The sequence below is a fragment of the Panthera onca genome, chromosome B3, assembly GCF_046562875.1.
Source record: "Panthera onca isolate mPanOnc1 chromosome B3, mPanOnc1 haplotype 2, whole genome shotgun sequence".
Classification (NCBI taxonomy): domain Eukaryota; kingdom Metazoa; phylum Chordata; class Mammalia; order Carnivora; family Felidae; genus Panthera; species Panthera onca.
Window position 1 is genome coordinate 57,325,132 of NC_138344.1, and position 144,179 is coordinate 57,469,310.

A 144,179-nucleotide genomic window follows, 5' to 3' on the forward strand; every position below is an offset into this window, starting at 1 on the left:
CTCATTTTAGACCTGAGGACACCTTCAGATTGAGAGTGAGGGGATGGAGAACTATTTATCATGCCACTGGAAGTCGAAAGAAAGCTGGAGTAGCCATACTTATATCAGACAAGTTAGACTTTAAATTAAAGGCTGTAACAAGACATGAAGAAGGGCATTATATAATAATCACAGGGGCTATCCATCAGGAAGAGCTAACAGTTATAAATGTCTATGCGCCGAATACGGGAGCCCCCAAATTTATAAAACAATTACAAACATAAGCAACCTTATTGATAAGAATGTGGTAATTGCAGGGGACTTTAACACCCCACTTACAGAAATGGATAGATCATCTAGACACACAGTCAATAAAGAAACAAGGGCCCTGAATGATACATGGGATCAGATGGACTTGACAGATATATTTAGAACTCTACATCCCAAAGCAACAGAATATACTTTCTTCTCGAGTGCACATGGAACATTCTCCAAGATAGATCACATACTGGGTCACAAAACAGCCCTTCATAAGTATACAAGAATTGAAATCATACCATGCATACTTTCAGACCACAATGCTATGAAGCTTGAAATCAACCACAGGAAAAAGTCTGGAAAACCTCCAAAAGCATGGAGGTTAAAGAACACCCTACTAAAGAATGAATGGGTCAACCAGGCAATTAGAGAAGAAATTTAAAAACACATGGAAACAAATGAAAATACAACAATCCGAACGCTTTGGGATGCAGCGAAGGCAGTCCTGAGAGGAAAATACATTGCAATCCAGGCCTATCTCAAGAAACAAGAAAAATCCCAAATACAAAATCTAACAGCACACCTAAAGGAAATAGAAGCAGAACAGCAAAGACAGCCTAAATCCAGCAGAAGAAGAGAAATAATAAAAATCAGAGCAGAAATAAACAATATATAATCTAAAAAAACTGTAGAGTAGATCAACGAAACCAAGAGTTGGTTTTTTGAAAAAATAAACAAAATTGATAAACCTCTAGCGAGGCTTCTCAAAAAGAAAAGGGAGATGACCCAAATAGATAAAATCATGAATGAAAATGGAATTATTACAACCAATCCCTCAGAGATACAAGCAATTATTAGGAAATACTATGAAAAATTATATGCCAACAAACTGGACAACCTGGAAGAAATGGACAAATTCATAAACACCCACACGCTTCCAAAACTGAAACAGGAGGAAATAGAAAGCTTGAACAGACGCATAACCAGCGAAGAAATTGAATCAGTCATCAAAAATCTCCCAACAAATAAGAGTCCAGGACCAGATGGCTTCCCAAGGGAGTTCTACCAGACGTTTAAAGCAGAGATAATACCTATCCTTCTCAAGCTATTCCAAAAAATAGCAAGGGAAGGAAAACTTCCAGACTCATTCTATGAAGCCAGTATTACTTTGATTCCTAAACCATACAGAGACCCAGTAAAAAAAGAGAACTACAGGCCGATATCCCTGATGAATATGGATGCAAAAATTCTCAATAAGATACTAGCAAATCGAATTCAACAGCATATAAAAAGAATTATTCACCATGATCAAGTGGGATTCATTCCTGGGATGCAGGGCTGGTTCAACATTCGCAAATCAATCAATGTGATACATCACATTAATAAAAGAAAAGAACCATATGGTCCTGTCAATCGATGCAGAAAAGGCCTTTGACAAAATTCAGCAACATTTCTTAATAAAAACCCTCGAGAAAATTGGGATAGAAGGAACATACTTAAAGATCATAAGAGCCATTTATGAAAAGCCCACAGCTAACATCATCCTCAATGGGGAAAAACTGAGAGCTTTTCCCCTGAGATCAGGAACATGACAGGGATGTCCACTCTCACCGCTGTTGTTTAACATAGTGTTGGAAGTTCTAGCATCAGCAATCAGACAACAAAAGGAAATCAAAGGCATCAAAATTGGCAAAGATGAAGTTAAGCTTTCACTTTTTGCAGATGACATGATATTATACATGGAAAATCCAATAGACTCCACAGGAAGTCTGCTAGAACTGATACATGAATTTAGCAAAGTTGCAGGATGCAAAATCAATGTACACAAACAGTTGCATTCTTATACAGTAATAATGAAGCAACAGAAAGGCAAATAAAGAAACTGATCCCATTCACAAATGCACCAAGAAGCATAAAATACCTAGGAATAAATCTAACCAAAGATGTAAAAGATCTGTATGCTGAAAACTATAGAAAGCTTATGAAGGAAATTGAAGAAGATATAAAGAAATGGAAAAACATTCCATGCTCATGGATTGGAAGCATAAATATTCTCAAAATGTCAATACTACCCAAAGGTATCTCCACATTCAATGCAATCCCAATCAAAATTGCACCAGCATTCTTCTCAAAACTAGAACAAGCAATCCTAAAATTCATATGGAACCACAAAAGGCCCCGAATAGCCAAAGTAATTTTGAAGAAGACCAAAGCAGGAGGCATCACAATCCCAGACTTTCGCCTCTACTACAAAGCTGTAATCATCAAGACAGCATGGTATTGGCACAAAAACAGACACATAGACCAATGGAATAGAATAGAAACCCCAGAACTAGACCCACAAACATATGGCCAACTCATGTTTGACAAAGCAGGAAAAAACATCCAATGGAAAAAAGACAGTCTCTTTAACAAATGGCAATGAGAAAGAATGAAATATGGCTCTTTGTAGCAATGTGGATGGAACTGGAGAGTGTGATGCTAAGTGAAATAAGCCATACAGAGAAAGACAGATACCATATGGTTTCACTCTTATGTGTATCCTGAGAAACTTTACAGAAACCCATGGGGGAGGGGAAGGAAAAAAAAAAGAGGTTAGAATGGAAGAGAGACAAAGCATAAGAGACTCTTAAAAACTGAGAACAAACTGAGGGTTGATGGGGGGGTGGGAGGGAGGGGAGGGTGGGTGATGGGTATTGAGGAGGGCACCTTTTGGGATGAGCTCTGGGTGTTGTTTGGAAACCAATTTGACAATAAACTTCATATATTGAAAAAAAATAAAATTGGCTTCTTGATTTTTTTTTCTTATTGAATTGTAAGAGTTCTTTCTGGATACAGATTTTTGGTTGGATATATGTTTTGCAAATATACTTTCCCAGTCAATGGCCTGCTTTTCATTTTCTTCTCCATGTTATTTAAAGATAAAAGGTTCTTAATTTTTGTGAAGTCCATTTATTGACTTTTTCCATTTATAGTTGATGCATATTGTGTAATTGTTAAGAAATTTAAGCCAAGAATACGGGTATGTAAGGTTTTTTTCTCTTGGATTTTCTTCTAAAATTTTCAAAGTTTTGAAGTTTAGAAGAAACTTCAAAGTAGTGATCAACTTCAAGTTAATTTTCATATATGGTATTTGATTTAACAGTTATTTATTTATTTATTTTCGCACATGGCTGTCTACTTGTTCAAGCATAATTTGTTCTAAGGATTATTCTGTCCCTACTGAATTGTCCTGGCAGTATTGTAAAAAACGAACTAAACACATATGAGTGTGTCTTTATGTGGGCACTCTATTCTAATGAACTATTGTCTATCTTTACAGTAATATCATATTTTCTTGACCACTAATTGTAAAATAAGTCTTGAAATCAGGTAGTATAAGTCCTCCAAATTTGGTCTTCCTGTTCAAAGGTATTTTGGCTGCTCTAAAGCCATTTCATTTTGATATAAATTTTAGAAAGTTGCTTGTCAATATCTACAAAAATGCTGAGTAAATTTTTATTTGGAGTTGCACTGAATGGGTAGATCAATTTAGAGAAAATTGTTATCACCACAATATTGAGGATTCCTATCCATAAAGATAGTATATCTCTCCATTTATTTGGGTTTTCTTTAATTTCTCTCAAAAGTGTTTGGCAGCTGACAGTGCACAGGTCTTGTATGATTTGATGAATTTATTCCAAAATATTTCATATCTTATGTGCTGTTATAAAGAGTATTTTTAATGTCAATTTCTAATTTTTCATTACTGGTATGTAGAAACACATTAGTTTCTACATATTAATCTTGTATCCCATGAACATGGTAAACTCATTTATTAGTTCTAGTGATATATTTATAGATTCCCTAGGGTTTTAGATGGTCTATGAGTAAAGAGAAATTTACAGCTTTTGTTCTGATGTACATTTATTTTATTACCTTATTAAACAAACTAGAGCCCTGAGAACAAAGTTGAGTAGAAATGAGAGTAGACATCATTGCCTTCTTCCTGGTCTTAGGGAAAAAATGATTTTGTATTTCATCATTAAGTATGATTTTAGAAGTAGGATTTTCCTCAATGCTTTTTATCAGGTTAAGGAAATTCTATTTCTAGTTTCCTAAGAGCTTTTATAATGGAAGGTATTGGATTTGTCAAGCTGTTTTTCTCCATCTTATTTAGATAATTGTATGTTTTTCTTTTTAAGTCTGGTAATATGGTAAATTACATTGATTTATTTTTAAGTCTTTACTTTTAAACAGTTTTAGAATTATAGACAAATTGACAAGATTGTATAGAGAGTTCCCATATACACATATCCAGTTTCTCTTATTAATAATTTACAGTAGTCTGATACATTTGTTACAATTAATAAACTATGGGTGCCTGGGTGGCTCAGTCAGTTACGCATCCAACTCTTGGTTTCGGCTCAGGTCACGTCAGTTTTGTGAGTTTGAGCCCCACATCGGGCTCTGTGCTCACAGCGCTGGAGCCTGCTTGGGATTCTCTCTCTCTCCCTCTCTCTCTGCCCCACCCCCATTTGCGCTGTCTTTCTCTCTCTCTCTCAAACTAAATAAATATACTTCAAAATAAAATAATAAATAAACTAACACCGACTCACTGTTATCTACCAAAGTCCATAGTTTATTTAGAGTTTCTTTCTTTTTATTCTGATTTCCCTTTTCTGTTCCAAGATCTTATCCAGGATATCACATTACATGTAGTTGTCTTGTCTCTTTAGGCTTCTTATGGTTGTTACAGTTTCTCAACTTTTCTTATGTTAAGGACCTTAATAGTTTTGAGAAGTACTGGTCAGATGTTTTGTAAGATACTCCATATTGGAATTATATAAAGTTTTTCTCATGATGAAACTGGATTTACAGGTTATAGAGAAGAATAATACAGTGAAAAAAATGCCCTTTTTATCACGTCAAATCAAGAATATGTAATATCTACATAACTTATTGCCGTTGATGTTAATTTTGATCATTTGGCTAAGAAAGTACTTAATTTTCTCCACTATAAAATTACTCCTATTTCCCCCTTTTTCTGACTGTATTCTGTGGAAAGAAGTCAATATGCACAGGTAATACTATCTTATTTTCTTACTCAAATTGTGATGACTTTAGTCACTGGGGACACTCAGTTGGCTTCTGTCTCCCTTTGACATACTCCCATGACTATGTTTTTGTTTTGTTTCAAATATTTCTTTATTTAAAAAAAATTTTTTTTAAGTAGGCTTCACGTCCAGCATGGAGTCCACCCAGTGTGGGACTTGAACTCACAAACCTGAGATCAAGAACTGAGCTGAGATCAAGAGTTGGATGCTTAATCAACTGAGTCACCCAGATGCTTCAAGTATTTATTTACTTTTTGATGCTTCTAGATACTCTAAGATCTTCTTGCATATTCCCTACCCAAATCCTAGAATAAGTTGTTTCTCCAAGAAGCCCTGGCTCTTTTTTTTTTTTCTTTAAATTGGCATTAAAAAAACAAAAACAAAAACAAGCTCTGGATATTACTTATGCACATTGCTTCCATTCTCAATAGAAGCATAAAATCATTGTTTTTATTATCTCTCAATTGCCTTCAGACTAGTTGGCTGCAATGTCCCCCTTTGCCTGTTGTGGGAAGGTTTTGTTCCCTGTGCTTTTAGAGGGCCAGAATAGAGCTACCTTGGGCTTGTAGTTGGGTCAGACCAGATGCCTACCCTCAGCCCATTTGCAATACCTGTGGTTGCACCAAACTGAAGGTCACTCAGTCAGATTAGTTGTCTGCCCAAGGCAGCTGCTGGGGCTACAGTGGAATTGGTGCGTATGACTATTTTCCCCTCTCCTCAGGGAAGAGTCACTTTGCAATGGTGCTGATCACTGTCAGGGCTACTTGTTGAATGAGATGCATCAGGTGCCACTTTGAAGGGACTCCTGCCTAGTAGCACAAGTTGGATGCAGCAACCCACAGGAGAATGCAGGATGGTGAGCATGATGTTAGAAAGGTAACGTGGAGAGTTTTTGTACTGGTTCCTATATGTGTCCAGGTATCTGGGCTGGAGGTCAGGGAGAAATGGCACTCACCAGCTCTTTTGTTCTTGAAGAAGTCTCCTAAAGATCCCTGCTTTTCCAGCACATGCTCTGAGATTAGTAAATAAATCTCCTTCTTGTAAACCAGGTACTTTGCAAACTGCAACTTTTATGCTGTATCTTATTGTGGTTGTTATGTTTTTTCTTTAAGAGTAGGGTCTCAAGTTTCCTATCTTCCAGTGGGTCTCTCAGAGCTAAGCCTGCTAATTTTTAAAGTACCTGGAGTTATACTCCACTGGTTGTTCAAATTCATGAAGTTAAGCCCCACTGGTTTTTGAAACCAGATGTTAGGGGGACTCATCTTTCCAGTGTAGGTCTCCTGTGCAAGGGGTACCTGGAGTGGGGTCTATTCCTCTCTCTTCTCAGTGTTTTGTGGTGTCCCTCCTGTTGGAGTTTGGTTACCTACTGAATTCCCATCTCTTCTACTCTATTTGACAAAGCTTCCTCTCTATGATTAACTTAAGAGTCTGTTCTGCCAGTCTTTGGGTCATTTCCTAGGCTAGTTACACTGTGGTGGCTTTTATCTAGATGTATCTGTGGGACAAGGTGAGCTGATGATCATTCTACTCTACCACCTTCCCAAGTTCCCTTAGAAATATACATTTAAGTTTCTTCTGTGTCTTCATGAGTTATAGCTTATTTTTATCACTATATATCCCACTATATAGATCTACCAGTTTGCTCATTTATGAACCCTATCAAGGACATCTTGGTTGTTGCCAGTTATTGCAAATGTGAATAAAGCTGCTTAGACATCTGTGTGTACATTTTTGTATGAACATCATAAGTATTCAAATCAACTGGATAAACACCTAGCAGTGCAATTGCTGGATTGTATTGTAAGAGTATGTTTATTTTCACGTAAATCTGTCAAACTGTCTTCCAAAGTGGTTGTAACAGTTTGTATTCACATTATCAACGAATGAAAATTTCTCTTGCTCCACATCTTCTCCAGCATTTTGTATTATCTGTTTTGTTTTAATATATATTTTTTTAAATTTTAGCCATGCTAATAGATTTCTGGTGTTATCTCACTGCTTTAATTTGCAATTCCCTAATGACAAATGAAGTTGAACATATTTTCATATTTATTTGCCATCTGTATATTTTCTGGTGTGGTGTCCAGATTTTTTGCCTGCTTTAAGTTGCTTGTTTTTGTTGTTTTCTTATTATTGAGTTTTAAGAGTTCTGGTGTGTGTGCTTTGAATACAAGTATTTTATCATATATATGGTTTGCAGATATTTTATTTCAGTCTGTGGTCTTGTTTTTTGACTCTTAGCAGTGGCTTGTAGAGCAAAAGTTTTTAATTTTTATAATATCCAATTTACCTTTTTTTTTCTTTCATGGATTGTGCTTTTAGTGTTATATCTAAAACCTCTTTGCCAAACCCTGAGTCATGTAGATTTTCTCCTATGATTTCTTCTAGAAATTTTATACTATTGCATTTTGTATTCAGATCTATGACCATTTTGAATTATTTTATGAAATAAGTCTGGTAGGAGTTTTTTAAATATGGATATCTAATTGTTAGCAATTTTTTTCATCCCTCAGCACTTACTTATCTTTTGACCAGAAGTTTGGCATTTGTTGAAGACACTATTCTTTCCCCCAATGAACTGCTTTTGCTCCTTTGTCAAATATCAGTGAACTGCATAGGTGGTCCCCAACTTATGATGGTTCAAGTTAGATTTTTCAACTTTACAATGGGGCAAAAGCCATACTCATTCAGTAGAAATCATACTTTAAATTCTGGATTTTGATCTTGGGCTAGCAGTATGTGGGGTGTCATAGTCTCCCATGATGCTGGGCAGTGGCAGTAAACCACAGCTTGCAGTCAGCCACACAGTCACAAGGGTAAAAAACTGATACACTTAAAATGATTTTGTACCTGTGAAACCATTCTGTTGTTCACTTTCAGTACAGTATCCAACAAATTACATGGAGTGTTCAACATTTTATTATAAACTGTGCTTTGTATTAGGTGATTCTTCCATCTATAGACTAATGGAAGTGTTCTGGGTGTGTTTAAGATGGGCTAGGCTAAGCTATGAGGTGTGATAAGGTAGATGTCCATTTTTGACTTAAAATATTTTCAAATTATGGTGGATTTTTTGGGATATAACTTCATAAGTTGAGGAAGGTCTGCATTTGTGTGGTTCTACTTCTAGGCTCTCTATCTTACTCCATTTTTTTTTTTTTTTTGAGCTATCAGTTTGTTTAGCTAATACCACTCTGTCTTGATTACTTTAGCTTTTTATTAAGACTTGAGATGTCTTTCAACTTTGTTCTTCTTCAGTACTGCAATGACTATTCGGAGTCTTTTGGCTTCCATAAAACTTTAGAATCATTTTCTCAATGTCCATAACATACCGGCTAGAATTTTTATTGATATTATTATGATTGTTCCCTATTGATGTGAAGGACTACTTAATTGATTTTCAAGTGTTGAAACAGTCTTGTATACATGGAATAAGTCCCACCTGGTCTTGGTACATAATTCTTCATACATTTTTGGATTGGTTTGTTAATGTTCTCTTGAGGATTTTTCCATCTATACTTCTGAGAGATTGGTCTGTAGTTTTCCTTCTTTGTAATGTGTATATCTGGTTTTAGTTTTAAAGTAATGCTGGCCTCATAAAATGAGTTAGGATGTGTTCCTCTGCTTCTGTTTTCTTGAGGAAATTGAGGAGAATTGGTATTATTTCATCATTAAAAATTTTTTAAATTTATTTTTGATAGAGACAGAGCACAAGTGGGGGAGGGGCAGAGAGAGAAGGAGACACAGAATCCAAAGCAGACTCCAGGCTCTGAGCTGTCAGCACAGAGCCGGACGCGGGGCTCGAACTCACAAACTATGAGATCATGACCTGAGCCAAAGTTGGGCGCTCAACCAACTGAGCCACCCAGGCACCCCGGTACTATTTCTTCCTTAAATCTTTGACAGAAGTCACCAGTAAAATAATGTAGGCCTCTTGTTTTCTTTTTCTTTTTTGGAAGATTGTTAATCATTGATTCATTTTCTTCAATAGATATAGACCTATTCAGATTGTTTGTTTCTCCTTGCATGACTTTTGGGAGTTTGTGTCTTTTAAGGAATTGAAACATTTAATTTATGAAATTTGTAAGCATAAAGTTTTTTATCTTGGCCCTTTATTTTTTGCATCTCTAAGGAATAGTAATGACGCTTTTTTTCATTTTAATGGTGGTAATTTGTGTTCTTTTTCTAGGTTAATCTGGATAGAAGTTAATTTTATTTATCTTTTCAAGGAACTGGCATTTAGGGGCACCTTGGTGGCCCAGTTGGTTAAGTGTCTGACTTCAGCTCCGGTAATGATCTTGCAGTTCTTGGGTTCCAGAGCACCACATTGGGCCCTGTGCTGACAGCTCAAAGACTGGAGCCTGCTTGGGATTCTGTGTCTCCCTTTGTCTCTCTGCCCCTCCCCCACTTGTGCTCTGTCTCTTTCTGTCCAAAAATGTCTCTCAAAAAAATTTTTTTAAAGCAATTTTTCAATTTCACTGATTTCTGCTCTGATTTCAATTACTTTCTTCTTTCTTTAGGCCTAAATTTCTCTTCTTTTCTAAAGTGAAAATTAGACATGATTTATCAATTATTTAAAGAGGGAAGTAGAAGTCTACAGGTACTGTAGTAGATTTGTCCATTTCTCATTACAGATCTATCAGTTTTTGCCTCATAAATCTAGACACGTTCTTTTTTGCATGCCAAAATATTAAGTATTGGTTTGTTTTCTTAAAGAAGTGACTCTTAAAATTATGTAATTTTCTTTTAAATCTCTGATAATTTTTCTTGTTATGAAATCTGCTTTGTCTGAAATTAATATGGATACTCCAGCGTTCATTTGATTAATGTTAGCATGATATGTTTCTCTACCACTTACTTTTATCTGTATCTTTAGATTTTTTTTTTTTTTAATTTTTTTTTCAACGTTTTTTATTTATTTTTGGGACAGAGAGAGACAGAGCATGAACGGGGGAGGGGCAGAGAGAGAGGGAGACACAGAATCGGAAACAGGCTCCAGGCTCCGAGCCATCAGCCCAGAGCCTGACGCGGGGCTCGAACTCACGGACCGCGAGATCGTGACCTGGCTGAAGTCGGACGCTTAACCGACTGCGCCACCCAGGCGCCCCTGTATCTTTAGATTTAAAGCATATTATTATAGACAACATCTTGTTTTGTTTTTTAATCCACTCTATTTTGTTTTATTAATTTACTCTGACAATCTGTCTTTTAATTGGCATATTTAGACCATTTGCATTTACAGTGATGATTGATGCAGTTGGTTTAATATTTAATATGTTTGTAATTATTTTCTATTTGTTGAACTTGCCTTTTGTTTTTTTTCCCCCTCATTTTCTGCCTTTTCTGATTTTAACTGAGCATATTGTATGAACCTATTTTCTCTTCTTTCTTGGCATATCAAGTGTGTGTGTGTGTGTGTGTGTGTGTGTGTGTGTGTGTATTTAAAATTAGTGGTAGCCCTGGAGCTTTCTATATAGATTTGCAAATGTGTAAGTAGAGTTGACTCTCAAATACCACTATACAACTTTGCAGGTAGTACAGGTACCTTATAACATAGTATTTTTAGTTCCTCCCTTCCTCCCCTTACTATTATATAAAGTCAAAGATGACCTCTGTTAATTGGTGTGGGAAATCAAATAGCTGTGTCCTGGGTTAGGAGATTATAGGGAATGCATTGCAAAGCAGAAAACTGCTTTCTAGCCTTGCTGAAAACAGAGGCCATGCTTTGCTTATCTAGTTAATGTAAATCTAGGGGATAGGTCCTGCCTATGCTCATAAATTCCTTAGACTGTCTTACCTTGTTTTTCTGCATGTTTTCTGTATGTTCTTACTGGCACTTAGCCCACTGACCTATTGCTCATTGTTTCCCTAAAGGTATGCTCAATAAATATGGGAGCTTGAGAGCAGCGGAGGGAGACTTCCCTTAGCCTCCCTCTCACCTCCCTTGACTTGCATGGAGTCTTGAGTAATCCTTTCTGCCATCTTCAGCTTTGCTGAACAAAGCAAAGCGGAACCCACAAAATGGTCTCTAGATTTTTTTTTTCACTGTGTGCTGAGATCAGTTAATTTAAAAGCTCACAAGTGTCATTTTTTTACATATTCAGTGATTTTAATAATAGTCCACACAAGCAGATTTTTTAGACTTTTAGAGATTACTTCTTGGTATATCCCATGAAACCCCACACACGTTTGCTGGTTTTTGATAAACTAGTGACTTGTGTTTATGAAACCCCAAGCTGCCAGAGATTTCAAAGATCTCTGATACAGACATCTGCTTGGTGACAAGCAGGAAGCTGCTCCTTTCTGGTGAGAGTTCCTTTGCCCTCTTCTCCTCCTAAGTAATGAATCCCATGCTGTACTCTCTGGACAGACTTCTTTTATAAGAGACTTTCTTCATATTCAAACCTATCAAGGTGTCACTCATTTAATCTTGTGTATGCTACTGCCCGTCCTGTTCATATGGTAATATTGTTTCCTAGATCTGTTCCCAGATCCCTTGAATCCCCTATACTTAAAACATTGCTGTCATTCATTCTATTTATCCGTGTAGTATAGTCACCCAAAATATTGTTATGATTATCATTCTGAACAGTTATCTATTAGATTAATGAAGAATAAGAAAAATAAAAGTTTTTTTAACCTTTATTTGGTCATTCCCAGATGCTTACCTTTATACAGATCCAAGTTTCTGACCTATATTATTTTCCTTCTCCCTGAAGCACTTTTAATATTTATGTAGGCCAGATCTACCAACAATGAATTCCCTCAATTTTTGTCTGTCTGATACTCTTTCTTTCTCTTTCAAAGGATAATTTTGATGGATATAAAAATATAGATTACTGTATTTTTCTTTCAGCACTTTAAATACTTCACTCTACTCTCTTTTTGCTTGTGTGATTTCTGACAAGAAGTCTGATATAATTCTCATCCTTGTTCTTCTATGCTTAAGGTGCACCCCCTGGCTGCTTTCAAGATTTTCTCTTTTTATGTTTCTGCTCTTTGAATGTAATATGCCTAGGGGGAAAATGTTCAGTTTTTATCTTGCTTGGTGTTTTCCATGCTAAAGTTTCTACTGATATATCTTCAAGCTCACTGATTCTTTTTTTGATCATGTCCAGTCTACTGATGCTCCTATCAAAAGCATTATTCTTTTCTGTTAGTCTTTTTTTATTTTTAGCATTTCCTTTTGATGCTTTCTTAGTATTTTCATCTCTGTGCTTATCTTACACATCTGTTTCTTCCATGTTGTCTACTCTATCCATTGGAGTTCTTAACATATCAATTATAGTTATTTTATTTTTTATTATTATTTATTTTATTTTATTTTTTAATTTTTTTTTCAACGTTTTTTGTTTATTTTTGGGACAGAGAGAGACAGAGCATGAACGGGGGAGGGGCAGAGAGAGAGGGAGACACAGAATCGGAAACAGGCTCCAGGCTCTGAGCCATCAGCCCAGAGCCTGACGCGGGGCTCGAACTCACGGACCGCGAGATTGTGACCTGGCTGAAGTCGGACGCTTAACCGACTGCGCCACCCAGGTGCCCCTCAATTATAGTTATTTTAAATTCTTGTCTGATCATCCCACACTCTGTGCCGTATCTAAGCAAATGATACTTGTCTTTCCACACTGTTTTTGCTCGCCTTTCAGCACACCTTATAAAGGTTTTTGTTAGAACTCATATATTGTGTATCATGTGATAGGATCTGAAATAAATACTCATTTAGTATCAGGTCTCATGTTAATTTGGCTAGGAGATTGGCTTTGCCTAATGTTTGCTGTAGCTGGAGGTGTCAGAGCCTTCTATTTCCTCTGGTGTTCTTATTTGCTGCCCTTCTGTCTTTAGGCCTCCTTAAAAACTGTTTCTTAAACAGGGTCTGAGCCTTAGGGCTCTTTCAACATAATCCACTATTATTATACTGGAGGCCTGTTGTTGTGATGGTAAGTCATGGAAGAAAGGAAAGCAGTCCATAATCTTATGATTAAGTCTCAGTCTTTAAGTGGGTCTAGGCTCTGGGTGTGACCTTCATAATATTTTCTCAGCTTTTTGTTGTTGCTTTTGTTGTTAGGTGAGATAGAAAGGCTTACAGGAGGCTGGAGTTGAGTAATTTCTATTTCCTCATCTTACAAAAGGTTCTAGTAGTCTTTTCCCTTACTGGGCAGGCCTTTGTGATGGAGAATGTTCTGGTCATATTGCAAGCTTGATTTTATCCCTTCCCTGCCAGAAACATCAATGTTTTTTCATGGCTCTTTACCAGGAGTACTTGAGTATCTCCAAGTAAAATCCATAAAAATGTGGCACCTCCCCAACACTGCTGACCCAGAATTTTCTTTCTCCTGCTAGACCTCACTGAACCTCCAGCAATTCATCAGAGTTGCCATGTAAGTACTCCTACCAGTTTATGTTTCCAGTAGCTTCTGTTTCATTTAGGCTGCTCTTAGGTGTGATTTTTGTATCCACCAGCCTCTCTAGATTTCAAGGTAGCAGTTTTCCCCAAGACCTTGATTCTCTAATTGGTCCAAGAAAAGTCATTGATTTTTAGTTATTCAGCTTTTTCTTCTTGAAAACACAGGAATGATAATTTCTAAACTCGCTATGTGTCAGAGATAAAAATCAAAGTCCTCTTGATTTATTTTTGAATATTAAGGTAATCTTGGAATTCACAGAAAAAGCTCATTTGATTATGATATATTATAATTTTCATATGTTCCAAAATTAGATTTACTAACACTTTGTTAGTAATTATTATATTTATGTTAAGGGATTATATTTATGTTAAGGGATATTAGTTTGTAATTTCCTTTTTTATAATGTCCTTCTGTTTTGGTATCATAGTAATGTTGATTTTATAGAATTAGTTGGAAAGTATGCCCTCATTTTTAATTTTCTGGGAAAGTTTATATATAATTGATACCATTTCTTTTTGAAACGTTTGGCAGAGTGAAGTCATCTGAATCTGTTGTTTATTTTTTGTGGGAAGCATGTAGCTATAAATTTAATTTCATAATATAAGGCTATACAAGTAATTTATTTCTTCATAAATAAGCTTTGGTATTTTATGTCTTTCAATGAAGTTGCCCATTCCACTAAAGTTCTTGAACTTAATAGCATGAAGTTGTTCATAATATTCACTTAGTATCTCTTTAATATATTTACAGTATTTACAGATGTTATTCATTTATTTCTGATAATAATGATCCTTCTCTCTCTTATGTATATGTACATATGCATATATGTACGAATTTATTTATTTGTTCCCTGGTAAGTCTGACTAAAGATTCATTATTTTATTGCATTTCTCAGAAAGCCAACTTTTGGTTTCATTGACTTATGTATACATTTTTTATTTCATTGATTTCAATTCCCTGTGATTTCCTTTCTTATGTTTACATTGAGCTTTTTTTTTCTTTTCTGTTTTCTTAAGATGGAAGTTGAAGTCCTTGATTTGAGACCTTTCTCCTTGCCATTTAGGTATTAGTGCCATAAATTTCTGCACTGTTTTAGATGTCTTGAACACATTTTGATATATTATGTTGTCATTTTCTTTCAGTTCAAAATACTCTTTAATTGCTGTTTTGAATTCTTACTTGAAGGAAGAGATATTTAAAAGTGTTTTATTTCATTTCCAAATGGTTATAGATTATCTAAATATCTTTGTTATTATCTTCTAATTTAATTCCTTTGTGGTTAGAGAACAGAGTTTGTGTGATCTGTATTCTTTTAAATTTATTGAGACTGGTCTTATGGCCCTGAAAGACTTTTATTTAGTTAAATTTCACAAGTGCACTGGAAAAGAATAAGAAGCATATATATTTAGCTGGATGTGGTGGAGTGTTGTTTAAATTTTAATTAGCTGGGGTTTTTTTCTTAGTGTTTCTTATTATCTTAACATTAAGCCTTCTATATGTTTAATGATTTTCTGCCTGCTTGTTCTATAAGTTATTGACAGAAGAGTGTTGTAATTGTAGATTTGCCTATTTTTTCCTTGTAACACTACCAGATTTTGTTTCATATATTTTTATGCTCTGTTATTAGGTGCATATATATTTAGGATTGCTATGTCTTCTTGATTAATTTATCCCTTTTTCATTATGAAAAAGCCAACTTTATCTCTAGTAATATTGTTTTTTATAAAATCCATTTTGTCTGGTATTAATATAGCTACTTGAAATTTCTTTAAAAAACTCTCTTGAGAGAGTGAGACAGCATGAGCAGGGGAGAAGCAGATGGAGAGAGGGGGACACAGAATATGAAGCAGGCTCCAGGCTCTGAACTGTCAGCACAGAACCAGACATGGGGCTTGAACCCACTAGCTGGGAGATCATGACCTGAGCTGAAGTCGGATGCTTAACCAACTGGGCCACCCAGGTGCCCCACTACTTGAAATTTCTTTTGAGCAGAGTTTGTATGGCATATCTTTATCTTCTTACGTTTAACCTATTTCTGCCTTTATATTCAAAGTGAGTTTCTCATTGGCAACATATAACTGGGTCTTACTTTTTAATCTGATCTGACAGTCCCAACCTTTCACCTCAGATGTTTAGGGAATTTATTTAATCTGATTAGTGATTGTGTTTAAATCTACCACCTTGCTATTTGCTTTCTACTTTTTCCATTTGTTCTTTGTTTCCTTTTTCCACCATCTTCTGGTCTTTCTACCTTTGTTAGTGTTGAAGCTGTAACTCTAATGTGGTTTTTGTTTGTTTGAGTGGCTGCTTTAATATACTAATTTATCTTGTAGTCTACCTATTAGTAATATGACACTACTTTAGGTATAGTAATATACTTCCATTTCCCTCTTCCTGGAATTAGGACTGTTGTTGAAATACATTTTATTCCTACACATGTTACAAACACAACAATATAATGCTATTGATTTTCCTTAAATAGTCAAGAAAGAGGTTGAAAAGTAACAAAAGTGTATGGGTTTAAAAATGTATTTACCCCCATATTTAACATTTCCAGTGCTCTCCTTTTGTTTATATAGATTCAGATTTTTATCTAGCATCTTTCTTTTCTGCTTGTAGCGCTCCCTTTTCCATTTCTTATAGTGCATATTGAATAGTGATGAAATCTTTTAACTTTCTCGTCTTTCATGTATGTGGGGAAAAATCCTTTATTTCACCTTCCTGTCTAAGATATATTTTTCCTAGGGATAGATGATCATCTTTTTCTCCCAATACTTTGGGACCCTGCTCTTTTGTCTCCTGGTTTACTTTGTTTCTGACAAGAGGCATGATTTCATTCCTATCTTTGTTCTTTTATATCTACTGATGTGGAAATGTTGGGATTCAGAACTGGCGATCAAAGAAGAATTCTTGAGATGTTTTTGATGCAAAAAAGGTGGTTTTACTAAAGCATGGGGACAGGACCCATCTGCAGAAAGAGTTGCACTGGGATTGTGACAAATGACCTATTATATACTTTTAAGTTTGGAGGAAATTAGGGATAGTGTAAGTCTCTAAGGAATTTTGAAAACAAGGTTTCCAGGATCTTAAAGGGGCTTGCCATTGTTGGGAAAAGGTTATTTATTACTGCTTAATAAAACCTTAGTCATGAGAACCTTCAGATATATATTAGTGAGCCATTTGCTTGGAGGATGATTGCTAACATATATCTTGGGGAGGAGGTAGAGATAAGGGAAATTTCCAAAGGAATTTCAGTATGTTAAAGTAAACAAATAGGATTCTGGAGTTTGGGATAATGCTAAGTTAAAATTGCCTTTTGACCATAGCAAAGTATTAACATCAAGGCAGCTGAGTTCCTAGAGGAAGGTCACATTGCCTGTCTCAGGAACTTGTAAGTTGTAAGAAAATTTAATTTTTTCTTTTGCCTTTGTTTCCCACATCACCCACTGTGCATTTTTTATCTGCCTGCTTTTAAGATTTTCTGATTTGTCATTGATTGAAAATCCTAGAAGAGAAAACAGGTAACAACCTCTTTGACCTTGGCCACAGGAACTTCTTACCTGACACATCTCCAAAGGCAAGGGAAATAAAAGCAAAAAATGAACTATTGGGACCTCATCAAGATAAAAAGCTTCTGCACAGCAAAGGAAACAACAACAGAACTAAAAGGCAACCAGTGGAATGGGAGAAGATATTTGCAAATGGCATATTGGAAAAAGGGTTGGTATCCAAAATCTATAAAGAACTTACCAAACTCAACACCCAAAAAATAAATAATCCAGTGAAGAAATGGGCAGAAGACATGGATAGACATTTTTCCAAAGAAGACATCCAGATGACTAACAGACACATGAAAAGGTGTTCCGTATCGCTCATCATAAGGGAAATACAAATCAACACTACACTGAGATATCACCTCACACCAGTCAGAGTGGCTAAAATTAACAACTCAGGAAACAACAGATGTTGGCGAGGATGTGGAGAATGGGAGCCCTCTTGCATTTTTGGTAGGAATGCAAACTGGTGCAACTACTCTGGAAAACCGTGTGGAGTTTCCTCAAAAAATTAAAGATTAAATTACCCTACAACCCCGCAATAACACTACTAGGAATTTATCCAAAGGATACAGGAGTACTGATTCATAGGGATACATATACCCCAATGATTATAGCAGTACTATCAACAATAGCCAAATTATGGAGAGACCCCAAATGTCCATCAACTGATAAATGGATAAAGAAGATGTGGTGTGTGTGTGTGTTTATGTTTGTGTATGTGTGTATATATATATAAGTATGTGTGTATGTATACAACACACACATAATAGAATCCTACTTGGCAATGAGAAATAATGAAATCTTGCCATTTGCAACAACGTGGATGGAAATGGAGGGTATTAGGCTAGCAAAATAAGTCAGTCACAGAAAGACAGATATCATATGTTTTCACTCCTATGTGGAAATTGAGAAACATAACAGAAGACCATTGGGGAAGGGGAAGAAAAAAAATTGTTACAACAGAGAGGGAGGCAAAACTTAAGAGACTTTTAAGTACAGAGAACAAATTGAGTGTGTGAGGGGAGGGCAGGGAGAGCAGGGAAAATGGGTGATGGGCGTTGAGGAGGGCACTTGTTCAGTGAGCACTGGGTGTTTTATATAAGTGATGAATCATGGGAATCTACTCCCGAAGCCAAGAGCACACCGTATACTTTCTATGTTAGCTGACTTGACAATAAGTTGTATTTAAAAAAAGAATAAAGAGCCATAGAATGGGTAAATATATGGGTAAATAAAATATAATAATAAATATATAATATATATATTTATATATAATAATAATATATATAATATATGATATATATAATAATATATAATATATATAATAAATATATAATACATATATATTTACATATATATATAAAATATATTCTCCTTAAAAAAGATTTTCTGATTTGTCAGTGATTCTAAACAATTTTATTATGATGTGCCTTTATGTAGTTTTTTTTTTTTTTCAAACATCTTGTGTTTGGGTTCTGTTGATCTTGGATCTGTGGGTTTGTAGTTTTCGTGAAGTTTGGAAATTTTTAGGCCATATATCTTCTAATCTCCTCTCCCTTTCTCCTCTCAGTTAGGCTGCCAGTTATACACATAATAAGATGCTTAAAGTTATCCCACCATTCGTGACCATGCTATTCTTTTCATTTTTAATTTTTAATTTTATTTATTTATTCATTTAAAATTTATATTCAAATTAGTTAGCATATAGTGCAACAATGATTTCGGGAGTAGATTTCTTAGTGCCCCTTACCCATTTAGCCCATCCCCCCTCCCACACCCCCTCCTATAACCCTCTGTTTGTTCTCCATATTTATGAGTCTCTTCTGTTTTGTCCCCCTCCCTGTTTTTATATTATTTTTCTTTCCCTTCCCTTATGTTTATCTGTTTTGTCTCTTAAAGTCCAAATATGAGTGAAGTCATATGATTTTTGTCTTTGACTAATTTCACTTAGCATAATACCCTCCACTTCCATCCATGTAGTCGCAAATGCCAAAATTTCATTGTTTTTGATTGCCAAGTAATACTCCACTGTACATATATACACCACATCTTCTTTATCCATTCATCCACCGGTGGACATTTGGGCTCTTTCCATACTTTGGCTATTGTTGATAGTGCTGCTGTAAACATTGGGGTGTATGTGTCCCTTCGAAACAGCATACCTGTATCCCTTGGATAAATACCTAGTAGTGCAATTCCTGGGTCATAGGGTAGTTCTATTATTAGGTTTTTGAGGAACCTCCATACTGTTTTCCAGAATGGCTGCACCAGCTTGCATTCCCACCAACAATGCAAAAGAGATCCGCTTTCTCCGCATCCTCGCCAACATCTGTTGTTGCCTGAGTTGTTAATGTTTGCCATTCTGACAGGTGTAAGGTGGTATCTCATTGTGGTTTTGAGTTGTATTTCCCTGATGATAAGTGACGTTGAGCATTTTTTCATGTGTCAGTTGGCCATCTGGATGTCGTCTTTGGAGAAGTGTTTATTCATGTCTTTTGCCCATTTCTCCACTGGATTATTTGTTTTGGGGGTGTTGAGTTTGATAAGTTCTTTATAGATTTTGGATTCTAACCCTTTATCTGATAAGTCATTTGTGAATATCTTCTCCCATTCCGTTGGTTGCCTTTTAGTTTTGCTGATTGTTTCCTTTGCTGTGTAGAAGCTTTTTATTTTGATGAGGTCCCAATAGTTCATTTTTTGCTTTTGTTTCCCTTGCCTCTGGAGACGTGTTGAGTAAGAAGTTGCTGCGGCCAAGATAAAAGAGGTTTTTGCCTGCTTTCTCCTCAAGGATTTTGATGGCCTCCTGTCTTACATTGAGGTCTTTCATCCACTTTGAGTTTATTTTTGTGTATGGTGTAAGAAAGTGGTCCAGGTTGATTCCTCTACATGTCGCTGTCCAGTTTTCCCAGCACCACTTGCTGAAGAGACTGTCTTTATTCCATTGGATATTCTTTTCTGGTTTGTCAAAGATTAGTTGGCCATATATCTGTGGGTCCATTTCTGGGTCCTCTATTCTGTTCCACTGATCTGAGTGTCTGTTCTTGTGCCAGTACCATACTGTCTTGATGGTTACAGCTTTGTAGTACAGCTTGAAGTCTGGGATTGTGATGTCTCCTGCCTTGGTTTTCTTTTTCAAGATTGCTTTGGCTATTCAGGGTCTTTTATGGTTCCATACAAATTTTAGGATTATTTGTTCTAGCTCTGTGAAGAATACTGGTGTTTTTGATAGGGATTGCATTGAATGTGTAGATTGCTTTGGGTAGTATTGACATTTTAACAATATTTGTTCTTCCTATCCAGGAGCATGGAATCTTTTTCCAATTTTTTGTGTCTTCTTCAATTTCTTTCATAAGCTTTCTATAGTTTTCTCACCTCTTTGTTTAGATTTATTGCTAGGTATTTATGGTTTTTGGTGCAATTGTAAATGGGATCAATTCCTTGATTTATCTTTCTATTGCTTCATTGTTGGTGTATAGGAATGCAACCGGTTTCTGTGTGTTGATTTTATATCCTGCAACTTTGCTGAATTCATGTATCAGTTCTAGCAGTTTGGGGGTAGACTCTTTAGGGTTTTCCATAGAGTGTATCATATCATCTGTGAAGAGTAAAAGTTGGACCTCCTCCTGGCCAATTTGAAGAGCATGCTGTTCTTTTTATTTTCAGTTTCTCATGGGCGCGTTCTCTCTCTCTCTCTCTGTCTCTGTGTTTCATTTTGGATAGTTTATATTGCTATGTGTTTAAACTCACTAATCTTTTCTTTAGCAGTGTTTAATGTGATGCTCTCAGATGTATGTTTATCTCTAGAAATTGGATTTGGACTTTTCCCAATATTTCTCTGTCTTCTTGACTGTTTTAATGCTTTGTGTACTAATTCTATCATCTGTGTCATTTCTGGTTCTGTTTTATTGATTTTTTTCTTCATTATTAATTGCAGTTTTCTCCTTCTTTGTATACCTGGCAATCTTTTATTGGATGCCAGACACGAATTTTACTTTGTGGAATGCTGTATATTTTTGTATTCCCAGAAATACTTTTTAAACTTTGTCTTGGATGCACTTAAGTTACTTAGAAATATTTCTTTTCCTTTCAAAGCTTCTTTTTTTTAATTTTTTTTAACGTTTATTTATTTTTGAGACAGAGAGAGACAGAGCATGAATGGGGGAGGGTCAGAGAGAGGGAGACACAGAATCGGAAACAGGCTCCAGGCTCTGAGCTGTCAGCACAGAGCCCAACGCGGGGCTCAAACTCACGGACCGCGAGATCATGACCTGAGCCAAAGTCGGCCACTCAACCGACTGAGCCACCCAGGCGCCCCCAAAGCTTCTTTTAAGTTGTGTGTGTGTGTGTGTGTGTGTGTGTGTGTGTGTGTGTGTGTTTTACCAGAATTTAAATGTACTCAGTGCCTCAAGACTTATGAAGGCTGATGAGAACATGAAATAGTCCTGACACTATAAAAGCTCCAACAATTTTTTCCCCTTAGCTTACTTCATACAGTTTTCCCTTTGGCCTTGGGTAGTTTCGTCACATGCATATGCTGATCAGTCCTTGGTTAATGACTCAAGGATTCCCCTCTACAGATTTATGGAACTCTCTCTATGCAGGTGTTTACTGTTCCTTACTCTGCCTTTTTAAAATATAGCTGTTTTGACCTCTGGGAATCCCAGTTCCATCTTCTCACTCAAGAAGACTGTTGAGCTCTGCCTGTATACAGTTGACCCTTGGACAACACAGGTTTGAACTACACGGGTCTACTTGTGGATTTTTTTTGTAGTACAGTACTGTAAATGTATTTTTCTGTTCCTTATAATTTTTTATTTTTTATTTTTATTTTAGAGGACACGAGTGGGGAGAGTGTTAAAGGGAGAGAGAATCTTAGCAGGCTCCACACTCAGCTCAGCACAGAGCCTGAAAAGGGGCTTGATCTCACAACCATGAGATCATGACCTGAGCTGAAATCAAGAATTGCATGCTCAACCAACAGAGAAACTCAGGCACCCCAGCTCCTTATGATTTTCTTAATAACATTTTCTTTCCTCTAGCTTACTTTATTATAAGAATATAGAATATGATACATATAACATACAAAATATGTGTTAACTGTTTATTTTGTAAATAAAGCTTCTGGGCAACAATTAGTAGGCAATTAGTAGTTAAGTTCTGATAGAGTCAAAAGTTCTCCATGGATTTTTTTTCTTCCAAGTTTTTATTCAAATTCCAGTTAATTAACATACAGCGTATGTAGTTTCAGGTGTAGGATTTAGTGATTCATCACTTACATAAAATGCCCAGTGCTCATCACAATATGTGCCCTCCTGATGTCCATTTGCATGATAAATGTTTCTCCATCCCCTCACTTTCAATATGCAGGTATCTTAGGTCTAAAATGAAACTCTTGTAGTCAGCATGTAGTTGGGTCTTGTTTTTCTACCCATTCTGTCGCCCTATGTCTCTTGATTGGAGCATTTAGTCCATTTACATTCAGAGTAATTTTGGGGTGCCTGGGTTGCTCAGTCAGTTAAGCGTCCAGCTTCGGCTCAGATCATGATCTCGTGGTCCATGAGTTTGAGCCCCGCATCGGGCTCTGTGCTGACAGCTCAGAGCCTGGAGCCTGTTTCGAATTCTGTGTCTCCTTCTCTCTCTGCCCCTCCCCCGTTCATGCTCTGTCTCTCTCTGTCTCAAAAATAAAATAAAACATTAAAAAAATTACATTCAGAGTAACTTTTGATAGATATGAAATTAGTGCCATTTTATTACTTGTTTTGTTGTTGTTCTGGAGATTTTCTCTGTTCCTTTCTAGTCTTTGTCGCTTTTGGTCTTTCTTTCCCATTCAACAGTCCTCTTTAATATTTCTTTCAGGGCTGGTGTAGTGGTCACGAACTCCTTTAGTTTTTGTCTGGTAAACTCTTTATCTCTCTTTCTCTTTCAACTGATGGCCTTGATGGATAGAGTATTCTTGGCTGCATATTTTTCCCATTCAGCACGTTGAATATATCATGTCACTCCCTTCTTGTCTGCAAAGTTTCTGTGGAGAGATCTGCTGCTAACCTTATTTATATTCCCTCATAAGTTAGGGACTTCTTTTTGTCTCGATGCTTTTAGGATTTTTCTTTATATATTTTGCAAATTTAACTACAATATGTCTTGGTGTTGGCTTGCTTTTGTTGATTTTGATGGGAGTTCTCTGCGCCTCCTGTATTTAGATGTCCATTTCCTTCCACAGACTAGGGAAGTTTTATGCTAAAATTTCCTTGAGTAAACTTTCTGCCCCTTTTACCCTCTCTTCTTCTTCTGGGACTCCTATGATATGAATGTTGTTATGCTTTATGGAATCAGTGAGTTCCCTAAGTCTACTTTTGTGATCTAAGATTCTTCTTTCCCTCTCTTGTGCATATTTATTATTTTCCATAATTTTGTCTTCTATATCACTTATATGGTCCTCTGCTTCTTCCATCCTTGTGGTCATTACATCCAGTCAGTTTTGAATCTTGACTTGTATTATTCATCTTTGCCTGATTATCTTTTAGCTCTTTTATCTCTGCTGTAAGGAACCCCTTTGTGTCTTTGCTTTTCTCAAGCCCAGTTAGTATCCTTATGATTGTTGCTTTAAATTCTGGATCAGGCATATTACTTACATCTGTTTCAATTAGATAGACCCTAGGTGTGACTTTTTCTTGTTATTTCTTTTGGGATGAATTCTTCAATCTTGGTATTTTGTCTAGGTCTCTGTCCTTTTCTATGTGTTAGGAAAACCTGTTATGTTTCCTGTTCCTGAGAGTAATGGCTTTGTGAAGAAGAGGTCATATACTCTCAAGAGCTTGGCACTTCAGGAAATGTTTCTGGTGTATGCTACATGCATTCTGCTGCTGTGTTATGGCTGCTTTACCCTCAGGTCAGTCCTCTGCAGGGTTTCTCCTTGCCTTAGCTAGGGTGTGGTGGGTTTTAACTAGATGTGCTCTGGTCTGCTTGTTAAGAGAGACCCGATGCTATTTCCACTAGGGCTGAAGCTTTGCAGAACTCTATGGTCAGTAGATGTGGTATGTGTTGTGGGCAGGGTGGGGTGCTTTCCTGGTCTGGCAGAGGAGCAGACTGCACTGGTTCGTAGGCAAACTTGCTAGAGAAAAGAAGTACAAGCCGAGTACAGGAGGTTGGAGTTGGGCTAAGCAGTTTAGGAAGCCAGTGTTGGTGATGTGCTATTTGCTGAAGTTAGTTTATGCTGAGGGGCAAGGGAGGGACATGGCACCAGCCAGCTCCTTTATCTCTGGAGAGGGGACTTCATTCTTGCTGCTGCCAGGGAAGCCCTCCCAGAAAAGTGAATAATTTCCTCTTGTGAATCCTAGGCATTTTTCGGATCACTGTTTTCACACTGCCTGTGTCCGAGTTGCTCGCCTGCCTGGAGCATCACAGTGCACTTTGAGCTCTATCCCAGCCAGGCTGGCTGAGTTGTAAAACTTCAAACTTTAGGGACCTGATATTGTCAGGCACCTGCACTTATGTTCTGGGATAGGGTCTCACCATGCTGGAATGATGCAGGTGTGACCCAGAAGGGTAGTAGCACCAGAGCTAAGGAGCATTTGGGTTTGGAGTAAAGCACAATAAAGAGCTGGTGTCCAGGTTAGCCACCCTCAGCAGTTGTCTCTGTGCCTGTGCTGAGGGGAAGGGGAAGGAAATGGCACCCACTGACTCTTTTGTCTCTGGAGAGGCAATGCCACCTCATCAGATACACTGCAAGAAGGAGGAACCATTTCTTCCAGTGCATCTTAGGTGATCCCCAGATTATGCCACCTGCCCCCCAGTTTACCTGCCTGCCTTCTCTACTACAGCATTGCAGTGCCTTCATTGCTCTATACCAGCCATGCTGCAGACTTTAAATCTCTAGTCTTTGAGCCCTGCTGGTTGCAAAACCTCATGAAAATCAGCCCCTCTCATTTTTCCAACCAATGGCTTTGAGGAAGTGTTTTCCTTGTGCAATCCACTGTGTACTTTCTCTCTCTCTCTCTCTCTCTCTCTCTCTCTCTCTCTCGCACCCCTCGCACCCCTCGCACCCCTCGCACCCCTTGCACCCCTCTCACCTCTGTATGAGACCAGGGTTCCCTCCCCTCCACAGCACCCTGCACTTCTCCCGTCTACAGTACCCATGATCCATTTATTCCACAAACCACATGTCTGTACCTTCTACTTTCCACAATGTGGCCTCTTTTCTCCCCCTAGTTGTGCAGTTTCTTCTGTGAATACTCAGATCAATTTCCTAGGTATTCAGAATGATTTGATATTTATCTAGGTGTGTTCAGGGAAGAGGAAAGCATAGGATGGTCTTACTACTCTACCATCTTAACTCCCCACAGTGTCTACCTGGATTTTTGACTGTGCATAGCATCCGTGCCCCTAACCCTCACATTGCTCAATGGTCAACTGTATTTTTTTTCCATGAGGTGTAGCTTGGAAACTCTCTTAAGGAGTTGTTGGGGATAATTTTAGGGTTTGTGTGGCTTCCCTTTGCTAAGCATAGGTAAGATGAAGTGCTTACCCTCAGAAACTCATTCTGGAGGGAGAAATGAGCAAGTGATCACTGTCCTGGGATGCTTACAGTCCAATGTCTGAATCTGTCCCTCTTACTCCAATTTGACCCAGTATGCTTCTCTTTATCCATCAAGTTAAATAAGGGTCAGACTGTTATAAAATTTATTCATCTCATTTTTTTTTCTTATAAGGTAAAAACATTCAGCAAAGTCACAGTACAAATAGCACATTTTTTATTCCTGCCATCTCAACATAGTTCTGCAGTTATGGTAATGGGTACATTGGAACTGGACTTGGAAAGGATTTTCTCATCCCACTTTCATCTCTGTAGACTCCTACCACCATTCTTTGTTATGGACAATTAATTTAGTCTCAACTTGTTTGAATAACTAGCTAAAAGTTTAGTGCTACTCCTAGCACTGTCCTACCCTTACTTTTCTCCCCTCTTCCAAAAAGATGATTGCCCATAAGGTCTTCTCATATAAGAAGCCTTGTACTTTCTCCACTATATTGGGTGGATAATTTCCTTTAATCCTGGGCAAGCTACCTGGATGATCTGTGACTTACATTTAAAGATGTAAAACAGTGCCAGTAAGTTATCCATTGATCTTGGATGGAGAATGGTGCTAAGAAGGATAATGATTTGACACCTCTCTTAAATGAGATGCTTGGGGGGGCAACAGATTGAATGTAAAGGCATTGTTTGGAATAGTGTAATTAGACATGTTTAATATAGTGATGTGATTAAACGTGTTTGTTTGGAGAAGAGGTTGTTACTTTTTGTTTTCCTTAGTACTCATTAGCTTAAAGAGAGATTGGAATTTATAAGACAACAATGTTTTTCACTTTTGGGTTGACTTCCAAGCAAAGTATATCAACTGGTTTTTACTCTAGAATTTTATTTCATGTGATATCATGAAAAAATTAATACCCAGGTTTCAAGAAAGGTTGAAATCCAGGAGTTTTTTTTCCTAGTTTATGAAGAGGATAAATGAGGGATAAAATAAATAGACTAAGGATGAACAGGATTTACTCCACAGAAACCACAAGCCCTCCAAGTGGTCACCATGCATGGTTCAAATGTTGACTTCCCATCTACTTTGGGTGCACCACCATGATGACCTGAGTTCTGGGAGGGAAAATGGAACAGACTTTTCTTCATACCAAATTTTGTTGGGGGTTTTAGTGAAACCCATAGAACTTGAAGAAACATTGCCCTACATTATATTATCTAAAATTACCTAATCTTTTATAAGATTAATTCTCATGTTGTACTTATGTACTCTGGAAATTTTTTCCATTATCAAGTGAAAATGTATTTTTGAAGTAAGTTTTAGAGATCTTCTAATAAAAAGATTGATGGGACTCAAAAGAGTATATATAATAACAAACAATAAAAGTATTGAAGTCATGGGGTGCCTGGGTGGCTCAGTTGATTGAGTGTCCGACTTTGGCTCAGGTCATGATCTCGTGGTTTGTGAGTTCGAGCCCTGCGTCTGGCTCTGTGCTGACAGCTCAGAGCCTGGAGCCTGCTTCGGATTCTGTGTCTCCCCATTGCTCGGCCCCTCCCCTGCTCATGCTGTGTCTCTCTCTGTCTCTTAATAATAAATAAATGTTAAAAAACAATTTTAATAAAAATTAAAAAAACTAAAAACTGCTAAATTTGCTTGCAGGAGGCTCAAATGTTTGGTGCCTGTCAGCAGAATAAGTTATCCAATGGCAATCTCTCTTACTGAGTTCTGAGCCCCTACAAGTTTTAGATGAGAATGTGCTATTATTTAGATAAAGATGGACCACAGAACCCAGTGAGTTTCTCACTCTGCCAAAAACCAGGCATATTAGTTCTGCATATTGAGGACTTGAATTTCCTTCATTTGCCTATTACTTAAACCTTCTTCTATCATTCAGTAGAACTAGGAATAAATATACATTTTCCTCCAAAATCTTAATTCCCACTGGGCTGAGATCAGAGAGAAAAGTGAAGAGGGGTATGAAGGGAATGATGCTTAAGACAGAAATCAGGATGTAGAGGGGGAGGAGAAATCAGTTCATCCCAATTTAAAGATTTCTTTAACATGCAATTTCCTTCTTCTTACCTGCAGGCAGTTCTGGAAGTGCACATTTAACTTCTAGGGTAAACATAAAGCTTGAAAATGCAACTCTATACTGAAGCTACCAGCACTGTGGCAAAAATTAAATAAGAGGAAAATGTTAAGTGATTTATCTCCTGGATTAAGACTCCCTTCCAATGAGTACCCCTTCCAATGTTGTGTGAAAGGCTGAGGAATCCGTGGTACGAATATTTTAATTATTTGACAGCATGTGGGATAAATTACATTTTATCTCTATTTAAGCTGTTTACATAATAAAATATGTAATTGTTTCATTTTTTTTACACTATAGTGGATGGAAAAGGATGATATCTTGAGAATTTCTTCATTTAAAGCAGTGATTTCAGTGTTCTGAAAAGTGGAATACAACATTAAAGCTGTAGAGAAAGTGTGTAGGGGTGTTCAATTCCTGCATATTCCTTGAACCTTTCCCCTTCTAGTTGGTTGTGAGGCTGACATCTCACCATCAAACAGCTCTGTAACTTTTGGCTGTCTTAGTAGCAAGCAGCAAGAATGTAGCAACCTCTTAATTAGTCTCTTTGCATTGGATTTTATCTTCCCACGTCCTTCTTTCTTCCTCCACTCTACAGCCAGAGTGATTCCACCAATAATGATAATCTGACTGGGCTCTTCCTTGTTTAAAAACCTTTTAATGTCGCCCTAGAAGATAAACTACAAGATATTTCACACAGACTTGAAATGCCGTGGCTCCCTCTCCAGCTCCATCTGTCTCTACTTTTTGTCTTGCACAGTATGCTTCAGTAGCATCTGTACTGGAAAGTCCCCATTGAAATTCCAACTGTTACTTTCTGAATATCTGCTTATGCCATCTCAACTCCAAGGAATGTTCTTTTCCTTTCTCCTCTCCAAGCAATTAGTATACTCATCCGTTAAGAAAACTTGGTCATTACCTTTCCACCCTCCCACCTTCCTCTTAATCTAGAAGAGCTGCCCTTCATTGATGCCTCCAATGACTGTGGGCGTGTTCTATCAAAGCATTTATTTCACTTCATTAAAAGTGTCCATCTATGTGTCCATTCCTTATTAAATGGTGAGTTTCTTGAAACTGAGTCTTATGTTTTGTTCACCTTTTTGTCCCCAGCTTCTAGTAGAGGACAAAACAGGTTGTCATTAAATGCTTGTCCACTGAGTGAGTAAATTAAAATATGTTCTATTGTTTCAATAATATTATAGTAAAAGTAACATTTTATCAAAATATTCCAGTGAGGCAACTGTAAAAAAAAAATCACACACTCATATGTGGCCAACACTTGTGGCATGAAATGCCATAAATAATTAAATTGCTAAGAAACAGACTTAGACACATGCACTAGTCCATGTAATGGCATCTACTTAACATTTCATTTAATGGTAGCTATCACTGCCTCTTTGTCCTACCTATACCATGTTTTAGGGAACCTTGCCATTTATCTAGTTAGAGGAAGAAGGTGCCTTGCATGAACAGATCAGACTGTCTGTAGCTCTGAGCTTCCCAAATACCATTATGCATAGAAACAGCCTGGGGATCCTTGTTAAAATGGTGATAGTGATTGAACTTTCAAGGAACGATATTTGAGACTTTATGAATCTAGCTAACTCGCAGAAAATGCTAATGTTACTGGCCCTTGGCCCTCACTTTGAGTGGCAAGGATAGAGAGCACCTCAACTCCATGTAGAATAGGATATGTTGCAGGGAATTGAGTGTCAAAGTATTTCATTGCTGTGCACATTAATTATATTGAGAGTTTCTACCACCTTATATTAATATCTAAGTGGATTTTGGTTGCTATTGGGAAGGTAAAACCCATGCCATAGTTTCATGATTGAGTGTTTTTTACGATTGAGTTCTGATTCTCGCAAGTCATTTTCACATAACAACTTCAAAAATCTTTATTTTATTTATTTTTGTTTTGTGTTATTTTGCACTGCCTGATTTTTCAGTACTGAGCTCAGGTTTCTGACCTGAGTCATAGATGAGGCCTCTCTAGATTTACAAACCATATAGATAAGTTAAACAGCAAAGTTTTAAGAAAGGTTCAATATAGAAACTTGGGAGGAAATGATCAAAATATGACGATATTCAAGATCATGAAGGAGAAGAAAATTCAATGCGATTAAAAATAAATGAATTTTAGGAAATCTAAACTGGATCCAGATTAATAAAAAGGGGAAAAACCTATTGGAAAAGACATCTAAGAACCAAATAAAATCCAATGGTTAGAAGTTTGGTGTTTTAATATAAAAATACTTAAATATGTGAAGAGAAAAGCCAAGAAAAAGAATAAGAAACATATTAGGCTAATGCTCAAATGTCATAGTGTTTAAAACCAAGGAGATTAATATAAAATAGGAAAAAAATAATAGTGGTCACCCATGTCGTGCCTTCACCATCAAGCACAGAAGCCTCTCTAAGTGTATTATCTGTTTTATCTCACTTAATTCTGTCATCAACCCCATGGGGTAGGTTCTATTATTAAGTCCAAATAACTAAAAATAAATAAAACCAAATGCTATTTAACAATCTCTGAGGAATTAAAAAGGTACAATAACCCTCTTTTTTAAATAGTCCTTTTCTGAGACTCTAATGAAAGTAAGAATTATTCATTTTATTAACATTTATTGAGCAAGTAACAAAAAAGCACATTTGTAAGGACATTACATGCATTATTTAATTGTAATAACAAGCCTATGAGTTAGGAGCTAGTATTGTTTTCATTTTACTGATGAGAGAATTGAGGTTTATGGAGGTTAAGAAATTGTCCAAATCACCCAACTAGTAAGAAACAGTAGCAAGACTCAAAGTCTGACAAGAGTTGGTTTATTTCTGGTTTTGTAGTGTTTCTTTTTTTAAAAAAAGCTATATCCTTGTGACATCCTGTTGTGCAGAAGTTTCTTCGGGTGTATATCTATAAGTGGTATTGATAGATAATAAGAAATACACATGTTCAACTCTGCTATGAAATGCCAATTCACATTTCACAGAAATTATACAATTTACACTCCCTTTAAAAGCTACTGAGACTTCTGCGTTTTTGTCAATACCTGATACATTCTGACAGTTTTATTTTTGCTAATTTTGTGGCTTTAATTTTCTTTTCTCTGGTTAAGGAAATTGAATATTTTCAAATGTTTATGGATCATTTTGACTTCTCAGTCTTTGAAGTTTCTGCTTATTGATTTTCCTCCCATTTTTCTATTGGGTTTTCTATTGGGTTTTCTTTTGGATTCACAGTATTTACATGTACCATACACTATTTTTTTGTTTATATCTGTTGCAGATATCTTCAAGTTTGTAGCATTTTTAAAGTACTCTCTTTAGGGTGTCTTTTAGTAAGGAGAAATTATTGAACTTTTTATTCATGATTTATATTTTTGTATTTTTTTAAAGAAATATTTAACACCTACAAGATCAAAAAGGTTCAACGTTGTCTTCTAAAAGCTTTAGAGTTTTGGGGCGCCTGGATGGCTCAGTCAGTTGGGCGTCCGACCTCAGCTCAGGTCATGATCTCACAGTCTGTGAGTCTGAGCCCCTAGTCAGGCTCTGTGCTGACAGCTCAGAGCCTGGAGCCTGCTTCAGATTCTGTGTCTCCCTCTCTCTCTGCCCCTCCCCTGCTCATGCTCTGTCTCTCTCTGTCTCAAAAATAAATAAAAACATTATTTGTTTTTAAAAAATAATAAAAGCTTTATAGTTTTTCCTTTCACATTTAAGCCTTTAATATTCCTGGATTTGATTTTTGTGTGAATGTGAGGTAGGGATCTGTGATAGGTATAATCGGAACTCATCCTTATTTTTTCACCCAACTCAGAGTTCACTCATAGCTTCAGTGAAGAAGAATCCTACACTTGGCTTCATACCCCAAGCATCGTCTTGTCAGGAGGGGTTTTGTGGGGCCAGTTTCCTTGAGGCTTCAACTGCTCTGTTTGCTGGAGTAGGTGGCCCCTATAGAGGGCTGGCTGTAAGAGACATTGCCAGTCCACAGGAATGATCTTCAACCAATGAGGGGAAAGAATGAGTACAAAAGTAACTTCCTCACCCCTACAATGGACAATTGTGAAGTATATTTCACACAGCCTCCCAAGGAGTTCACAAGACTTGAACCCTAGCTGCAAACAGTGATAACTACTTATTAGTACATACTCTATTGTCTTTGTCCCCTTCCCTATTGCATCTTTCCACTCACTTCCTGAGATCACTTTCCAAATAAATACTTTTTCCCAAATTTTAGGTCAGGTTGGTTTGTCCGTAACCCAAACTGTGCTAGGAAGCAGACCCTCGGATGAGATTCCAGAATGAGATCATCTGCTAGTCAAATGGCGAAATGTCTCCATTACTGGAATCCTGCAGCATCACATTGGGATTCTCACCTATGGTTTATTGGAAAGAATCACAAGCAAAAGAGGAAATACTGGCCTATACATAGTTGCAACATTTGAAATATATGAGGGTAATGATAATCAGGACAGTAAATTGGCTGTTTGGTTGACTATGTCTGAAGCATGAAAAAAGAGAAACAGGTTCATGTCACTTGACTATTAGGAATGTTGTGAAAGAAAGCTATTTAAAAAATAGAGACCTTCATCTCCTACATAAAAATCAGGATTAATATTTGATTGTACAGATGACAGATGTTAAGAAGCTGAAATAATAGCCATGATATGTCTCTTCTGCTAAAACAGTGTTCTGATAAAGAAGAGATGGGCCTAAGAAGTCTGGAATAGAGATAGTTGAAAACCTTGAGCTCTTAGTTTACTCTAAACCCTGTGGGGCACCCAAAGAATCCCCCCCCACCTCTTTGTAAGAGTATATCAGGTTTACCTGGCTCAGAAACCATGAAAACAAGATGATTTACAAAATGAGTTTGTTCTCCATACAAAACAACTAAATAAAATCTAATATCCTACAGTAACAGCAATGTCTCACCTCACTGATTATACATTAAGGTGCTTGGAACCAGTCCTGATAAAATGGTAGGAGAGCAGTCCGCAGCTTGGAAATCATACTTCCACAGCAGCAACTGTCAGAGTGTGGTCTACACATCTGTAGGGATCCTAAGACCATTTCATGGAGTCCACAAGCTCAAATTATCTTCCTACTAATAAGATTATTTTTGCATATTCTGTTTTGTTGACATTTCCACTGATAGTGCCAAAGCAATGGTTTATCAAATTGCTGGTGCCTTAGTAAAAAGTCAAGGTAGTTGCACTAAACTGTATTAATAGTCTCCACTGCCAATTTTTAAAGTCAGTTTTCCAAGAGATGCTCTTGATGAAGCAGTCAAAATTATTAATTTAAAAAAATTGATACTTGAATATATGTCTTTTTAATATTCTATGTGACAAAATAGGAAGTATGCACAAAGCTTCTGCATGCCAAAGTATGATCATTATATCAATGAAAAGTACTTACGCAATTATTTCACTTGAAAGCTGAGCAAGACTCTTTCAGGAAACAGCATTTTGTCTTGAAATAACAACTGACAGGCAAATGAGGTTATTCAGAGTTGGTTATTTGGTAGTCATATTCTCAAAAATTAACAAGGTAAGCCTACTGTTTCAAGGGAAAAAACCTTAACAGTATTTATTTCCAGCAATGAAATTTAAAATTTTAAGTAAAAATTAGAATTGTGGGAAATTTGTATATTACACATTGAGCTTGACCACTTCCTAAAAATCTAAAGACTTTGATTAGATTGGTAATTTTATAAAAGAATGTGACTTTTTAAAAAAAATTCTGTATAGTTGACACAATGTTCCATTAGTTTCAGGTGTATACATTATGTAAACATATTGACAAATGTTTACATTATGCTATGTTCCCCACAAGTGTAGTTACTATCCCATTATATTGCTATTACAATATCATTAACTGTATTCCTTATGCTCTGCTTTTTATACCCATTAGTTAATCTGTAACTGGAGGCATGTATTTCCCTCTCCCCTTCACCCCTTTTGTTTAGCCCTCCACTCTTTTTCTCTCTAGCAACCATCAGTTTGTTCTATATTTATAGTTCTGAAACTGCTTTTTTGTTCTTTTTTTTTTTTGAGATTGCATTCATGGGTGGAATTATATGGTATTTGTCTTTCTCTGACTTATGAAATGGCATGATCTCATCCTTTATGGCTGTGTAATATTCCATTGTGTATATATACCACATTATCCTTATCCATTCATTTTTTTGATGGACCCTAGGGTTGGCTCCATATCTTGGCTGTTGTAAATAATTCTGCAATAAACATAGGGGTGCATATATCCTTTTGAGTTAGTGTTTTTGTTTTTTACTCAGTGGAATTATTGGATCATATGGTATTTATGTTTTTAATTTTTTGATGAACTTCCATACTGCCTTTCACAGTAGCTGTACCAGTTTGCATCCCCACCAACTGCACAAGTGTTCCTTTTTCTCCACATCCTCACCAACACTTGTTGCTTCTTGTTTCCTTGATTTTGGCCATTCTAACATACATGAGGTGATCTCATTGTGAGATGTTTTGATTTGCACTTTGCTGATGATTAGTGATGTTGAACATCTTTTCATGTGTCTCTTGGCCATCTGTATGCCTTTGGAAAATATCTATTCAGGTTCTCTGCCCATGTTTTTAATCGGGCTGTTTTTTGGTGTTGAATTGTATTGGCTCTTTATATATTTTGGACATCATCCTTAATGGTGAAAAACAGAGCTTTCCCTCTATATTTAGGAATAAGATGACAATGTCCACTCTTGCCACTTTTACTCAACATAGTACAAGAAGTCTTTAGCCACAGCAATCAGACAAGAAAAAGGAAATAAGAGGCATCCAAAACGATAAACAACTAAACTGTCACTATTCACAGGCATGATGCTATGCATAGAAAATCCTAAAGATTCCACATCAAAAAAACCTACTAGAAGTAATAAATGAATTCAGTAAAGTGGAAGATACAAATTGATGGCATTTTTACACACTAATGAAATCACAGAAAGAGAATTTAAAGAATGGGTCATTGTTAGTATTGTATAATGAAATGAATCAACATTTAGAAGAGCTGTTTAATTCAGTGCACTAATATTTTCTAAATGGTTAATGCATGATTCAAGATCATAGCTAAAAGATTTATTTAAAGTGCACAGTAAGCCAACAGATTTTAATGTAACAGAGGAGGAAAAGTTCATGGAAATTACTTCAGATTTCACATGACAGCTATGCTTTAAGAAACTACTTCTCACATTTTAGTGAAGTATTAAAGAATATTCACAAGTGTCTGAAAATGCTGTTAAATTATTCCTCCTTTTTCAAACTGTTTATTTGGTAAAGCAGGATGTTCTGCACATACTTCAACCCAAATAACATATTACTACAGATTGAATCCAAAAGCAGAAAATCTACCTATCTTGTATTGAGTCTGATATCAAAAAGACTTGCAAAATGTAAAATAATGCCATTATTCTCACTTTTTAAAAATATTATTTTTCATGAAATATTATGTATATTAATCTATAATGTGTTCATTTTTATTTTTAAATAACATGTTCACATTTTAGAATATCCCAGTTTAATGTCTAATATGATATAGGTAGATAAAACCCACATAAGCAAAAGCTCTTTATTTTTAAAAATTTTAAAGTATAATTGACATACAATATTAGTTTCAGTGTATAACATAATGCTTTGACATCGTGTATATATTACAAAAATCTACACAATAAATCTAGTTACTTCTCACCATACACAGTTTATTTTTCTTGTAATGGGAACTTTTAAGATTCATTTCTTGGTATTTTTCAAATTTGCAATGCAGTTTTATTGGCCAGAGTCACTGTGTATATGTCATATCCGCATGACTTATTTGAAAACTGGAAGTCTGTACATTTTGGTCCCCTTTACCTATCTCACCCATTTCATACCACCACACCCATACCGACAACCATCAATCTGTTGTCTGTGAGTTTTGTTTTCTTTTGTTTTTTTGATTGTACATTTAAATGAAATCAAACAGTATTTGTCTTTCTCTGTATGACTGACTTCTCTTAGCATTAATACCCTCAAGGTCCATTTATGTTTTGTTGCAAATGGCAAGATTTCATTCTCTGGGAGTACTATTCCATTGTACATATATACCACTTTTTCTTTATCCATTCATTCATCAGTGAATGCTTAGGTTGTTTCCTCATCTTGGCTATTGTAAATAATGCTGAGATGAACATAGGGGTGCATATATCTTTTTGAGTTAGTTTTTTTATTTTCTTCAGACAAATACCCAGATGTGGAATTTCTATACTGTGCAGTAGTATTATTTTTAATTTCTGAGAGCCTCCATACTGTTTCCCATAGTGGCTGCACTAATCTGCATTCCCGTGAACAGTGCATGAGGGTTCTCTTTCCTCCAGATCCCTGTCAACACTTATTATTTCTTGCCCTTTTGATACCAGCCATTCTGACAGGAGTGAAGTGATACTGTGGTTTTGATTTGCATTTGTGATGTTGAAGATCTTCTCATGTGCCTTCTGGCCATCTGGAGGTCTTTGGAGAAACAAAATTCAGATCACCTATTTTTTTAAAAAAAATTTTAAATGTTAATTTGTTTTTGAGACAGTGCAAGAGACAGAGTGCAAGCACCAGAGGGGCAGGCAGAAGGAGACACAGAATCTGAAGCAGGCTTCAGGCTCTGAGCTGTCAGCCCAGAGCCCAACGCGGGGCTCAAACTGACAAACCACGAGATCATGACCTGAGCCAAAGTCAGACGCTTAACCAACTGAGCCACTCAGGTGCCCCTCACCTGCCTATTTTTTAATTGGGCAGTTTGTTACAGAGTTGCACAAGTTCTTTATATATTGTAGATATTAACCCCTTATCAGGTATATGATTTGAAAATATCTTCTTCCATTCAGTAGGTTGCTCTTATTTTGTTGACGGTTTCCTTTGCTGTGCAGAACTTTATCAGTTTGTTGCAATCCCACTTGCTTATTTTTGCTTTTGTTGACATTGCTAGTGGAGTCAGATCGAAAATATTATCACCAAAACTAATGTCAAGGACATATGTTTTCTTCTAGGAGTTTTATGGCTTCTGGTTTTACATTCCAGTCTTTAATATAATTTGAGATAATTTTTGTGTATGTCTTAGGATAGCAATCTAGTTTTACTGTTTTCCATGTGGCATTCCAGCTTTCTCAACATTGTTTATTAAAGAGACTGTCCTTTACCCATTGTATATTCTTGGCCCCTTTGCCATAAATTGATTGACTATATACGTGTGGATTTATTTCTGGGCTCTCTATCCTGTTCGTGTGTGTGTGTGTGTGTGTGTGTGTGTGTGTGTGTGTGTGTTTATGCCAGTGCCATACTGATTTCATTACTATAGCTTTGTAACGTAGTTTGAATCATGCTTTGTTCTTTCCCAAGATTGGTTTGCTCTCCAGGATCTTTGTGGTTCCATAAAAATTTTAGAATTGTTCTAATTATGTGAAAATGCCATTGGAATTTTGATAGGGCTGCCATTGAATCTTTAGATTGCTTTGGGGAATCTGGACATCCTAACCATATTCTTCCAATTAAAGAGTACAGAATATCTTTCCATTTATTTGTGTCTTCTTGAATTTCTTTCATCATTATCTTAGTTTTCAGTGTATAAGTCTTTTATTGGTGAAATTTATTCCTAGGTATTTTATTAATTTTGATGCAATTGTAAATAGGGTTGTTTTCTTAATTTCTCTTTCTGATAGATTATTAGAGTATAAAAATGCAACAGATTTTTATGTATCGATTTTGTACACTGCAACTTTAATGAATTTGTTTATTCTAATTTTTGGTAAAGTCTATAGAATTTTCTATATATAAAATCATGTCATGCACAAACAGTGACAATTATACTTCTACCCTTCCAATTTTTATGTGTTTCTGTCCAATTTCTCTGGCTAGGATTTCTAATATTATGTCAAATAAAAGTAAGCAAAAGGGGCGCCTGTGTGGCTCAGTTGGTTGAGCATCTGACTTTGGCCCAGGTTGTGACCTCATGGTTCATGAGTTTGAGTCCCACGTCCTTGGGCTCTGTGCTGACAGCTCAGAGCCTGGATCCTGCTTCCCATTCTGTCTCCCTCCCTCTCTGACCCTCCCCCGCTCATGAGAGCACGCACACACATGCTCTCTCTCTGTCTCTCTCTCTCAAAAATGAATAAATGTTTAAAAAAAAGAAAAAAAAAAGGAACAGTAGGCATCTTTGTCTTGTTCCTGATCTTAAAGGAGAAGCTTTACAGCTTTTTGTCATGGGCTATGATTTTTGCTATCAGATAAGGCCTTTATTATATTAAGGTACATTCCCTCTGCACTCACTTTGTTGAGAGTTTTTAATCATAAAAGAATGTTGAATTTTTATCAAATAATTTTTTCTGCACTTGCTGAGATGATATGGTTTTTATCTTTCATTTTCTTAATATGGTATATCATGTTGATTGGTTTGTGGATACTGAACCATCCTTGAATCCCTGGAATAAATACCACTTGATCATGATGTATGATCCTTTTACTGTATTGTTGAATTCAGTTTGCTAATATTTTGGTGAGAATTTTTGTATCTATGTTTATGAAAGTTATTGGCCTATAATTTCCCTTCTTTCATTTTTTAGTGGCAGCTTTGTTCAGTTTTGGTATCAGGGTAATGCTGTCCTTATAAAATGAGTTTGGGAGCATGTGCACAATGAGTTGTGCTTCCCTTCCGTTTTTTGGAAGAGTTTCCAAAGGATATGTATTAAATCTTTGAATGTTTGGTAGACTTCTTCCGTAAAGCTGTCTGGTCCTGGAACTTAGTTTGTTGTCAATTTTTAAATTATGGTTCAATCTCCTTACTATGAATTGGTCTATTCAGATGTCTTATTTATGATTTATTCTTGGAAGATTGTATGTTTCTATGCATTTATTCATTATTTCCAAGTGTCCAGTTTGTTGGTGAAATTGTTCATAGTAGTAGTCTCTTCTGGTCATTTGTATTTTTTTTTTTTTTGGTATTGTAACTTCTCTATTTCTGATTTTATTTATATGAGCCTTTTCATTTTTTCTTAGTGAGTCTAACATTTTGTAAATTTTATTATTTTCAAGGAAGAAGTTCTTAGTTTCACTGATCTTTTTAGTCACTGTTTCATTTATTTCCACACTAATCTTTATTATTCCCTTTTTCTATTAACTTTGGGCTTTATTTGTACTTCTTTTCCAAGTTCCTTTCGGTGCAATTAGATTGTTTATTTGGTATTTTTCTTATTTCTTGAGATAGGCCTATATCACTATAAGCTTCCCCCTTTGTAACTGCCTTTGCTGATCCAACATAGTTTAGATATTGTATTTCCATTATTATTTGTCTCATTTTTTTCCCCTTTCCACTTTGATTTCTTCACTGACTCGTTCAGTAGCATTTTGTTTGTGTCCACATATTTGTGATTTTTTTTCAATTTTCTTTTTGTAGTTAATTTCTAAAACAGTATGGAGTTTCCTCAAAAAATTAAAAATAGATCTATCCTATGACCCAGAAATAGCACTGCTAGGAATTTACCCAAGGGATACAGGAGTGCTGATGCATAGGGCCACTTGTACCCCAGTGTTTTATAGCAGCACTTACAACAATAGCCAAATTATGGAGAGAGTCTAAATGTCCATCAACTGATGAATGGATAAATACGTTGTGGTTTATATATGCAATGGAATACTACTTGGCAATGAGAAAGAATGAAATATGGCTTTTTGTAGCAACGTGGATGGAACTGGAGAATGTTATGCTAAGTGAAATAAGTCCTACAGAGAAAGACAGATACCATATGTTTTCACTCTTATGTGGATCCTGAGAAACTTAACAGAAGACCATGGGGGAGGGGAAGGGAGAAAAAAAAAGTTACAGAGAGGGAAGGAGGCAAATCATAAGAGACTCTTAAAAACAGAATAAACTGAGTGTTGATGGGGGGTGGGAGGGAGGGAAGGGTGGGTGATGGGCATTGAGGAGGGCACCTGTTGGGATGAGCAATGGGTGCTGTATGGAAACCAATCTGACAATAAATTTCATTAAAAAATTTTTCTAGTTTCATACCATTGTGGTCAGAAAAGATGCTTGATATGATTTCAATCTTAAATTTATTGAGACTTGTTGTTTAACATGATTGATCTATCCTAGAGAATATTCCATATACACATGAAAAAAAGTATATTCTGCTATTTTTGGATGGAATGTTATACATATATCTATTAAGTCCATACAATCTAGTGTGTCACTTAAGGCCAGTGTTTTCTTATTTTCTGTCTGAATGATCTTTCCATTGTTGTAAAAGTATATTAAATTCCCCTATTATTGTATTCATATAAATTTCGACCTTTAGATTTGTTAATATTTGCTTCATATACTTAAGTGCTCTGATGTTGAGTGCATATATATTTATAAATATTATGTCTTGTTGATGAATTACCCCCTTTATCATTGCATAATGTCTGTCTTTTATCACAGTATTTGGTATAAAGTTTATTTTCTCTGATATGAGTATAGATACCTTTCTTTGGGTTTCTGTTTTGTAAAACCGCTATTTCCATTCCTTCACCTTCAGTCTATGTGTGTGTTCTTTCATCTGAAGTGTGTCTCTTGTAGACAGGATATAAATGGGTCTTCTTGTTTAGTTTCTGTATGTCTTTTGATTGGAACATTTAGACTGCTTACATTTAAACTAATTATTGACAGGTGTATACTCATTACCATTTTTGTTGTTTTCTAGTTGTTTCAATAGTTCCCTTTTCCTTCTTCTCATGCTCTCTTCCCTTCTGGTCTGATGGCTTTCTTTTAGTGTTATGCTTAGATTTCTTTCTCTTTATTTTTTGTGTATCTTTTACTGAGTTTTGGCTTGCATTTACCATGGGGTTCATTTATAATATCTATGTGTATAGCATTCATTATCAAGTTGATGGTTGCTTAAGTTCTAATGCATTAAATCACTAAATTTTTACTCTTTAGTCCGTATTCTATGTATGCGATGTCATATTTTACATCTTATTTTGTCTATCTCTTCACTAATTTCTCTAGATATAATTGATTTTACTACTTTTGTGTTTTAACTTCCTTACCAACTTTGTAAGTGATTTATCTCCTACTTTTCCTATGTGGTAACTTTTACCAGTAAAAATTTTTCCTTCTGTTATTTTTTTGCTTCTGATTATGGCATTTCTTTCCATTTAAGGAGTTCCCTTTAACATTTCTTCTAAGGCTGGTTTAGTGGTAATGAATTCCTTTAACTTTGTTTGTCTGCAAAACTCATTATCTGTCTTTCAAATCTAAATGATAATCTTTCTGGGTAGAATACTCTTGGCTGTAGGCTATTCCTTTTCAGCACTTTGAATATATATCTCACTCCCATCTGACCTGCAGAGTTTCTGCTGAAAAATCAGCTGATAGCCTTATGGGGCTTCCCTTCTATGTAATGGTTTCCTTTTCTCTTGCTCTTAAGATTCTCTCTTTATCTTTAGTTTTTGTCATTTTAATCAAATGTGTCTTGATGTGTTCCTCCTTGGGTTCATATTGTTCGGGCCTCTCTGTGCTTCCTTGACCTGGATGTCTGTTTCCCAAGGTTAGGAAGTTTTCAGCTATTATAGCCTCAAATAAGTTTTCTGGCTCTTTGTCTCTTCTTCTGGGATCCCTATAGTATGAATGTTATTACACTTGATGATGTCGTAAAGGTCCCAATTTTCATTTTTTATTTTTTTTCTTTTTGTTGTTCAGCTTGAGTTGCTTTCCACTACCATGTTGTCCAGATGACTGATCTGTTCTTCTGCATCTTCTAGTCTGCTGTTGACTCATTCCCTCTAGTGTAGTTTTCATTTCACTTACTGTGTTCTTCAGCTCTGATTGGTTCTTTCAAATATTTTATTTGTTGAAGTTCTCACTGAGTTCATAAATGCTTTTCTCAAGTCTAGTGAGTATCTTTACGACCATTACTTTGTACTCTTTATTGGGCATGTTGCTTATCTCTGTTATCTTTAGGTCTTTTTCTGTAATTTTGTCATTCTTTTGTGAAACTAGCTATGAGGCCTGGTTACTGCTACTGTGGGTGCACTGGCAGGCAGGGTTTGCTCCCCAAGATCTTAACAGAGCCACATGGGCTCACTGGTGGGAAGGACTAGAACTCAGCCCCACTGTCTGCAATGAGCCATTGTTACTGCTGCAGAAGTGCTGGTGGTCAGGGTGTGCTCCCCTTTCCCCAGGAAATAAGTCACATTGGAGGGGAACACAGTCCCAGCTGGGACTTCCCCCTACGTGTAGTAGTAGATTCACTTTGTATTCACTTTGGAGATTCACTTTGGAGGGGTGCCTGCTGGACAGGAGGATTGGATAGTGTTGGTCCACGGGGAAACATTGGTGCAGAGCTCACAGTGCTAGCAAGGTAGATGTAGAGTGTCAACTGGCTTTAGAAAGCCTCTGGCTATCTAAGTTGGGGGAGGGAAGAAAAATGGTGCTCACTAGCACTTTTGTTCCCAGAGAGCCCCTGCATATCCCTGCCTATCCAACACACATCCTGAAATTAGTCCTTAAATCTCTTTCATATCCCAGGTGCTTTTCAAACTGCTGCTTCTATGCTGGGTCACAGACCAAGTTATTTAGCGTGCTGGCTCTTTAAGGGCAGCCACCCAGTTTCCTATAGCTCTCTACTTTCCTAGAGTTAAGCCCCACTGATTTTCAAAGTTAGATGTTATAGGGATTCACCTTTCAGTGCAGATCCCTAGGGTCTGGGGTGCCCAGTGTGAGGTCTGATCCCTTTGCTCTATGTGCTTATGATGTCTCATTTGTGGGTAAGAATGCCAGAGGTTTTGATCCTGATCATGTCTCTGTCCTTCATATCCTTCATATCTATGACTAGCTGTGAAAGATATGTCATGCCAGTCTCCAGGTCATTTTCAGAATGAGTTGCAATACATTTAGTTTCCTTGGTATGTCTGTAGGAAAAGGTGAGCTCAGGATCCTCCTACTTTGTCATCTCCTACCCTCCTTATTCTCATACTAGCTTTATAAGTGGTTAATCTATTACCTTTATTATATATTTACCTTTACTAGTGAGATTTTAATTCTAAAATGTTTTCTTCTGACCAGTCAGTGCCTTTTCTTTTCAGCTAAAAGAAGTCCCTTTAGTATTTCTTGTAGGGCCAGTTTAGCTTGTTTGCTGGTAAGTTCTTTATCACTCCTTCAATTCTAATGATAACTTTGCCTGGCAGAGTATTCTGGGTTGGAAGTTTTTCCCCTCAGCACTTTGAGTATATCATGCCACTCCTATCTGGCCTGCAAAGTTTCTGTGGAGAAATATGATAGTCTTATGGGGGTTCTTGTGTATATAACAAGCTGTTTTTCTCTCACTGCTTTTAAGATTCTCTCTTTCACTCTTGGTATTTTAAGTATAATATATCTTGCTGTGGAATCTCTTTCAGTTCATCTTGTTTGAAATTCTCTGGGCTTCCTGAATCTGGATACCTGTTTCCCCAGGTTAGAAAAGTTTTTAGCCATTATTTCCTCAAATAAGTTTTCTGTCTCTTTCTTCTTCTGTGGGTCCCCTGTAATGTGAATGTTACTCCACTTGATGTTGTCTGGTGGGTCTGTTAAACTATCTTCACTTTTTGAAATTCTTTAAAAATTTTTTTTGCTGCTCTGTTTGGATGAATTCTATTGGATGAATTCTTATCTTTGAGATCACTGATTATTATTTTTTTCTGCATCCAGTCTACTGTGGAACTCATCTAGTATATTTTTCAGTTCAGTTATTGGGTTCTTAAGCTCTATGACTTGTGTTTGGTCATTTCTGATATTTTCTATCTCTTGGTTAAAATTCTCACTGTATTCATCCATTCTTCTCCCAAATTAAATTAGCATCCTTTTGGTCATTACTTTGAATTCTTTCTCAGATAAATTACTTATCTCTATTTCGTTAACATTTTATTCTGGAATTTTACCTTATTCCTTCTTTTGGAACATATTCTTCTGTCTCCTCATTTTGCTTGATTCTCTCTTTGTTTCTATGTATTAAGTGAAACAGCTGTCTTTCCAATCTTGAAGAAGTGTCCTTATATAGGAAATGAAATTTATCATTCAACATGGCCCTAGTTCTTGGTTATCTCTCAAGCCTTTGGACTTGCCTAAGCAGCATGAATTATTCTTGATAGGTTCCCAGTTGTTGACAGCATGACAAGTACTGTGAGTGTCCTAGAGGGACCCCCAATTTCGAGGCTGATGGGAAGCTAGATCGTCAGGCAGCTGCTTTTAAGGTATGCGAATATATACAGTCCTGTGGGACTTCCATCAAAAACCTTGTTGGTCTCTAAACCAGGTAATGTGGAGGTATCCTTTGGCAATAGTTACAAGAATTAGGGTTCCATATGAGTATATGAGTATATATTTCCTTTTGGGGAGATACCAGCAAGCTGTTTTGAGTCAAGAGCACAGTAATGGCATCCCCCAGCCTATGTTCCCTGAGAGCACTTTCATAGCTTCTAAATGTGTGGTAATCCTGAAGTATGTCCCTCAGGCTGAAGCTCTAGGACAAGTAAATATGCCTTTTTCACAGAAAGTCTGGGGGGGTCTTTTACCTGTGTAGTATGCTAGGGGTAGTAGGCTGCCAAGAACTCTCTCCAATTGTTTCAAACTGGAAAGGCCAGAAACATACTCATCCATGGCCAGTGGATCCAGACACTCAAGGGTTGTCCCCTGTGTGGCTGCAGGCACTCACCATCTCTGTCAGGACTTCAAGGGTAGCATAGGGATGGGGCACTTGACTGCCCAGCTCTGGAAGATCTGTAGGATCCAGGTGCTCAGCTCCCCCAGTCTGATGGGTCCACAGGGGCAGTACAGAGACAGCACCCCTGCCAGTGCTAGCATGTTAGCAGGAGAGTGCAAAAATGGTGCCTGCCAATGCTAGCACGATAGAGGTAGAATGCAAAAATGGCACCTGCCAGTGCCTTCATCCCCAGAAAAAGTCCTAGCAGACTCCTTCCCTTTGACAGACACTTTAAGATTAGCTAATTTGAAGGGGCACATGCCCCCAATGTTTATAGTAGCATTATCAACAATAACTAAATTAAGGAAAGAGTAAAATAACAGTAACTAAATTATGGAAAGAGCACAAATGTCCACCGACTGATGAATGGATAAAGAAGATGTGATACACACACACACACACACACACACACACACTGGAATACTACTCAGCAATCAAAAAGAATGAAATCTTGCCATTTGCAACATGAGGGAACTAGAATATATCATGCCAAGCAAAATAAGTCAGAGAAAGACAAATCCCATATGATTTCACTTGTATGTGGAATTTAAAAAGCAAAACAGATGAACATAGGCGAAGGGAAGGAAAAATAAGATAAAAACAGACAGGCAAACCATAAGACACTTTTAACTATAGAGAAAAAATTGAGGGTTGATGGAGGGGAGATGGGTAGGAGATGGGCTAAATGTGTGGTGGACATTAAGGAGGGCACTTTTTGGAATAAGCACTGATGTTATATGTAAGTGATGAATCACTGGGTTCTACTCCTGAAACCAATACTACACTGTAGGTTAACTAACTTGAATTTAAATAAATAAATTTTTTTTTTAAAAAAAGATTAGCAAATGTATCTCCTTCATGTATGGTTTAGGCACTTTTAAAACTGCTGCTTTTGTATTGGGTCCCTGGGTAAGTGGGTCTGCATTCAAGCCCTTTAAGTGTGAATTTCCATCCCCTACAGCCCAATGGTTCTTCTGGACATAAGCCCCTTTGTTTTTCAAAGTTGGATGTTTGGGGGCTTGTCTCTCTCTGATGCATGTCTGAAGGGTTGAGGCACCTTACATGGGGCCCAAATCCCTGACTTCTCAGGGAGACTTCTGAATTGGTGGTACCTTTTTCAGTTGTGGGTCACCACACCAGGGGTGGGGTTTTTAGTGAGATGGCATCTCTACATCTCCTACCCATTTTGACCTGGCCTTTTTATCCTTTATTGTGGAGTTGTTATTCAGCTAGTTTTCTGGTCTTTTTTTAGAGACAGTTATTTCATATGTTGCTGTAGATTTCACATTTCATATTTCATATGTAGCTGTGTCCATGAGAGAAAGTGAGTTTAGGATTCTCTGATGATGTCATCTTGAAACACCTCCAACAAAAGCTCTTTAGGGTTCTCATGGGTTGTTCAAAGTGTAAATGGATCTTGAGGCCAAAAAGGTGGGAAACTTTGGCCAATAGTAGATGAAGTGTGGGTGCTTGAATTGCCTTGTCAGAGACGGGAGGAAGGAGTTGGAAAACTGAGAGAGATATGCCTACTAAATTGGATTTTTTAGGGTGCCTAGGTGGCCCAGTTGGTTAAGCGTCTGACTCTTGATTTCAGCTCAGGTCATGATCTTATGGTTGTGAGATTGAGGCCCATGTCATGCTCCACACTGGGCATGGAGCTTGTTTAGGATTCTCCCTCTCCCTCTCTCTCCGCCCTCTCCCCACATGCTCACACTCCCAATAAACAAAGAAACAAATAAATAAATAAAACGGATATTTTTTTATATAAAACCAGAAAATTATCAGTTGACTATGTGTCCAGGGAAGGCCCAGAATATACTTTATTTACTGAAGCAATAAGAAATAGACAAGTGAGGGAGGGACTGTCTGTCCTTTATAGGCCAGAGTAGATGATAGAAGACACCATTATATATTTTTTAACTTCATTATTTTTGAGAGAGAGAGCACAAGCAGTGAAGAGGCAGAGACAGGGGGAGACACAGAATCAGAAGCAGGCTCCAGGCTCTTAGCTGTCAGCACAGAGCAGACCCAGGTCTCAATCTCAGGAACCATGAGATCATGACCTGAGCTGAAGTCAGGTGCTCTACTGACCGAACCACCGAGGTGCCCCAAAGACACCATTACTGAACTGGACTCCCTAGTGTCAGTTGGGGTAATGTAATTCCAGAATAGCAGAGTCCAAATAGTTGCACTCAATAATCAAAAGAATAGTGGAGATTATTACATAATAGTCAACATGAAAAAAATGTCAACCAGTGGCCCTGATTCCCTGGGATCTTCATTATGCCTAAGACAACATGGCATTCACAAAAAGAAAAATATAGGAAGCCAATGAAAGTATTTCTTATGTAAAATTTTACTTATGTTAACAAAAACATTTAAATATCAAAAGCAGGGCAATGTCAGTCGATGCAATGTAAAATCATAAACTCGCACTCAATGTCCAGACTTTAGCCAGTTGCAAGTCCATCAGTTGAAACACCAGATACTTCTAAGGGAGGACCCTACATACCTATAGTAAATATGTACCAAATATTCCCCCCAAACTTCTTCAAAGGGGCCTACATCCATTAATTCACGTAACTATACTTGGTGAAATAGGAATACCCAGATCTTCTGTGGGCTATTGAATACAGAGTAGGAGGTGACAGGGATAGCAAGGGTCTAAAATGCCAACCCTTTCCCAGTTAGAGTGGGGCAGAATAGAGACCATGTGGTAAATGGAGTTCTGGACCAAGTACATCTCAATATCTCACAGTAGGTCTAATGGGTTTACAAACTACTCTTTGTTTACTTCTCTAGTCCACAGTAAAATAAATATATCAGGGAGCTAATAAAAATCTCATTTTCATTTTCCAACCTCTGGATTAAGAGACTTAGAACAGAAAAGGCCAAATTGAAGCAGTTGAAACTTCATTCCCCTAGCCAAGATGCTAAATTGTAAGCAATATTTTAAGCAAACCCCAGATGGAATTACAGAAAATTGAAGATTTAAAGGATATAAGGATGACAGTCTCCAACATTTCTCTGTTTAATTCACTAGCATGGCCCTGCAAAAAAACCAGATGGATATGGCAGATGGTGATAGACTACAGTAAACTTAACAAATGGGAGCCCAATGATAGATATGGTGCTGAAGATAGTATCTTTACTAGAGCAGATAAACAAGCTTCTTATTTGTAGTAGCTATTGATTTCCTTAAAGTGTTCTTTATTTAAAAAAATAATTCCGGTATAGTTAACGTACAGTTAAATTAGTTTCAGGTGTACAGTGTGGTGATTCAATAATTCTATTACTGAATTCTATGAGCATTACTCAGTGCTCATCAGGATAAGTGTACTCTTTTTTTTTAATGTTTATTTGTTTTTGAGAGAGAGTGAGCACACGTGTACGATTGGGGGAGGGACAGAGAGAGAGGGAGGCAGAGGTTTCTAAGTGGGCTCTGCACAGATAGCAGAGAGTCCAATGTGGAGCTCAAACTCACAAACCATGAGATAATGACCTGAGCTGAAGCTAGGAGGCTTAAAACTGACTGAGCCACCCAGGTATCCCTAAGGTAAGCATACTTTTAATTCCCTTCACCTATTTCTCTCATCCTCCTACCCACCATCCCTTTTGTAGCCACCAGTTTATTCTCTATAGTTAAGATTCTGTTTTTTGGTTGTCTCTTTTGGAAAAAAAAGATTGTTTATCTTCGTTCATTTGTTTTGTTTCTTAAATTCCTACATATGACTGAAATCATATGGTACTTGTCTTTCTCTGACTTATTTCACTTACCATTATACTCTATCGATCCATCCATGTTGTTGCAAATAGCAAGACTTCATTCTTTTTTAGGGCTGAATAATATTCCTAAAGTGTTTTTTTTAAATTTTTATTCTTTATTTGAGTATATTTGACACACAATGTTACGTTAGTTTCAGGGGGGCAGCATAGTGGTTCAACTTCTATATGTATTATGCTATGATCACCACAAATGTAGCTACCATCTGTCGTCATTCAATGTTATTACAACACCGTTGACTATATTCCCAAAGCTGCGGCTTTTATTCCCATGACTTACTCATTCTGTAACTGGAATCCTGTATCTCCCCCTCCCCTTTACCTGTTTTGCCCATCTTACCACTTGCCTCCCCTCTGGCAACCATCAGTTTGCTACATTTATAAGTCTGATCCTGCTTTTTGTTGGTGTATTCATTTCTTTTGTTTTTTAGATCCCACATATAAATGGAATCAAATGGTGTTAGTCTTTCTCTGACATTTCACTTACCATAACACTGTCTAGGTCTATCTATGATGTAGTAAGTGGCATGATCTCATCTGTTTTTAAAGCTGAGTAATATTCCAGTGTGTGTGTGTGTGTGTGTGTGTGTGTGTGTGTGTGTGTTTGCGCACATGCACACACTACATCTTTCTTATCTATTTGCCAATCAGTGAACACTTAGGTTGCTTCCATATCTTGTCTGTTCTAAATAATGCTACAATAAACATAGGGGTGCATATATCTTTCAAATTAGTGTTCTCATTTTCTTTAGGTAAATACTCAGTAGTGGAATTACTGGATCATATGATGTTTGTATTTTTATTTATTTTTTTAAGGAACCTCCATACTGTTTCCCATAGTGGCTGTAACAATTTGCATTCACATCAACAGTATACAAAAGTTCCTTTTTCTCCACATCTTCATCAACACTTACTATTCTGTTTTTAATTTTGGCCATTCTGACAAGTGTGAGGTAATATTTCATTGTGGTTTTGATTTGCATTTCCCTGCAATCAAAAGATATTGAGTATCTTTTTATGTATCTGTTGGCCATCTGTATGACTTCTTTGGAAAAGTGTCTATTCAGATCTTCTGCCCATTTTTTCAGTTGGAGTGTTAGTTTGGTGTTGGGTTCTAGAAGTTCTTTATATATTTGAAATATTAACCCCTTATTGGATATATCATTTGCAAATATCTCCTTCCATTTAGTATGTTGCCTTTTTGTTTTGTCGGTTTCTTGTACGGTACAAAATCTTTTTATTTTGAAGTAGTCCCAATAGTTTATTTTCACTTTGGTTTCTCTTGCCTTAGGAGACCTATCTTTAAAAAATAAATAAATAAAATAAAATAAAATAAAAATATACTAAGGCAAATGTCAGAGAAGTTACTGTCTGTGTTTTCTTCTAGAAATTTTATGGGTTCAGGTCTTATTTATTTATTACTTCAATCCACTTTGAGTTTATTGTGTACGGTGTTAGGAAGTGGTCTAGTTTCATTCCTTCATTAGCTTTCCAGTATTTCCAGCATCATTTGTTAAAGAGACTGTCTTCATCCCATGGTACATTCTTGCTTCCTTTGTCATAGATTGATGATATATGTGTGGATTGATTTCTGGGCTCTCTATTCTGTTCTACTTATCTGTGTGTCTGTCTTTGTGCCAGGATCATATTATTGATTACTACAGCTTTGTAATATAACTTGAAACCTAGGATCATGATACATCCAGCTTTGCTCTTCTTTTTCAATATTTCTTTGTCTATTCAGGGGTCTTTTGTGGTTCCATACAAATTTTAGGATTATTTGTTCCAGTTATGTTAAAATGTTGTTGGCATTTTGATAGAGATTACATTAAATCTATAGATTGTTTTGGGTAGTGTGTGCATTTAAACAATATTGGTTCTCTCAATCCATGAGCGTGGAATATCTTATATGTTTGTGCCATCTTCAATTTCTCTCATTAATGTTTATAGTTTTAAGAGTACACATCTTTTATGTCCTTGGTTAGGTTTATACGTAGGTATTTTATTCTGTTTATGCACTTGTAATTGGAATTGTGCTCTTAATTTCCCTTTCTGTACATCATTATTAGTGTGTATAAATGCTACTGATTTATGGGTATTAATTTTGTATCCTGTGACTTTACTGAATTCATTTATTACTTCCTGTGTTTTTTTTGTGGCGTCTTTAGGACTTTTTATGTAGAGCATCATGTAATCTTCAAATAATGACATTTTAATTTCTTCTTTGTTACTATGATGCCTCTTATTTTCTTTTCTTGTTTGATTGCTGTGGCTAGGAGTTTCAGTACAATGTGATAGAAGCAGCAAGAGGAGATATCCTTGTGTTGTTCTCCATCTTAAAGGACAAGCTCTCAGTTTTTCACCTTTTGAGTATGATGTTAGCTGCAGTTTTTTATATATGGCCTTTATTATGTTGAAGTATGTTCCTTCTAAACCCACATTGTTTAGTTTTTTTTTTTTTAATAAAGGATGGATGTTGAATTTTATCAAATGTTTTTTTTCTTTATCTATTGAGATGATCATCTAATTTTTATCTTTTTTTGGTGGTGCACCATATTGACTGGTGAATATTGAATCTTCCTTTTATAAAATAAATCCTGTTTATAATATAAATCCCACTTCATTGTTGTGAACGATTCTTTTAATGTATTGTTGAATGTGATTTGCTAATATTTTGTTGAGAATTTTTGCATTTGTGTTCCCCAGATATATTGGCTGGTAGTTTTCCTTTTTTGTAGTGTCTTTGTCTGGTTTTGGTATCAGAGTAATGCTGGCCTTTTAGAATATATTTGGAAGCTTTCATTCCTCTTCTACTTTTTGGAGAAGTTTGAGGAGAATACATATTCACTCTCCTTTAAATGTTTGGTGGAATTCACCTATGAATCCATCTGGTCCTGGACTTAATGTTTTGGTATTTTTTTCATTACCAATTTAATTTCATTACTAGTTATCAGTCTGTTCAGATTTTATGTTAACCCTGATTCAGTTTTGGAATATTGTATGTTTCTAGATATATATCAATTTCTTCTACATTGTTCATTTTTGGGCATATAATTTTTCATAGAATTCTCTTATTTCTGTTGTGTCAGTTTCTTCTCTTTTATGTCTAGTTTTACTTATTTGGGTTCTTTATCTCTTTTTTTTTCTTAATGAGCCTAGCTAAAAGTTTATCAATTTTATCTTTTCAAAGATCCATAATTTGGTGTCATTGACTTTTTTCGTCATCTTTTTTTTTTTTTTCTTTTTCAGCCTCAATGTCATTTATTTCTGATCTGATCTTTATCACTTCCTTCCTTCTCACCTTGGGCTTTGTTCTTTTTCTAGTTCTAGCTTTTTTTGTTTGTTTCTTTAGGTAAACTTTGTATTGTTATATATATGTTATAACATATCATATATATATCATATATATATATTTCTTTCTGTTTTCCTATGGATTAGGTGAAAAGTTACTTCTTTTAACCTTGAAGTCACGGTCTTATTCCCTATGTATGGTCATTCCCTATGTAGACTGTGTGTGCTTCGTGACATTTGCTGGTTGGCTGCAGCTGTGGCTAGTGTGGTCTCAGAGCTTTATGCACAGTAGATGCCCTAACAGAACAATTAAATCTGAAGTTGGTGTGGACTGGGGTGTGTTCATGTTCTATGAACTGAGGGCGCTCCAGCAGAACTGCTGAAGCTGAAATGAAAGCAAGCTTGGGGTGTTTCAGGGCACTCTGTGTATGGGGGGGTGCCCTAAAAGATCAGCCAGAAACTGAGGTGGTTGCAAGGTAGATTGTCCTGGGGCTTTCCACGCAGAGGATAACCTGGTGTGACAGCTAAAGCTGAATTGGGTGCCAACCAAAGTATCCCACAGTACTCAGCACAGGGAGTGCTTTGGCCAGGTTACTGGAGCAGAGGCCCATGTGACGCGTTTGTTCCAGGGTGCTCCATGCAGGGGGTGCTTTGGGATACCTGGAATTGATACAGGCACAGGCTGAAGTTCCTGGGGAACTCCATGCAGGGTACACCCTGGCAGGGTGGCTGGATCTGAATGTCAGTTGGGAGGTTCTGTAGTGCTCTGTGCTAGGTGTGCCCTAGCAAGTCATCTGAAGCTGAAGTGATGTGGGCCTGGAGTGTTCTGGAATGTTTTGCACTTATGCCACCTTAGCACACAGTCTGGAGCTGCAATACACAATAGCCAGGTATATCCCAGGGGTGTGCATCACCCTATGGATGCCTTGGTGGGATGGGTGGGACTGGCATGGGATAAGATCCTAGGTTAGGGCCCGGAAAGTACACAAGCCTATGATTCCATGATGTAGGAGGAGCATAAACTATATCCATCAGCCCCTCCCACCCAGAGGGAGTTTCAGCTATTTCTCTACTGTTTGGCAGGGTTCTAGGGCTAGCTGTTTTATATGCTAGTTGCTCGTTTAAACGATGGCTCCTTGTCTGTCTCCAAATCCAGAAGGATCTACTCCTGGTCACTCAGTATTATCTTTTCCCACTGCAGTTTACAGCATCAGGATTGGGGTTCCCTTTGTTACCATGTCCCCATCTCTCTTGCTCTTCTCTTTTACCATTCTTTCTATCTTTTGTTGTAGAGAAGCTGTTCACTTGGCTGCCATTTCTTCTTCAGGAGGAATTGCTTTATAAAGAGATGTAATTTGGTATATCCTGTGGAGGAGGTGAGTTCAGTGTCTTCCTAGGTTGCCAGCCTAGGCCAGAACACCCTTAATGTGTTCTTTTAAATATCAATCAGGAAGGAGAACCAAAACAGTTTGTACTCACCTGGGATAGATGGCAATATATTTTCACTGCCTTGCTCCTTGGTTCTGTAGCCTTGCTTCTATCTGCCTCAATATACTAAAAGGGAACCTAGATCATCTCAATACATATAGGTCATTACACTTGTCCATGATATGTATGACATCATATTAAAATTAAGCCTGGTGAGCATGAAAGTTGCATGTACCCTAGATGGCTTGGTAAGGCACATGTATGCCAAGCCAGAACAGAGGAGGTAATTCCCAAAATATTTGGGGAAATTAGTGAAGATTTGAGATCTTGTGACAGCAATGTGAATGCACCATTCACAGCTCCCTTATGGGAACTGGCTACAGGGAGAAGAATTACATGAAAGTCTCAGCTGCCACCTCTTGGAACCGCCACTGCATTTATGCCAATACCGTGTTTCCTCAAGGTTGTTTCTAGCCAGTAACTGAGCACTATGGAGGTATAAATGCTGGCTAATTCCTATGGCATGTGAGCTGACATCTAGTCAAGTTGTAATGGGTAACTGGCTCAAAACTTTTATAAGACTGGTAAAAACGTTCTTAGAACTGTATTGTAGTCTGACTGTTTTCCTTCCTAATCCTCCTTTGTTTCCCTTCTTTTAAAACAGATGTCAGACTTGAATCATGGTCTGAAGGCCTGATCTGCCTTTTATGGGCAGAAAATAAGGTACTAGATTTGGTTTTCATTTTATGTGAAAGGATAAACTGTAAGAGCTAAGGACTCTTGGACAGAAAGTCCTATCTGGACAGAGAGCTCTTGAACAGAAAGTCTACATGAACTCTTGGACAGAAAAAAAAATGACTTAACCAAATGGTCAGGGTCTAGAAGAAGCAAGATTAGATCAGGTCACCATAATATTCTAGGGAATAAGGAAGTGAAAAAACGAAAGGCAGTAAACACAAAGTATGAGGATATTTTTTTAAGTTAATGGTAACCAGATAATGAGGGGAGGTACTAAACAATCAGGTGGAAAGAGTGATCCATCCAGTAAAGATCAGCCAACCTCTATCTTTGGCCACGCACCTCAGTGCTTACATGATGGAAGTATGAATGGAGTAGTTGAGGTGTAAGAATAAGGGTAATGCATGGATTCATCAGTATGGACTCCTCACCAAGGCTAATCTAGATATTATCACTGCTGAATGTGTAACCTGCAAGCAGTAAGACCTATGCTGAACTCTCAATATGGTGCCATCTTTTAAGAACTAGCCACATGGTGAAGAGTTGTTTATACTTGACCCTTTCCACTCTGGAAGGTGCAGCGGCTTATCCTAATTGGATTTATACACATTACAGATAAGTTTGTATCCCCTGCTCACAGTACCTCTGCCAGCAAAACTATCTAAGAACCTCACATAGTTTCTAATTTACTAATATTGAGATTGTTTCAGGAAAAGGACCCATTTTATATCAAATGAGATGGAACAATAAATAGACTATCACAGGAACTATTATCTGTCCACTATGATAGATACATATATCTATCATATAGCATATCACATGGAAGCTACAGGCCTAAGTTGTAGAGTGGCCTTTTAATACTCAGTTAAGGTACTAGCTTAGAGGGGTGCCTGGGTGGCGCAGTCGGTTAAGGGTCCGACTTCAGCCAGGTCACGATCTCGCGGTCTGTGAGTTCGAGCCCCGCGTCAGGCTCTGGGCTGATGGCTGGGAGCCTGGAGCCTGTTTCCGATTCTGTGTCTCCCTCTCTCTCTGCCCCTCCCCCATTCATGCTCTGTCTCTCTCTGTCCCAAAAATAAATAAAAAACGTTAAAAAAAATTAAAAAAAAAAAGGTACTAGCTTAGAGATGACACTGTAAATTTACAGTGTTGTCTCTCACAATGCAGTATATATGATAAACCAATGGCCACTTTATTTCCTATGTCCCAAATATTTGGATTATACAGCTCTAGAAACCATGGGAGAGAAATAGGATTCATCTCCCTAACCATCACTCCACATAACCCAACAGTCAATTTGTCATTTCCATGGCCACAGCTTTAGACTCTGCAAGATTAAAAGTTCTGGTTACCAAAGGTGTAACATTTCTACCAGGGTTATAGTAAGTATTATGTCTGACCTAAAACAACGACTTCCATCTGATCACTGTGGGCTCTTCTTGCCAGGATACCAACAGGCAAAACCAAAAAAGGAGTTACACTACTGGCTACTGGCCAGTGAATGTAAATGAGGAACTAGGATTGCTGCTTTATATTAGGGACAGAGAGAAATATGTCTGGAACTCTGAGGATTCTGTGATGTACCTCTTGGTCTTTGTGTGCCTGGTGATAATAGTAAATGGCATGACAAAGATAAGGTAACTAGAGGTGCAGGCCTTACAGGCATAAATATCTGTTGCACTTCACTGGGAAAGCAACTTATGAGAGTATAAATTCTTGATGAGGGTAGAGGAAGAGGAGATATGAATATTAATTTCATCCTCAGCATTAACTGAACAAGTAGAACTGTACTAGCCTCCTGTATTAGGATTTTTTTTGAAATCATCACAGGCTAATACCTAAAGGTAAAATAGAACATAAGGAGTGCTGAGTGATACAAACGATGGTCTATAATGTTGTTGGGATCCTTCTCACCAACTGTTCTTGTTCATCCTTGCATCAAGAGGCAGGGTCTCTTCCTCCTCCCTTGTATCTGGGCTGCCTTTGGTGACTTTCCTGAAGTAGAAGTGATGCGACATGACTTCTCAGGCTAGGCTAGAATTTGCCATGGAGATTCTACCCTTTTGCTCATATTGGAGCCTAAGTTGCAATATAGGAAAGATAGCTCCCTTTAGATTTCTAGGATATGAGGAAGCTCAAGCCATACAGTGAGACCCCAAGTAGGTGTTCTAGTTGCTAGCTTCAGGTGATGCCACCCTTTGATTCATCCCAGATCAAGTGCCACATATGATGGAAGAAGCTTCCATATGATTCTACCTCCTTATGTTTGAGTCACTTCCAGTCATTTGAGTCTTCTTAGTTAAGTACCCTGGTATAGCGGAGCAGAGACAAGCCATCTTCTAACTTGTTCTGTACATATTCCTGCAAACAGAACTCATGAGCATCATAAAGTGTTTTGTTTTTTTCAGTGCCACTAGTTTTTAGAATGGTTTGTTTCAAGCAATCAACAACCATAACCTGGCTATAGGATCAACGATTCAACCAATGAGAGATAGGAGTTGGTCAATAAATACTCCAGCTTCCTCATTCTTTAAATTCCAAGGTGTCTTCTATGCAGTGTCTCAGGGGTTTACCAGCAGGATTGAGTCCTCCTTGTCCATCAAAGTGATCGATGCATAAGCATACCCTTTATTTGCTTTTATCTATTCCCTGCCTTACTTTCCCAATTTCTGACTCTGCTTCCTGAGATTCATCTCTCAAATAAACTACTTGTACCCAAACTCTGTCTCATTCTCTGCTTTTGCAGAAACTCAAACCAAGAGTGGATCCATTTTTGTTTTACTGTTTTTGGGCTTTGTTTCTATATGCACCATAACCAGGCTCCTTGCCATTTATTACAAACACACACTCTCTCGTTGGACCAATAGTACTACCACTGTTATAGATAAGTATCTATTTAAAATTAAGTATTTTTCTGTGATAATTATTCCATTGATATATTTATCTATCCCTGAACCAATATTAAGCATGCTTATCTTTTAGGGCCATTCATCTCATCTCTCTTATTTAGGAAAAAAGTGAATATTCATATTTACATAAAAATTTTACAGTAAGTTTGTGAGGTTATACAAAATATATATTGAAGTTTTTACTAGGATGGTACTTAGTCTAGAGATTGATTTGGGAATAACTGACACGTTTATGATGTTGGATGTATTAGTTATCAGTGGATCACTGTGTAACAAATTACCCCAAAGTGTAGTAGCTTAAAACATCAGCCACAATTATGTATTATCTCACATGAGTTTTAAAGGTTAGGAATTTATTTGAAAGCAGCTGAGCTGAGTGGTTCTAGTGCAGGGTCACTCATGAGTTTTCAGTCCAGAGTGTCATCCAGGATTTTAGTCATCTGAAGACTTGCTGCAGCTGAAGTACTGGCTCATTCACAAACACATTAGTCAGAGGCCTCCATTTCTCACTGTGTAGGCTTACACATAGGGTAGCTTCAGTGCCTACACGACTGTTTCCTTCAAAGTGATCAAGAGAAAGAGTAAGGGGGAATCCGCAGTGCCTTTTATGATTCAACGACACACTATCACTTTTACCACTTTTACCACTTTGTATGTCTTAAAAGCAAGTCACTAAATCCAGCCCACACTCAAGAAGATGGGAGTTAGTTTCTATATTTTGAAGGGATAACTTTAAAACCATCACATTATGTCTAGCCAATCCATGAACGTAATATATCTGCACATATTTAGACTTTCTAAAATTTAACAAAGATTTTTCTTTTTTCATAAAGTCTTAGAAAATTTTCGTTAGGTTTATTCTGAGATACATTAAATGAATTTATATTTTTTTGCAAATTGTATCTTTTAAACACTGTCATTTTCTATTTCTGACTTTGGTATATAAGTACAACTTATTTTTTGCATACCAAACGTATGACAACAAGCTTACTAAGTTCTCTCTCAGTGGATTTTCTCAGTATATGATCATGTCATTTGTGCATTACTCAAGGTCCCCGTAGTAAGTGGATGGCACCTTAATCCTGGATAATTGAGGAGAACTTAACAAAATGATGACTATTTACAAAGTAGGCAGCATTTAGGGAAAGCAATAACTTGTGACATAAAAACCAGAGTTAGTAACTAATGGAGTGACTACCATCTCTAGGCCTGAAGGAGAAAAGTATGAGAATGGTTATCTGAACCTCGAGAAATAAAGGGAGTGCAACCTGTCAGGATTCATGGCCTTTGTTATAGGGACGAAAAGAGGGAACCAGGGAAATGTATATCCCAAACTTTCTCTCCTTTCACCTGCCAATATTCTACTAGTGTCTACTACTGGCCAAATTCAAATAAAGGCCAGAAAATAAAGACAATCATGCAACCCATTCAGGTCAGTCTCCTGGAGTATAGAGCATAATGGAATAAGTGGAATGAAGTTCCAAAAATGATAATGGAAGATATCTATCACAATCTGTTTTAACAAAAGAAAAAAGTTTTATTTCTTCTCTTCTAATCCTTATTCCCTCAGACATGGATTGTTAGCTAATAGGCCTAAGGTTTGGTGGGAGAAAAAAAATGTCTTGCTAAATATCTATCTATCTATCTATCTATCTATCTATCTATCTATCTATCTATCATCTATCTAGAGAAACTTCCTAAACAAACGTGTGTAAATCAACACTATCTGACATCATGTACCCGCAGGTACTGGGAAAACTAACAAGTAAATCTGCAGGCTCCTAGAAATCATAGGCGAATTTCTATGTGTTTAATCTGGAAAGTTAAGAACTGGTCAATTTAATATTAAAACTTGGAAAGAGACTACTACAACTTACCACAAAGTGCCCTATCCCCAAGAAGATTGAAAGATCATTGGTGGCAGTCATTTGGCAGTGTGATAAACAAATCATGCCACTGACAATTGAATTTCCTTTATTGAGATATTTGCAGACCACATTAAAAATTTACAAGTTTTATGTACCCTTATGTATATAAACTTGTACATAAATTTCATGACATTATCATAGGAGGGTTTGCTATATACAGTCCTCATTCCAGTAACTAGTGGATAGTTGGTTTCCATCCAGGGTACCTAAAAGCTTAAGACTGATCTTAGGGGTAGTATCACAAAGTGGTCTACTAGGATCAGGGTGAATCAATGTCTTTGTCAGTGACTTGGAAAGGACTTTCAATAATGTGTCCATCAAATTTGCAAATATTCTTTTTTTTTAATTTTTTTTAACGTTTATTTATTTTTGAGACAGAGAGAGACAGAGCATGAACAGGGGAGGGTCAGAGAGAGGGAGACACAGAATCCAAAACAGGCTGCAGGCTCTGAGCTGTCAGCACAAAGCCCTATGCGGGGCTCGAACTCACGGACCGCAAGATCATGACCTGAGCCGAAGTCGGCCGCTTAACCGACTGAGCCACCCAGGCGCCCCGCAAATATTCTTAAATTAAGAGACACTCATTTTCTTGATATTAATCTTGGAGAAAGTATTTCTGAAAAACCTTTAATCCAATAGTTGCAAATAGAAAATTGTCCACTTGGATCTAAAAATACATATACAGGAAAACACAGGAAACTGAGGTGAAAGAACAGAAGGAGTTTCAAGGCTTCAACATCTTTCTCTCCTATGATGTATAGTGAAGGACAGTTGAAAGTACACAATGTGCTACCGATGTATTCATGTGTTGATTGACACGTTTTATAGAGCATATGGAAAGTCAGAATTAAAGAAAAAAAAAAAGGATATTGTTGATTAGAGGGAAGGCATATGGAATTATTACCATGAAGTTTTATAGAAAATTTTTGGAGAAAATAAGGGGGATTTTCAGAAAGTATTATAGGGAATCAGTACAGAGAACTGTATACACTTGTAGATTCTCGAATATTTCTGTCTTAAGTCACATTTCCGCCATCCACTACTGTTTCACCTCAGAGGGGCTACTTAATTTCTTGAAGCTTCAGTTTCCTTATTTGTAAAATGGTACTATTTTATGCATTTCATAGTACTGTTATAAGACAATAAATGGGATAATAGGTGTAAAGATTTTTAAGACATTACCTGGCATCTGGACAGTGCTATGCTAAAGGAAATCCTCCTATAAGAGGTAGGCTATGAAGATGTTCTGAGGAGTAGGCAGAGTAATGAATCTTTTATTGTTTACTATATTTTTTTTATTTGAGTATAGTTGACACACAATGCTACATTATTTTCAGGCGTGCAACATAGTGATTCAACTTCTCTGTACTTCATGCTATGCTCACCCTCTGTCACCATACAACACTATACCAATACCGTGACAGAGTGAGGAGTCTTAACTCCATGGATAATAGAGACAGAGTTACAAATCTGTGGCTCTAGGGGGCCTTCTAGTGTGCCTAACAAGAAGTAGATTAAGACAGTTCAGTCAAAAACATATGGTCAATTCATAAAAGGCATTAATGTCACTAATAGATCTCTACATATTCTTAGAAGGAGTAATTTGATAAATTTCTTAGGCTGAGGGGCAGGGGTAAAGACTTCACAGAGGGTATGTCCAAGCAGTTGGTAGATAGCCACTCACCTTCCATCAAAAGAATGGGACTAGCAGGTCCACTGATCCATAAAGCTGCTATTTCACTGAATGGATTGTGCCTACTTAAAGCAAAATCACTCAAGATAATAGGCGAAAGACTGAAATCTACCAGGAGCACCATCCTTTCCCCCTTTCTTTCTATGCACTTGGCTTCTTCTCTCAATAAAGTCTGTTCAAAATTGCAAGGAATATTTGTTTGATAAAATTTCAAATTATTTTCCAGAATACTCCTATGTCTTCATCTGGCCCTGACCATATAGTAAATTTTCCTGAGGTTGGTTATCACCCCAACATATTACCTGGATCTCCGGGTACTGCATGCTTGTTTAGCCTCTATGAACTGGAGGAAACTCCAGGGGGAGGGAAGGTAAGAATGAAAACACACATGGGGCGCCTGGGTGGCTCAGTTGGTTGAGAGTCTGACTTTGGCTCAGGTCATGATCTTGCGATCCGTGAATTCGAGCCCCGCATCTGGCTCTGCGCTGACAGCTCAAAGCCTGGAGCCTGCTTCGGATTCTGTCTCCCTCTTGCTCTGACCCTCCCCTGTTCATGCTCTGTCTCTCTCTGTCTCAAAAATAAATAAACGTTAAAAAAAATTTGAAAACACACATAAAGCATGAATGTTTAAAAATGCGCATCCATTGAAAGAAATTTAATGGGAAAGGAGAAGAAAATAATTACTTCAAGTATTTAGAAACCCTTTTCTGTATCTGGCATATCCAGGCTCTTTATTTTCCTAGCAATAGAATCCTGAGGTACACTTGTTCCCTGAAAAGTCAAGATGCAGAGGCTGGAAGAATGTCTTGATAGTTAAATTTTTATTTTTCAGCAAAGTCACAGAACAGCATCTGACTATAGAAGAAGTGGTGTTTCTTTCTTTCTGGATACACCGTTCAGAATCCAAAAGTAGGATGAAATCCTTTAGGAGTGCATAGCTGCTTCACCAAGGTGACATGAGGAGGGAGGGAAGGCCTCTTGGGACTGCTTCGTGAACAGAGACTCAAAGATCTTTTGCATTTGATCTTTATTTATATTCTCTGATATTAGACGTTCTGTATTTGGTACTTTTTGGTTAGCGGGGAAAAAAATCTAGGTCTGTGCCTATCATCAGTTGCTCAATAAGGAAAGACTGTTGTTTATTAAAAGTCAAATTCAAAAACAAACCTCCTAACGTTTCCATTAAGCATGTTTCCATTACATTGTTAAGTACTTTGAATAGTGCTACTCCAGAGTAGTATGTCTATTACTGGAAACTTAAAAATCCATGTAAAGTTTTGGAACTTTGCCTTCCTTATCTGTAAAGTTGAGATGCGGGACCACACACACACACACACACACACACACACACACACACAAAGATTTTCAAACTTCATTTTGCAAAGTACCTAAGTTCCTTGTAGCCACCTAATCAGTTACCCCTGCATGGAGGGTTTCCCAGAATATTTCACCTGAAGCAGCTCTGCTTGTCTCAATTTTCATACATTAGGATTAAGATTTCATTTAATAATGTTACCACTGCTTAAAAATAAAGTTTGAAAATAATTAGACTAGAAGATCCCTATGGTTCCTTCCAGTTTTTATATTCTTTAATTATGTTAATTAACTTGGAACTATTTAACTAGAGAACAAAAGGCTGAAGTATGACTTGATTCATGTTCTCAATAGCATGAGCAATTTTACAAAGGGAAAGCTTATTGGCCTCTTCGTGTCCACAGGGGGCCAACATAAAAGCAACAGGCTTAGATTAAAAAAGGGATGTTTCTATTTGAATTGAAGGCAAAGGCTTTTGTCCATCACAATGATGAACAAGGAAAATGGAGTAAGTAATCATCAGCTTGGAGAATTGGGAACATTTTCTTCAGCTGTGGAGTCAATTACCTTGAGAAGTACATCTTGGCCGCGTGATGAGAGAAGTCAATAACTTTTAAGAAACTGGTGGGGGACAGAGATATCTCATATTTGATGCAAGGATCAATCTAAAACCTAACTGCAAAGGCAGCTTGCTATAGTCTGATCTTTCTTTGTAGTTTGCTAAGATTGTCTGGATGAAAAGAACTTGAGCACAGCTAGCTTACGTGTAAAACAGGTACCGGCAGTGGTTCTTAAGCTTGGCTGCAAATCACAATCACCTGAGGAGCTTTAAAAATTATGATCGCCTGTGCTCCACCCCAGACCACTCAAAGGAGAATCTTTGCAGGAGAAGTAACTTACCTATGGGAAGAAGGTCACATGACTACAAAGGATGTGCAGATAGGTTTACATCATAAAAGGCAGGTTGCAGTGGGGCTGGCTTTAGCTTTTTGTTTTGTTTTGTAGAAGAGCAAGAAAACTAGCTGCAAGACTAGCTGCAGAGAGTGATGATGAAAGAAGTGGGAGCTGGGGTTTATATCTTGGGAGGAAGAAAATGCAACTAGTGTGGATTTAGCTGACGGTTGGGGGTAGTTTTGGGGAAATGACGGGCAATTATAGGAAAGAACATCAAGAAAGTTAAGAAACAGCAGTCTTGGGAGATTATAAAGGTCTGCTGTGAAGAAGCTATTGTGTTAGAGAGTGGCAAAGGAGAGAAAGCAAGAATTTCAGGAGAGGAGGTGGAAAGCAGCTTCACTGCGGAGGGAGCCAGGCATCGGAAGTTAAATAAGAGCACAGATGGAATAGACCCTGGAGTCTAGCCTTGCCCGGGCCGGAAGCCAGTGACGGGAGTAAAAGCTGTTGCAAAACAGGGTGCTGCCCAAAACGATGAAGTAGATCTCAAGTGTGGGAGAACAGCCTGCGTTAGGCGCAAGCTAGAGAGTAGAGGAATTTGTTAAGGAGGAAGGGATAGAGGAAATGACCTCAGGTAACAAGAACCTCTGCCAAGGGAATACCTAAGGAATAACTCCTCCTGAGTCACCTGTGTGAAGAGATCTTAAGACAGATGATCTAGAGGTGCCAGCTACTCTAGACTCAGGAGAGAGGAGGTAGGTGGGTGATTTTAAAGACTCTTTAAAGAAAGGCTTGAAGGGGATTTGTCCAAGCCTGAGGTAGGTGTGGCATTCTCAAGCTTCTAACTTAGCTTAGAGATAAGTGTTTTCCCTGGTGGTTCTTTACAGAGTTCAAGCTTTTCCTAAAAGTTGGGCTTTATGAATATGGAAAACTTGCAGGGGACTAATGATTCATTGGCTGCTTTTTTCTAGGAAAGATCCTTACCCCAAGTCTAGTAACTCTGCTTATAAAAAAAGAGCTTGTATTATTTCTTCTAAAATTTTCTTATGACATAGAATTTCATAGGTAGCTTATTGTGGTACAGAGCTATGTTGAAGTGAGAAGAAATGGCCATTTTTAAGCCATTGTTAGCTTTTTTTTTTTTTTAAGGGAGTTCCCTGAGCCTTTTTTCCAATACTCAGAAATGGAAACACAGTGTGAGTGGGGCCTCAGCGTTGTTTCTTCCTGGCCTTGACCACCTTTTCATTTGTCATGACATGTACCTCCTATTACCAACAGGCCAAAGACCAGTGGTGCTTCATATCGATGGTATCTGTCTCTTACCACATGAGTAGGAACTGAGGTCCCCAGGAAACATTCTTTTCTTGATCTCAAATAGATAACCTTCAGAATATGTTGTAAGTCATAGAAAACATGTAGGTTAACACAAGCTCGTGCATATATGCTCTCAGAGTTTTTAAGACTCCCAAATAGTTTTCAGAACATTGTTTTAGACACTCAGTGTTAGGGTGACCAGTGATGCAGGTGGTACATAATTGCAAAAAGAGTATGGCAACTAGCAGGACAGAGTTTATTCACTCTCCAAAGGAGAAGAGGAACCAGACATCAAGAGATAGGTCAGCCCTGAGCTTCTGTTGTGCTGGCCTTTTAAGGATTCAGGTTTTTTTTTTCCTTAAAGATGTGAGATGATTGCAGCTGTGCCCATGCAGAGTATGGGGAGGGGTGTTAATTCTTGGCCAGAGAGGGGGCAGGTTTCTTGAGGGGCTCTATCCAGGGCTCCTCTGGGATGTGGGTTGTGGCCCAGCTAGAGGAGAGCATGTTTTGTAGTTGTGGTCTATTTTCTGAGAATGAGGGGGCACCATGACTTAGAAAAACAAGGAGTTAGGGCAAAACACATATACCTGTGAGTTTTGTCTAATCTTGGCTGGGGAGGGGGCTTTGAAAGGAACCCTTTCAGTAAGAATATCTGTGGTTGCCCTGAGCATTCTAGATACTGTATTATGAGAATTAATAAGATGAACCGCTTAATACAAAGAAAATACAGACTGATTGAAAGAAGTTAAGAATGGGACACATTGACTCTTCAAGTGTCCAACAATAAAGGATCCTAGTTTCTCATTAACATGGTGTGGGCTCTTACATGATTGCTATGTTTTACCCTCCTGTGATTTCTCTTTTGGAGAAAAAGTTCTTGGTGACTGAACTGACCGCAAGACATGTTATTGATAAAATAACATGTTTTATATTTCCCTGAAGCTTGAGCATGAAATATAATTTGTCTCTGTTCGGGAGTTCTGATACTATAGATAGAGACTGGCTGACAGAATTCTTGAGCTAAGGGTATCATGTGGTGGAGAGTAAATGGAATGATTAACCAGAAACTTTAAAAGCAAAGCACTATTTATCAATGTTAGAACAGCGTTCTTCATTTTAGTCTCTCAGGGCCATTGTTAGGTAATGTTTAGTATAGTTTTGTTTCCTATAAGAAACTTCTTGATTTGAAGCAGATTTTCTGTCTCCCACAAGCATTTTATCCTCATGTTTCCGTGTTAGGACAGAGGGGACTAAGGCAACAGTGATAGGAGTGGATGGGGTGGAGCCCACGTGAGTGTGGTTCTACCTCGCTAATCCTAGTTTTCCTTCTGTAATTCTCTGCGTCCTTCTCCGTCCTCACTCTTTTTAGAATTCCCCCCTCAGGATGAGGAAATCCTAGCCCCAGTGCCTTCTTGAGGGCTGAAGATTATGTTTTAGGAAGCAGTCACTGGAGTTAATTTCCCTGCCTTTTGCTTATATTGCTGTGGGGGAGGGCCAAGTTAAAACAGTGTTTGATTTCATTTCATCCATTTCTGTCTACTAATTATTTCTCCAATAATTCATACCTGAATTGTTTAAAGGCAAATGTGTCACTACTGTTAATTCTGTTAACCATACAATCTAGACTTGAACATATAGTCTTCCTAAACAATAATTTTGATTCTATTCCTTGTTAAAGAACTCTTAAGATGAAAGGCTCATGCCGGCCTAATTCTTAATACAAAGGTCATACATTCTTCCACATATCTTTACTTGAGCCTTCTGGAGCAAATGATACCACTCAATTAGTCTCTGATACCCAGATGCACTTTTCCACAGCAGTGTGTATGTGGTCTAATAGAATATTTTACCCTGCAAAAGTGAAGATAGGGTGGGGAAAGAGAAACAGCCAGAGGAATATAAAGTCTCACAACAATGAACACCAGATAATGAATAAATGTCCCCTGCGCTTGCCTTGTTCCTCAATGTCTGGACAGTTCTTTTACCTTCCACCCTCTTGCCTCTTCCGCCTCCGGTCTTTCGGAAGCAATTTCCTTATCCTCCCTACCTTTGAAGTTATGATTTATAACGTATGTAACAGGCTTGGTGTCAAGTCCTAAGAGCACCAAGGAAGACATAAAAGCTGATCTCGTACTCCTTAGGGTTTGAAAATAGCCCTTTTTTGGGTGCCATTTAAAGTACTTTAAAAAAACTACCCTATACATTGTCTTTGCCTATTTGGATTGCTATAAAAAGCTACCACAGATTTTATGGCCTAAAAAATGAACATTTACTTCTTAGAGTTCTGGAGACTGAGAAGTCTAAGATCAAGGCATCAGCAAATTTGGTGTCTGGTGAAGACCTGCGTCCTGGTTCATAGATGGCTATCTTCTTGCTGTTTTCTTACACGGCAGAAGAGGCAAGGGAGTTCTCTTGGGTCTCTCTTATAAGGACACTAATCTCCTTCATGAGGGCTCCGCCCTCAAGACCTAATCACCTCCTAGGGGCCCCAATTCCCAATATCATCACATTGGGGATTAGGTCTCAACATATAAATTTGAGGGGCATGTAAACATTCAATCTGTAGCATGGATTTTTTTTTTTTAAGCAGGAATCAAGTTTGGATCAAAATCTCATTCCACAAACTCTTCAATAGGCAGTGGTTTAATATGACATCTATGGGCCTGTTTATCTCTATAACTTAAACCAACATTGATAAAAACTGGTTGATGGCAATATAAGGTATGATCTTCCATTCATCTGTCTTATGCTTCTTCAGAAGACCTCAGTAATACAACAGAATTATATTCATAGCTGAAAGTTCCCAGAAATATATCCACTTGTCACTTAAACTCTTGCTGTGGACTACCAGGAGAGAAAATAGATAAGGAATTTGAGGTTTACTCTTGAGCTTCTGTGGATTCTGTAGATGTCCAGCTCTTCATCTGTTGCCTATCCTAAAACATCAGTTAAAAAAACAGAGTTCTCACACTAAAACTTGAGTGGCACAAAGAATGGAAAAGGCCCGTGTTGTCTTCCCTGCCCACTTTGTCCAGGTACAACACCCTCAACATGTTTAACAGCGTGCAGCCAAATGATTTTCTAATTGTGTATCCCCTTTTGTGTAATTAGCTGTGGCATTAGAATTTTATTTTTTTTTTTATTTTTTATTTTATTATTTTTTAAATTTATATCCAAAGTAGTTAGCAGGTCGTGCAACCGTGATTTCAGGAGTAGATTCCTTAGTGCCCCTTACCCATTTAGCCCATCCCCCCTCCCACAACCCCTCCAGGAACCCTCTGTTTGCTCTCCATGTGTATGAGTCTCTTATGTTTTGTCCCCCTCCCTGGTTTACCAGGAAGTCATATCATACAGAAACTGTCCCTTCATCTGAATGAAGGAAGTCTAGAAATCCATGTACTGATCTTTCTTGTCCTTCTCCACACAGAAATACTTCGGCAGTATGTGAGGTGTGTTGGTCACTAGATGGATCTGCCTAAGTCTAGTAAATGAAATGTTTTTTTTACTGTGGACATTATTTGGATTCTTGACTGTCATGTAAGCAACCGCTCCTGGATAGAGGTGTCTATGTGAACTTGTCACTATCTGCCAGAGTTGTCCATGACTGTGCATTCCTCTGTTCTAACATCTATCCTCGCCCCAAATACCTAAAATCAGACACCATTCTCAGGCATTTAGAATGGTGTATTTAGTAGAGGATCAACTGCTTCCCCCAGTTTTTGCAGAGCACCGCAATCCCCAGTATCGACCACTGCCTGAGTGCTAATGGTTGGTCTCAGCAGATCTTTCCATCCACTGAAACAAAACCAGACCCTCCTTACCTGGATGGTGAACCTCTTCTCTCTGACTGTCTTATGCAATTAGGAGTCTTTCCACTGGATTTTTCTCAGTCCTGTCTTCATCTGGAAGAGCAATGACTAACTCAGGGCTTCCGTTCCCTGAGGCTTAACTTTTGCTGTGTAACTGTGCCCTTCACGCTCTGCCAAGGCGCAGTAGAATTCTCATTCATCAAATGAATCAAAAAAACATGCTATGGATAAAGAGCTCTGCTCCTCCAGAATCTTACCAAAGAAATTATGGTCCAGGTAAATTACACTTTGCAAATAATGTAATTCCACAAAGTCTTATTCCATTAGTCACTGGAAGGTTCTCTTGACACGTACTTTTCTTTCTGAAGAAAATTCTCTGGAATAGATGAATGCTGTTTTGTCCTTGCCAGTCATAGACATGCTATAATAACTGTTCCTTAATCTCAATGTAGAGCCACTGAGTCCTCCCTTAACATTTTCAGTACCCATTTAGACATTCTTGATGGACATATCACTCTTAACCTGGAAGTTTTCTATTTCAGCAAGAGAGATAGTGGTGAATAGAGTTTTGAATCATTCTCTGGTCGCGTGAAGCTCTGTATTTTCTAACAGTACTTGATATTTCTTTTAAATATGCCAAATGTCAGTTACTTTTTAAAATAAGGTATTAAATTCTTAGTGATAAAGCAACTTTTACCCACAACTCAGTCACTTAGGAAAGTCTGATCTTATGAAATTAATATCATGTTTTTGACCTCGAAATAGTAACCTTGGACTTATATGATGATTACCACTGAGATTTCAACTGGAAATAAATCACTTTTCTAATATTTAGTATTATGAATTAGTGTTGATCACATCTCATTTTTTAAAAAATCATTTCAGGAGCTTCGCTGCATAGCTTTTCCCTTGGACAGTGTGCAAATTCGGTTCAGACCATCTGGTTCTTACCATATGACTTACTGTATATCATATTTCAAGGCACATTCAATAGATCAATTTCCAACTTTTTAAAAAATTTAACAATGGATCAAGTTTAGGAGGCATTACTGGCCAACAACTGTCCTCTGTGAGTATGATAATGAGGACTGGCAGGCAGATGTAAACCTCTTGCTCATCAACACTGTAGCGTTCTGAGACCTGGCTAAAACCCACTACTGATTCCTATACACCCTATAAACCCAATCCCTATTCAAGTCTATGTTGTGGGTCACAGTGCCATAACTTGTACAGAAAAAAAGGTACAACTCTTTTTATATGTCATGGGCTTTCAGTAATAAACTGAAGTTGCCACTGATATCGTCTCCACAAGGATGATGTTGTTGCCAGCTAATTTGTACTCTGAACCTCAGTGATTTTTGTCCCACTCTAAAGATATTCATGCCAAGTGTTACTTACTCACTTAATTTACCATTGATAATGTATCTTTTGCCAGTAATCCATTTTGATTTCTGTCTGAGCATAAATGCTTGGCATTAATTTGCTATTAATTTTACAAGGTTGTCAGCAATATGAATCCATATCTGTATTTCCTATGCAGGGCATATGTAAGGGCCTATGGTTTCAGATTTTTTTTTTACTTCTTAGGACAATTTGGTATTATTAAACATTATTCTTTTTGCCTAGAAAGAGTTAAGTGGCCTGCCAAAATCTCACACCTTGTTTGAAATTGGCGCAAAAGCTTCTGATACTTGATGCAAACTTCTTGACAAATGAGGAACTGTGGGCAAACTGCCAATCCAACAGAATTCATGTTTTTATTTCTTGCTATTTTTTTGGCTGCTTGAACAAAATAATTATTCATTCTCTCGCTTCAGCACATAAAACTGACATCATATACTTGTATTAAGGCCAGTTACGAATTTCTTAATGATGTTCTAACTTTCAGGATTCCCTTTTTATTGTTATGTAAGTGTCATCAAATATCCATTGACTTAATTAGCAATAATAATAACAAGAAGGCTTACTGTAACTGCAGCTGTGTGCCTGCACCTATGGGTGATGCCTGTCTCTAAAATGTCTTTACTACCAGCCCCTAAGCAAGCGGGAGACTAGCCTCACCCTTCCTGGGCTCCAGTGACCAATCAGACGCTTCATACGGGAGGAAATCTGTCACTCCAGAAATAGTCATATTCTCCCCTCCCTCTTCCTTGACACCACCAAGGCACCTTCAGGCAGTTAATGATCTAAGTGTGATTTTAAAACAAACAAAACAAAGTACTTTGTAGCTGTGCTTCCACAATCCTCCGGGTGCTAGGTGAGAAGCTAAAATCAGAACTCCGTTCTATCGTGTTCCTGAGCCACATATTCAATGAAGTCATGAATTTTAATAGAGGCATTTTGAAATTCAAAGGGGCCATTTTGCTTACACCCAGCTCCATTGAACCTGGAACATTCTTTGTAAAACGGCACAACCAGGCTTTACCTTAGGTGAAAAAAATCATATCATTAATCCCTTAAAAGTGTGGCTATTCCTTTTACATTTTCTGCTAAGCAGTTCTGAGGCCCTGCTAGGAGTTTTAGATTAGTTTTTGGACATGGTGGTAATAGCACCGCTGAGGCTAAAGCTAGACTCATTGATTTCTCAGCAGTTTTACTCTTATATAACTGAGAGTGTCTAGGGTTTGTGATGTGTGAGATCCCTGTGCCCCTAAACTGGAAAAGTGATAAAATTAGGAAAAGATATTTTATTACCTGATGATTGCCTTAAGATCACAGGTGTGGCAAAGTCATCTTTCCCAAACAAGATTGGAAAGTAGATGCTTACAATCAGCCCTTGTCTGAGCCCCCAAAATGGTTTTCTTTAGGAATGCACATAATCGTATAGTCCTATTTTTTCTTTAAAAAAGGGGTACACTGAACCCAAGTCTGGGGTTATACACCTCTTCTTGTCAATTTGATTGTGAAATCAAGGCACAGTCTTTAAACACCCCTCTCAATTCTTTGAGGCCTGAACAACTAGTCACTGTTTCCAAAGCTAACAACATCAAATGTTTTGTGGGTAGATCAGACAGGATGTAAAGATTCAGCCTCAGCCACAGCCTTGGGATGAAATGGGGTCTTGAGGTACTGCTATACCCTCTCTGTGGACGTGGTCATGGCAGTCTGTGGAGCATTTCACAGAGCAGATCTTGTGATTTTTGTCTCTTCTGCCTCTTTAACCCTGGAATTCAAGGATTTTTTTTTTTTTTTTGGCCTAAGATTATTTGACATTTTTAAGTATGTTTTAATGTTTATTTTTATTATGTAAGTTTTAGGCAATAGCATGGGCCTCAGCTCCTTCCTGGCCTGCACGCCTATGTGGGAGTGTAGCAGACAGGGCCCATCGGGGAGATGTGCTGAACCAGGAAAGGCGCGACAGCCCTTATTGTAATCCCTGCTCCTGCCAGTTCCAAACTCAACCCAGGAGATGCCCCATCACTCAGCGTGGTAGAATCCATGAAACAGGGAAAAGTTGAGGTTTATACCTTTGGAAATCAATGCCTTCAATCAGGAGGCAGGCACCAGGGAGGGGCCGGTTGCAGCCTACATCTTCAACCTCAAGGCTTTGTGCCAAGTGGAGAAACTGGCATCTGCAGTGAAAAGTGCCTGCTGAACCAAAAGTTAGGGAAGAAAACGAAACTATAGAAGTCTGCTTGATGGACTGAGCAGAGCCAGCAGAGCTTCAGGTGGAGATGTACTCAGCAGAGAAAAGGGCCACTCTACTGGAGGACATAGAACAAGAATTCGGTGTTGGCACTGTGGTGGGGGACAAGGCTGGGCAGAGGCAGCATGACCTATACAGTCCTTGGAGTCACCTCCACAGCCTCCTCATGAAGCACATCATCAATTTCTTCCAAGAAGGATACTCCATGAGAAGGACAAAGATGCTCTATAGGAGGAAGACACTGTGCTGGTGAATATGAACTTGGTGGAAATGGAGAAGATACACCTTGGAGCAGCAGGAAAGGAAGCCCCCTATAGAGAAAGAGAATTGATATGATTTGTTAGAGTAAAATCCCTCTATATGCTATTCAAATGCACTGAGGGGGAGTTTAAGAACAAGGACCACACTCTTGCCCTTGAGACCAGGGGAAATCTCATAGCCAGTGGTAATGAGAACTGCAAGAGATCCAGTCAAACCATAGTTTTAGGCTCATTTACTGAGCCAGGTAGGGTCCCAGCTCACCTCTGAACACATCACTCCCATTGAGGTAGTTACCTTTAATAAGATAAAGTGGAGAGAAAAGAAAAAGTGTAAGGAGAAGTAGGAGGTGGTTTTTCAGGGTAATGACTTGCTGTTCCTTAACTAGATTGGAGACAGGGACTTTTGTTGCAGGCTGCAAGGCCGTCATCATGTACATAGGTTGGCCAAGGCTGAATAGGTATCCCCAGGGAGAGGAGAAAAAGTAGCCAATGCCTCAGGCCCACGCTGAGAACATGGAGGTCATTGATTAAGAGGACAGAATGTGGATCTCTGCTATTGGGCTCCTCATAGGTGCTAGAAGACCTCAAACACAGATAGCACTGCAAAAGCAGCTGAAGAGAGGTCATAAGCTGGGGTAGCTGCAAGAGCTGCAAGATAGTGACAACAAAGTAGCGGAGAACATGTAGAAACTGGAGCTTTGCCAGTAGATTGACAGAAAAATGAGGTCCTTGAGTGAAAGAATGCCATGTTTATCAACACTCTGAAATGCTGAAACCTGTTGGGAAACCCCAATTAGGAGCTGACCAGGAGCAGCAAGAGGAGCTTGTGGACTTTGAACCATATGAGGAACCATAGACCAGTATCTTCTCTGAGTCCAGTGGGGAGGAGAATGTTGGCCGAAGTACAGTCCACCTGGATGAACTGAAGCAGCAGCAGGTTGCCTTTACCTCCTACTATCATCCTGGATGAGGAGCCCATCACGAATAGAAAGCTGGCGACCTTCTTGCTCTTGTGTGAGAAGAAAGGGCCACTAAAGACCATGGTGCAGAAAGTAGCCAAGGTGAAGGTGTCCAACGAGCTCCTACCCTCAGCTTTATACTGCTTCAAGGATAAGATGATCATCCATGACAGGTATGGTCAGTAGGAAGGGCACTGATGTTTCACCCAGGTTGCATATTAATATCAAGTATGTGCACAAAGTGGACCAGAAGCTCACATCCACGGAGGTTTTCTAGCAGTTGTCTCATGACTTCCATGGGACTGGCTCAGGTTGGGTGAAGACAGAGAAGTAGATGAAGAAGCTACATGAGGAGTCATGAAAAAGAGCTCCAGCCACATGCCCCTGGGCATGAGTTTGCTCTAGGAGAAACAAAAGACTGAGAAGACACCATACATCCTGCTCTGGGGCAGCAGCAACAGCATCAATGTTAGCACCCATTACCAAGTGAAACAAACCTCTCACATCTGATCCTCTCCCCAAATTTAATTAAAGTTCCCTTGTTATTTTTCTAATTTTTTTTACATTTATTTATTTTTGAGAGACAGAGCACACATGAGTGGGGGAGGGGCAGAAAGAGAGGAATACACAGAATCTGAAGCAGGCTCCAGGCTCTGAGCTGTTAAAGTATTACGATATTTATTGACAATGTTCCCTATGTTGTATGTTACATCACCATGGCGTATTTATTTTATAACTGGAAGTTTGTACCTCTTAACCCCCTTTACCTATTTTGCCAGCCAATCACCAACCCACTTCCCTTCTGGTAACCAAGAGTTTGTTTCCTGTATCTATGAGTCTCTGTTTTGTTTTGATTTTTAGATCCCACATATACATGAAATCATATGGTATTAGTCTTTCTCTGTATGACTTATTTCACTTAGTATATCTCCTAGATTTAATCATGTCATTGCAAATGGTAAGATTTCATTATTTTTTATGGCTGGGTAATATTTCATTATGTATATAATGTGTGCATTATATATAATACACACATACACATACACACACACACACACACACACACACACACACACACACATACACACCACATCTTTTTATCCATTCATCTCTTGATAGATGGTTTGGTTGCTTCTATATCTTGGTTATCTTAAATAATGCTCTCATGATCATACAGTGCATATATCTCTTCAGATTGGTGTTTTCATTGTTTTAGGATAATACCCAGAAGTGGAATTGCTAGATCATATGGTAGTTCTATTTTTAATTTTTTGAAACCTTCCATACTGTTTTCTATAATGGCTGCACCAATTTATATACCCACCAATGGCGTATGAGGGTTCCCCTTTTTCCACATTCTCACCAATGCTGGTGTTCACTTATCTTTTTGTCTTTTTGGTAATAGCCATTTTGACAGGTGGGAAATGAAATCTCATTGTGGTTTTGTCTTGTGCTTTACTGATGATTAGTAACATTGAACATCTTTTCATATGCCCATTGGCCATCTTTATGTCTTCTCTGGAGAAATGTCTATTTAATTCCTCTGTCCACTTAAAAAAATTTCTTTTAATGTTTATTTTTATTTTTTTAAACTCTATTTATTTTTGAGAAAGAGAGAGAGACAGAATGTGAGCAGAGGAGGGGCAGAGAGAGAGGGAGACACAGAATCCAAAGCAGGCTCCAGGCTCTGAGCTGTCAGCACAAAACCCAACATGGGGCTTAAACTCACAAACTGCCAAATCATGGCCTGAGCCGAAGTTGGTCACTTAACTGATTAAACCATCCAGGTGCCCCATGTTTATTTTTGAGAGAGAGAGAGAGAGAGAGAGAGAGAGCATGAGCATGCGCAGGGGAGAGGTAGAGAGAGAGAGGGACAGAGGATCTGAAGAAGGCTCTGCACTGACAGCAGAGAATCTAATGCAGGGCTCAAATTCATGAACCATGAGATCATGAACTGCACGGAAGTTGGACCCTTAATCGACTGAGCCACCCAAGGGCCCCAAGTCCTCTGTCCATTTTTAAATTGACTTATTTTTTTTTATAGTGTGTAAGTTCTTAATATACTTTTAACCTTTATAGGCTATAAATATCTTCTCTCCCATTCAGTAGATCACCTTTTCATTTTGTTGATGGTTTCCTTCACTGTGCAAGAGCTTTTGTTTGATATAATCCTGTTTGTTTTTTCCAGCTTTTACTGGAGTTAGAGACTTTATTATAGTTACCAGGGAATAGGAAAAAGGCAGGGTAAACAGTTTTAAGATTGGCTAGTGTGAACAATTTCAGTGGACTCTGGGGTTAAGAGCTGTCCAGCTGTCTGTCTGTCCAGCTTCTGGTACCTGGTCCTGGTGGGTTTAGGGCCAGGAAATAGTGGACCAAGTATGAGAATCCAATAAAGGATATTAACCCCTTATAAGATACATGATTTACAACTATTTTATCACATTCCATATGCCATCTTTTCATTTGTTAATTGTTTCTTTTGCTGTTTAGAAGCTTTTTAATTTTGTATAATCCCACTTATTTTTGCTTTTGTTCCCTGGGTTTTGGGGGTTGTATCCAAAAATTCATTACTAACAGCAATGTCAGTGAACTTTTTCCCTATGTTTTCTCCAGGACTTTAATTGTTGCAGGTCTTATGTTTAAGTCTTGGATTGCTTTGAGTTGATTTTTGTGTATGATGTAAGATACTATCATCTATGCACTTGGAGATCCAGTTTCATTCTGTGCACACTTTCATTCTATGCACATGGAGATCCAGTTTTCTCAGTGCCACTAAATGAATAGACAATCCTTTCCCCAATTTATATTTTTGGTCCCCTGGTTAAAGATTAGATGACCATATATGCATGGGTTTATGTCTGAGCTCTCTAGTCTTTTCCACTGTTTTACATGACTGTCGCTATCCAGTACCAAACTGTTTTGATGTCTATAGCTTTGTAAGAAAATTTGAAATCAGGAAATGTGATGTCTCCAGATTTTTTGTTCTTCCTCAAAATTATTTTGGCTACCAGAGGACTTTTATGACTACATATGAATTTTAGGATTATTTTCTATTTCAGTGTAAACTGATATTTGAATTTCTGGCAGGGATTACATTGAATCTGTAGCTTGCTTTGGGTAGTATCGACATTTTAACAATAATAATTCTTCCAATCCATTACACAGGATATCTTTCCATTTGTGTAATCTTCAATTTCTTCCATCAATGCTTTTATTCAAATATAGTTGGCGCACAATGTTACATTAGTTTCAGATATGCAACACAGTGATTTGACAATTTTATGCATTACGCTATGCTCACCTCAAGTTTAGCTACCATCTGTCATCATACATCACTATTACAGTATCATTGGTTATATTCCTTATGCTATGCTTTTTATTCCTGTGACTTATTCTGTAACTGGAAGCATATATTTCCCCCTCCCCTTCACCCATTTTTCCCAACCCCCAACCTGCCTCCCCTCTGGCAACTACCAGTTTTTTGTATTTATAAGTCCGATTCTGCTTTTCTTTTGTTTTTTTTTTTTTTTTTAGATTGTCCTTATGAGTGAAATAATATGGCACTTGTCTTTTTCAGCCTGACTTCACTTAACAGAATGCCTTCTAAATTCATCCATGTCATCTCAAATGGCACAATCTCATCTTTTTATGGCTGTGTAATACTCCATTCTTTATATATACCACATCATCCTTATCCATTTGTCTACTGATGGACACTTAGGTAGCTTCCATATCTTGGCTATGGTAAATAATGCTGCAATAAATATAGGGATGCATACATCTTTTTGAATTAGTGTTTTCATTTTCTTTGGATAAATACCCAATAGTGGATCATGCCCATGTTGGATCATATGGCATTTCTATTTTTAATTTTTTTTTTTTATTTTTTTTTATTTTTTAATATATGAAATTTACTGTCAAATTGGTTTCCATACAACACCCAGTGCTCATCCCAAAAGGTGCCCTCCTCCATACCCATCACCCACCCTGCCCTCCCTCCCACCCCCCATCAACCCTCAGTTTGTTCTCAGTTTTTAACAGTCTCTAATGCTTTGGCTCTCTCCCACTCTAACCTCTTTTTTTTTTTTTTTCTTTTTTTTTTTCCTTCCCCTCCCCCATGGGTTTCTGTTATGTTTCTCAGGATCCACATAAGAGTGAAACCATATGGTATCTGTCTTTCTCTGTATGGCTTATTTCACTTAGCATCACACTCTCCAGTTCCATCCATGTTGCTACAAAAGGCCATATTTCATTTTTTCTCATTGCCACGTAGTATTCCATTGTGTATATAAACCACAATTTCTTTATCCATTCATCAGTTGATGGACATTTAGGCTCTTTCCATAATTTGGCTATTGTTGAGAGTGCCGCTATAAACATTGGGGTACAGGTGCCCCTATACATCAGTACTCCTGTATCCCTTGGATAAATTCCTAGCAGTGCTATTGCTGGGTCATAGGGTAGGTCTATTTTTAATTTTCTGAGGAACCTCCACACTGCTTTCCAGAGCGGCTGCACCAATTTGCATTCCCACCAACAGTGCAAGAGGGTTCCCGTTTCTCCACATCCTCTCCAGCATCTATAGTCTCCTGATTTCTTCATTTTGGCCACTCTGACTGGCGTGAGGTGGTATCTGAGTGTGGTTTTGATTTGTATTTCCCTGATAAGGAGCGACGTTGAACATCTTTTCATGTGCCTGTTGGCCATCCGGATGTCTTCTTTAGAGAAGTGTCTATTCATGTTTTCTGCCCATTTCTTCACTGGGTTATTTGTTTTTCTGGTGTGGAGTTTGATGAGCTCTTTATAGATTTTGGATACTAGCCCTTTGTCTGATGTGTCATTTGCAAATATCTTTTCCCATTCCGTTGGTTGCCTTTTAGTTTTGTTGGTTGTTTCCTTTGCTGTGCAGAAGCTTTTTATCTTCATAAGGTCCCAGTAATTCACTTTTGCTTTTAATTCCCTTGCCTTTGGGGATGTGCCGAGTAAGAGATTGCTACGGCTGAGGTCAGAGAGGTCTTTTCCTGCTTTCTCCTCTAAGGTTTTGATGGTTTCCTGTCTCACATTCAGGTCCTTTATCCATTTTGAGTTTATTTTTGTGAATGGTGTGAGAAAGTGGTCTAGTTTCAACCTTCTGCATGTTGCTGTCCAGTTCTCCCAGCACCATTTGTTAAAGAGACTGTCTTTTTTCCATTGGATGTTCTTTCCTGCTTTGTCAAAGATGAGTTGGCCATACGTTTGTGGGTCTAGTTCTGGGGTTTCTATTCTATTCCATTGGTCTATGTGTCTGTTTTTATGCCAATACCATGCTGTCTTGATGATGACAGCTTTGTAGTAGAGGCTAAAGTCTGGGATTGTGATGCCTCCTGCTTTGGTCTTCTTCTTCAAAATTACTTTGGCTATTCGGGGCCTTTTGTGGTTCCATATGAATTTTAGGATTGCTTGTTCTAGTTTCGAGAAGAATGCTGGTGCAATTTTGATTGGGATTGCATTGAATGTGTAGATAGCTTTGGGTAGTATTGACATTTTGACAATATTTATTCTTCCAATCCATGAGCAGGGAATGTCTTTCCATTTCTTTATATCTTCTTCAATTACCTGCATAAGCTTTCTATAGTTTTCAGCATACAGATCTTTTACATCTTTGGTTAGATTTATTCCTAGGTATTTTATGCTTCTTGGTGCAATTGTGAATGGGATCAGTTTCTTCATTTGTCTTTCTGTTGCTTCATTGTTAGTGTATAAGAATGCAACTGATTTCTGCACGTTGATTTTGTATCCTGCAACTTTGCTGAATTCATGTATCAGTTCTAGCAGACTTTTGGTGGAGTCTATCGGATTTTCCATGTATAATATCATGTCATCTGCAAAAAGCGAAAGCTTGACTTCATCTTTGCCAATTTTGATGCCTTTGATTTCCTTTTGTTGTCTGATTGCTGATGCTAGAACTTCCAGCACTATATTAAACAGCAGCGGTGACAGTGGGCATCCCTGTCGTGTTCCTGATCTCAGGGAAAAAGCTCTCAGTTTTTCCCCGTTGAGGATGATGTTAGCTGTGGGCTTTTCATAAATGGCCTTTATGATCTTTAAGTATGTTCCTTCTATCCCGACTTTCTCAAGGGTTTTTATTAAGAAAGGGTGCTGGATTTTGTCAAAGGCCTTTTCTGCATCGAATGACAGGATCATATGGTTCTTCTCTTTTTTTTTGTTAATGTGATGTATCACGTTGATCGATTTGCGAATGTTGAACCAGCCCTGCATCCCAGGAATGAATCCCACTTGATCATGGTGAATAATTCTTTTTATATGCTGTTGAATTCGATTTGCTAGTATCTTATTAAGAATTTTTGCATCCATATTCATCAGGGATATTGGCCTGTAGTTCTCTTTTTTTACTGGGTCTCTGCCTGGTTTAGGAATCAAAGTAATACTGGCTTCATAGAATGAGTCTGGAAGTTTTCCTTCCCTTTCTATTTCTTGGAATAGCTTGAGAAGGATAGGTATTATCTCTGCTTTAAATGTCTGGTAGAACTCCCCTGGGAAGCCATCTGGTCCTGGACTCTTATTTGTTGGGAGATTTTTGATAACCGATTCAATTTCTTCGCTGGTTATGGGTCTGTTCAAGCTTTCTATTTCCTCCTGATTGAGTTTTGGAAGAGTGTGGGTGTTTAGAAATTTGTCCATTTCTTCCAGGTTGTCCAATTTGCTGGCATATAATTTTTCATAGAATTCCCTGATAATTGTTTGTATCTCTGAGGGATTGGTTGTAATCATTCCATTTTCATTCATGATTTTATCTATTTGAGTCATCTCCCTTTTCTTTTTGAGAAGCCTGGCTAGAGGTTTGTCAATTTTGTTTATTTTTTCAAAAAACCAACTCTTGGTTTCGTTGATCTGCTCTACAGTTTTTTTAGATTCTATATTGTTTATTTCTGCTCTGATCTTTATTATTTCTCTTCTTCTGCTGAGTTTAGGCTGCCTTTGCTGTTCTGCTTCTATTTCCTTTAGGTGTGCTGTTAGATTTTGTATTTGGGATTTTTCTTGTTTCTTGAGATAGGCCTGGATTGCAATGTATTTTCCTCTCAGGACTGCCTTCGCTGCATCCCAAAGCGTTTGGATTGTTGTATTTTCATTTTCGTTTGTTTCCATATATATTTTAATTTCTTCTCTAATTGCCTGGTTGACCCACTCATTCGTTAGTAGGGTGTTCTTTTTTTTTTTTTTTTTTTTTAAATTTTAACGTTTATTTATTTTTGAGACAGAGAGAGACAGAGCATGAACAGGGGAGGGGCAGAGAGACAGGGAGACACAGAATCTGAAACAGGCTCCAGGCTCTGAGCGGTCAGCACAGAGCCCAACACGGGGCTCGAACTCACGGACCGTGAGATCATGACCTGAGCCGAAGTCGGACGCTTAACCGACCGAGCCACCCAGGCGCCCCAGTAGGGTGTTCTTTAACCTCCATGCTTTTGGAGGTTTTCCAGACTTTTTCCTGTGGTTGATTTCAAGCTTCATAGCATTGTGGTCTGAAAGTATGCATGGTATAATTTCAATTCTTGTAAACTTATGAAGGGCTGTTTTGTGACCCAGTATATGATCTATCTTGGAGAATGTTCCATGTGCACTCGAGAAGAAAGTATATTCTGTTGCTTTGGGATGCAGAGTTCTAAATATATCTGTCAAGTCCATCTGATCCAATGTATCATTCAGGGCCCTTGTTTCTTTATTGACCGTGTGTCTAGATGATCTATCCATTTCTGTAAGTGGGGTGTTAAAGTCCCCTGCAATGACCACATTCTTATCAATAAGGTTGCTTATGTTTATGAGTAATTGTTTTATATATCTGGGGGCTCCGGTATATGGCGCATAGACATTTATAATAGTTAGCTCTTCCTGGTGGATAGACCCTGTGATTATTATATAATGCCCTTCTTCATCTCTTGTTACAGCCTTTAATTTAAAGTCTAGTTTGTCTGATATAAGTATGGCTACTCCAGCTTTCTTTTGGCTTCCAGGAGCATGATAAATAGTTCTCCATCCCCTCACTCTCAATCTAAAGGTGTCCTCAGATCTAAAATGAGTCTCTTGTAGACAGCAAATAGATGGGTCTTGTTTTTTTATCCATTCTGATACCCTATGTCTTTTGGTTGGCGCATTTAATCCATTTACATTCAGTGTTATTATAGAAAGATATGGGTTTAGAGTCATTGTGATGTCTGTATGTTTTATGCTTGTAGTGATGTCTCTGGTACTTTGTCTCACAGGATCCCCCTTAGGATCTCTTGTAGGGCTGGTTTCGTGGTGACAAATTCCTTCAGTTTTTGTTTGTTTGGGAAGACCTTTATCTCTCCTTCTATTCTAAATGACAGACTTGCTGGATAAAGGATTCTCGGCTGCATATTTTTTCTGTTTAGCACACTGTAGATATCGTGCCAAGCCTTTCTGGCCTGCCAAGTTTCAAAGGAGAGATCAGTCACGAGTCTTATAGGTCTCCCTTTATATGTGAGGGCACGTTTATCCCTTGCTGCTTTCAGAATTTTCTCTTTATCCTTGTATTTTGCCAGTTTCACTATGATATGTCGTGCAGAAGATCGATTCAAGTTACGTCTGAAGGGAGTTCTCTGTGCCTCTTGGATTTCAATGCCTTTTTCCTTCCCCAGTTCAGGGAAGTTCTCAGCTATAATTTGTTCAAGTACCCCTTCAGCACCCTTCCCTCTCTCTTCCTCCTCTGGGATACCAATTATGCGTATATTATTTTTTTTTTAGTGTATCACTTAGTTCTCTAATTTTCCCCTCATACTCCTGGATTTTTTTATCTCTCTTTCTTTCAGCTTCCTCTTTCTCCATAACTTTATCTTCTAGTTCACCTATTCTCTCCTCTGCCTCTTCAAGCCGAGCCATCGTGGATTCCATTTTGTTTTGCAATTCGTTTAAAGCGTTTTTCAACTCCTCGTGACTGTTCCTTAGTCCCTCGATCTTTGTGGCAAGAGATTCTCTGCTGTCCTGTATACTGTTTTCAAGCCCAGCGATTAATTTTATGACTATTATTCTAAATTCACTTTCTGTTATATTATTTAAATCCTTTTTGATCAGTTCATTAGCTGTTGTTATTTCCTGGAGATTCTTCTGAGGGGAATTCTTCCGTTTGGTCATTTTGGAGAGTCCCTGGCGTGGTGAGGACCTGCAGGGCACTTCCCCTGTGCTGTGGTGTATAACTGGAGTTAGTGGGCGGGGCCGCAGTCCGACCCGATGTCTGCCCCCAGCCCACTGCTGGGGCCACAGTCAGACTGGTGTGTGCCTTCTCTTCCCCTCTCCTAGGGGCGGGATTCACTGTGGGGTGGCGTGTCCCGTCTGGGCTACTTGCACACTGCCAGGCTTGTGTTGCTGGGGATCTGGCATATTAGCTGGGGTGGGTAGGCAAGGTGCACGGGGGCTGGAGGGGCAGGCTTAGCTCGCTTCTCCTTAGGTGATCCACTTCAGGAGGGGCCCTGTGGCAGCGGGAGGGAGTCAGATCCGCTGCCGGAGGTTTGGCTCCGCAGAAGCACAGAGTTGGGTGTTTGCGCGGAGCGAGCAAGTTCTCTGGCAGGAACTGGTTCCCTTTGGGATTTTGGCTGGGGGATGGGCGGGGGAGATGGCGCTGGCGCCTTTGTTCCCCGCCAAGCTGAGCTCTGCCGTCCGGGGGCTCAGCAGCTCTCCCTCCCTTTGTCCTCTAGCCTTCCCGCTTTCCGAGCAGAGCTGTTAACTTATGACCTCCCAGACGCTAAGTCGCGCTTGCTGTCGGAACACAGTCCGTCCGGCCCCTCCGCTTTTGCCAGCCAGACTCGGGGGCTCTGCTTGGCCGGCGAGCCGCCCCTCCGCCCCGGCTCCCTCCCGCCAGTCCGTGGAGCGCGCACCGCCTCGCCGCCCTTCCTACCCTCTTCAGTGGGCCTCTAGTCTGCGCTTGACTCCGGAGACTCCCTTCTGCTAATCCTCTGGCGGTTTTCTGGGTTCTTTAGGCAGGTGTAGGTGGAATCTAAGTGATCGGCAGGACGCGCTGTGAGCCCCGCGTCCTCCTACGCCGCCATCTTCCGGAACCCCCCTCTATTTTTAATTTTTGAGGAACCTCCATACTGTTTTCAATAGCCACTGTACCAATTTACATTCCTATCAAGTGTATGAATGTTCCTTTTTCTCCACATCTTCCCCAACATTGTTATTCTGTTTTTTATTTTAGCCATTTTAACAGGTGTAAGGTGATAATCTATTTATGGCTTTGATTTGCATTTTCCTGATGATTAGTGAAGTTGAGCATCTTTTCATGTGCCTGTTGGTCTTCTGTGTGTTTTTGGAAAATGTCTATTCAGGTCCTCTGCCAATTTCTTAATTGGATTTTTTTTTTGGTATTGAATTGTATAAGTTCCTTATATTTTTTTTATATTACCCCCTTATCAAATGGATCATCTGCAAATATATTCTCCCATTCAGTAAGTTGCCTTTCCATTTTGTTAATGGTTTCCTTTGCTGTGAAAAAGCTTTTTATTTTTTGATGTAGTCCGAACAGTTTTTTTTTGCTTTTGTTGCCCTTACTTGAGAAGACTTCTCTAAAAAATTGTTGCTAAGGCCAATGTCAGAGAAATTACTGCATGTGTTTCCTTCTAGGATTTTTATGGTTTCAGGTCTCACATTTAGACCTTTAATCCATTTTGAGTTTATTTTTGTGTATGGTATGAAAAGATGGTCCAGGCTCATCAATGTTTTATAGTTTAGTGTACATATCTTTAACCTCCTTGGTTAAATTTAGCCCTAAGCATTTATTCTATTGATACTAATATAAAAGGAATTATGTTCCCAATTTCTTTTCCAGATAGTTGTTAGTGTATAGAAATTCAACAGATTTTATGGGGCGCCTGGGTGGCTCAGTCGGTTAAGCGGCCGACTTCAGCTCAGGTCATGATCTCACAGTCCGTGAGTTCAAGCCCTGTGTCAGGCTCTGTGCTAACAGCTCAGAACCTGGAGCCTGTTTCAGATTCTGTGTCTCCCTCTCTCTGACCCTCCCCCGTTCATGCTCTGTCTCTCTCTGTCTCAAAAATAAATAAACGTTAAAAAAAATAAAAAATAAAATAAAAAAAGAAATTCAACAGATTTTATATGTTGATTTTATATCTTCAACTTTACTGAATTTATTTATTCCAGAAGTTTTTGTTTTGTTTTTTGGAGTCTTTAGGGTTCTATATATAAGATCATGTCATATTAAAACAGAGCTAACTTTACTTTTTCCATTCCAACTTAGTGCCTTTTACATCTTTTTCTTGCCTAAATGCTCTGGCTAGGACTTCTAGTACTTTGTGGACTAGGAGTTGGGAGAGTGGGCACCCTTATCTTGTTCCTGATCTCAAAGGAAAAGCTTTCAACCCTTCACTAGGAGTATGATGTTATTGGTCATACATGGATGTTATTACATTGAAGTAACTTCTTTATATACCTAAATTGTTGAGAATTTATTATGAAATGATGTTGAATTGTGTAAAATGCTTTTTCTACATCTACTGAGGTGATCATGTGATTTTTATCCTTCATTTTGTTAATATCATTATCGTATTTATTGATAGTTACATTTTTAACTATTCATGCATCCCAGGGATAAATTCCTACTTGGTCATGGTGTATGATACTTGTAATGTGCGCTTGAATTTCATTTCCTTGTATTTTTTTGAGGACTTTTTTGCATCTATGTTCTTCAGGGATATTGGTTTGTAATTTTCTTTTCTAGTAGTGTCCTTGTCTGGCTTTGTACCACCCTTGTAAACTGAGTTTAAGAGTGTTGCCTTTGCTTCAATTTTTTGGAAGAGTTTGAACAATATTGATGTTAAGTGTTGTTTAAATGTTGGCTAGAATTCACCAATGAAACCTTCTGGTTCTGGGCTTTTGTGGAAGTTTCAAATACTTATTCAATCTCTGCACTCATTATTGGTCTGTTCAAGTTTTCTCTTTCTTCATGAGTCAGTCTTGATAGGCTATGTATTTCTAGGAACGTGTGCATTTCCTTTAGGTTGTCAAATTTGTTAGTATATAATTGTTCATAGTAATTTTTATGATTGTTAGTATCTCTGTGTTATCAATTGTAATGTCTCATCTTCCATTTCTGACTTTATTCATTTTAGTCTTCTGTATTTTTTTTTTTTGATGTAGTTAAAGTTTGTCAGTGTTCCTTATTCCTTTAAAAAAAACAACTCTTAGTCTTTTATTTTCTTACTTCTATTAACTTTGGGCTTAGTTGGGTTTTTTGTTTGTTTGTTTGTTTGTTTCTAGTCCTGTGAAGTGTAAAGTTAGGTTGTTTATTTGAAATCATTTTTGTTAATATAGGCATTTATCACTATAAACATCTTAGAACTGCTTTTACTGTATCCCATAAGTTTTTATATATTGCACTTCACTTTTCATTTGCTTCAAGATCTTTCTTGATTTTCTTTTTGATTTCTTTGACATATTGTTTCTTCCGTAAGAAGTTCATTAATATCCACAGATTTGTGAATTTTCCAATTTTCTTCTTGTAATTGACTTTTAGTTCCATACCATTGTGGTTGGAAAAGATGCTTGATACAATTTCAGTCTTCTTAAATTTGTTGTCTTTTTTTGTGGTGTAACATAAGATCTATCCTGGAAGATGTCCCATGTGTACCTGAAAAGAATGTGTTTTTTGCTGTGAATGGAATGCTCTAAAGATGTCTGTTAGCTCCATTTGGTGTAAGTCCACTGTTTCACTATTGATTTTCTGTTTGGATGACTTATCCATTGTTGAAAGTGGGATATTAAATTTTTTTTTTAATGTTTATTTATTTTTGAGAGAGAGACAGAGTCAGAGCATGAGCAGGGGAGGGGCAGAGAGAGAGAGGGAGACACAGAATCTGAAGCAGGCTCCAGGCTCTGAGCTGTCAGCACAGAGCCTGACGTGGGGCTCGAACTCATGAACTGTGAGATCATGACCTGAGCTGAAGATGGACGCCCAACCAACAGAGCCACTCAGGCACCCCTGAAAGTTGGGTATTAAATCTCCTGCTCTTCTTGTGTTGGTGTTTTACTGTTGAGTTCTGTTAATGTTTTCTTTATATATTTAGGTGTTCCAGTATGCAGTACATATGTATTTACAATGGTTATGTCCTCTTGACAAATTGACCCTTTTATTACTATATAATGGCCTCATAGTCCCTTGTTATAGTTTTTGTCTTTGTGTTTTTTGATATAAATATAGCCATCCCTGTTCTCTTTGGGTTTCCATTTAAATGGAGTATCTCCTTCCATCCCTTCTCTTTAAGCCTATATGTGTCTTTAACTCTAAGGTCTAAGACCTTATGAAGATAAAAAGCTTCTGCACAGCAAAGGAAACAACCAACAAAACTAAAAGGCAACCAACGGAATGGGAAAAGATATTTGCAAATGACATATTGGACAAAGGGCTAGTATCCAAAATCTATAAAGAGCTCACCAAACTCCACACCCGAAAAACAAATAACCCAGTGAAGAAATGGGCAGAAAACATGAATAGACACTTCTCTAAAGAAGACATCCTGATGCCAACAGGCACATGACAAGATGCTCAACGTCGCTCCTCATCAGGGAAATACAAATCATAACCACACTCAGATATCACCTCACACCAGTCAGAGTGGCCAAAATGATAGATGCTGGAGAGGATGTGGAGAAATGGGAACCCTCTTGCACTGTTGGTGGGAATGCAAATTGGTGCAGCCGCTCTGGAAAGCAGTGTGGAGGTTCCTCAAAAAATTAAAAATAGACCTACCCTATGACCCAGCAATAGCACTGCTGGGAATTTACCCAAGGGATACAGGAGTACTGATGCATAGGGGCACTTGTACCCCAATGTTTATAGCAGCACTCTCAACAATAGCCAAATTATGGAAAGAGCCTGAATGTCCATCAACTGATGAATGGATAAAGAAATTGTGGTTTATATACACAATGGAGTACTACGTGGCAATGAGAAAGAATGAAATATGGCCCTTTGTAGCAACAGGGATGGAACTGGAGAGTGCTACGCTAAGTGAAATAAGCCATATGGAGAAAGACAGGTACCACATGGTTTCACTCTTATGTGGATCCTGAGAAACTTAACAGAAACCCATGGGGGAGAGGAAGGAAAAAAAAGAGGATAGAGTGGAAGAGAGCCAAAGCATAAGAGACTGTTAAAAACTGAGAACAAACTGAGGGTTGATGGGGGGTGGGAGGGAGGGGAGGGTGGGTGATGGGTATTGAGGACGGAACCTTTTGGGATGAACACTGGGTGTTGTATGGAAACCAATTTGACAATAAAGTTCATATATTGAAAAAAAATAAATAAATCTAAAGTCTAAGAATCTTTAAATCTAAGAATCTGTTTAGTTTGTCTCTTTTTTTCTTTGTTTTGTTTTAAATTCTACATATAAGTGAAATCAAAAGGTATTTGTCTTTCTCTAACTTATTTAACTTAGCATTATACTCTTTAGGTCCATCTATGTTGTTGCAAATGGCCAGATATCTTTTTTTTTACGGTTAAGTAATATTCTATTGTGTGTATATGTATGAATGTGTACGCATACATATATGTATGTATATATAAGCTATATATTTTTTCCTTACATCTTCTTTACCCATTCATCTATTGCTACTACTTGAATTTTCAGCTTCCACATCTTGGTTATTGTAAATAGTGCTGCATTATACATAGGGATGCATATATGTTTTCAAATTAGTGTTTTCATTTTCTTTGGGTAAATATTGAGTAGTAGAATTATTGAATCATATGATATTTCTATTTTTAAAATTTTGAGGAACCTCCATATTGTTTTCCATAGTAGCTGCACCAATTAGCATTCCTACCAACAGGGCAGGACTTTTCCTTTTTCTCCATATCCTTACCTACACATGTGATTTCTTGTCTTTTTTATCCTAATCATTCTGGTGCTTGCTAGAGGGGAGGTGGGTGGGGAAATAGATGAAATAGATAAAGGGGGTTAAGAGGTACAAACTTCCAGCTACAAAATAAATAAATCACAGACATAAAAAGTACAGCATAGGGAATATAGTTAATAAGATTGTAATAATGTTGTTTGGTGACAGATGGTGACTACACTTATCAAGGTGAGCACTATGAATCATGCTGTACACATGAAGCTAATGTGACAGTGTATGTTAATTATACTTTACTAAAAACGAGAAAAGAAAAAAAGAGTCTTATAGACAGTATATGGCTACATCCAATTTTTCTTATCCGTTCAGCCTGTCTCTGTCTTTTGATTGGCAATTTTATCTGTTTCCACTCAAAGTAGTTATTTATAGGTAAGTTCTATTATTGCCATTTTCTTTATTATTTTCAGACTGTTTTTGTAGTTCCTTGTTCCTTTCTTCCTCTCTTGATGTCTTCCTTTGTGATTTGATGATTTTTTTTTCCCTAGGGGTATAGTTTGATTCATTTCTTTTTACCTTTTTTGTGTATCACTATAGATTTTTCCTTTATGAGTAGATGAGGCTTACACAAAATATCTCATAGTCATAAGTTAGTTATACTAAAAACTACATTAATTGCATATAAAACTATGCTTTTGCACTCCACAAACACAATTTGTTATTGATGTCACATTTTATATCTTTTTATATTGTGCATATTTTAACAAATTATTATAGCTATAGTTGTTTTTAATACTGTTGTCACTTTATTTAGAGTTAAAACTGATTTATGTACCACATTATAATATTCAGAGTATTATGGATTTGATTATATCCTTACCTTGAAAGTGAAATTTATACTTTCATATGTATTTATGTTCCTAATTAGCATTTGTTCATTTCAACTTGAATGTCATTTAGCATGTCTTGTAGGGCATGTTAGTAGTGATGAACTCCCTCAAATTTTGTCTGGGAATTTTAAAATTTTGCTTCACTTCTGAGGACAGCTTTGCTGAGCATAGTATCTTGGTTGACAGGTTTTTCCCCCCAACACTTAATATGTCATTCCTCTTGGCTTGGAAAGTTTCTGCTGAGAAATCCACTGATAATCTCATGGGGGTTGCCTTGTATGTGACAAGTCACATTTCTCTTGCTATTGTCAAAATTCTGTCTATATTTTTTAAAATTTATTTATATAAATTCAAGTTAGTTAACATACAGTATAATATTGGTTTCAGGAATAGAATTTAGTGATTCATCACTTGCATATAACACCCAGTGCTCACCCAACAAGTGCCCTCCTTAATGCCCATCACTCATTTAGACCATCTGCTACCCACCTCCCCTCTAGCAACCCTCAGTTTGTTCTCTGTATTTATGAGTCTCTTATGGTTTGCCTCCATCTCTGTTTTTATCTTATTTTTCCTTCCCTTCCCCTACATTCACTAGTTGTGTTTCTTAAATTCCACATATTAGTGAAACCATGTGGTATTTCTTTCTCTGACTGACTTATTTTGCTTAGCACAATACGTGGTACTTCCATCCATGTTGTTGCAAATGGCAAGATTTAATTCTTTTTTGATTGCTGAGTAGTATTTCATTGTATACGTGTACCACATCTTATTTAGTTATTCATCAGTTGATGGACATTTGGGCTCTATCCATAGTTTGGCTGTTGTTGATAGTGCTGCTATAAACATTAGGGTGATGGCAGAGAAGTAGGAGGATCCATATGTCCCACATCACTCAAACAAAGCAGTGTAGAAGCCAAAGGACTTTGAACACCAGAGTCTGGGAGGAAAAGAGACTGAACCTACCAGGAGGAAAATAGGAAATCTGGAAAAAAGACAGGTGGGTAACTGTGAACTTGGGGAGATAAAAAAAGGCCATGTGGGCATGAGGGGAGGGACCCCCTTCTTCGGAGAGACAAAGGGAAGAGAAAGAACAGCTAGGGAAGTGCAGGACCCTATCTGGACAGGAGAAAGACCTCGGACTGAGACTGAGAGGGATCCGATCTCTAACTGCAGGGCTTTCTTCAGACTGGGGCTGGCTCCCTGTTTGAGCACCTGGGGAGGAGGGGAGCCAGCTCTGGGTGTGGTGGTAGGTCAGAAATAGAAAATTTGAACAGACCCATAACCAGCGAAGAAATTGAATCAGTTATCAAAAATCTCCCAACAAATAAGAGTCCAGGACCAGATGGCTTCCCTGGGGAATTATACCAGACATTTAAAGCAGAGATAATACTTATCCTTCTCAAGCTATTCCAAAAAATGGAAAGGGAAGGAAAACTTCCAGACTCATTCTATGAAGCCAGCATTACTTTGATTCCCAAACCAGACAGAGACCCAGGAAAAAAAGAGAACTACAGGCCAATATCCCTGATGAATATGGATGCAAAAATTCTCAACAAGATACTAGCAAATCGAATTCAACAGCATATAAAAAGAATTATTCACCATGATCAAGTGGGATTCATTCCTGGTCTTCAGGGCTGGTTCATCATTCGCAAATCAATCCATGTGATACATCACGTTAATAAAAGAAAAGATAAGAACCATATGATCCTGTCAATCAATGCAGAAAAAGCATTTGACAAAATCCAGCATCCTTTCTTAATAAAAACCCTCAAGAAAGGATAGAAGGAACATACCTAAACATCATAAAAGCCCTATGTTAAAAGCCCACAGCTAATATCATCCTCAATGGGGAAAAACTGAGAGCTTTCCCCCTGAGATCAGGAACACGACAGAGATGTCACTCTCACCGCCATTGAATAACATAGTGTTGGAAGTGCTAGCATCAGCAATCAGACAACAAAAGGAAATCAAAGGCATCAAAATTGGCAAAGATGAAGTCAAGCTTTTTTGCAGATGACATACTATACATGGAAAATCCGATAGACTCAACCAAAAGTCTGCTAGAACTGATATATGAGTTCAGCAAAGTCGCAGGATGCAAAATTAATGTACAGAAATCAGTTGCATTCTTATACACTAATAATGAAGCAACAGAAAGGCAAAGAAACTGATCCCATTCACAATTGCACCAAGAAGCATAAAATACCTAGGAATAAACCTAACCAAAGATGTAAAAGATCTGTATGTTGAAAACTATAGAAAGCTTATGAAGGAAATTGAAGAAGATACAGAGAAATGGGAAAACATTCCGTGCTCATGGATTGGAAGAATAAATATTGTTAAAATGTCAATACTAGCCAAAGCCATCTACACATTCAATGCAATTCCAATAAAAATTGCACCAGCATTCTTCTCGAAGCTAGAACAAGCAATCCTAAAATGTGTATGGAACCACAAAAGACCCTGCATAGCTAAAGTAATATCGAAGAAAAAGACCAAAGCAGGAGGCATCATAATCCTGGATTTTAGCCTCTACTACAAAGCTGTCATCATCAAGACAGCATGGTATTGGCACAAAAACAGACACACAGACCAATGGAATAGAGTAGAGACTCCAGAATTGGACCCACAAAAGTATGGCCAACTAATCTTTGACAAAGCAGGAAAGAATATCCAATGGAAAAAAGACAATCTCTTTAACACATGGTGCTGGGAGAACTGGACAGCAACATGCAGAAGAATGAAGCTAGACCACTTTCTCAGACCATTCACAAAAATAAACTCAAAATGGATAAAGGACCTGAATGTGAGACAGGAAACCATCAAAACCCTAGAGGAGAAAGCAGGAAAAGACCTCTCTGACCCCAGCCGCAGCAATTTCTTACTTGACACATCTCCAAAGGCAAGGGAATTAAAAGCAAGAATGAACTATTGGGACCTCATGAAGATAAAAAGCTTCTGCACTGCAAAGGAAACAATCAACAAAACTAAAAGGCAACCAACGGAATGGGAAAAGATATTTGCAAATGACATATTGGACAAAGGTCTAGTAGTATACAATATCTATAAAGAAATCACCAAACTCCACACCTGAAAAACAAAGAATCCAGTGAAGAAATGGGCATAAGAGAATACACACTTCTCTAAAGAAGACATCCAGATGGCCAAGAGGCACATGAAAAGATGCTCAATGTCCCTTCTCATCAGGGAAATACAAATCATAACCATACTGAGATATCACCTCATGCCAGTCAGTGTAGCTAAAATGAACAAATCAGGAGACTGTAAATGCTGAAGAGGATGTGGAGAAACAGGAACCCTCTTGCACTGTTGGCGGGAATGCAAACTGGTGCAGCTGCTCTGGAAAACAGTGTGGAGGTTCCTCAAAGAATTAAAAATAGATCTACCCTATGACCCAGCAATAGCACTGCTAGGAATTTACCCAAGTGATACAGGAGTGCTGATGCATAGGGGCACTTGTACCCCAATGTTTATAGCAGCACTTTCAACAATAGCCAAATTATGCAAAGAGCCTAAATGTCCATCAACTGATGAATGGATAAAGAAGTTGTGGTTTATATATACAATGGAATGCTAATTGGCAATGAGAAAGAATGAAATCTGGCCATTTGTAGCAACGTGGATGGAACTGGAGAGTGTGATGCTAAGTGAAATAAGTCCTACAGAGAAAGACAGATACCATATGTTTTCACTCTTATGTGGATCCTGAGAAACTTAAGACCGTGGGGGAAGGGAAGGGGAAAAAAAGTTAGGGAAGGGGACAAACCATAAGAAACTCTTACAAACTGAGAATAAACTGAGGGCTGATGGGGGTTGGGGAGAGGGGAAAGTAGGTGATGGGCATTGAGGAGGGCACCTGTTGGGATGAGCACTGGGTGTTGTATAGAAACCAATTTGACAATAAATTTCATATTAAAAAAACATTAGGTTGCCTATTCCCCTTCATTCAGCATTTTTGTATCCTTTGGATAAACCTAGTAATGCAATTGCTGAGTCATAGAGTAGTTCTATTTTTAATGTTCTGAGGAAATCCCACACTGTTTTCCAGAATGGCTGTACCAGTTTGCATTCCCACAAACAGTGCAAGAGGGTTCCCTTTTCTCCACATCCTTGCCAACATCTGATGTTTCCTGAGTTGTTAATTTTAGCCATTCTGACAGGTGTGAAGTAGTATCTCATTGTGGTTTTGATCTGTATTTCCCTGATGGTGAGTGATGTTGAACATCTTTACATGTGTCTGTTGGCCATCTGGATGTCTTCTTCGGAAAAGTGTCTATTCATGTCTTCTGCCCATCTCTTCACTGGATTATTTGTGTTTTGGGTGTTGAGTTTGAGAAGTTCTTTATCCATTGAGTTTGGTGCCTTAGACCACTCAGCCATCCTGACACTACTGTAGTTGACTTTTGACAGTTTGAATAAAGCAAGTCTTAGTGAAGACCTCTTTATGTTCAGTATTTTTTAAATGTTTGGTTGGTTGGTTGTTTAGAGGGCTAGGGAGGGAGAGAAAGAGGGAGAGAGGGAGAGAGTGAATGCCAAGAAGGTGCCATGCTGTCTGTGCAGAACCCAAATGGGACTCAATCTCAAAAACTATGAAGTGATGACCTGAGCCAAAATCAAGATTCCGACGTCCAACAGACTGAGCCACCCATGTGCCGCTGTTTTGTTTTGTTTGACCTCATGGGTCTAGATGTTAATTCCCCCCCCTCCCCCCAGATTTAGCACATTTTCTGTCATTATATCTTCAGATAAGCTTTCTGCCCCTTTCTCTTTCTCTGCAACTTCTAGAACTTCATTAGTATGTATTGATTCATTTGCATTACCCCAAAAGTCCTCTAGGATTTCTTCACCTTTCCCTGTTTTTTTTTTCTTTTTGTTTTCTGACTGAATAATCTCAAATGATCTGACTTTGGGAAAGAAACACCTCTACCTGTCAACCTGGCTGCAGAATCTGGGAGTATCTCAGATCTATTCTATGGATGTTCCCACTTCACTCTCTTATTCCCTTATAGAGAAGTTTTAGGATTATGTGCCTTCTCTTAATCCCACAAATCCAAGCCAGGTTCCTAGAGCCCCCTGTTTATTTCTCCTAAGGTACTACCTTGAAGTGTTTAAGAATGTGTGCCTTCTCCCAATCTAGTATTGATATAAGCTAGCTGCTGGATATCCATCTGCTGTCTGCAAGGCTTGCACGTGCCATCTGTGAAGGATCATAAGCACAATTTGAAGAGACTTCCAGACACCATATGTGGGAGAGTGCAAGGTGCCAGCAACAGGATAGACAGTGTATGGAGTGGTGGGTATGTGTTTACTAGTCAGTGAGGGGGGTGTCGACAGGTGAGGTATCATATGGAGTCATGAGTGGGTTTCTCAGTGGAGTCCACAAGCTTGTTAATGAGATCTTTGGCCAGTTGTTGAGGTCCATATGCTGGGGTTATTCTAGTTTCTATGTGTCCCCAGCCCCTTTCCTTCTTCCTAGCTGGTCTCAGATTACTCAGCTGTGCCAATCCCCTCAGGGCAAGACAGAAGTAGGCTCCTTGGGTAGCATCCCACAAGGCTTGAAAATCCCAATGCTCACTGGGCAAAATGAGTCTCTCATGGCACTGAGCTGTGTCACCATGAAAGAGGGATGACATGGATAAAGTGAAATTTTCTTCTTACCCTCTTCAATGCATTTATTAGAATTTTTTCTCTACCAGGGTGCTGGAACCTCTCAGATGAATGTTTTCATTCTCATAAAGATATCATCCGTAGGAGGTTGTTAAAATCGGTGTTTCTGTGCAGGTATGAGAGTTGGAAGCCTCTATTCTGCCATCTTGCTGATGTCCAGAACTTAGCTTCTTCTCATATGCAGAAGATAACTATTTTTGCAAGGATGAGTAGTTAAGCTAATAATGTGTGTAAATAATTCCTTGATATGACTGACAGAGCAATGCTTAATAATTAAAATTGAATTACTTCTAAATAGAGAAATTGAAAGCATTTTGTTGACAAGTATTAAAAATATCATTTGCCATTATGCATAAACATCTTTGATTTTGTTTCCCCCATTGGTCTTTTTTTCCAGACTTCGGAACAAAGTAACCACAACTATCCTTCTACTTGCCTAAATCAAGTGAGGATGTACTGGGGTTCAAAAACCTCCCTTTCTCTTCCAAATGGCTGGAATAGATTTAACCAGAATCACATTTGTTCATTGAGACATTCCAATACCTGTTTCATCTTTCCATGACATCTCTCTCCCAAACAGAGTGATAATTTTCATGATAGAATGCTCAGAAGAATGACAATATTGAGCTAATGAAGCTCCCTTCCTTCACTGCATGTTTTATACTCCCTCAACCAATCTTCACTTTATCTACAGACTTCATTCTCTCCATTCACATCCTCCTCTGTTGCATTAGAACCACTGACCAGAAAGGGGTGCCTGGGTAGCTCAGTCGGTTAAGCATCTGACTTCAGCTCAGGTCATGATGTCACTGCTCATGAGTTCGAGTCCCACGTCAGGCTCTGTGCTGACAGCTCAGAGCCTGGAGACTGCTTTGGATTCTATGCCTCTCTCCCTCTCTCTCTACCCCTCCCCTGCTTGCACTCTGTCTGTGTCTCTCTCAAAAATAAATAAAACATTAAAAAAATTAAAAAGTAAAAAAGAACCACTGACAAAAAAAAAAGTTTTGAAAGGAAACAAGTGACCTCTAGCAGCACAAAAAGAAATAGGGTCACAGCCCTATGAATACTAGATTGGCCTTCATTACATATAGCTTATGCATTATAATTCTGGGTTATAGCTGATCACAAAATAATCTTACATGAGCTGTAGGAGGAAGAATTAAACCAACAACGATTTTAATGTAGTAAAGACCCTGTGGGAGTTTGTACTCATCATTATTGATCTGCTTGCTTATTTTGTGGGGCTGCATGATAGCCTGAGGCTTTTCCAGGCTCATGAGATTCCAACTCATGGGCTAGGCTCATGTGTAGGTCTGCACACAAACAAACAACAACAACACCAAACACAACACAACAAAACAAAAACCCACAAAACTACAGGTCACTCATTTCGTTGTGGTTGAAAGTGGTGACAAAATGATGTGGTTAGTTTTTCCTCACCATCTCCCACTTTACGTTTACTTTTTGGTTACAACATCCAGACCAACTGACATAGAGTATCTTCTGGGTCAATACCAGCTGAAGAGACAACATATTAGTATAGAATTCTTCAAGAGCTCCTACAGTTGTACAAGATCTAATCCTTAGAATAAATAGCTTCTTCTATATCACTTATAGCAACTCTGCTTCTCTGATCAAATCCTGACTGAGACAGGAGACCATTTAAAAACTAAGGCACCAGGGACTCCACTGGGGTGGGAAGAGTCAAGCTCTTTTTCAGACTCCAAGACAGGCTAGTGCAATATTTTAGCTGGTCTTACTACATTCTCCCAGCCTGAGTTGGCTCACATAAAATAGGTGTGGAATGAACTTCCTACCTCCCCTGAAATCTCATAAGAAGAAAATCCCTATCTCATCAAGAAACTCACAGAGGACTTCTAGATGTATCCTTCTTAGATGACAGAACTCAGGGTCAGTCTGTCTACTCTGCCAGGGAACAAAAGCCAAGAGCTTCCTACAGCCTATGTGAATCAGATGGCAGGATATAGTTCTTTAGCTTGAACAAAGCCACTCCCCACTCCAGCTCAGGTAAAGCTTTCTTTCTTTTTTCTTTTTAAAATTTTTAATGTTTATTTATTTTTGAGAGAGAGAGACAGAGACGGAGACACAGATCCAAAACAGGCTCCAGGCTCTGAGCTGTCAGTACTGAGTCCGATGCGGGGCTCAAACTCATGAGCTGTGGGATCATGACCTGAGCCAAACTTGGATGCTTAACCAACAGAGTCACCCAGGAACCCCTCAGGTAAAGCTTTCTGGAGTAATATCAAATTACTTCAAACTATATTATTTTTACTAACTCCCAGGTGATATACACCATGCCTTTATTTGAACCTCTCAAAAATCAGCACCTTCTAGATTAGTTGAATGAAAGCACATGGGATGTAGTGAAGCAGCTTAAGGAAATTAAGCAAGTGGCCCAAGATCTGGGTTAGTTGCAGAACCAAAAACTTGGTTTGAAGATTTTCCAATAAGAGTATTTACATTAAGTACATTGAAACTTTAAGTCTTTTGAGGTTAAGAAAAAATAGATGACAAGACAAAGATTATCTCTCCAAATGTTTGTGATATCAAATATAGGAAAGAATGGTAGTCACCTCTTGCCTATCACCTCTTGCTACAGTACTCCAGTCAAGCAAGGACCATGAGCAGGGTTTAGGAGATGATTTGTTATTACTGGAGTTCAGCTACAGAAATAATCGAAAAGCTTCCTGTTGACTAGTCAAAGGTAAACTTATTTATGAAACAACCTGTTCCAATCCCTAGCCCAGACCCCTCATCCTGGAGGATTTTGATCTTTACCATAATTCATGAAGGGGCTTTAATACATATTTGAGCTTTTGTTGCTAGGTGAGATAATATAGTCAGAGATAACTGACCACTTTAAAGACAAAGGTCATTAGAAAACAAGCTTGGCTATCATTTCTAGTTCTCACTGCCAGTGAACAGCTGTGAATTGATTTTTCTCAATCCTGCAACTACCCTATGAGCAAAATAAATAGCACTTCAATTAAATGTTTACATTTAATAAATTAAGACCTGTTTAAACATATTTCACTTATTCATCTTAATAGATTGGAGCTTCTGTGTCATGCATGACATCCCTTATCGCCCAGCTTAAACTACATCAGCATAAAAAGATTCATCCATAGATTCAAAGACAACATTGCTTTTAAGAGGCCTTGGAGGAAAAATCCCCCTTATAGATATGTGCATGATAGTTCTAGGCTTTTAACAGATGTGAGAAATTCCTTCATCACTTCATCATTCATATTGGCTTTGTCTGCTGAGGTATCTATCTTTGCAGATAAGCCTGATTCCTCTTGGCTGTCTCATTTGATTTCAGGTGTGGTGGACAGTCCATGGAAATCCACACTCCTATCTTGCTGAGAGCACATAACATCCACCATGCATCCACCGTGCATTTACCTGGGCCTTTTAATGTCAGGCAACCTTGTTGGATACCCACATAATTATAACAGAAGTGCACAGTTAACGTCCTTGGGGAAAACTATTAACAACTTAGTGATGGGAACCAGTGGATTGATGTCCTGGCCTTCGACATTGAAACTATGCATGAGGGTATCCTGTATGATTCTCAGAAGATCCTGGTTGAGTCAAACCCTTCATTGCTCCTAGTGATCGTCTTAAAAAAATATTTTTACATTGGCTGTTCCTCAACACTTTCTGGTCGCTCAATATTCCATTCTTATGTCACCTTTCAAATAATTGTATATAAGTCCTTGTTTTAGTCCATACTTTTGAGAGTTGCCCATACTAAAGCAATTGATACCAGAAATTGTACTAGAAAGCAGACCATCAGGAATGGATTCATACTCTGGATCACTTTATAGTCACTGATAAAGACCTCATTGCCTAGAGAAATGGGTCCATAACAATTCTTGTTAAGTTATGGCATTTTAATACTTTGATTCTCATTGACAGTGGATAAGGGTGATATACGGAAAACATAGAAAGCAACAACAAACCTATCACTTGAAAAACAAAGGTGATTGTAATAAGGATTGTGGAGTTTGCTGTTTATTGCTAACTTAAAAGTTTTTTAAAAGAAAAATATGCTCTTATGATCCAACTATAAACTCGGGGTGTGTTGAGCTACATGGACTACATATTTTTTTTGTCTCCTGCTCCATAGTCACCTTGGCCAAAAGCAGTTTCAGAATTTCCTAGTAAGCACAATGGAGCTACAAAAGGGACTGGATACACAAGAGACAGTTTTTTTATGTCCAAGGCAGCCCACAAAGATGAAACAATAGAAACGTGAGCGGTGGCATGTGGTATTTAAGTAAACAAACCAAAGAGGCCCCATTTCTCCTGAATCTTTTCCATATCAGATGAAGCTGTAAATGTCCTGCTGATGTACATACTTTCATGGATAGGATAGGTCCTTTGCACAGTAATACTTGTCCTCAAAAACTGATTTACCTTCAATCCATCATCTCAAGCCCATTAATAAGTATTAGGTTTCAACAGTCGGAGTGGGTTAACAAGTCTCTCCTTTATGCCTCCAGCTCTCAGCAAGATTGGATGACATTACTCTGGTATATACAGTTCTAGGGATAATTTTTTCCTGAACTTGCTCACCTGTGGGTATCTCAACATTCTTTTTTGATTCAATTAGATACGTTGTCTTGTAGCCCTCTCTGTAAGTTTTCTTCAGAATCTCTTCAGAGACTGCCTTCTATTTCCAACTTAAAATTTTTACTGGTCTAGAGTTCAATACCAGAAATGGCTTTAGCAAATACACCTTCAACTGGGATATTGGGATTGCGTTGCTCAGTTTAATGAGGCATAGATAACCTTCCAGGAAGACAGTGGGACCCTGGTGATGTGCAGCATTCAGTGGCATCACAATTCCTGAAAGCATTATTCATAAGTGTATGTGATGGAATGTCGAGAAAATGAGTTAGGAATTACTATAACCAGTTGATTACAATGGGATAATTGTAAGTATGAAGATTCTAAATGTGTTGGAAAATTTATTAAAAAACAATAGGCATGAGGCTTGATTTTAACTGAAAGTGCAGGTGAAAACTCTTAGAAAGTTTCTCTGGAGCCTACAATGGAATCCATTGTCTTATGTAGCCTCAGGGAAAACATGGTTGAGCATCACACACAATACCCAATTATATTGAATAGAGAGTCACATAACTTTGTCAAATCAATAACAAGGAAATGGTTGGAATAGGAATCTTGAGGCTTGATATGTGATCATTTGGTTAGACAGAGCAGGCTGAGTGCTCTGGCTTCCCTAAATCCCCCTAAAACTTCTTTGCTAGGGAAATTATCCCTCCCCTGTTTAAGAAACCAGCCTTCTTCTAATTAAAGAATTTCAAAGGGCCATATACGTTAGGCCACAAAATTAGTTCCGATAGATTTAAGCCATATTATTCAGGTATGATTGACATATCAAAAGCTGTGCATGATTAATGTATATAACTTGGCGAGTTTGGAGATAAGTATACACCTGTGAAACCATCACTATACTTGCTGCCATAACATATCCATTACATCAAAAAGTTTCTTCCAGCCTTCTTTTTTTCTTATTATTTTGCAATAAAACATAAAATCTAACTTCTTAGAAAAAATTTAAGTACACAATAAAGTATTGTTAACTACATTCTCTACGCTATGCAGTAGATCTCTAGGACTTACGATTCTTGTATAACTGTAACTTTGTACCTTATGACTAATATTTATTTCCCCATCCCTCAATCCCCTGGAAACCACATTTCGACTCTCTGCTCCTAAGAGTTCAATTATTTTAGATTTCTTATATAAGTGGTGTCATGTCTTTCCATGTCTGGCCTACTATACACTTAGCATAATGTCCTCCAGGTTTATTCATGCTTTGAAAAAGGTAGAATTCTATATTCTTAAAGGCTGAATAACATTGCATTGCATGAACATAACATATATTTTTTATCCATTCATTTGTCAATGAACATTTAGTTTTTTTCTGTGTCTTGCCTATTGTAAATGATGCTACAATAATCACGGGGGTGCAGATATGTCTTCAAAATCCTGATTTCAGTTCCTTTGCCTATATACCCAGGAGAGAGGTTACTGGATAATATGATAGTTTTAGTTTTAATTTTTTGAAGAAGCTCCATAATGTTTTGCATAGTGGCTGCACCAACTTACATTCCCACAATGAATGTACTAAGGTTCCTTTTTCTCATCCTCACCAGCACTTATGTTGTTTTAATAGCCATCTTAACAGGTAGGAAGTGATATCTCATCATTTTGATTTATATTTCCCTGATGATTAACAATGGAGAATGCCATTTCATATACCTGTTGGACATTTGTTTGTCTCCCTTGGAGAAACATCTTTTGAGATCTTTTGCCCATTTCAAAATCAGATATTCTTGGCTAATGAGTTGTAGGATTTCCTTATATATTTTGGGTGCTAACCTTTATCAAATATATGGTCTGTGAATATTTTTCTCTCATTCTATAGGTTACCTTTTCATCTGTTGTTTTTCTTTGCTGTTTATCAGTTTTAAAGTAATGTCACTTGTTTATTTTTGCTTTTGTTGCCTGGGCTTTTGGTGCCATATCAAAAAAAAAAATCATTGCAAAGACCAGTGCCAAGCTGTTTCCCAGTTTTCAGAATTCTCTGGTTTCAGGTCTTACATTGAAGTTTTTAATCCATTTTGGGTTGATTTTTGTGTATGGAGGAAGGTAAAGGTCTACCTTCGTTCTTTTGCATTGGATATCCAATTTTCTCATCACCATGTATTGAAGAGATTGTCCTTTCCCCCATTTGTATTCTTGGCACCTCTTTTGGGTTTCTGGACCCACTTCCAATGCATGTGTATTGGTCATGGTGTGGCTTCCCACAATACCAAGCAACTCTTAGGCAGTAGGGTGTCCAATAATTCAACTCAATTTTTACAGTATCTACCCAGAGATAGCATGAGATAATAGGGTTCGGTCCTACAGGGCCGTCCCCCTCCCCACTTCAGACACAAGTTGCACGTACAGGTTATTACCTGTATTTCTGACCAACTGGCTATAAAACAAAAGTTCTCACTGACCTCCTTCTCAGGTTTGATGTATTTGCTAGAGTGACTCACAGAATGACTTACTTACTAGATCCCCAGTTTATTATAAAAGGATGTAAGTCAGGAAAAGCCAGATGGAAGAGATGCATAGGGCAAGGTATGAGGAAAGGAGTTTCTATGCCCTCTCCAAGCACACCTCACTTCCAGCACTTCTGTGTTTTCACTAACCTGGAAACTCTCTGAACCCCATCCTTCTGGATTTTTCTAAAGGCTTCATTACATAGCCATAGCTCATTATATCATTGACCATTGGTGATTGAACTCCATCTCCAGCCTGTCTCTATTCCCTGGAGGTCAAGGCTAGTGGGGAGGAGGCTGAAAGTTCCAACCCTCTAATCACATGTTTTGCTCCACCATCCATCAGCCTCCTTCCTTAGGTGCTTTTCAAAAATCACCTCATTAACATAAGAAGGACACTTTTATCACAGTCAACACTAGAAATTCCAAGGGTTTGGGGAACTCTGTGCCAGAAATTGGGATGAAGACCAAATACATATTTCTTAGAAGTCAGAGTATCATAGCACTCTTGTCAAAATCAATTGAGAGTATGTGTGTGGGTTTATTTCTGGGCTCCCTTTTCTGTTGCATTGGTATATATGTCTGTTTTTATGCTAGTACCATATTGTTTTTATTATAGGAACTCTATAATAAAATTTAAAAGCTCGAAATGTAATGCATACAGCTTTATTGTTCTTGATCAAAATTATTTAGGCTATTCAGGGTCTTTTGTAGTTCTATATGAACTTTAGGATTGTTTTTGCCATTTCTATAAAAAAAATGCAATCGGAATTTTGACGGAGATTGCATCGAGTCTGTAGATTGCTTTGCATAGTATGGACATTTTAACAATATTGTTCTAATACATGAACATGGAATTTATTTCCACTTATGTCTGCTTTCATTTCCTTTATCAGTATTTTATAGTTTTAAGCACAGAAGTTTTTCACATCATAGGTTAAGTTTATTCCTAAGTGTTAGTTTGGATGGATGGATGGATTGATTGATGCTGTTGTGAATGGAATTTCCTTTTCAAATAATTTATTGTTAATATATAGAAATACAACTATTTTCTTATGTTGATTTTGTATTCTGCAACTTTACTGAATTCATTTATTCTAGCAAGATTACTTGTGGAGTCTTTAGGTTTTCTACATATAAGATTTTGTCATCTGCCAATAGATAATTTTTTCCTCTACAATTTAGATGCTTTTAAATTCCTTTTCCTTGCCTAATTTCTCTAAGACTTCCAGTGCTATGTTAAATACAAGTGGTGAAAGTGTGCATCCTTGCCTTTTTTATATCTTAAGTAAAATGTTTGGGGGGATGCGTTAAATAGGTGATGGAGATTAAGGAGTACACTTGGGATGAGCACCAGGTGTTTTATGTAAGTGTTGAATCACTAAATTGTACACCTGAAACTAATATTATACTGTATGTTAATGAACTGAAATTTAAATGTAAACAAAAGTTTTCAGTTCTTCATCATAGGCTATACTGTTAGCTGTGGGCTTGTCATACATGTGCTTTATTGTGTTGAAGTTAGTTGTTTCCACACCTAACTTGTTGAGAATTTTTATCATGAAAGGATGTTTACTTTTGTGAAATGCTTTTCTACATCTATTAAGATGATCATGTAATTTCTACCCTTCATTTTGTTAATGTAGTTTAGAACATTAATTTGTGTATATTGAATTATTCATGCATCCCAGGGATAAGTCCCACTTGATTCTGGTGCATAATCCTTTTAATTTGCTGTTGAATTTGGTTTGCTAATATTTGGTTTAGGATTTTTGCATCCAAGTTTATCAAGGAAATTGGCCTGTAGTTTTCTTTTCTTGTGGTGTCTTTTGGTGGGTATCATGGTCATAGTGGCTACATAAAATGAACTTGGAAGTGTTTCCTCTTCTGTTTGGAAAAATTTAAAGAATATTAATTTTAATTCTTTTTACGTATTTGGTAGAATTCATGAGTAAAGCCATTTGGTCCTGGGCTTTCTTTTTTGGGAGTTTTTGATTGCTGACTCAATATACTTGTTATTGGTCTCTTCAGGTTTTCTATTAATTTTGTTCATTTTTAGGTTATAGTTTTCTAGAATTGACAACTTGTTAGTACATATTATTCACAATATTCTCTCATGAATTTTTTAAATTTATATCCATGGCATTGGTTGTAATGTCTCCTTTTCCATTCCTGATTTTATTGGACTCTTTTCTCATTTTTTCTTAATCTAGCTAAGGATATATCAACTTTCTTTAAAAAAAAAACTCTTAATTTCATCAGTTTTTCTACTTTTCTAGAATTCAATTTATTTCTGCTGTAATCTTTATCCAACTTATTTCTGCTGTAATATTTATTAGTTTCTTCTAATATTAGACTTAGTTTGTTCTTATACTGATTTATTGAGGCGTAAATTTAGATTGTTTGTTTGAGATCTTTCATTTTAATGTTGGCATTTATTTCTATAAACTTCCCTTTTACTCATGCTTTAACTGCATACATAAGTTTTGTTATGTTTCATTTTCCTTGGTCTCAAGATATATATTTTTAAATTTTTCCTTATGATTTCTTCTTGGACCTAGAAAGAATGTGTTTAGTTTCCATGTATTTGTTAAGTTTTCTGTTTTCCTTCTGTTACTGGGTTATAATTTTATTCCGTGTGGTTGGATGAGATACTTGGGATGATTCCAGTCTTCTTAAATTTATTAAGATTTGTTCTGTGACCTAATCACCTAGCATGTGATCTATCCTAAAGAATGTTCCATGTACACTTAAGAAAAATACGTATTCTGCTGCTATTAGGTGGAATGTGCTGTATATGCCTATTAGGTCCGTTTGGTCTGTAGTATTGTTCAAGTCTGTGGTTTTCTTTTTGATTTTCTATTTGGGTTATTCAAAATAGGGTATTGAAGACTTATGCTATCATTTTATTTTTCCTTTCAGCCCTGTCAATGTTTACTTTATGTGGTAGGCACTCCAAGGCTAGGTGTATATATATATGTATAATTGTTGTATCTTCCTGGTGAATTGGCACTTTTATCATTATGTAATGACCCTTTTTCTCTTATAATAGTTATCTATTTAAAGTCTGTTTTTGTCTGATATAAATATAGCTATTCTTGTTCTCTCTCAGTCACCGTTTGCATAAAATATCTTTTTCTACCCCTTTTAAATTGTCCTAAAATCTAAAGTGTGTCATTTGTAGATAATATATATTTGGTTCTTTTAAATTCATTTATCCACTCTATGCCATTTGATTGGTGAGTTTAATGTACTTACATGTAAAGTAATTATTGACAAGTAAGGATTTGCAATTGCTATTTTTGTTTTGTCTGTTTTTGCAGTTCATTTGTTCCTCTCTTCTTCTCTTGCTATATTTTTGTATGATTTGACAATTATTTTTGAAGTGATATACTTTGATCTTCTGCATTTATCTTTATGTACCAACTATGTTTTTTCTTTTGTGGTTATCATGAGACTTACATAAAACTTCTTACAGATCTAATAGTCTCTTTTAAACTAAGAACAACTTAACATCAGTTACAAACAAGAACTTTACACTTTTATTTCCCCCACACACTCTTTTTTTCTTATTAATGTCATAATTTACTTCTTTTTAGATTATGTACCTATAACACATTTTGTGGTTTTAGTTATTCTTATAGTTAAAAAAATCTTTTAAAACTAGGGTTAAAAGTGATTTATGCACCATCATTACTGCATTATATTATTCTGTATTTGTCTACATTTTTATCCTTACTGGTGACATTTATATCTTCATATGCTATTGTGTTGTTGTTTAACATCCTTTTGTTTCAACTTGAAAAACTCCATTTAGCACTTTTGTAAGGCAGGTCTAGTGATTAGGAACTCCCTCAGTCTTTGTCTTGGGAGTATCTCTTTCATTTCTAAAGGACAGCTTTTACAAGTATAGTATTCTTGGTTGTCAGTGTTCTTGTTGTTGTTGTTGAGCACTTTGAATATATAATTCTAGTCTTTCTTGGCTTACAAGGTTTCTCCTGAGAAATCTGCTTATGTGTAATGGGAGGGCTTGTATGTGATGAGTTATGTTTTTCTTTATGCTTTAAAATTCTGTCTTTGCCTTTTGACAATTATAATGCATCTCAATGAAGACCTCTTTAGGTTCTATCTGTTCTGATTTTTTTAGGCTTTACGAATCTATATGACCATTTTGCTCCCCAGAATTGGGAATCCTTCGGTTATTATTTTTTAGAATAAGATTTCTACCCCTTTCTGTCTCTCACTTCATTGGTCTCCCAGTACTTGATGGTATTCCAGAAGTTCTTCAGGCTTTCTCCACTCTTTTCATTCTTTTATCTTTTTGTTTTTCTGGCTGGATAATTTCAAAGAACGTGTATTCAAGTTTGCTGATTCGTTTTTCGGCTTGGTTGAGTTTGTTATTGAAGCTCTCTCTTGTTTGTTTCCTTGTTTGTTTTGCATATTTTTAGATCAGTCATTGTATTCTTTAGGTATAGAATTTCTGTTTGATTCTTTTTATGGTTTCTATATCTTTTTTAAACTTACGTTTTGTTCCATTGACTCCTCGATTTGACTTAGTTGCTTACCTATATTCTCTCATAACTCAATGAATTTTTAAAAAATAATGATTTTTTAATCTTTTTCAGGTATTTCATAGATTCGCATTTCTTTAGGGTCACTTATTAGAGGTTTTTTTATTCCTTTGTTGGAATCATATTTTCCTAATTCTTCCTGATCCTGTAGCCTTACACTGTTATCTGCACATTTGAATAAGCAGTCATATCTTCCAGTCTCTACAGACTGGCTTTCTCAAGGAGAGCTCTTCATTGGTTAGCTAAGCCAGAAATTCTGTGCTGGCTGGTTGGTAGAGTCCACAGGTGGACTGGCTGGCAGGGTCCACAGGGGGCCCTGTCTGAGCAGGCCAAGTACTAGTGTCCATAAGCGGACATTCCTGGTGCCAGGGTCTGTGGGCACGTGAAACCAGTGCCAGGGTCCATAGGCATGTGGATTTGCTGCCAGTGGATCAAAGGTCAGCTGTTGAGATCCATGTGCTAATTGTTCAGAGCCCCCATCACCTTTCCCCTTTTATGGCTGCCCTCAGGTTATCTAGTCAGTTTCTTAAGTGCTCTGAATGAGGCATGACAGAAACAGTCCTCTCAATTAGACCCTGAAAAGCTTAGGAAGTCAGATGTTCACTTTACTCTTTCCACCATGGGAGAACTTGTGGACTGGGGGGAGCTCTCTCAGTGCTATGCTGTTCTGGCTTGGGGGATAGGTGATGTTGGAAATGTGAGTGTACTTCTTAAACTTTTCAATGCATATATCTCATTTCGGTGCTCCACTAGGGTGCCATAACCTCTCATCTGGATTCCAGAGCTCTCATGAAGGTATTTTCATCTATAAATGATTGTTCAATTGATGTTTTTGTTTTAGACAATGGCTACAGCCGCCTATTCCACTATCTTGCTGACATCACTCTAATATTTAAATACTTAAATAATAAAAAGTATCTTCTTTGACTTCAGTGGAATAAAAAACTAGAAATCTCTAGCAGAAAATGGGAAATTTTACATATATGTGGAAATTAAACAACAGTCTCCTGAATAATCAATGGACTAATGAAGATATCACAAGTGAAATTAGAAAATATTTTGAAACAGATGAAAAAGAATTACCACAATGTACCAAACTTTAAGAGATGTTACTAAAGAAGTATTCAGAGTGAAATTTATATTCATCACTGGTGAATTCTGCCAAACATTTAAAAATTACCACCAATCTTTTTTAAACTTTTCCACTAATTATAACAGAAGAGACTACTTATTCTATGAAGCCAGCATAATCTGATACTAAAGTCAGATAAAGATATCCTAAAGAAAAAAAAACCCTATAGCCCAATATCTCTTATAAATATAAATGTAAATATTATCAATAAAATACTAGCAAGCCAAATATAGTTGCATATTAAAAGGATTATACATCAGGACCAAGTCGCATTATTCCTGGGATTGTAAGAATGTCTCAATGTATGAAAATCAAAGCAGTGGGGGAAACCATATGTTATCATCTTAATTGATGTAGACAAAGCACTTAAAATCTAACACCCCTTCATGATAAAATGCTCAACAAACTGAGAATATATGGAAACTTTTTCAACATTTTTGAAGGGCATTTATGAAAATTACATAACCTTAATAACATTATACTCAGTTGTGAAAGACTGAAAGCTTTTCCCATGAGATCAGGAATAAGACAAGGATCCCCAATTTTGTTACTTCTTTTCATAAGTGTACTGGGAGTTGTCTCTGTTCAGAACATTTAGGCAAAAAACACATATAAAAGGCATCCAAATTAGAAAGGAAGAAGCAAAGCTATCTTTATTCACAGATAGCATGATCCTATATATAGACAATCCTAAAGCATCCCTCCAAAACTAGTAGACAATAAACAAATTTAGTGAAGTTACAGATACGAGATCAACACACAAAAACCAGTTGTATTTTTATGCACTAGCAAGGAACTATCCAAATTTGCAATAAAGAAAACAGTCTTATTTATAATAGTACCAAAGGTAATATAGCATCAAAAAGAATACAATAGATAAAAATAGATTTAACCAAAGAGGAACCAGACCTGTACACTAAAAACAAAGCATTGTAAAATGAATTTTAAAAGACCAAAAGAGATAGATACCCCATGTTTATAGATTGCAAAACTTAATATTGCTACAACAGCAGTACTACCCTAACTGATCTGTATATTTAATACAATCCATTTCAAAATCTCAGTGAGCAAATATTGCACAAATGGAAAAGCATATCCTTCTTTTTTTTTTTTTTTTATTTTATTTTTTAATATATGAAATTTACTGTCAAATTGGTTTCCATACAACACCCAGTGCTCATCCCAAAAGGTGCCCTCCTCAATACCCATCACCCACCCTGCCCTCCCTCCCACCCCCCATCAATCCTCAGTTTGTTCTCAGTTTTTAACAGTCTCTAATGAAGCATATCCTTCTTATGGAATTGCAAAGGATCTTAAATTTAAAAAAAAAACCTTGAAAAATTAAAAACATTTTGGAGGACTCACACTTTGTGATGTCAAACCTTACTACTAAGCTATAGTAATCAAGGCTCATATTGGCATAAGAATAGACAGAGATAAATGGAATAAAATTTAGAGTCCAGAAATAAATTCATACATCCAAGGTCAATTGATTTTTGACAATTGTGCCAGACTCTTCAATGGGGAAAAATGTCCTTAACAAAGGGTGCTGAGACAACTCATGCAAAAGAATGAAGTTGGATCCCTACCTCACATCATATGTAAAAACCAATGTGGAGGTCGAACTCACAAACCATGAGATCATGACCTAAGCTGAAATCAAGAGTAGGATGCTTAGCCAACTGAGCCACTCAGGTGCTCCCTGAAGCTTATTTTTTAGCTCTCTCCATATGTTTTCATATCTTAGCCACTGGTCAGTAGCCATAGTGGAGGTAGCATGGTGGAAGGAAATGGTATATTTTAAAAGTTAAGTCTATTTGCAGTGAAGAAACTAATTTGGATGGAGAGGAAGGTGTTGTATGCTAATTTGGCTGTCATCCTGGTAGTAGATATATAGAGTACCTCTGATCATTTTGCAATAAAAGGCTTTTCCTTTTATATCTGATCAGCAGGTATCATAAAATAGTGAACAGAAAGACTGGTTAAAGATGATTTTTCCTGTTACATGACACTATATTATGGATTACATAGATCTCTAGCTTTGAGAGAAATTTATAATATGATAAACTCATCCAGAGTAGGTATATAGAACTTGAATGCTGGTCAGCATTTGAGCCAATGTCTATGCCATCTGTATAGAAATGATTAGCCAAGAGATGAATGAGCATTCATACAAACACACACGTGCATATTCTCTCTTGCTCCCCATCCCTGAATGATAGTATCATTCTTTTTGAGGGGAGGAGGTAACATTCTGGGTGAAGTAATTTCTGGAAATTCAGTTCTAACATGAGTACCTCTCACATGCCAGCCCCAATGTGGATATGCCTAAGGCACCTCAAATTACTGATTCTATGAGATTAAATCTAATACTGACTAAAGACATCTGTTTGCCACATACAACACTGTATATTCTTATAATTTTCTTCTTGTAATCGTTTTAACAATCCAAAGATAATTTCGTTTTTGCTTTTGTTTCTTTTAACTCAGGAGACATATCTAGAAAAAAAGTTGCTACTGCTGATGTCGAAGAAGTTACAGCCTGTATTCTCCTCTAGGATTTTAATGGTTTCAAGTATCAGTTTAGGCCTTTAATCAATTTTGAATTTAGTTTCGCATATGGTGTAAGAAAGTCCAGTTTCATTCTTTTGCATGTTGCTGTCCAGTTTTCCCAACACCATTTTTTGAAGAAACCTTTTTCCACTGGATATTCTTTCCTAATTTGTTGAAGATTAAATGGCCATATAGTTGTGGGTTCATTTTTGGGCTTTCTATTCCGTTCTATTCACATGTGTGTCTATTTTTGTGCCAGTACCATACTGTTTTGCTCACCACAGCTCTCTAATATAACTTGTTGTCTGGAATTATGCCTCCAGTTTGCTTTTCTGTTTCAAGTTTGCTTTGGATATTCAGGGTTTTTTTGTGGTTCCATACAAATTTTAGGATTGTTTATTCTAGATCTGTGAAAAAAATGTTGTTGGTGTTTTGAGAGGTATTGTATTAAATGCGTAGATTGCTTTGGGTAGTATAGGCATTTTAAAAATATTTATTCTTCTAATCCATAATCATGGAATATCTTTCCATTTGTTTGTGTCCCCTTCAGTTTCTTTCATCAGTGTTTCATAGTTTTCAGAATACAAGTCTTTCACCTCTTTGGTTAGGTTTATTCCTAGGTATCTTAAGGTTTTTGGTGAAATTGTAACTGGAATAGATTCCTTAATTTCTCTTTCTGCTGCTTCATTGTTGGTGTATAGAAATGGAACAGATTTCTGTATACTGATTTCATATCTTGTGGTTTTACTGAATTACCAGTTCTAGAATTTTTTTTTTGGTGGAGTTTTTCAAGTTTTCTATACATAGTATCCTGTCATTTGCCAACAGTAAAATTTGACTTCTTCCTTAGTGATGTGGATGCCTTTTATTTCTTTTTGTTGTGTGATTGCTATGGCTAGGACTTCAAGTATTCTGTTGAATAGGAGTGGTGAGAGTGGACATCCCTGTCTTGTTCTTGGCTATGGAGGAAATGCTCTCAGGTTTTCCCCATTGAGGATGACATCAGCTATGGATTTTTCATATATGGCTTTTATTATGCTGAGGCATGTTCCCTCTAAACCTACTTTCTTGAGGGTTTTTATCATGAATGGATGTTGTACTTTGTCAAATACATTTTCTGCATCTATGGAAATGATCATATTGTTTTTATCCTTTGTCTTATTGATGTGTTTTATCATCTTGATTCACATGCAAATATTGAACCACCCTTGTATCCTGAGAATAAATCCCACTTAATCATGGTGAATAATTTTTTTAATGTATTGTTGGATTTGGTTTGCTAGTATTTTTTTTTTGAGAATTTTTGCATCTATGTTCATCAGATATATTGGCCTGGAGTGCTCTGCTTTTTGTAGTGTTTTCATCTGGTTTTACTGTCAGTGTAATGCTGGACTCATAGAATGAATTTGAAAACTTGTCTTCCTCTCCTTTTTTTGGAATATTTTAAAAAGAATATGTACTAATTTTTTTTACATGTTTGGTAGAACTCACCTGTGAAGCTACCTAGTCCTGGACTTTTTAGGGGGAGTTTTTTGATTACTGATTTAATTCCATTGCTGGTAATCAGCAATTTTCTATTTCTGCTTCAGATTGGGTAGGTTATATATTTCTAGTAATTTATCCATTTCTTCTAAATTGTCCAATTTGTTGGCATATAATTTTCCAATATACTCTCTTACAATCATTTGTATTTCTGCGGTGTTATTTTTCCTCTTTCATGTCTTACTTTTTTTTTCATTAAATATCTTCCAAGATTTTATTTAACTTCAAGTTAGTTAACACATAGTGTAATATTGGTTTCAGGGTAGAATTTTATGCCCATCACCCATTTAGCGCATCCCCCACCCTACTCCCCTCCACCAACCCTTAGTTTGTCCTTTGTATTTAAGAGTCTCTTATGGCTTGCCTCCCTCTCTGTTTTTATCTTCTTTTTCCTTCCCTTCCCCTATGTTCATCTGTTTTGTTTTTTAAATTCCACATATGAGTGAAATCATATGGTATTTGTCTTTCTCTGACTGATTTATTTTGTTTAGCATGATACACTCTAGTTCCATCCATGTCATTGAAAATAGCAATGTTTCATTATTTTTGATGGTTGAACAATATTCCATGTATGTGTGTATGTATGTGTGTGTATATGTGTGTGTGTGTGTGTGTGTGTATGCACATACACACATACATACACACATATCTTCTTTACCCACTCATCATTTGATGGACATTTGAGCCCTTTTATATGTCTGTTGTTGTTCATCTGGATATCTGCTTTTGAAAAACATGTATTCCTGTCTTCAGCCCATTTTTTAACTGGATTATTTGTTTTTTGTGTATTGAGTTTTATAAGTTCTTTATATATTTTGGATAGTGACCCTTCATTGGATATGTCATTTGCAAACATCTCCCATTTTGTAGGCTGCATTTTAGTTTAGTTGATTGCTTCCTTCACTGTGCAAAAGATTTTTGTTTTGATCAAGTCCCAAAAGTTTATTTTTGCTTTTTTCCTCCTTGCCTCAGGATACATATCTAGTAAGAAGTTGTGATGGCTGATGTCAAAGAGGTTACTGTCTGTGTTCTCCTTAGGATTTTAATTGTTTCAGGTCTCACATTTAGGTCTTTCATCCATTTTGAATTTAGTTTTGTGTATGGTTTAAGAAAGTAGTCTAGTTTCATTCTTTTGCATGTTGCTGTTCGGTTTTCCTAACACCGTTTGCTGAAGAGACTTTTTTCCATGGGATATTGGGATTTCCTGCTTTGTCAAAGATTAATTGCACATATAGTTGTGGATTCATTTCTTGGTTTTCTATTCTGTTCCATTGATCTATGTGTCTGTGCTAGTACCAAACTATCCTGATCACTACAGCTTTGTACTGTAATTTGAAATCTGGGATTGTGATGCTTCAAGCTTTGCTTTTCTTTTTCAAGATTGTTTTGGCTATCTGGGTCTTTTGTTGTTCCATACAAATTTTAGGATTATTTATTCTAGCTCTGTGGAAAATACTGTGGGTATTTTGAGAGGTATTGCATTGAATGTGTAGATTGCTTTGGGTAATATAGACATTTTAACAATATTCTATTAATCAATGAGCATGGAATGTCTTTACCTTTTTTGTGCCCTCTTCAATTTCTTTCATCAGTGTTTTTATAGTTTTCAGAGTATAGCTTAAATTTCCATTGACTGATGAATGGATAATAAAGATCTCTCTCTCTCTCTCTCTCTGTCTCTCTCTCTCTCTCTCTCTCTCTCTCACACACACACACACACACACACACACACAGGAAAATTACTCAGCCATTTACAAAAAATGAAATCTTGCCATTTGCAACAATGTGGATGGAGCTAGAGAGTATTATGGTAAGGAAAATAAATCAGTCAGAGAAAGAGAAATTACCATATGATTTCACTCATATGTAGAATTAAAAAAACAAAACAAATGAATATAGGGAAAAAGAGAGAGGCAAGCCAAGAAACAGACTCTTAACTATGGAGAACAAACTGAGGATTACTAGAGGATTACTAGAGGTGGGAAGGTGGGTTGAATAGGTGATGGGGATTAAGGAGGGCACATTTTGTGATGTGCACTGGGTGTTGTATGTAAGTGGTGAATCACTAAATTATAAACCTGACACAAATATTACACTGTGTGATAACTAACTGGAATTTAAATAAAAACTTGAAAAAAAAAGAAACAAATGAACACAGAGGGGGAAAAGGGAGAGGCAAACCAGCAAACAGACTATAGAGAACAAACTGATGTGTACTAGAGGGGAGATGGGCAGGGAATGGGTTAAATAGGTGAAGGGTATTAAGGGGGGCATGTGTTGTGATGAGCACTGACTGTTATATGTAAGTGATGAATCACTTAATTCTACAACTGAAACTAATATTGTACTGCATGTTAACTAGCTAGAATTTGAATAAAAACTTGGAAAAAAGTAATGATCTTAAAGATAATCACTGGACTTGAGAAAAGAGTGGAGGACATCAATGAGACCCTTAACAAAGAGAAAAAAAAAGAACCAATCAGAGACAAAGAATACAATAAATGAAATTAAAATATACTAGTTGTAATAAATTGTAGCCTAGAGCGAACAAAAGAATGAATCAGCACCCGGAGGAAAGTAATAGATAGGAATCAAACTGAGCAGATGAGAGAAAAAAAATTACACATAATAAGAGTAGACTTAGGCAACTCAGTGATACCATCAAGCATACTAACATTCATACTGTAGGGATCTCAGTAGGAGAAGAGAGAGAAAATGGGGCAGAAAATTTATTTGAAGAAATAATAACTGGAGGAAGAAAACAGAAATCCCAATCAGGGAGGCACAGAGATGCCCCAACAAAATCAAACCAAGAAAGTCCATAACAAGACACATAGTAATTAAAATGGCAAAGAATAGTGTGAGAAGGAGAATTTTAAAAACAGCAAAATAAAACACTTAGATACAACGGAAACCCCATAAGGCTGTCAGCTGATTTTTCAGCAGAAATTTTGCGGGCCAGAAGAGAGTGGCATGATATATTCAAAGTGTAAAAGGAAGAAATCTGCCACCAATAACACTCTATCCAGCTTGGCTCTTATTCAGAATAGAAGGAGAGAGAAAGAGTTGCTCAGACAAACAAAAGTTAAATGAATTTATGACCACTAAGCCAGTCCTACAATCAATGTTAAGGGAGACTCTAAGTGGAAAGGAAAGACCATAAAAGTAAGAAACGTAGGAAACACAAAAGCAGAAACAATAAGTACATCTGTAGAAATCAGTCAAGGGACTCACAAAATGAAAGGATGTAAGGCATGACAACATGTACTTAAAATGTTGGGGAAAGAGGAATGAAGAATGAGTGCAAACCTAAGTGACTATCGACTTAATATAGACTGCTATAAGCAGAAGATGCTGTATACAAACTTAATGGTAACCGCAAATCACATACCGGTAATAGATGTGCAAAAAAATAATAATAACAGAAAGGAACCCAAGTATATCACTAAAGAAAGCCAACTAAATGTGAGAGAAGAGAGCAAGGGACGAAGAAACGGAGAAGAACAACAAAAACAAACATAAAACAAGTAACAAGATGGCAATAAACACATACCTATCAATAATTACTTTGAATGCATGTGGACTACATGCTCCAATCAAAAGACATAGGGTGATGGAATGTATAAAAACAAAACAAGACCCATCTATATGCTGCCAAGAGACTCATTTCACACCTAAAGGCACACACAGGTTGAAAGTGAAGAGATGGAGAAGCACTTATTGTGCAAATGGGTGTGAAAAGAAAGCTGAGGTAGCAATGCTGATATTGGACAAAATAGTATTTACAACAAACTAAATACTACATTAAATGTTAACTAACTTGGATTTAAATAAAATCTTGGAAAGAATTTAAAAAAAACACTACAGTGAGCTGTCACCTCACACCAGTCAGAATGGTGGCAGGAAGCAACAGGTGTTGGTGAGCATGTGGAGAAAGGGGAACCCTGTTACAGTGTTGGTAGGAATGCAAACTGGAGCAGTCCCTCTGGAAAAGAGCATGGAGCTTCCTCAAAAAGTTACAAGTAGACTATTGTTGATAGTGCTGCTATAAAAATGGGGGGGTGCATGTGTCCCTTCGAAACAGCACACCTGTATCCCATGGATAAATGCCTAATAGTGCAATAGCTAGCCAAACTATGGAAAGAGCCCAAATGTCCATCGATGGATGAATGGATAAAGAAGATGTGGTATATATATACAATGGAGTATTACTTGGCAATCAAAAAGAATGAAATCTTGCCATTTGCAACTATGTGGATGGAACTGGAGGGTATTACGCTAAGTGAAATTAGTCAGAGAAAGACAAAAATCATATGACTTCACTCATATGAGGACTTTAAGAGACAAAACAGATGAACATAGGGAAGGGAAACAAAAATAATATAAAAACAGGGAGGGGGACAAGACAGAAGAGACTAATAAACATGTAGAACAAACAGAGGGTTACTGGAGGGGTGGGGGGGATGGGCTAAATGGGTAAGGGGCATTAAGGAATCTACTCCTGAAATCATTGTTGCACTATATGCTAACTAATTTGGATGTAAATTTTAAAAAATAAAAAATAGGGGCGCCTGGGTGGCTCGGTCGGTTAAGCGTCCGACTTCGGCTCAGGTCATGATCTCACGGTCCGTGAGTTCGAGCCCCGCGTCGGGCTCTGTGCTGACCGCTCAGAGCCTGGAGCCTATTTCAGATTCTGTGTCTCCCTCTCTCTCTGCCCCTCCCCTGTTCATGCTCTGTCTCTCTCTGTCTCAAAAATAAATAAACGTTAAAAAAAAAAAAAATTAAAAAAAAAAAACCCATTGATTTTAAAAAAATAAATAAATAAATAAATAAATAAAATAAAAAATAAAATTTAAAAAAAAGTTACAAATAGAACTACCCTATAATCCAGCAATTGCACTACACGTAGTTACACAAAGGATACAAACCTACTGACTTGAAAGAATACATATACTCCAAGGTTTATAGAAACATTATCAACAATAGCCAAATTATGGAAGGTATGATCATTATTTTAAATTCTCTATCAGGCATATTGTCTCCATTTCACTTAGGTCTCTTTCCGTGATTTTGTCCTGTTCTTTTATTTGGGACCTATTCCTCTGTTGCCTCATTTTGTCTAACTATCTGTGCCTGTTTCTCTGTGTTAGGAAAATCAGCTACAACTACTGGTCTTGAAAGGAGTGAGTGGCCTTAAGAGGATGTCCTGTAGTACCCTACAGTACGGTGTCCCCTATTCACCAGAACCTGGCACTTCAGCAGTGTGTCCTACATGTGTGGCATTGTACCCTGCTGTTGGGGCTGAGCCACTTTTTCCTTTAGTGCAGTCATCTGCAGTGGTTCTCTTTGCCTGTGGAGGGCAGTGTTTGGCACCTTTGGTGTTAGACCTATCTGGAGCTGCCTTGGGCTTGCATTGAGTCAGAAGTGGTGTTTGTGAGAAGGAGTAGCACAAAACTTCAGGGCACTTTCCCTGTGGTGTCCTCTGAGAAGCTCTCTTTGGTGGGTTGGGCCTGCAGTCAGACCAGTTGTGTGCCCCAATCCCACTGCTGGGGCTGCAGTCTAACTGGTGTGTGTGTTTATCTTTCCCTCTCCTTGGGGCAGGAGTGTCTTTGGAGTGATGCTGGCCCGTCGCGGCTGCTTACACACTGCCAGGCCTGTGGTACTGCTTTGGGTGGGCTCTGGCCAAGAACATATTGGAGATGTGTGGAGCTGCAATGTGCTCGCAGGCTGGATATGTAGCATTTGCAAGATTTACACACTGATCCTCTGGGGGAGGTAACGTGCTGCCACTGGGGACCAAGGCTGGTGTGGCTAGAGAGGGTGGATCTGAAAAGTGTCAGGTGGGGGGGGGGGCGGGTAGTGGTGTTAGCAAGGTTTGCCTGTTGCTGGTCCTTTGTGGGAGGGAACGTTCAGGGCTAGGACTGAGGCAAGCCTGGCTGGAGAGGCTAGATCTGCTGAAGCACAGGGAGGTGATGTGCTGGCGTAAGCAAGTTATGTGGTAGACGTCACCAGCTGTGCTGGTTCCCACAGATGGCCTTGTGTTTATGCTAGGTGGCTAGGGAGGGAAAGGACACCTGTCAGCTCCTTTGTTCCTAGAGGACTCCCCCAACAGTCTGCATCCCTCCAGGACACACCCTGAGATGAGTAAACAATTCTACCTCCTGTGTGACCTTGGTATTTTTCAAACGGCTTTCTCTATGCTGTATCTCCATGGGCTGTTTGTTATGCTGTCTCTCTAAGGATGGGACGCCCATTTTCTTCTCACTCTCCCCACTCTCCTAGACCTGAGCCACCTGATTTTTAAAATTCCAGATTTTAAGTACCACTGGTTATAAGAACTAATGAAATTCTGCCCCATTGACAGTGCCCAATTTGCCATTGGTTTTCAATGTCAAATGTTAGGGGGTTTCATCTTCCCCATGTAGGCTCCCCAGTGTGATAATCTATTTTTCTCCCCTCACCACACCTACGGATGTTTCCCTCCTGCAGATAGCCCCACAGGTCTGTTTAGCTCCCCACTGCATCTCTGCCCTTTCTACCCTCTTTGGTGTGGCCTTTTCTCTACATATAGTTGTGGAGTTTGTTCTGCCAGTCTTTGGGTCGCTTTCTGGGTTATTTACACTGATATGAGTGTTGTTTAGTTGTATCAAAGGGATAAGGTGAGCTTAAGGTCCACTTGCTCTGCCATCTTCCCACACTTGTTTTGCGGCCTACTATGTGATCTGTCCTCGAGAATGTTCCATGTGCACTTGAAAAGAATGTACATTCTGATGTGTTTTTGGAATGAATTGCTCTGTATATATCTGTTTATTCCATCTGGTCTAATGTATCATTTAAGGCTATGGTTTCCTTGTTAAATTTCTGTCAAGATGATTTATCTATCAGTGTAAGTAGATATTAAATACCCTACTATTACTGTATTACTCCCATTTTTTTTCCTTTATGTCTGTAAATATTTGCTTAATATTTTTAGGTGCTTCAATCTTGGGTCAATAGATACAATTGTTGTATCCCGTTGGATTGATCCCTCTATCATTCTATAATGCCCTTCTTTGCCTCTTGTTATAGTCTGTTTTAAAATCTCTTGTGTATGATCTAAGCATTTACTACCTTAGCTTCTTTTTATTTCCATTTGCGTGGAATATCTTTTTCCATCTCTTCACTTTCAGTCTGTATGTGTCTTTCTTTAGGTCTGAAGTGAGCCTGTTATAGACAAGATATAGTTGGGGCTTGTTTTTTTAGCCATTAACATGTCCTTAATTGGAGCATTTAATCCATTTATAACTAAAGTAATTTTTGATAGATATGTACTTATTATTTTTTTTCTGGTTGTTTCTGTAGTTCTCTGTTCCCTTTCTTCTCTTGCTCTCTTCCCTTGCAATTTGATGACTTTCTGTAGTGTTGTGTTTGGGTTCCTTTCTCTTTATTTTGTTCCTGTGCTTGCATATCTACATAGGTTTTTGTTTGGTGGTTACCATGAGGTTCGTGTATAAAACCCTATGCATATAGTAGTCTATTTCAAGTTGATGATCACTAAAGCTGAAACACATTCTAAAAGCACTGCATTTTTACCACCTCCCCACCTCTCCTTTATTTTGGGGGAAGAGTTTCAGAAGGATAGGCATTTGGTAAAATATTTGGCAAATATTTGGTAAAATTCACCTCTGAAGCCATCTGGTCCTAGGCTTCTCTTTGGGGGACTTTTTGTTTACTGATTCTATCTCCTTATTAGTAATAGTCTGTTCTTTCTATTTCTTCCTGATTCAGTCTTAGTAGGTTGTATATTTTAAGAATGCTTCCATTTCTCCTCACTTGTCCTGATGTTCTGTATATAGGTTTCTTTTCATAGTAGCCTTTTATTATTTTTCATTTCTTTTATATCATTTGTAATCTCTCCTTTTTAATGTATAATTTTATTGATTTGGATCTTCTCCTTTTTCCTTGGTTAGTCTAGCTAAAGGCTTGTCAGTTTTATCTTTTCAAAGAACTAACTGGAACGTTTGTTACTTTTTCTATTGTCTTGTTTTGTATTTATTTCTGCTCTAATCTACATGAATTCCTTTTCATATAACTTTGGGTTGTTTGTTTTTTCGGGTTCCTTTATACATAGAGTTACATTGTTTATTTGAGATATTTCTTGTTTATTGATAGTCCATTATTGCTATAAACTTTACTCTCAGAACTGCTTTTGCTACATCACGTAAGTTTTTTTTATATGTTGTGTGTCCATGTTTGTTTTAAGATCCGTTTTAAATTTTGAGATGAAGCGGGACTATAATTTGGGGTAAACCTGTTTAATCTCGGATAAACTCATCTGAATTTTTTCTGGTTTGAAGATCATTGAATCAAGGTATTTGTGGCCCTGTGTGGTACAGATCAGTGCCTGGAGCTCCTAGTGTAAGCAATAGACACTGCCCCATCTGCTGAGTTCAGTGACTTGCTCCATGGCTGACAGCATCTCCACGAAGCCTTATTATATTCCTGAGAGGACACACATTTGTTTTGAATGAAGCTAAAACTGTCACTAAGTGATTTAATGTAAGTCATTAAGTGGTCATTTTTAAGACCAGTGCAAATACTTCTCAGCTCTACCACTGTTATGTTCAAGTATACAGTGAGCTCTCTGTTCATACCATTGGAGGCTGTTCAGTACTTACAAAGCATGGCGGCAACACTGGAGGCCAGAGGCTTGACAGGTGCTCAAATTATTAAATGCTGGTCAGCAACATGCACAAAGGAAACAATCGAAAGACAGAGAAAGGCTCCCAAAAAATCTCGGTAAGAGAAGAATTGGACTGCTTATTGTTGGGCTAAAAGATGTTATATGTGCTCATTGTTGACAAGTCAAAGCTAATGGTAGTTCTGGGAGATAAGACCGTTGACCTGTTTGGATGGTAGTGAGAACAAGCCTGAGACTCTTCATCTTTAACATACTGGATGTTACTCATACATAAGTACAAAATTAGCAATCCCCAAACCAGGGTATTTCCAATAAATTATATATTTATTGTAATATGTAACTCTTACATATACATGTGTTCTTGCCAATTCCTATATTCCTGCCTTTTCCCTTCATAAATAATACTATGATCTTCATCTGTCCTTTCTCTCAGTTGTACAACATGTACCTAAGAAATATTTAGTTTTGATAGTTTTTTTTTTAATTTTTTTTAACGTTTATTTATTTTTGAGACAGAGAGAGACAGAGCATGAACGGGGGAGGGGCAGAGAGAGAGGGAGACACAGAATCGGAAACAGGCTCCAGGCTCTGAGCCATCAGCCGAGAGCCTGACGCGGGGCTCGAACTCAAGGACCGCGAGATCGTGACCTGAGCCGACGTCGGATGCTTAACCGACTGAGCCACCCAGGCGCCCCTAGTTTTGATAGTTTTAATGTTAAAAACAAGTGATATGCTATATAATTGTTAGGGATTTGTTTTCACTTCCAAGCTGTACGTAGCTTTAGTTCAATTATTTTTAATTTTTCTGTAATATCCCTTAGAGTTCTATTCATTTAGTGTGTTCTCCAGTCAAATGTTTTCTGTTCCTACAAGGAATCTGAAAAGGAAAACTCTACGTCTAGTCCTACAGACAAAAAACTCCTGCCAAATAATGTTCCCACTTAACTTGATATCTACACAGACACACACTAGATGGGGACGCTGTAATTTTCTCATAGTTGCTGGTCCGGAAATAGGCAACCTTTACGAGCTGAGGATTATTCGGAGCTCATAAAGAAGTTGCAGGCTCAGCAGCTGCTTTATGCCACAGAGAAAGGTCAGCAGATCAGTAACAATATGTGTCAATTGCACAATGGCTGCTGCTTCCCTTCAGCCCTCCAAATATTCCAAGATTCTCCTTTGTGGCTCACCCTAACTAGAAACACACAAGGTGAATTGTGGGAAATGTACTTCAACCTAGCCAAGTGGGCACATTACAAAGACATCAAAGAATGTGACACCTTTATTTTTTTTTTCTAGATCAAGTGGCATTAATGTCTTTTAGTGATAGATTTATCTGAGCTGATGTGTTTTTTTTTTTCTTCTTCGAGCAGGGGTCAAACTGTTATGCTTCTGATTCATATAATCTGCCTGAAGGAGAAAGCTTCTTCTTGAATTCATATTTGACACCTGTCCCCTCTGTTAGAAATCTTCTACAGATAATAGATCATCCTTCTCCCAGAGCCACATTAATGCATTGAGGATGTACCTTATCACTTAGAATTTCTTATTACAAGGAAGTCTATTCCAAAGCCCTTCTAAATGAGCTCTTTAATACTCTAATAGACTGTAATATACTCCTCCCAACAGGACTAAAGTGGCCCTATACCAGAGTCAAGAGAAGAATCCAAAACTTTCCTGTCCATTGGAGTTTGATACTTATGATTTGTTTGTTTGCTTTTTTTTAGTGATCCTATTAATAGAATAGATGGTCCCTGCCCCATGAATACATGCATAAAACTGCACACTGGCCTAGGCCTCACTGGAAAGTGTTGTGATTAGAACAGTTTATCTGTGAACCCAGCATCCATGGTTTACTTCTGCTCTGACATGTGGTTTTTGAAGTGCCACAGATATTGCAATGGTAAGTTACTGGGACTCTAAAAGCACGAATATTATCTATTAGGAATGTGTCCCAACATTTCCTTATTCTACTGAATGTCATCAATGACTCTCCTTAACTTTCTTCTCTTTCTTCTTTCTTTCTTTTTTAAATTTTGTTGATGTTTATTTATTTCTGAGACAGAGCATGAGTGGGGGAGGGGCAGAGAGAGAGGGAGACACAGAATCTGAAGCAGGCTCCAGGCTCTGAGCTGTCAGCACAGAGCCCGATGCGGGGCTCGAACTCACAGACTGTGAGATCATGACCTGAGCCGAAGCCGGACGCTCAACCGACTGAGCCACCCAGGCGCCCCTCTTCTTTCTTCTTCTTAATCTGTGATTCCAGTGCATCACAATAGGGGATAAAAAAGTTTGTATGCTTTAGGTTTATGGTATGGTGAAAGCAGTTTCAGAGGCAAGGAAATGTGGAGTCCATTCAATATGGAGAAGGTGTGTAATAGAAGGATAAGCCAGATCCTGCAATGCTTGAGAAGATGAATGTAAATTTAAAAATCTAGCTTTGGCAGAATTGTATCTATCATTTGGAATAATGTTGACTTCGGTGGGAAAGGGGCCTGGAGATTTTGGATATGTAGTATGAATTCTGGGTCTTAGTTGCCATACTGTACAGGACAGTTATTTTAAAAAATGCATGACCCAAGTATAATCTGAGCTCTTTCAAGGAACCCAATGGAACAACATCAGAGGGATAGTCCCATCTCTGGCAGATGGGGAGGAATATACAAAGGCAAGGAAAATGTGTGCTTCGTAGCTGAATACCAGAATATTCTGCTTAAAACAAGATCTCTATTTGGACTTCAACATTAATTTCTATCTGTGGTCTTCACTCTCCACAGAAGTAGAGTTTGAGTTTATTTTTATAAAATAAGAGATAAAATCTATTACTAGGTAGCTTAACTGAAGTTATCTGAATTGTCTTGAGATTTTTTTCACTGTTTTATATAATTTTTATTTCTTTGTTTTTACATTCCCAGTCAAAACATTTTTTTCCAGAGTTACTTAGGTTAATTCCTTTCCTTTTTATTGAAGTATAATTAACAGTGTTATATTAGTGTGAAGTGTACGATATGATGATTTAACAGTTCTGTACATTACTCAGTACTTATCATGATAAATGTATTGAAGAGTCTTTTTTTTTTGTCTCTGTTTTTTCCTTTGTTCATTTGTTTATTAAATTCTATGTATGGGTGAAATCATAGGGTATTTTTCTTTCTCTGCCTGGCATATTTTACTTAACATTATGCCCTCTAGGTCCAACCATGTTGTTGCAAATAGCAAAATATCCTCCTTTTTTATGGCTGGGTTATATTTAATTGTGTATGTATACAACATCTTCTTTATTAATTCAACTTTTAATATGAATAGCCATATCTTGGCTGTTGCAAATAATGCTACACCAAACATAGGAGTGTATATATCTTTCTGAATTGGTTTCTTTTTCCTTTGGGTAAATACCCAGTGGTAGAATTACTGGATAATATGGTAATCCTAGTTTTAATTTTTTGAGAAACCTCGATACTATTTTCCATAGTGGCTGTACCAATTTACATTCCCACCAACAGTGTAGGAGGACTCCTTCCTCCCCCCCCCCGCACCCCACATACTCACCTCTTGTTATTTATTTCTTGTATTTTTTTTTTTATTTTAGCCATTCTGAAAGGTTTGAGGTGATATCTCATTGTGGTTTTGATTTATTTCCTTTATTATTAGTGATGTTGAGCATCTTTTCATGGGTCTGTGGCTATCTGCATGTCTTTGGAAAGATATGTATTCAGGTCCTCTGCCCATTTTTTAATCATTTTTTAATCTTGGCCAGACTCATCAAGAAAAAAGAGAGGATTCAAACACCATTTTTTTTGGTGTTGTATACATTCTTCATATATTTTGGATATTAACATCTTATCAGATATATCATTTGCAAATATCTTCTCCCATTTAGTGGGTTTTTTGTTTGTTGATGGTTTCCTTCAATGCACAAAAGCTTTTTATTTTGATGTAGCCCAATTGTTTCACTTTGCTTTTGTTATCCTTGCTGAGGAGACATAGCTAAAAAAATATTTATATAGCTGATAAATCACTGCCTCTGTTTTCTTCTAGGAGCTTAATGGTTTCAGTTCTCACCTCTAAGTATATTTATGTATGTTGTAAGAAAGTGGTCCAATTTATTCTTTTGCATGTAGCTGTCCAGTTTTCCCAACACCATTTTTTGGGGAGACTCTTTTTCCCACTGGATATTCTTTCCTGCTTTGTGGAAGATTAAATGATCATAGAATTGTGGGTTTATTTCTGGGCTCTCTCTTCTGTTCTATTGATTTATGTGTCTATTTTGTGCCAGTAACATACTGTTTTAATCACTATAGCTTTGTAGTATATCTTGAAATCTGGAATCATGATACTCCAGCTTTGTTCTTTCTCAAGATTGCTTTGGCTACTCAGGGTATATTGTGGTTCCATATAAATTTTATGATTATTTGTTCTAGTTCCATGAAAAATGTTGTTATTTTGATAGGGGTTGCACTAAATCTGTAGATTGCTTTGAGTAGTATGAACATTTCACCAGTATTGGTTCTTCCATTTCAGGTATGTGGACTATCCTGCCATTTGTGTTATCTTCAATTTCTTTCATCAGTGTTTTATCGTTTTTAGAGTACAGGTCTTTTACCTCCTTGGTTAAGTATGTTTCTAGGTATTTTTTTTTTTTTTGGTACAAGTGTAAATGGGGTTTTCTTAATTTCTATTTCTGCAACTTCATTGGTGTATAGAAGTAAAACATATTTCTATTTATTAATTTTGTATCCTGTGACTTTACTGAACTCATTTATCAGTTCTAGTCAGTTTTTGATGGAATATTCAAAGATTTCTGTATATGTCATCTGCATATAGTGAAAGTTTAATTTTATTTATTTATTTTTTTTTACCAATTTGGATGCCTTTTATTTTTCTTTTCTGATTGCTATGGCTAGGACTTCCAGTACTATGTTGAATAAAAGTGGTGAGAGTGGACATCCTTATCTTGTTCCTGATCCTAGAGGAAAAACTCTTTATCACCATTGAGTATGATCATAGCTGTGGGTTTTTCAGATAAGGTATTTATTATGATGAGTTATGTTTAACAGAGATAATTTTGTTGAGAGTTTTTATCATGGATGAATGCTACACTTTGTCAAATGCTTTTTCTACACCTATTGAGGTGATCATGTGGTTTTTATCCCTCATTTATTTGATCTATGTTATGAGCCTGATTTGTGAATATTGACCCACCCTTGGATTCCTGAAACAAATCCCATTTGATTATGGTGCATGGTTTTTCTAATGTATTGTTGAATTTGGTTTACTAATGTTTTGTTGAAGATTTTTACATCTATGTCCATCAGAAATCTTGGCCAGACTAATCAAGAAAAAAGAGAGGGTTCAAATAAATAAAACAAAAAAAAAAAGAAGAAAAATTGACATCACTGAAAACAAGTAATTATAAGGGTATATTAAATACCAACATGTGGATAAATGGAAAAAAATCATAGAAACAATCTTCCAAAACTGAATCAGAAAGAAAAAGAAAATTTGAACAGACTTGTTACTACTAATTAAATTGAATTGGTAATCAAAAAACTCCCAGCAAACAAAAACCCAGGACCAAATGACTTCACAGGTGAATTGTATCAAACATTTAAGAAAGAGTTAATACCTACTCTTCTCAACCTATTCCAAAACAAATGGAAGAGGAAGGGGAACTACTAAATATCTTCTACGAGGCCAGCATTACCCCAATACCAAAACCAGACAAAGACACTATTAAAAAAACAGCTGATAGTCCTCAGCATAAAGCACAAAGGTCCAGGACAGCAATGTAGAAATGCTGCTCAGGGTGTACACACCATGCAGTAGGAAAACACAGTAGTTTTTAGTCCTATACCAAAACCCAGTAAACCAGGAAATCAAACGTAAAAAAACCTGGACCCTTATTTTATTTAAATACCTGAATCTGAATTACATAGAGGTGGTAGAATAAGCAATGGTTCAGATGCAGGTGACCAATGGCTGATTTTGGCTTCCTAAGTCAGTCACTGTGCAAGAGAAATTCTGATGTTGAGCTTTGCCAAGAGTGGTCAACCTCTGGCTCCTGGCTCCTGTAACTGGAAGGGCCCCAAATACTGAATAAGGCAGAAATGATGACTACATTGGACACTTCTATTAGCTTTTTATTTACACGAACTTTCATAGAACCAGGGTATTCACATATAAAAATGGAAATGGATATTGATCCCAAGCCGGGTAAGTTCTTTCTATAGTATTTCTGTTATCCATACATTAAGGCATGGCAATACCAAAGTGGGGCAAACAGGTTCCAGTTGCCTGCTGTCTTAGCTTACCCTTCCTCAGCAGCAGCAGATAGTGAGACAAGGACACAGATACAAGTAGTTTATTTGGGTAGTGATCTTCAGGAAATACCAATATAGTGAGATGAGACAGGAAAGGAAAGGAAGCTAATAGTGCATTATCAAGCCAGTCACCACCAGGGAACTCTGAAGTTAAAGGAATCTCAACTCAGGTTATGCAGAGATTGCCCAGCTTAAATATTTCCACTGTGAACACTCATTGGCTGACAGTAGCCCTTGGCATGAATGCCACAACATATCCAAACTTTTGTAATGGGCTATTCAGCCAACTATGTTCCCCTGTCACCAGCAAGTATTGAAGGTATGTCTTAGAAACGAGCAATAGAGGACCATCCCATGTGTATAAAAGGAATGAATAAAACAGATTGGGTGATCATGGAAATAGGAAGTTAAAGGCAGTCTCTCTCGTATGGTAGACAGAAATACTGAAAATCAAAGTTATTTCTTTCCTCAGGAGGAAGACATTGTTCCAAGAGGTGACTTACGGACTTTCGCTGGGGTAAAGAGGCTTTCCTAATACTACTCCTCAAAAAAATTTAACTGAAAGCGTGTTTTCTCTGAAAACACAGTTCCATGAAAAGCCACCTAGGCTCTCTTACTGAAAACCAAGATGCCATCTCAGATCCCCAATACATTTGGGATAATTTAGAACTGTTATACTTCTCAAAATAATGGCAGAATAGCTATGGCCTAAAGAAGACTTCTAACTCCAGTGTAGGATATCTTTCAATATTCCATAAGAACTGTTACTTGAAGGTTCTTCTAGCTTGTCAACCTTGAGACTATTTCCCTTTTTGAACCTCTTAGTGGTCAGTAACTGTGGTGAGTTCAGAAATGGGAAGGTATCAATGAGGTCAATCTGGTTACATGGAAAATGTATTTTTAATAATTATTTTGGTCTTAAAATTTTTTCTTAAACTATGATGCTATGCTTCATGTAGAACAACTTGAATATAAATAGATTCCAGTACTTTAAGACTGTTCTCTGATTTCTAGAGAATATATGTAATAGAATTTTATCCTAGTATATGGAATTTAATGAAGGTCAGTAGAGCTTCATTGTTAAGGCATCCTAAACTGTTGATATGAATCTGTGTATTAAGTCCTCCAGATATTCATATACAATGAGATAATTTATCAAGACATTTACCAAATTAGGTAGCAAAACCTAGGGCAGATAATGAGGAATCAAAGAGGGCAAAATGAAATATTCAACTCCCATTTCAGAACCAGAAAATACCAGAGCAGAATGAATATAAAGGAGTTCATGTATGATGGTGTTGGGACACTCACTGGATGTTAAAGTAAGTCTGAGAAAATTATCAGTTTTTTTTATTGAGATATTCTTGACATATTGTATTGGTAGGTGTACAACATAATGACTTATATATATAAATTACTACAATAAGTTAACATTCACCACAACATAAAGTTACAAATTGTTTTCTTATGAGAACTTTTGATATCAATGCCTTTAACTAATTTCAAATATATAACAAAGTATTGTTAAATATAATCACCATGCTGTACGTTATAACCCAGGACTTATGTATCTTAAAACTGGAAGTAGGTATGTTTTGATTCCCTTCACCTACCACTGGCAACCATCAATCTGTTCCTGGGTATCTATGATGCTAGCTTTTATGGGTTTTTTTAATGTTTATTTATTTTTGAGAGAGAGAGCACAAACTGGGGAGGGCAGAGAGAGGGAGACAGAGGATCCCAAGCGGGCTTCATGCTGACAGCAGAGAGCCCAATGTGGGGCTCTAACTCATGAATGTGAGATCATGACCTGAGCCTAAGTCAGTTGCTTAACTGACTGAGCCACCTAGGCGCTCCTGTTTTTATGCTTTTTAGATTCCACATATAAGTGAGATCACATATTGACTATTGGCCATCTGTATGGGTTCTTTAAAAATGGGCAGAGGGGGGCACCTGGGTGGCTCAGTCAGTTAAGTGTCCAACTTCAGCTCAGGTCATGATCTCACAGTTCGTGAGATCAAGCCCTTCATGGGGCTTTGCCAACAGCTCAGAGCCTAGAGCCTGCTTCAGATTCCATGTCTCCTTTTCCCTCTGCCCTCCCCCCACTTGTGCTCTGTCTCTCTCTCAAAAATAAGCAAATATCTAAAAAAAAATTGTTTAAATGGGCAGAAGTAAATAGACATTTTTCTAATCTATTTGTGGTGTTCTTGCTGTTGAGATGTATATGAGTTTCTTATATATTTTAGATATAAACCCCTTATTTGATACCTGGTTACAAATACTTCTCCCATGTGGTAGGCTGCCTTTTTTGTCGTTGATGGTTTCTTTATTGTGCAGAGGCTTTTCAGTTTGATGTAGTTCCACTTGTATCTTTGCTGTTGTGGTCATATGCAAAACATCATGGTCTGTTTTGTCTGGTTATGTTTTCTTCTAGGAGTTTATGGTTTCAAGTATTAATGTCAAGTCAAATCTATTGTGAGTTCATTATTGTGTATGGTGTAAGATAGTGGTCCAGGTTCTTTTGTCTGTGTCTACCCAGCTTTCCTAGCACCATTTCTTTTTTGTTGTATTTTGATTTTTTGTTTGTTTTTGTTTTTGAGAGGGAGGAGGGGCAGAGGGAGAGGAAGAGAGAATCTTAAGAGGCTCCACACCCAGCATGGAGCCCAACACAGGACTCAGTCTCATGACTGTTTAACCAACTGAGCCACCCAGGCATCCCCCAACACCATTTTTTTAATGTTTGTTTATTTTGAGAGAGAGAGAGAGTGAGCATGTGAACACATGAGGAGGGGAGGGGAAGAGAGAGAATCTCAGTGTGCTCTGTACTGTCAGCCCAGAGCCTGACTCAGGGCTTGCCCTCACAAACCATGAGATCATGACCTGAACTGAAATCAAGAGTCAGATGTTCAATTGACCGAGCCACCCAGGTGCCTCAACACCATTTCTTTCTTTTTTTGATTAAAAAAATTAATATTTATTTTTGAGACAGAGAGCACAAGTGGGAGAGGGGCAGAGCTAGAGGGAGACACAGGATCTGATGCAGGCTCCAGGCTCTGCGGTCTCAGCACAGAGACTGACAAGGGGCTCGAACTTGGGAACAGAGTGATCATCAGATCAGTCAGATGCTTAACCAACTGAGACACCCAGGCGCGCCCCCCCACCTTGTTTTTAAATTTTTAATGGTAGAATTACACATACATTTTTTATTTCTTCTTTAAACCATTTAGTGTTTTCCAATGTCCCTATAATAGCTTAAAATTTTATAATCTAAACAAAAAACACAATTCGCAGACCACATGATACTCTACGTGGAAGACCCAACAGACTCCACCAAAAGTCTGCTAGAACTGATGCATGAATTCAGCAAAGTTGCAGGGTACAAAATCAATGTACAGCAATCGGTTGCATTTTTATACACCAATAAGCAACAGAGAAATAAAGAAACTGATCCCATTGACAATTGCACCAAGAACCATAAAATACCTATGAATAAACCTAACCAAAGATGTAAAAGATTTGTATGCTGAAAACTATAGAAAGCTTATGAAGGAAACTGAAGAAGACACAAAGAAATGGAAAAACTTCTATGCTCTATGTGTCTGTTTTTATGGCCATACCACACTGTTTTGATTACTATAGCTTCTAATTTGAAATCAGGAAGTGTGATGCCTCCAGATTTGTTGTTTTTCAAAATTTCTTTGACTCTTTGGGTGTTTTGTGGTCCTACAAATTTTAGGATTCTTTCTGTGAAAAATACCATTGGAAATTTGATAGGGATTGTACTGAATTTGTATTTTGCTTTGGGTAGAAGAGACATTTTAACAATACCAATTCTTCCAACTCATGAGCATGGAATTTTTTTCTGCTTATTTGTGTGTTCAATTCTTCTCATAAGTGTCTTATAGCTTTCAATGTTCAAGTCTAACCTTGGTAAAATTTATTCCTAATTATTTTATTCTATTTGATGCAAATATGAATGGGATTGTTTTCTCATTTTTTTCTTTCTCATAGGTTATTAGTGTGTAGATTTTTTTTAAATATTCACTTTGTATACTAAACCTTGATGGGGAGTGTCTGGGTAGCTCAGTTGGTTAAGAATCCAACTCTTGGTTTAAGCTCAAGTCCTAATCTCATGGTTCGTGAGACTGAGCCTCGCATCAAGCTCTGTGCTGACCACATGGAGCCTGCTTGGGAGTCTCGCTCTGTCCTTCCCCCTGCTCATGCTCTCTTTTTCAAAAATTAAAAAAAAAATAAAACTTAACTGGATTTATTTATCAGTTCTACTAGTTTTTAGTGGATCATGAGGGTTTTATCAACTGTGAATACAGACAATCGTGCTCCCTTCTCAATTCAGATGCCTTCACCTCCTATCCCCCCAAGTTGATCTAAGACATTTAGTACTATATTGCATAAGAGTGGCAAGAATGAGCATTTTTGTCTTGCTTCTGATCTTTGAGAAAAACTTTCAGCTTTTCACCATTGAATATAACATTAGCTGTGGGCATGCCATATATAGTCTTTATTATGTTGTGAATTTTTATCATGGACGAATGTTGAATTTTGTAAAATGCTTTTTATGCATCTTTTGAGATGGTCATGCGACATTAATCCTTCATTCTGTTAATGGAGTATCACGTTGATTGATTTGTAGAGGTTTAAGCATCCTTGCTTCTTGGAATAAATCCCACTTAATTAGGGTGTATGATACCTTTAATGTGCTACTGAAATCAGTTTGCTAATATTTTGTTGAGATTTTTTGCATACATGTTCATCAGGGATATTGGATTGGAGGTTTGTTTTGTTTTGTTTTTCTGGTAGTGTGATTAGTTAGGATATCAAGGTGATGCTGGTCACATAAAAGAGGAAGTCTTTTTTTTAGTCTCATTCATTTATTTCCACCCTTATTTTTATTTACCTCCTTTTACTAACTTTGAGCTTAGTTTCTTCTTTTATAGTTCGTAAAAGTTCGGTTGTTTGAGATCATTTACATTTGTTGCTATGAATTTCTCTCTTATAACTGCCTTTGCACATCACATGTGCCCCCCTTAATACCCATCATTTATTTAATCCATCCCCCCACTAACCTCCTGTCCAATAACCCTCAGTTCTCTCTAGTTAAGAGTCTGTTTTCTGGTTTGCTTCTCTCCCCCACCCCATGTTCCTCTGTTTTGCTTCTTAAATTCTACATGAATGAAATCATACATTCATCTTTCTCTGACAGACTTATTTCACTTAGCAGAATACACTCTAGTTACATCCACGTGTTGCAAATGGCAAGATTTCATTTTTTTGATCACCAATATTCCATTGTGTGTGTGTGTGTATGTCAGTCAGTCAATGGACATTTGGGCTCTTTCCATAATTTGGCTATTGATAACGCTGCTATAAACGTTGGGGTGCAGGTGCCTCTCTAAATCAGTATTTTTGTATCCTTTGGGTGAATCCCTAGTAGTGCAATTGATGGATTGTAGGGTAGTTCTATTTTCAACTTTTTGATGAGCCTCCATATTGGTTTCCACAGTGACTGCACTAGTTTGCATTTCCAACCAACAGTGCACCTATTGTTTCTTGTGTTGATTTTTTATTTGCATTTATTTCCCTAATGAACATTTTTTCATGTGTCTGTTGGTCATCTAGATGTCTTCCTTTAAGAAATGTCCATGTCTTCTGCTCATTTTTTTAATTGGATTGTGTTTTGGGTGTTGAGTTGAATAAGCTCTTTATATAGTTTGGATACTAGTCTTCTATCAGATATGTCATTTGCAAATATATCCTCCCATTCCATAGATTGCCTTTTAGTTTTGTTTACTTCACTGTGCAGAGGCTTTTTATTTTTATGTAATCACTGTGCAGAGGCTTTTTATTTTTATGTAATCACAAGTTGCTTTTATTTCCCTTGCCACAGGAGACATATCTACAAATAAGTTCCTAAATTGTGACCACTTTCTTATACTATTCACAAAAATAAATTCAAAATTGATTAAATACCTAAATGTGAGACTTGAAACCATAAAAATCCTAGAAGAGAACACAAGCAGTAACTCATTTGACATTGGTGAACATCTTTGTACTATTATTTTCAATTCTTTATCAGGTTCATTTATCTCCATTAAAGTTTACTTTTTGGAGACTTTATTTTTCTCATTTGAAACATATTCTTGTTTCTTCTTTTTTCTTAATGCCTATCAAGAGATGTGTCCTCTCCATGGAAGCCCCAAAAGCTGGGGTGCCAGGTGTGTGCACAAGCTCCTTTCCTGAGGTTCCTGCAGCCATCCAGAGGAAGAGTGTGAATAGACACCTGCTAGCATCCAACATGTCTCGAGAGCACTGCATTCATCCCTTAAGGTTGTGTTAAAGGCTGAAACCTGAAAGACAGTCATCCAATTTGAGGTAAGCAATAGGCTGCTTTCATGGAAAGACTGGGAATTTCTGTTTGTTGCTACTACACTGTGTCCATGGGTATGCCTAATTAAGGCCTGTTTTTTTGTTTCTTACAGTCCTGTGACGTGTGAATGTAAAACCTACTGGCCACCAGATCTAGGCTAACAAGGTATGTCCCACTGGTGGAAGCCACAAAAACTGAGGCAGCCAACATGTACACAAGCTCTTTTTTAATAGATACTGGAGCAAGACAGAGGGAGAGCACAAAGGTGATGCCTGCTGACCTCCCTGGTCTCTGAAAAGTATTGCTGTTGGCCCCTAGATACGTGTGAACCTAGAAGCCTGATCCTGAAGCTTTTAAGACAAATAGGACTCCTTTGTAGAAAGGCTAGGCACATATCAGTGTGCTGCCTTTGTGCTGGGTGATGGTGATGTTTGTTCTTGAAGACTCATGAAGGCTTACCATGACTGTCTTTTCAGTCACAGGAGCCATCATAGCTTGATGTTTGGGCAACCCATGTCTCAAATGACAATTTTAAAAATTAGAGCACCAGATGTGGGATACAAACCCTTTACTCCTCAGGGTGAAGCTGAGAGTTGTGAATTACCTCAAGATTATGTGTTGTCATGCCAGAGATGGGGTTTGTGATAAGCATGTGTCTCTGCTTCTCCTACACATGTGGATGTGTTTTGTTTTCCTTGTTCACTCAATGTGTAGGAGTTGCTCAGCTAGCTTCTGAATTACTTTCAGAGGGAATTGTTCTGTAAGTAGCTGTTGAGGTATATTCAGGAGCTTTTGAACTGGAACCTTAAACATTATCAGATTTAATCATTGCTACTGTAAATCTGTGATCTACTGACCCATGGGCCTTTGGAATCTACCATGGACATTGATTCTATACCATATATTTCATTAGAAAACTTATGTTTTCACCGAGGTGCCTAGGACATTGTGCACATTCAACTTCTCTCTGTAACTTCATCAAAGTACAGAAACATCATTTTCTGCAGAAAAACATTCAGAATACATAGGCAAATAGCTGGATATGGTGAAACATTTAATATTGATATGGGGCTACTTGTTTATGATCAGAGGATAAAACTTTAGCCCTTCAGCATGAAAACCACATGTACCCAGGTAAATGATCTGCCTTGCATAGGAAATCTGATCTAGAGGTAATCATGGAGGAGTGCCAGTAATTTCTTATTGAAGATTGCAAAGTATATTAGACTTTTTGAAATAAGATAGTTTTAAATGAAAATATTTCTTTGGATGTCTCTGTAATATATACATCTGAAGTTCTGTATATTCCTATTCATGGTTTTCCTTGTCTGCTAAACAAATAGAGCCTGACTCCACTGAAGAACAAAGGACTGAACTGGAAAAGCCGATGCAGCTATACAGCAGTCACTGAATATAGAAAACGAAGGATTAAGTGAACTGCCATAATAGAACAGTTTTCAGGCATTTTTCTCCCTGTGGTATCTTTGTCTCTTCTAGCTTGGGAAGATCCTACAAAACTCTAGGGAAGGTGAGAAAATCGTTTTAAGGGAACAAAAGAATCCTCAGGGTGGTTACATACTAGACTAAAAACTATAAGAGCAAGTGAATGAAGACAGGCAGAAATGGTCAAAAATGGATGCAACAAAATGTTCATGTGAAAAAATATTGCTTGAATCCATTGCAGTCACAGTAAGGATTGGATCACTTGTAATTCCCAGTTAACTGTCACTTTACATAGTGTAAATAATCTGGAACATGAAAAGTATGGGATTGATATTTAAAAAGATGACTTCCAAGCCACAGATAACTTGTATTAGAATCTCCTACAAGCGTGATGCTGGGCCCAGTAAAGCCACAGTGGTGTAAGAATAGGCAGGGGTCCTCAGGTTAGCCTACAATGTCCATACTTGTTAAACTCAGGTGAGACATTTTTCTTCCTGTTGCAAATAGGATTACAGTCTGTGGGTCATCAATCACACAGTGGCTATAGCAATCCAAATAGTCCAAACAGGAGTTGCATTTAGAGGTGGGAATGACTGAGAAATGGAAATCTGCTGTTGCCCTTTGAGAAGACAGAAGTGATTTAATTTGTGGGCAGTATATAAACATCCACTTATATTTATGTTAAATGAATAGCTCACAGAATATTTCTTATTTATGAAAAAAATCAGTGGAACCATATTTCCAGCCCAGCAATTAAATAATTCTTTTTTTAATGTTTATTCATTTTTCAGAGAGGGAGACAAGAGATCCAAAGCAGGCTCTGGACTGACAGCAGAGAGCCTTACATGGAGCTCAAACTCATGAACCATGAAATCACAACGTAAGCCAAAATTGGACACATAACACACTGTGTCACCCAGGTGCCCCAGGATAATTCTGAATAATTTATATGTATTCCTTCTTTGTTTATCTCTTCTATAACTACATCATGATCTTAATTTTTTCAAATTTCTTTTGTCTCTAAAACCTGGGGACATATGTTTTATTCACAAATGAATAACTATTCATGGACAAACACCACTAGAAAATCTTAGAACACAGGAGTGAAACCTGCCCCTGCACCACAGTCCTGAAGATGACCACATTGGAAAAGTAAGAGGAGCAGCTATATACTAGCTGCCTTGCCCCTCCTCCAGACCCAGCACACTAAGAGCTCTCCCCTGAACCTATGGTTCCTCCAGTGGGAAAAGAAAGACCAGAGTGAACATCCAGTGCCTTCACCTTGTACAACCAGATTACTTAACCACAGCATACAAGAAGCTATATAGCCTAACCTACAGTGGCACTGACCTACAGAGAACACAGCTGATGGCTTTTTCCATCTTGACAGGGTATTATTGAATGCATACTTTCCTGAGTCAGGTCCCCAAACAATGAGAAGTATAAACCTTGATGCCATGCCAGCACAGGAAAGTAAATTTATAGCCCCACATGCAGCTGAATATAGTACCTAGTCTCCACCACCCAGGAAGCCTGACCAGAGAACCAGGCAATCAAGGAGCCTGGTCTAGAATCTCATTTGGACAGTGAAAAAAGCCAGAAATCCAATTCAAGTGTTCTCAGACCCTGAGAGCAAGGCTAATCTTGCCCAAGGATGTTACCAACTGACACATCCAGAACTCTAAGCCAAGAGGATGGATAAAGGACTGCCTCTTCCAAAGTGAATGTGTAAACTACGGAAAAGAAGATTGCTTATTCAAATATTCATATACCTACATTAGGAATAATGGGTCACAAAATAATCAGGTAAACATTATACTACCAAAGAAAACAAACCCCAATAACTATAAACTATCAAAGAATTCAAAATAATCCTCTTACGTTTAGTGACCTATACAAAAACACAGACAACTGCAGGAAATTAGGAAAGTAATACATAAGCAAAATGAGAAGATCAACAAATAAAAAAACATCAGAAACCTTAGAGCTGAAAAATACAATTGCTGAACTGAAGAATTTGATAGAGTTTCAACATCAGACTCAACCTTACAGAAGCTAGAATTAGTGAGATAGAATATAGGACATTTGAAATTATTCAGTCAGAAGAACAAAAAGAAAAAATGGAAAAGGGGATGAAAGCTAACAAGACTATGAGACACAAAGGAAACAAATCCATCTCATAGGAATTCCAGAAATAGAAGATAAAAAGGACAGAAAGTGAATTTAAAACAATAGCTGGACTCTTGCCAAAAATGGAAAGAGAAATGAATATCCACATCCATAAGGCCCCAAAGACCCCAGGCAGATTTCTCAATAGAAACTTTCCAGACTAGAAGAGAGAAGGTACTGACATATTCAAACTACTGAGAGAAAAAAGCCTGACAACCAAGAATTCTATAACTGTAAAAACCTTCCTTCAGAAATAAATAAGCAATAATGGGTTTCCTGAGCAAACAAAAGCAGAGGGAATTCATTAGGATCAGACATGCCCTACAAGAAATGAAGGCAGTTCTCTGAGTTGAAAGAAAAAGATGCTAATTAACATCATGAAAGCATAAGAAGGCAGTGCAAAACTCACTGGGTAATTCACTTACTACTCTAGACTAAAAGTTAATTATTTTAGTTATGGTTATTTTGTTAATATATTATGGACAAGAAATATAAAATTATGCAAACTATAATATCAATAATGGAAAGTGTGAGGGGAAGAGAAGTAATAGTTTAAAGTTTTGGAATGCTGTCAAAGTTAGGTTATTATTGGTTAAAATAGGGTATTTAGATTTTATGTAAGCCTCATGGTAACAAGGAAAAACCCTGTAGTAATCACACAGAAGAACATGATAAAGAAGTCAAAGCATACTAACAAAAGACATCAAAACACACACACAAAAGCAGAATAAGAGACAAGAAACAATCTACAAAGAGCCAGAAAAAAATTTACAAAATGGCAATAAGTCCTTACCTGTGAATAATTCCTTTGTATAGGAGAGCTTTTTTTATTCAACAATACAATGTGTACAAGATATATATATTCTTGCCTTAAAGACACACACTATGATTGAAGGAATGGATACCATTATGCTGATGCCAAAGACAAGGGTAGTTCAAGGCAAACAAATATGACAGGTCAATAGCCCTGATAAAGGTAGATTTTAAAAATTATCAAAACAAACTGAAGTCAAAACATTAAAAGCATAATTCACCATGTTCAAGTGACAGTTATCTGACAAGGATGCAAATAAACCAATGTGATACAGCACATTAATAGAAAATCCTGTGATCATCTCGAGATGAAAAACAGCCTTTTATAAAATTCAACATTATAAAAATTGTTAATAAATTAAGTATAGAAAGAACATACCTCAATGTAAGAAATGCCATATCTGACAAGCCCACAGCTAACATCATACTCAGTGGTGAAAAGTTGAAAGCTTTTCCTGTATCAGGAATAAATGTTTACTTCTACTCCTGTTTAACATAGTACTGGAAGAACAAATCAAAGCAATCAGAAAAAAAAAAAGACATCAGAATTGGAATGTAGAAGTAAAATTGTATTTACAGATGGACTAATTTTACGTATAGAAAATCCTAAAGACATTAGCCCCAAATTTTTAGATCTAATCAACAACATACAAAAATCAGTTACATGTCTATACACTAACAAATTATCTGAAAAAGAAATCAATCCCACTTACAATAGCATCAAATAACAACAAAATGCTAATAAATTTAACCAAGGAGGTGAAAGAGCTCTGCTACAAGATGCTGATTTTAAAAAACTGAGAATGACACAAATAAATGGAGAGGGATCTCATGTTCATGGACTGGAAAATATTAAAATGTCCATACTATCCAAAGCCATCTATAGATTTAATGAAATCCCTATCAAGATTCCAATGTATTTTTTTAACTAAAGTAGAAAAAAAACCCTAAACTTTATGAGACCATAAAACATCTGGAATAGTCAAAGCAATCCTGAGAAAGAAAGCAGGATGACACGCACTTCCTGATTTCAAGTTATAAAGCTTTAGTAATCAAAACAGTATGTTAGTGGCATAAAAAGAGACCAATTAAGAGCAACAGAATTGAGAGCCCATAAACCCATGTATATATGCTCAACTAATATTTAACAAGGGAGCCAAGGGGCGCCTGGGTGGCTCAGTCGGTTAAGCGTCCGACTTTGACTCAGGTCACGATCTCGTGGTCTATGAGTTCGAGACCCGGGTCGGGCTCTGGGCTGACGCTCGGATCCTGGAGCCTGCTTCTGATTCTGTGTCTCCCTCTCTCTCTGCCCCTCCCCCGTTCATGCTCTGTCTCTCTCTGTCTCAAAAATAAACGTTAAAAAAAATAACGGAGCCAAATAATACTCAATGAAGAGAAAATAGTCCCTTCAATAAATGATGCTGGAAAAGTTGAATATATAAAATAATGAAATTAGACCCCTATCTTAAACCACTCACAAAAATTAACTCAAAATTAAAGACTTAAATGTAAGTCCTGAAACCACAAAACTTTTAGAAGAAAACATGAAAAAATCTCCTTGACCTGGGTCTTGGACATGATTTCTTAGATTAGATTAAGGTACAAGCAACAGTATCAAATATAAATAAATAGGACTACATAAAGCTAAAAAGATTCTGCACAGTCATAGAAATGATAAATAAAATGAAAAACCCACAGAATGGGAAATATTTGCAAATCTTACATCTTTTTTTGTTTTGGGTGTAGAATTGGTAACTCATCACTTACATATAACACTCAGTGTTCATCACAAGTACCCTCTTTAATCCCCATCACCTATTTAACCATCCTCCCACCCACTCCCTCTCCAGTAACCCTCAGATTGTTCTCTATAGTTAAGAGTGTTTCCTGGGTTGCCTCTTTTTTTTCCCAATCTTCATCATTTTTGTTGCTTAAATTCCACATGTAAGTGGAATCATGGGATATTTATCTTTTTTTGCTTAGCATAATACATTCTATTTCCATGCATGTTGTTGCAAATGGCAAGATTTCATTCTTCTTAATGGCTGAAAAATATTCTATTGTATATTTACCACCTCTTCCTTGTCCATTCATCAGCTGATGAAATTTGAGCTCTTTCCATAATTTGGCTATTGTTGATAATGCTGTTATGAACTGTAAATCAGTATTTTTGTATCCTTTGGGTAAGTACCTAGCAGTGCAATTGCTGGATTGTAGGGTAGTTCTATTTTTAACTTTTTGAGGAACCCGCATACTGTTTTCCATAATGTATACACCAGTTTGCATTCCCACCCACAATGTAGGAATGCTCCCCTTTCCTGGCACCCTCACCAACACCTGTTGTTCCTTGTGTTGTTGATTTTAGCCTTTCTGCCAGGTGTGAGGTGATACCTCATTGTAGTTTTGATTTGTATGTCCCTGATGATCAGTTATTTTGAGCATATTTTCATGTGTCTTTTGGCCATCTGCATGCCTTCTTTGGAGAAATGTCTTATTCATGTCTTCTGCCCGTTTTTTAACTGGATTTTTTTTGGAGGTGTTGAGTTTTATAAGTTTCTTTATGTATTTTGAATAATAACCCTTTATTTGTTATATCATTTGAAAATATCTTCTCCCATTGTGTAGATTGCCATTTACTTTTGTTGATTGTTTCCTTTGCTCTGCAGAAGCTTTTTCTTTTGATGAAGTCCCAACAGTTGATTTTTGCTTTTGTTTTCCTTGCTTCTGGAGACATATCCAGTAAGAAGTAGCTATATCTGATGTCAAAGAGGTTACTGCCTGTGTACTCTCTAGGATTTTAGGGGTGTCAGTCCTCACATTTAGGTCTTTCAGACATTTTGAATTTATTTTTGTGTATGGTGTAAGAAAGTGATCCAGGTTTATTCTTTTGAATGTTACTGTCCAGTTTTCCCAACAACAAAAAAAGAAGCAAGCACTTTCTTAAGAATGAATGAATGAATGAAATCCTATGGGGGAAACTGAGTAGCTCAGTTGGTTAAGCATCTGACTCTTGATTACAGTTTAGGTCATGATCTCACAGTTCATGAGATCCAGCCCGGGGTCAGGCTCTGCACTGACAGCATGGAGACTGCTTAGGGGTATCTCTCTTCCTCTCCTCTGTTCTCAGTCTTCCTCTCTCTCTCAAAATAAATAAATGCTTTTAAAAATAAATATGCTTTGAAAAATAATTAACTTTGTAAAAAAAAAATAAAAATTAGGGGTGCATAGGTAGCTCAGTTGGTTAAGCATCTGACTCTTGATTTCAGCTCAGGTTATAATCTGAATATTACTGAGTTAAAGCCCTGCATTCTCTCTCCCTCTCCGCACTTCCCATGACTACATGCATTCACTCTCTCTCAAAATAAAACTTATAAAAGATTAATTGCCCATATAGTTGTCAGTTCATTTTTTGATTTTCTGTTCTATTGATCTGTGTCTACTTCTTTGATCACTACAGCTTTGTAATATAACTTGAAGTCTAGAGTTTTAATGCCTCCAACTTTGCTTTTCTTTTTCAAGATTGCCTTGGCCATCAGGGTCTTTTGTTGTTCCATACACATTTTATGATTATTTATTCTAACTCTGTGAAAAATGCTGTTGCTATTTTTTTTTAGTTTATTTTGAGAGAGAGAGTGCAATGAGCAAGGAAGGGGTAGAGCAAGAATGCCAAGCAGGCTCTGTGCTGTCAGCATAGGGCTTGATCCCACAAACCATGAGACCATGACCTGATCCAAGATCAAGAGTCCCACACTTAAGTGACTGAGCCATCCAGGTGCTCCAAGAAAGCTGTTGATATTTTGATAGGGATTGTATCAAATGTGTTGTGTTGCTTTGGGTAATGTAGCCATTTTAACAGTATTTGTTCCTCCAATCCATTAGCATGGACTGTCTTTCCAATTCCTTATATCCTCTTTAATTCCTTTCATCAGTGTTTTATAGTTTTCTGAGTAAAGGTTTTTCACATCTTTGGTTAGATTAATTCCTAATTATATTATGGTTTTTGGCACAATTGTAAAAGGTATTTATTCCTTAATTTCCCTTTCTGCTGCTTCACTATAGGTGTATAGAAATTATAAAATCTATTTTATTTGAGAAAAATGTTTAAAGTTATCTTAACAAAGTTTTTCTTCTCTCTACTGGTAAGTATACTATAATGACATACAACCATTTGGAAATAATGTCTAAATTTTGGAGGCTCATATATGTGGAAGAAATGAAACCAATACCGACTGTGCATCAAAGAATATAAATAAAGAGTCACTATGTGGCCAACCAGAGCTCAACTTCCCTGGGAAACTTGAGTTTTAGGAGCAGTAGGACTACTGACCTATCTAGTTTTGAAGAACAAAACTGCCTGGCTTCAAGTGCCAGGCAAGCTTATTCCAATCAACCATGGTGTATCCTATTAGCCATAAGTTAATTCACCATGGTTAAATGTTGCTCAGTGCCTCTTATAATGGCCTTTTAAGTCAAAGTGCATCCTGTTCGGTTTTGTTTTTTTGATAATGAGGTCTGATTTACTTACGTTTTTATTTTCTAACTGCTACTTTAATATTCATTTGCATACAAGAGTAACAAGCTTCCTTTAGTGTGTAATATCATTGGCTTAATCTCTACACACAAAATGATGCAGGATTTTGCAAAAGGGCAGATCTGTAACCTATTTAGACTAGAAAGGTACAGGTCCATTGTGTCCAGTTACTTGCCACAGCAAAACTTGGACTTTCAGGTGGCCACTTTAAACACCTGTTACTCAGAATCTGACCATATCTGGAAAACCTCCCTAAAATGAACATAATTCTCCCTGTGAACTCAGAATTCTTCCCCAAATCCACCACATTTTTTGCCAAGTTCCATTATCTTTCCTTAAAAGCTGAAATCTTTAATGTCTACTTATTAATGGGTAGAAACTTTTAGAAAGTGAAGTACTATGTAAAGTACTACATGGGTCATCACCAGACTATTGTTGCCCTACCCCTCATCTGTACATTATTGTCTATCTGCACCCTTGTCCAGCCACAAGCATGGCTTCCCCTGGCTATTCTGCCTACTGTCTTCACATGGGGGCAGTACTCAGGAGTTCATGGTCATCTCTCTGCACTTACATATTCTGAGAGGCTCTTTATAGCGTTCACCTCCAAAAATAGCTTCACTAGTACCCCTTCCAGAGAATGGAAGATGGGAATTTATTCACTGACTCTTATCTCACACTAGTAAAAGTTATCCTTTGTGGATTTAACACCCCCTTTTCATTTGGGCTACTACTGTATGTGGGCTGAGTGGCATTCCAAAGTTCCAAGAAAAGAAAAGCTTAGAGATAAGACCATCACTTTAACCAGAAAGCCATAATCAAATCTGAGAACTGTTTACCACAGTTAAAATTGCTATCATTGTTAGAAAAAGGGGATAGCTCCCAGAACTCCAATAGAATCAGCTACTGAGGTGCTCTCTTTTACTCCTCAAACTAAAATAACCCTGATAATCAGTTGCTGAAATACCTACTATTGTACAGAATTTTGAGATTTCCCTGATTTTCCAGTTCTCAAGGAACAAAGGATCCAGCCACGTGGATTGGCTCCTCCTTGTTATAGCTCCTGGTGGACACATGGACTCTTCTTCAGTTCACCCAATCCACTTGCTTCAGGCATCTATGCTAGTAAGTCACTTGTGCTAGAAGAGAGCACAAAGAGCTACTTGAAGATTGACTTCTAGCATGGTAGAATGAGAACTTTGGTGAACTCTCCCACAAAAACTATGAAAATAACTGGCACACCAACTAAAATCAGCCAGTTCTGAACCCTGGTAATTAATTAAGATATTGAACTGAAATCATCTATCCAGAGGAAATTGTGAACCTCAGTAAAATTGTGAATTTCTTTTTTAATTTTATCTTCTTAAATTTTTAACTTGGGGTTATTCTCATTTCCCTCTCATACCACCTCAGTTGGGCAGTAGCTATAAAACCCAACAGCCTCAAAGTTAATGACCTCTTTTGCAGATGCTTTAAATGCAACATCCCCATAGCACAACCAATATTTTGTTCCAACTTAAAGCTGTTTGGGAAATCTCTATTTCAAGTGCATTGTGTCAATTTGATTTTATCTCAGGGGAAAAAAAAGTCTCTAACCGTAGAGCATTACCAAAACAATATAATCTGCTGAAATATTGCACCTGCCTAAGATTGTGATTTTAGTAGCAGAAAATAAGAGCTTAGCCAGGAATTTAAGAGCAAAGTCTCAAAAACTAAAAAGCCAAAGAAACTTTTATGAAAGCCTGAGCTTATTCCTCAGGGTCTGTATGGTAAAGGAGAAGTTTCTCACCTCTGACCTTGAGATTGTGTGAAAGGAGGAAATAAAACACTAAAAGTTGAAGACATGCCTTATCACATAGATCCCCTGTAACATGTTGGAAGACATACAGGTAATTAATTTAAGATAATCTTCTGATCAGTTATTGGCTGATGACTAAATTATACTGATACGGAGATGACCATTAAGAAGCAAGATTTAAAAATAAGAATTAATTTCTGGTTCAAGATAGCAATGCACAAGGATCTCAAGGAACTCACCCCCACTCATGGACACACTAAATCTATAGCTATATTCAGAATAATTCTCTGCAATTTTCCCAAAAAGTGGCTGAGGGACTTACATATCAGATCAATACAGGTAGGAGAGGATGAGACACAATCCCATACACCCCATTTCTTTTGTGACAACCTACAATAGGAAGGAAACTCAACTTCCAGCTCTTTCCTGAGGGGTTAGGCATTTGAACGCCATATCTGGTATCTCAAAATTTAAGATCTATAACTGAAATATTGGCCCCCAAAACATTGAGCTTTGAAAGCCAATGGGGGTTTGCACCCATGAAACTAAGGCAATATTAAATTGAGAAGCAGTTCTTAAAGGGCTCTCATAGATTCACCATGGCTAACACACTATAGGTATTTACTAATACCCTATCCTCTGAGATACTGATTATTCTTAATACCTCCCAGTTATGAGTATGTGTAAGACCTAAGAAAGCTGCTTGGACAATAATAAAGTTTTGGGAGGCAATAATAACCTAGGACAGGGATAAACAAAAACTTTCATCTCCTATGAAGGCCATTACTTCAAGAGTAGGAAGGTGGCTCATTTACCTAATGCAACAAACCAGCTAACACAGAAAGGAAAATGATAAAATCTCTAAAAAGTCCTTAGTGAAATTGAGATAAATGATTTACCTGATAAAAAATTACATATTACAGTCATAATGATGTTACTGAGGTCAGGAGAACAATGCATGAACAAAGTGAGAATTTCAACACGAGACAGAAAATATAAGACAGTAACAAAGAGAAATCACAGAGTTGAAATCAGAAT